A 144179-nucleotide genomic window follows, 5' to 3' on the forward strand; every position below is an offset into this window, starting at 1 on the left:
TTTATTAAGTATGTCAATAGTTTCGGAGTGGATACGCTAAGGTTATATGTGTCTAGGATATCATAGACTTAGAATCTGTGATCTTTGCTTTACTTGCTATTCTTTGTTTAGTTGTGGGCTTAGAGTTAGGATCACTTATTTGAAGGACCCACTGCTCTGTGGGCCACAAACTTGAACAGGTGGAGTCAGGAACAGGGGCAGCCCATGCCCTACCATGGAGACAGAAGTTTCTACAACCTCACTGAAGGAGGTTCAGCTGACAGGGTCCTACCCATAATGGTCCGTAGGATTGCTCGGAAGATTGAGCAAGGTCGAGCAGCTATTGACCGAGTAGTGGAGGTTGACGCCAACTCTGGCGTTAACACTGTCCGCATTCGCCAACTAGAGTCTGCTCATGAAAGGACCCAGGTCCGCAACGCAGTTCTACAGAGGGAACTTGCTGAAACCCAAGCTGAAGTCAGGGAACTTCGAGCTCAGCAAGCAAGATCTGATAGGCGCGTGAGAGACATCGAACGCCTTCTGTCGGATTCAAGAACTCACTCTAGTAGTTCTCATCGCCGATAGAGTCTTATCGACTTCTCTTTTGGATATAACCTAGTTTGTGTAAAAACTCTAGTCTAATTTCCTATCTTTGTAAATCTTAGACCCGTTAAGTCTTGATTTGGTAGTAGTCTGTCAAAATTTTCCATTTTGGTTGATGTAAGACCTACTTCTAGGTCATTTTTCCCGAACTCATTACATCTGTAATCCCAGTATAATTGACAGATATCTAATCTTATGGAAATCAATATCCAATTGCTATCATCTGTTAGTACTAGATCTTCATTCAATCATACTATTCAATCGTGCTATTCACTTGTGCTGTTGGGCTATGGAGAGTTAGTCCATGAGTTATTCTTATCAATATCTTCATCTTTGTAAACTTATAGTTAAAAGATGCCTCCACGTAAATCAACAAGACGTGATACTCCCGCACCGACACCACCTGCTCATCAATTCGATACAGCAGCTCTAAATGCTGCTGTAGCTGCGGCTGTGGCTACAGCCATGGCTCAATATCATTCCCCGGGTTCCACTGGAGGAGGAACCCCTATCCTATCTACTCATGGTGAAATCCCAGTGCGCTTGAGAGAGTGCTCCTATAAGGACTTCACCAACTGTAAGCCGAAGTCTTTCAGAGGGATCGGCGGAGTCATTGCCCTCTCGCAATGGTTCGAGAAAACCGAATCGGTTTTCGAGATCTGCTCCTGCCCAGAAGGGAGCAAGGTCAAGTTCGCTGCTTGCACCTTCGAAGACAAAGCCCTGACATGGTGGAATAGCCATGTCAAGTCACTATCTCTAATAGTGGCTAATGCTATGGGATGGGAAACTCTGAGAGATCTAATGATTGAAGAGTACTGCCCAAGGGGCGAGATCCAAAAGCTGGAGGAGGAACCGTGGAGCCTAACCATGAAGGGCTCCGACGTAGTCTCTTATACCGCCAGGTTCTGTGAACTGGTGGCCCTCTGTCCCAACATGGTTCATACTGAGGGAAAGAAAATCGAGAGATATATATGGGGGCTGATGCCACCATACTAGGGAAATGTTTTGGCATCACACCCCACTACATTTGATAGTGCTAAGCGATTGGCACAGCGGCTCATAGACCATGGGGTTCGTACCCCGGCCGCAACAACAACCCTGGCCATCTCAGAACCCGCCAGAACCGTTTATTCCAAGCGGAAGTTTTGGGATGACAAGAAAAATAAGAAGGCTGCCAAAAAGCAGCAGATCGTGGCAGTACATGCTGCAATAGCACCTGCCGCTGCTGCTCCAGTAAGGCAATACGCCGAAAGTTTGCCCAAGTGCAACTTCCACCACACAGGAGCCTGCCGGGAAATGCAGTGCTCGAACTGCAACAGGAAGGGGCACACCGCCCGTTCTGTAAAGCTCCGGCGAGACCACTCAACCAAGTCCTCGGCGCTGGTGTGGGCCAGGCTTGCTACAATTATGGCGACGTGGGCCACTACAAGAGGGACTGCCCAAAGGCAGGGAATTGTGGTAGAGTTGGAAGAGTTCTGGCCATAGGCTACGAGGACGCGGTTGCCGACCCCACAGTGGTCACTAGTACGTTTCTCCTCGATAACTCATATGCATGTATACTATTTGATAGTGGAGCGGAGAGGAGCTTCGTGAACCAAAGATTTGCTCATTTACTTAAGCAAAAATCACGAGCACTCAAAGAACCGTTCACTGTAGAAATGGCTAATGCAAAGACAGAGAGCACTAACAGTATATTCATAGGGTGTACCCTAACCTTAGATAGCCATTCATTTTCGATCGATCTCATGCCGGTATCTATTAAAAGTTTCGACGTCATCATCGACATGGATTGGTTGAGTCTTCATCGTGCCGACATCATGTGTTATGAAAAGGCTGTCCGCCTTAATCTGTCGTCTGGCGAAACTCTAGTAGTATATGGAGACAAACCCGGAATGAACCTCCGTATCATCTCGAGCATTCAAGCTCAGAAATTCTTGCGAAAGGAATGTCGCACATTCCTTGCGCATGTGGTCGATGTGAGCCAAGAAACAAAAGACATTCAGAACATTCCAGTGGTACGCGACTTTCCCGACATCTTTCCAGAAGAACTCCCAGGATTACCTCCGCAACGACAAGTCGAGTTCAGAATCGACTTAGTTCCAGGGGCTACCCCCGTAGCCAAATCGCCCTATCGTCTAGCACCTACAGAGATGCAAGAACTGTCCTGTCAACTTAACGAACTGCTCAGCAAGGGCTTTATAAGACGAAGCTTCTCACCTTGGGGAGCTCCAGTCTTGTTCGTCAAGAAGAAAGACAGATCGTTTCGTATGTGCATCGACTACAGGGAGCTCAACAAACTGACCGTCAAAAATCGTTATCCCTTGCCTCGTATCGACGATTTATTTGACCAACTTCAAGGGGCGAATTTCTTTTCAAAAATCGACTTAAGATCCGGATATCACCAACTACGAGTGCTAGGGGAGGATGTTCCGAAGACAGCCTTCCGAACTGGTTATGGGCACTACGAATTCGTAGTGATGCCGTTCGGATTAACAAACGCGCCCGCAGTATTCATGGATTTAATGAATAGGGTGTGTCGTCCTTACTTGGATCAGTTCGTCATCGTCTTCATCGATGAAATACTTATCTACCCTAGTAGTAAGGAGGAACATAGTCAACATCTGCGACAAGTCTTAGAAACACTACGTTCGGAGAAGCTCTATGCGAAGTTCTCGAAATGCGAATTTTGGATCCGACGAGTCAAATTCTTAGGACACGTGGTTAGCAAAGAGGGAATACACGTGGACCCTTCCAAAATTAAAGCCATTGAGAGCTGGTCAGCACCGAAGACGCCTACATAAATTCGTCAATTTCTAGGCCTCGCTGGCTACTACGCAGGTTCATTCAGAACTTCTCCAGCATAGCGAAACCTCTTACAACACTGACCCAGAAAGGCGTGGCCTTTGACTGGGAAGAGAAGCAGGAGAGAGTGTTCCAAACGCTCAAGCGAGCCTTGTGCACCGCACCAATACTATCCCTCCCCAAAGGGATAGAAGACTTCGTCGTCTATTGCGATGCGTCAAATCAAGGACTCGGATGTGTTCTGATGCAGCGAGGTAAGGTCATTGCCTATGCCTCGAGACAGCTGAAGACACACGTGGTCAACTACACTACCCACGATCTTGAACTAGGAACAGTTGTGTTTGCTCTGAAGATCTGGAGACACTACCTGTACGGTACAAAGAGCACAATCTTTACAGATCACAAAAGCCTACAACATATATTCGACCAGAAGGAGCTCAACATGAGACAACGACGGTGGGTCGAGCTACTCAGTGATTACGAATGCGAAATTCGTTATCATCCGGGTGAAGCCAATGTAGTAGCTGACGCCCTAAGTCGGAAAGAATATTCTGGTCGTAGAGTCAAGTCATTGACTATGACTATCCATTCACACTTGTCCACACAAATTAAGGAGGCTCAGCTCGACGCTTTGAAACCTGAAAATGTGACAGGTGAATCCCTGAGAGGAATGGATAAGAACTTGGAGGTTAAGGGTGGCGGAGCTTATTATCTCATGGATCGGATCTAGACCCCGAAACTTGGGGGTTTCAGAGACTTAGTCATGAACGAGGCGCACAACACTCGTTATTCCGTCCACCCAGGTTCAGATAAGATGTATCTGGATCTTAAAAAGTTATACTGGTGGCCTAACATGAAAGCAGAGATTGCTACCTTCGTAAGTGAATGCCTTACTTGCGCCAAGGTCAAGGTCGAATACCAGAAACCCTCCGGTCTACTACAGCAGCCAGAGATACCGGAATGGAAGCGGGAGCAGATCACTATGGATTTCATAACCATGTTGCCCAAGACAACGGGTGGAGTTGATACCATATGGGTCATCGTCGACAGATTGACCAAGTCCGCACACTTCCTGCCTATCAAAGAAACAGACAAGATGGAGAAGCTTACAAGAACTTACATTAGGGAGATTATACGACTGCATGGTGTTCCGATATCCGTTATCTCGGACAGAGATAGTAGATTCACTTCGAGGTTCTGGCAGTCGTTACAAAGTTCCCTAGGAACTAGGCTGGACATGAGTACAGCCTACCATCCGCAGACAGACGGGCAAAGTGAGAGGACTATCCAAACCTTGGAAGATATGCTGCGAGCCTGTGTGATCGACTTTGGGAAAGCATGAGATACTCATTTACCCCTTGTCGAATTTTCCTACAACAACAGTTATCACACAAGCATAAAGGCTGCTCCATTCGAGGCCCTCTATGGCCGCAAGTGCAGATCCCCTCTGTGCTGGGCTGAGGTGGGTGATACCCAGTTAGCTAAAGGACGAGTTCCTGAAAGCACTCTCACAGGTCCGGAGATCATTCGGGAAACGACAGAGAAGATCGTTCAAATTCGTGAACGATTGAAAGCCTCTAGAGAACGACAGAAAAGCTACGCTGATAAACGAAGGAAACCATTGGAATTTCAGGTGGGCGACCGTGTTCTATTGAAGGTCTCACCCTCGAAGGGCTTGATACGCTTCGGAAAGCGTGGAAAGCTAAATCCAAGGTACATATGGCCTTTTGAGATTCTCGCAAGAATCGGCCCTGTAGCTTACAAACTTAACTTACCACGCGAACTCAGTAACGTACATTATACTTTCCACGTCTCGAACTTGAAAAAGTGTCTGTCCGACGAGACTCTTGTAATCCCACTCGACGAGATCGAGATCAACGAGAGCCTCAACTTCGTGGAAGAACCAGCAGAGATCATGGACCGGGAGGTCAAGCAAACGAAGCAAAACCGTATCCCGGTAGTGAAGGTTCGTTGGAACGCCAAGCGAGGACCTGAATTCACTTGGGAGCGAGAGGATCAGATGAAACTGAAATATCCTCTTCTTTTTACTTAGTTATTTGTAACTAATTTTTTTTTGCTTAAACTCTAATTTCGGGACGAAATACCTTTAAGGGGGGATGATGTGACAACCCGAAATTTCTATCCTGTACAACCATTCACTTCAATAGGAGTCAAAACTATTTCTGCTAATTTTCAAGCTTTTTGGAATAAGTTTGAGTATTTTAAGATTAGTACTTCAGGAGATACCAGGAGAGAGGATGCTCTAGGGTTTATTGTGCAACAATAAAGTCCCAAAGCTCCAAGAGTTTGGAGTTTACGGCCTAAACAAAGGTGTTTACGGCCGTAAACCCTAAATTGGGGGTATATATATGACACTTAGTCATTATTTACCATTTTTCGCAAATTCAAGATCCAAACTCAATTCTCTCTCAAGTATCATCCAACAATTCTTCAAGATATTCAACTTGTAAGTGTTTCTAGCCCTTTTAAGTGGATATATTGCTTAATCTAGTGATTTAACACACTTGCATCCGTGAAATCATTCCAAAAGGTTAGATCTTCAAGTTTCACCAAGAACACCAAGAACACACACTAGTGTTCTTGGACTTTTAGCACCTTTTCAAGCCTCTATATTGTAAGTACTTCTATCCTAGAGTATAATAAGGCTTGTTACACTTCTATACATCAAGAAAACACCAAGGAAACCAAGGATCAAAGGAGTTTACGGTCCAAGAACACCTTAGACCGTAAACCCTAAAAAGGGTGCCAAAGTGTGCCCTAGTCCCTTCTAAGCCTTGGAAACTTGCATAGATCCCTTCCCTAGTGAGATAAGTACATGAAAACATCAAAATACCATAAACCATTTGGGTTTACGGCCGTAAACCCAAAGGCAAATGGTCCAGGGACCGTAAACTCCATTTAGGAGTGAAATGGTGCCCCAATCACTTCCATAGGCTTATACTTCAAGTGGAAATGCTTCTAAGGACTTGTAGAGCTTCAAAACAACACATGGTCAAAGAAGTATGAGTTTATGACCGTAAACTCATGGGTTTACGACCGTAAACTCAATGAGTTATGGTCACAAAATCGTAAACTCATATAGAGGGTTCCCTTGAACCCTAAACTCAATAGCAATGTCCTACAACATTTAGATACAATCCTTAGCACTTATAACACTTATATAATGTGTTTTTCATGCCGTAGGATGTCTTAAGTTTGTTAATTAGTTGTTTAAGGACTAATTGGATACATATATGTGTTATTATATGTTAACTAGGATCATTGTGTGTGTACAAGTCTTCACTTGACACCTAGCAATCCTATATCATCGGTTCATCCAAACCACTCACTACAGTTGAGTTCATACCCCTTAATTAATCTTTTAAATGTTTTTAAATGCTTTTATGGGGCGGGGGAATACAAGTTGAATTATTATAGTTATTATATCAATCACATGTGATTAATAACTACCAAACAAGTGGATTTCTTACTTTTCAACTGTGTTACCAAACTGTTTTACTTCAAACTGTTTTACAAACTCCTTTTCATGTCAAATACTTTTACTTAAACTCTTTTAAACTTATATTCTGTTAAATGTGTATCTATATAGATATAGTTATATAAGTAAGATTGAAAGGACTTAGGACTGATAACTCACCTTACTTCCTGTTCCTTGTTTGGTTGTGGACTTAGGGTATTAGGGTTATCTGTCCGAAGGTCGTTTAAATCCTAGTTATATATTATGTATATGTATATAGATACAAAGGTTCCTTCTTTCATTCAGCTCCATACCTTTGGGTAGCAAGGGTATACATACATGTTCATACATTACTAGTAAGCTACTATAGGAGTAGTTTAGGAAGATACTAATACTATTACTAGATCAATGAATCATACAAAGAGTCAGTTCATACATGAAACAATACCATACATAGAAAGAGATAACAAACAATACCATATAGAGTAAGAGATAACAAACAATACCATACAGAGGAAGAGATAACAAACAATACCATACAAAGAAAGAGATAACAAACAATACCATACAGAGAGAACATACAGGCTAGACAGAGGTAGAACATACAATACCGCTAGCACATTCATTACATATACATTATTAGAGTTATGTGAGCCACCTAACGGGGCATGGCACTACCTGCCATGACCGTTTTTGTATCTAGAATCTCCTTAACTGGGGAGCGTATGAGTTTGTGTATAGATCTATACTGGATTGACTATCCTACACCTTGCTGCTCGCTACAGTGGGACTTGCAAGTCTACGGGTGCCAAACGTCATTTCTTACGACGTCTTACATCGTCGTTTTTCTATTGAGTCGATAGCAGGATACAGGCCGATCACATGGTACTTTAAATAACAATTGGTTTAAAGTAGATAGTACAACAGTAGTTACTTAATACAACACTACAGTACTATATCATTTTCCCATTACATTTACTTTGTGATATTTACACAATAAACAATAATGTAAAAACTATATTTTTGGTTAATGATAGTCGGATTTGGGAAAATACACACTCTTACAAGAGACACACACACAGATACTAGATGCCTTGGTAGAAGGCTACTTTTAGTAGGAAACATAGGGTTTTATAGGAGAGTTCAAACAATTACAAACTTTTACAAACATATATAATTACAAACTTACAAAACACTTTCATACAACTACAGACACTAATATACTTATGATCTCACCAGCTTTAAAGCTGATACTCTCTTTCAAAATAACTTGTATTCTCAGGTCGCCAATAGACAGGTACCAGAGCCATGTTTTTGCGAAGATGGAGCTCGTTCAAGACTCATCTTTATTTTGATGTATATTATTTTTGGTGTCTATATAACTTGACAGAACACACTTGTATGAGATTATATTATTAATGCAATGGATGATGTTGTTGCTTGTTTACTACTTTGCATTGTTGTGATACTGTACATGACGTCCTCCACCCCCGAACGTTTCCTCCGTTCCGGTTTTGGGGTGTGACAAATTTTTCATACGAAAGTTTCTTCCAAATTAGGCTTACATTCGCATTAGTCCAATGAGCTACCTTACTCTTCTCAAATGAGTTAAGAGTTATCTGTTTGGTCCATATATAACAGATGTACATTCGAATCTTAACCAATCTTTTTCATCACAAAATTTCTTAACACTTTTCACACACAAAGACACGTTCTCAAGAGGTCATTGATCAAACCAATTGTGACTTAAACATGTCAAAAATCTGTGTTAATGATCTTAAATCATGAGACCGTGATGCAAGTGAAACCCAAATATCCGAACTTAATAAGGAATTGACGGGGAACTTTCTTCCAGATTCTTACGAAACACTTGTTTCTGTACCCAAGTTTCGTATACTCCATATCACATTCTTTCGTATGAGTGGTTTTGATCAAATGTTCGAAACCCACGACATTTGTTTCCCAACAAAATACAGCTTAACTATTTTTCTTTGAATGTGATTTCAGTGTGAGTATCAATTCTTTTCTCTAGTCTCTTTCACAAATTTTACAAAGCCACTTGTCACTGACTACACTGGTCAAACAAGTAATTTCGTTTACAATTTCTCACCTTATGTTTAGGTTGATATGTAACGAAATTCATAAGCCACCCATTGAAGCCTTGAAAAAGAAGCCCTTTGATACTTCTTTAAAAGTATTCGATTGTAATTCACGGGAAAATGCACAAGCTGTTAGTTATCTCTCTTGATAATTAACGAAGCAACCTTTGCCTGGGGTTTAACTTCTTTTGTGTCAACATATTTGACATCACAGATCCAATTTTTTTTTAATTTGCTTCTTATCCTTTTTCATTGAATCACTACGTTCACGAAATCCTTGAGGTTCTAAGTAATACCAACTTAGGCTGATGATTTCACAAGACTGGCAAATGACTTCATTTCGAATCCCAAAAAAGAATGAGCTCAACCTCAAATCCGAAACGTTTGATCTTATCCACAAGTACTCATGAACAGTCTCAAAGTAACCGTTTGGTACCTTGGCCCTAGTTTCCAGGAACTTTATCTGACATAGCTACAATAACGACTACTGATGCGCGTTTCAAGGGATGATGTGATCTACTTCTTAATGACAAACGGTTCACATTACATTGAGCTTACTTATAAAAGGAAAATATTCTTTCTTTTTGAAATCACGCGTTCAAGAATTCACAGAAGATCAAAAAGCCCTAATATATTTTTGAAAGCTTCCAATCAACATTCAAATGGCTGCTGTTCAGAATTCCACTAACGGCGAAATTGCATCCCAACCTCTGATGACGATACAAAGCACAAACTATCAGGTTGAATCAAATGTCTCGTTGTATCCAGAAGAGCTCAAGATGCTGATATTTGCATTGAAAAGATCAGTTCTTGCCACCGCTATGTTCAAATCTTTCGCAGTTCCACTAACTTGGTTGTCTATGGCTGCATCTACTGCTTCATTCAATAAAGGAACTGATGTAATCACTTTCAACTTAGTAAATGAGAAACACATTCGTCTCAACAAGAAGATGTTCTCACAGTTCTTGGAGCTTCCTAATTCACCACCCTTTTTCAAACCTTCCAAGCCTCAGATTGTGCATATGTTCAACGAGATGGGTCACCAGCCACCACTCGAAAAGATAAGTGATTTCAAAAAGTCTAGGCTTCCCTATATCTAGAATTTCTTGTTTGGGATTTTTCTACGATGTTTAACAGGAAGAAAAGTGGGTCTTGACGAGGGAAGACAAGAAGTTTATGCTATGGTCATGGGTTTATGTTACGACTTGAATGTGGATTATGCCACTCAGTTGTGGATCGAATTCACGAAAAGCTTAGACCGTACAAGTGTGGCTAAGGGAATTTCTTGTGCTAGATACTGGAGTTTAATTTTGGAGAAGGTGTATGAGAAAGAAGGAATTCAAGTTCCTCAGCGTGAAGAAATTGTTGAGTTTACGAAGTTTCAATTTCCAAAGAATGTTCAAGATGATGAGCAAATTTTTACAAGTGTTGCAAGAATTCCAGATGCAATGCTCAAGAAGGTGAATCCTACGAACAAGATTCTTGTAAAGTATTTGCAAACGGTGAACCCTGATGTTGAAACTGGGGTGTTACTTGAAATCGAAGTTGGCTCTTCCAAGCCATAAAAGAAAACGAAGTCTAATAAATCTTCGCCCAAGAAAGTTGAGGGTGATGAGAAGAAGAAAGTAGAAGAGAATGAAGCTCAGCCTTCGAAAGAATTTGTTCCTTCAAAATCAGGAATTCTTAAACGGATTCGTATGAAATCATCTAAACAAACTTCGTCTGATGACTCTCCGATGGTTCGTAAGACTCGGGTTAGCAGTAAAGGAGTGGTAGTTCGTGAAATACCTGCTCCTGTTTTACCGTTATCCAAAAAGAGACGTGCTCATGATGATTCCTCAGACAACGAAGTTGTTCCTGATACTCCTATTGCTTCGACTTCTATGGTAACCTCAACACCTATAATCTCTTCAATTTCGAATGTTTCTATCATTTCTCCTACTCCAACCATTCCACTCGAAAAATTGGTAACCAAGTCTTCACAACCTATTATTCTCTCTTCTTCATTACCACCTATTACTTCAACTTCGTTTGTTTCATTACCACCACCCATCTCAACTTCTACTTCATCTCCACTGTTTGAAACTATCCTTCAGCAACCAATTACTACTCTTTTTCCATCACAATCCACAGACACACCCAAACATCATTCTGATGATGAAACCGAAGGAGGAGGTTTTGGAGGAACGTTCGACGAATTGCATTTTGATTCGAAAGAGGAGGAGATTCCTGATCATATGTTAATGTCAGGAAAACAGTTCAAAATCTTGAACACGAAGTTAAACTCACTTCTTCAGTCTCAAGCTGATTCAGGAGCAAAACATTCGGTTTCGGGTCTTGAAGTTGAATTAATGATAAAGGCAGCTAAACGAAGTCTTAATGAGAAGATAGATCTTTCTGATCAAAATAATGAGCTTCGTATCAAGACTTAGACATGCAATTTTGAAGGGCCTTAAAGGATTTGAAGGTTGTTGCGAAGGAACGTCATATTCTCTTCGTACAAGATGTCAAAAAGGTTCGTGAAGATGTCAATTTGAAACTCGAAGAGTTGAAGAAGGAAGTCTCTCAGGAACTCATGAATATGAATTCTCAGTACAGTTCACTTGAAGAGAAGGTTGATATAGTTGTTGCGACAGTTACAAATTTTGTCAAAACTTTTCAAGACGCAATGCCGAAGTTTGAATCTAAAGCAACTGAAGACAACAATCAGCTTGCGAAATTGCAATCTCTTCTTGAAGAGTTAAAAGAAGTTGTTTCGAACCCTACTCCAACTTCGTTTTTAACTCCTGAGTTCCTTACTCAGAAGTTGAATTTACTTGATCAGGTTATTCAGAAGGCGGTTGCTCCCATTTCCAAGTTTGCTCAAATGTTGCCACAGAATGCCCCACCTGTTATCACAGGGGTGCAAGGGGGAGAAACGAAAGTGAGCAAAGGAGTAAATGTGAATAGAAAGGGATAAGGAGAGAAGATAACAACTGGAGATTAGAAAGTTGTTGGAAAGGTGTTCTCTACACAAATTCTTGTTTCAATTCCAGTGAAGTCTGATACTATTTCAACAACAATTGTTACCACAAAGCCTTTTACAAAACGAAAAGGAATTGTGATTGATTCAGCTACAGAAGGGGGTAGTTCAAGTTCCTTAAAACCAAATTTAGATTCGAAAGACAAAGGGAAAGGTGTGCTAGTCGAAAATTCTAAAGAAGAAAAGAAAGCTGAGGTGGAGGCTGAAATCGAACTTCAAAGGCATATTCAAAGTATTCTGAGGTTGAGAGAAAATGATCCACCTGGAATGGACAAAGGTGATCCCAAATAGTTGTATTCGTATGAATCAATCAAATCGAGAGTTGCATTCAATCATATGTATGCTTTCGAAAAGAAACCAAGGAAAAGCTATTCGATTGCTAACACTGATTTTTGTCAGTTGGACTTTCCGATAAACGAAATGATGTTTATCACTGCTCAATACAAGATTAGTGAGAAATTCAAAAACCCACATGATTATACACACATGAAAATTCGTTTTCATGATGTACTTGGAAAAGAGCAAGACGACGTGTGGTCTCTGATCAAGATCAAGAAAGTTGTTGCTATTAAGAAAGATGTCTTGTTCGAAGACATGATACAAAATTTTAGGTATCATGTGATTCGTGCAAACAATCAAGAAAACGATTTCAGTATTGCAGACTTCCCTCTAATGAACTTGAATGATCTTATTCAAGTTGCATTACTTTTAAAAGAAATGGAGGCGTCACAACTCAAGGGTACAGACAAAGAAGTGTTCAGACTAGGTCTTGCTCACATTAAAATCTTCATTGACAATTATTATGATTGTCTTGCCCTGACTGACGAAGAGTTGGCTTCGAGTATGGATAAGAAAGTCTCTGTTGCAATGGAACTTTCAAAGACACAGGCTGAGTTGAAAAAGTATGCTGATGGAGAGATATGTTTAAAACCGTTTGGTTTAGTGTTTGCTGGGAAGGACACAAAAGAAAAGGCTAAGAGATTTCTCTTTCAAGTTGCTGAGATCGAAAGATATACAACGTCACAATATACGAACTTTATTGTTCGTATGAACAACTGCTCGAAAAACAATGATGGTGACAAGAAGGAGTTAAAGAAGGTATTAACATGGTATTCTGAGATACGAAGGATGATGTACTTAGCTGCTCAAATTCTCACAAATTGAGTAGTTCGACTCGTTTACAAAGGGGGAGATTGTAAGGGTCGATGTCTTGTAAAGAGTCGAATTGTGTTTAGTCTATTTTGTATGTAATGTATTTACTAAGTCACTTTTGTACGAAGCGTAATGGTTCCAGACTTAGTATTTTTTGTACTCTCATGTTTCCTATAAATAGGGACTGAGCTTTGGTTTAGAAGACGAGTTTTCCAGATTTCGTAGTCTACTTTTGTAATCAAGCTTATTGAGAGTAATAGAAACTTCAAAGTCTTATTTACTTTCTGAGTTCATTACATTGATTGATCTTGTTCTTAATCGATTTGTCATATACAATTCATCTACAAACCCCAATAACAACAAGATTTTGACCTTACATCTAACCAAAAATATTTAAATGGAACCATGGCAAATGAGGCAATCATAACTAATTTAGTGAAGTGTGGATATAAAGAATAGGTTGAAACAAGATATGGAAAGCTATAGTGGACGATTTATAATGAGCTAAGAATAGTACTCTTAGAGTTGATTATGAAGGTCTACAATTTGAACTTAATTCCACAAGACTTTGTTTAAATTCTCGAAGGACCAAGAAGGAGGGTGGACATAGACAAAAGGGTCATAGAAAAATTGATTACGAACTAATTACCTTTTCGGTCAAAGCAGATAATGAAACACCCCTCTTTTGGTATATATTTAAAAACCATTCAAACTAATTTTTAAAGGTAAATAAACACCATTTATGGAAAACAGTCCCAAAAGTCTTTAAAGTTTTAGAAAATAGTTTTAGTTTTTAAAAATTAAAAGATGAGGGTTAACAATTCAAATAACATTACATAATTAAGTTACCACTACATCATATTGGCCTTAAAAATGTTCTGAATCTTCTAAGCCTTCACTCCTTTCACTTGAATACATCTGAAAAGTAGTAGGTTAGTGAATTCCTAGTGAGTAATATAATGACTTCACCAAGTTTATAGTCAAGGATTAACTTAATCATTAAGTTATGATGAATTACCAAAATTCTGATGAAATTCATTAGATAATCTTTAGCTTCCCAAAATCTTTTGAAATTCATTAAATCATCTTTATCTCTTTTCATAAAACTCTTTTACTCTTTACTTTGAAAAAAGTTCAAAATATTTAACATATGTGTTGATCTCATTTCCCTTTTCTCTTTAATACATATACAAGATACAAACATTTAACTATAACATAAATGGAAAGTATGCAATGAAATATGCAACTACACTTATTCTCTTTCCTCTTTTTGTTCTAACTACATGTTCTCTTTTCTCGATCGTAATAGAGACTATGAAGTAGCTAGCATAAAACTCACTACAACACGACTCCGCTCATTTCTATTTGGTCTCTTTCTGAGCATGTGTGTACTACCAATCACTAGTCTCGTAATTGAGGTAGCTAGCCTCAAGTATATGTGAGGCATATCTAGAATACCGCACACTCTTTATTCTATTTAATTATTGTTTTCCATGGACATTAGAGGGACACACAAGTCTTGTCCCACTCTAGTATGAATGCACATATATTCATGGTAAAACTCGAAAAATAATAATAACTCTTTACTCTTTATCAAACTCTTTTATGAAAACATCTTCATGAATGCACACATAGATAATCACATACTGAAACACATGGAAAATAGTTGAAACAAGCTTCTCATTATAAAAACAAATTCTTTTGAAGGAACAAGTATTCAATAGTACTCACCTCAATGGAATCCTATAGATTCTTTTTTTTTGTTTAAGATTGTTTACCTCTTAAACACCACATATTGTCATTACTAAATACTTGTTACAAAATGACTAAAATACCCCTATATAGTTCTTAAAAATTTTGAATTCACTCGTAATATTATTTATCTTCTATTAGCTTATACTTAAAATTTGGAAGAAATTAGAGGGCGAATTCTAGGTTCTTTTAAAAACTCAATTACCCTTAACAAGGTTGGACACACCTTGTGTGGAATTGCTCTATAGTTCCACAGGCCCTTTGTGTAGAGTGTATGTCACCAAAAAGTTTAGTTTTTCTCATTTAAGCCATGTACTTGTGCACTAATGACTTCTAATGGTCACCAAACTTTACCAAAACATTTTAATGACTAAATAAGGGTTATTAACATTACATGAAAACAATTAACTTCTATACTCATCATGACTTAATCATTAATACCTTTAGAAGTCATCAAAAGCTTTAGGAGAACATAAGATGACATCTAAAACTCTTATTATCCAAAAAGATCTTAGTGGATTTTGATTCTTATTAAACAACATTCTAACGAGTCATTAGACTCCTAATTCACTTTAGAGCATCTTAATATACTTGTAATAAATTCCATGGCTTCCGAGGTTTGGAATTGGTGATTATATAGTTGGAAGTCACATATAAGTTTGTTTCCAAAGCTTTGCATCAACAACCCTTAGTTCTTTTGATAACTTTATCATTACCATCCCATGAACTACTCATGAATCATAATTATCATTTATAACCATGATAATACCAAATTAGTTTAATCAATGAAGTTTTATTCAATCTCTCATGGATTCTCTTTGATGCTCTAACCGTAAATTCATCAATAATGATGGATTCAATTCGTGATACTCTTTGTAACGCCTATTTTTCAATATGGTTTAACTAAAAACTTATGGGGATAAAAAAGAAGTTTTTGGGAAAAACTTTATGTCACGATGTGACACAAGGATGCCCACGACATAACATGGCTTAAATGAGCATGTTCTCTTGATGATCCCCACAACGTGGAAAGAGAAGGGTCACAAATTGGTGACTATTTCATTCCAAACCCATAATTTTAGGGTATCCTCAATATTTTAGCCTCTTACTTCAGAATTAGGGCATGGTTTTCAACCTTCATCACCTCCAAGAACCTTGATGCAAACCCTAATACCCTCTCCTTCATATTTAAGCTTAATTTTGGTATTTTGGTACACCTGGAAGGAAGAAGAAGGTATTTTTGGTGTAGAGAACCTCTTGGCAAGGTTAGAGGCTTCATTTGAGCAACTTTTGGACCTTTGTGAGTCTCCTTTTTCTAAAATATCTTGTTGGTTAGCCTATTCTAGATCTAGGTTTAAATGCGTGTTCTTCATGTTCATGATGTTTTGAGTGGATAGATTCAATAAATTAGCAACTTTATTGGTAATTGAGGTCCCTAGATGGCTAGGTGTTCCTGATTTGAAGAGTTGTGTAGCCTTGAGTACATGCATGGGGGTTTTGACCCTATTTCTACCATTTTTGACCTAGATGAGAGAGAGTGAGAGAGAGATGCATTGGACATGCATGTCCATAAAGTTTGGATTTTTATAAGCCTTTGGAGTCCCTAAAAGCTTTATGGAAAGTTGGAGTTGAAGGATTAATAGATCAAGGACTCATACTATTAAATTGTTCACATCCAGTAGCCACGGCGTGGCATGAAGGGTGCTAGGACGTGACAATACGAGATTCATCGACTCTTTTTTCTGGAATGGGTCACGATGTGGCGGCATGTATAACGTTGAACTCGAGTTATTCACGACTGTGATTTTCATGACCGAAGTTTGGATCAAGACTAAGTTTGTTAGCAACGACGTGGCCATGGACTGGCCATGACGTGGAAGTCAGCTGATGATGATTTTGATAATTGACTTTGAATTTGACCATTAACTTTTGCCTTGGTTGAATTTTGGACAATTGGATAGTTTTAGAAGATGCACTAAGGGTTTATCTTGTGTGGTTTATTAGGAGGCGTATAACACCCATTCATTGGCTGTGAGAGTTGTTAGTTGTCGACTATGTCTGCGAGGTGAGTCATCTCACCATACTATGTAGGATTATAGTCGTCTTCGTGATACCTACATGGAAGACTAGGGTATGACCCTTGGTGTATGTATGAAAGACTAGGATTTGGCTCTTGGAAATTATATCAAATTCCAGGATATTGCCCCTTGTAATTGTATGTATGACCAGAATCTGGCCCCTCGTATATATATGTAGGATGCTAATTGTCATCGTGATACTTGCATGGAAAACCAGGATGTGGCCCCCTGACACTTGTTTGTAATATCGAGATTTGGCCTTTGGTACTGCAAGGAAAGACCATGATTTGACCATGGTAGGAAGTGACTGTAAGACTATGACTTGGCCCATAGCATACATTATCTTATGTATGGTATGTGGCATTTTGGGGAACCCACTAAGCTTTTTGCTTACAATTTATGTTTCAAATAAATTTATATACTTCTTCTTCCAAACAGAAGGGTCCGACCTGACTACACAACATCCCCTGATGGATTTTTCCGCACTAATTATTATTGTTTTACTATGATATGGAGAGATACATTTTATTATGATTGGTTTTGGAACAAATGTTTGCATGGATTTGATGGTTAAAAATGAAAATTTTATTGGTATTTTTGGGAAGTTACAAGTTGGTATTAGAGACTTGGTTTGAGGGATTTAGGCACACTCGCTGGTGTGTCTAAACTCAAACAGAGGAGTTAATAAACTCTTTTAAAAGAAAATGAGTTTTCTAAAAAGGTTTTTAAGAACACGGGTGCAATACGTGCAATCAGCTGAGCTCAAGTAAGTGATGCCTAAAATGCCCATACATGTTGATATGGTATATGTGTTATAGTATGATTTGCATGATAGAAGTTAGAAGAAGAATCTACTCAGGGTTGCATGCTGGAGTACTTAGTAGGAGAGATGCCTTTACAATGACTTGTTGCCTATGTAATTTCGCTGCTCGAATTCTGCTTATTTTTGCTTTTGTAGGGCTTATATTGATGTTAGTTAACTATGAAATGAATATGTTAAGTTACATGTTGTAAATGTTAAATAGTTTTAGAATGATTGATTTGGTTTTATTGTACAACTCTTTTTTGAGTCCAACCGTTGTAGTGCAGGATCTTTTAGTCGAAAAGTTATTTAAGTTTTGTTGCATGTGACTATATTCATTAGGTAGTTAGCTGAAATTCATAGGAGTCCTTGAGCAACTGATGGAAGGGGAGGCGGGAACCCTAAGAGATCCTAGGAAGTGCTTTAGTGCGAATGGTGCGTTGTTTAGCGATTTTTGAGAATATCATTATAAGGAGGTGACTTACAGGATTTAGGATAAATATGTAGGAAAGTATGAATAGGTGTGAAAGGTAGTATTGGGCCCGTACTACTAGATGCACATGATCCGTACTCGAATCAAGGAAATTCATGAGGATTTTAAGAAGATTGTAGAATGAGGAATTCTTTGCGTATGTTTTGATCGTTTTTATGGTTGTGTTTTAGTATGGTGGTGAGCACTTGTGGAGGAGGTTCTAATTCATGTTCTGGTTCATGCTCTGGTGTTGAGCCGGTTGATGAGAGGATACACCAGTTCATTACATCAGAGTCACTCGTGCTATTTTGGATGCGACTCATGTGATGTTTGGTACCATCAAAGAGGGGTTCATGGAGCCGCTGGATGATCGATTAAGGGGTTTTCATGTAGAGATTGCAGTTGGTCAGATCATGACACGAACTCTCTCCTTTTGGGAGTTCAAGGATTGTGGAGCAGCAGAGTTCTTTGGGAAGAAGGACCCTATTTCTAGCATACTGTGGATTGCAAATATGGAGAATGCTCAGCGGACGAGTTTCTGCCTTGAGGGGTCGTAGTGGGGTTTACATCTTGCCTTATGAGGGATGGATCCTGTGATTGGTGGGAGGAGGTTGGTCATGCCTTGGGAACTGAGGTCGTGGCAGCCATGAATTGGACTGATTTTGTGATGAGATTCAAGGCGGCGTTTACACCTACTATTGAGGTTCAGTAGTTGATGAGGTAATTTCAAGACCTTGCCAGATGACAGAGACTGTGGCTAAAATCATAACCAAGTTCAGGGAGAGGGCTTTACTGGTTCCACAATATGCAACGAATGAGGAGATGAAGAAGATGAGATACCATGATATGTTGAGGGATGATATTCAATAGTTTGTGAGCCTGTCGAATTGCAAGACCTTGAAGGATATGATTGCCAAAGCTCTGGACCTGGAGATTGAGTTGGAGCTTCGTACGAATCGGAACCCAGTTTCAGTTCAGTCAGCGGAGAGCTCAGCATAAAAGTCTAAGACTTTCGTTTCACGAGCTAGAAGCCAACATGGTCGATTCCATTATGAAAAGTGTGGGAAACTGCATGATGGAGTGTGTCGAGCAGGAGGTTTGGGCTGCTACAAGTGTGACAGGATTGGTCATATCATCAGGGATTGCCCTGAAGGACTAAGTCCGATCTATTTTCAATGTAATCAGACGGGCTACAAGAATGCCGAATGCCCTAGACTGAAAAGTGGAGCGGTAAGGACACCCAATCCAGGTACACTGAGGAATACTGATGGCCGCGAGGGCAGGGTGGAGGTTTCGGTGGTGAAGAGTCGAGCGTTTCAGTTGAAGGCCGAGGAGGCCCGAGTTTCACTAGATGTGGTTGTTGGTATGTATCATATTCATTTCTTTTATTATTTCATTATTTATGTTTATGATTATGTTATTATGTGTGAGATATGCAATGTTTAAAGTGTTTAATTCTCCACCTAAGGTTCATGGTTTCTTTATGATCGTCTGGTCATTATTCGAAGGACCTTCATATGTCATTCTTCATACCGAGAGTCACGATTGAAGTGTATCTGGTTGAGCTGGTCATAGGCTTCCACGTGGAAGACACCGGCCAATGATAGTCTGAACCCTAAGTTGGGGAGAACTAGGCATTCTGCTTGGAGGATCAGCAGCTAGTTCGATTTTATGGTTTTAGCTCAGTGGAATCTACACGGTAGGTATAATAAATTTGTGGTTAAGGTTTATTGCGGCATAAGGAAAGGATGGTTAGCTATCATCAAGTGCCCAGAGTTGGAAAGTTGCTCGTCATATTCTCAAGGATCCGTTGAAATACTTTATGATTGCGAAATAATTAAGGATTGGTGATAACGTGAGTGTAGAGTTAGATGTTGTCAGGATCATGCCTTTAGGGATGTGCGTGTTGTCCTCATTTTGGAAGCTGATGGGCGAAGATATCACTGTGGACAATTGTCCCTTTCTAGGACACTGAAGATTAGGTTAAGAGGCACTTGATCCGTTCAGGGTTCAATATCAGTGAATGTGTTATGGATGCATCAATATTTCATCAAGCTTCATGTGGTGAGTCATGGAATCTTTGTTCTTGCAAGCTTGGGTTGGTGGTGGTCTTGGATAGTGACATTTGGATGTTGCAGCAACATTGATCAAGGGTGACATTGGGTTCTCTTGTGACTAGTAATGTCAGACATAGATGTTAAGAACCAAGCGGTGAAGTTTTGGGTTGGATTGGAAATTCGAATGGTTATTAAGTTTTCAGAGTGTAGCTGAATCCAAGTAAGGGAAAATTGCTTAGGATTAATGGAAATATTTCCAAGTGCCGGTCAACCCAGGTTTTCATATCCATGGACAAGAGGATAGCTACTCTAAGTTGTTGTATGAATTAAAACTTATGCAAGGAATAATATTCGTAAATTGGTTGTAATCTGGGTAGAGGATGTTAAGGAGTCAAAGTTATCTCATCCAAAGACGAGAAGCATCGGCAGCAGTGCATTTTGGGTTAGTGTCTAGGTTGAGGTTGAGGGTTGTGTGAGGGCCTCTCTGCCAGATCTTATCGAATTAAGGCTTTGGGGTTCCAAGCACGACCCGAACTCCTTATGGGATCTAGCGGGCTAGGGATCTGACTCGTGTTCATTTTGGCTAGGTATCCTTATGGATTATTAGCAAGACCATGGGATGGGCCCATGGAAACCACATAAGGGTTGTAAGACTACTATTTGGCATGTAGCATTCATTAGGTTGAGATAGGCCGTTATCAGAGTGTTGTAAGACTATTGTCTGGCCCGTAGCATTGGCTAGGTTGGGATATGCCGTTGTAGGTATGGTTGTAATAATGTGGGGGGACACAACATTCATATGATTGAAATAGGTTGTAGGTTGATTTGGGTTGAGTGTGATGTATGACTATGATGTGGCCCGTAGCATTCACTTAAGGTGAAACAAAACTATTGTTTTTTTTGTGTTGGCTAGTTAATCGTTCATTTTTTGGACTAGAGGGTCGTTGGATCCGTGTTGATAGATAGGCTAGGAGCCTTTATCGGTTAGACTCTTGGTTGGAGTCTCATTGTACGACCATGTATGAGGTTATCAGCTTCAGCAGTCGGCTGAAGATTTTGTATTCTAGTTTATTATTAGGAAAGGTTGGAACCGGAAAGGCCTCGAGCAGATTAATTTTGTGAATTCTTCAATCAGCAGGATTGATATATATATATATATATTGGTGTAACTCCAATGGTCGGGGCTCATGTGGGGAGTTGCGTCCGTATTCGAGTGCAAGTTTGTCAACATCAGCGGATGGTCATGGATTATTTCCAGTTATTAGAAGGTTGATGAAATCCCAAGGAAGTTTTGGTCGGCTCGGATTGTAGATTATGGTCATCATGGGTTCGCTTCGAGTGGTTTTGTCCGTCTGGGAATCAGGCATAGTATAGAGTTTTCAGATTTCCATCGAAGTAGTTAGTCCTTCTCTTTCTTTGCTAATTATTTTATGTTGCTGTTTGATTCTTTTCCGAGTCATGTGTTTTCTGCTAAGTCTTGGTTAGATAGTGGTGTCGGAAGGAAGTCGTCTAATTGAGGTGATTCTTGTTTTTCAGTGTTGTATTGGATTCTGCTAGCTCAGGTAGCATTGACTTATGTTGTAAGAGTAAGTTATAAAGGACAAATTGCTAGGACGAATTCAAATTTAAGTGGGGTAGAGTTCTAATGCCCATTTTTCAATATGCTTTAACTAAAAACCTATCGGGATCAAAAATAGAGTTTTTAAGAAAAACTTTATGCCACGATGTGGCGTAAAGATGCCTACGACATGACATGGATTAAATGAGTATTTCCTCCTAATGAGGCCCACGACCTGGCGAGATAAGGGCCACAACGTGGCGACTGTTTCGGCCCAAGCCCATAATTTTAGGGTTTCCTCCATATTTAAACCTCTAACCTCAAAATTAGGGCATCATTTTTAGCCTCCATCACCTCCAAGAAACTTGAAGCAAACCCTAATACCCTCTCTTCCATATTTGAGCTTACTTTTTGTGTTTTGGTGCACTTAGAAGGAAGAAGAAGATCCTTGTGGTGTAGAGAACCGCTTGGCAAGCTTAGAGGCTTCATTTGACCTTTGTGAGTCTCATTTTTATGATCTTTTTGGCTAGTCTCTTCTAGATCTACGTTTAAATGCTTATTCTTAATGTTCATGATGTTTTGATTGGATAGATTCAATAAATTCTGCAACTTTGTTGGTCATTGAGGTCCTTAGATGGTTAGGTGTTCCAGATCTGAAGAGTTGTGTAGTCTTGAGTTCATGCATGGGGGTTTTAACCCCATTTCTACCATTTTTATACTAGATGAGAGAGAGACATGAACTGGATATACATCTCCATAAAGTTTGGATTTTTTTGAGCCTTTGGAGTCCCTAAAATCTTTATGTAAAATTGGAGTTGAAGGCTTAATGGATTAAGGACTCAATATATTAAGTTGTTCACAGCTAGTAGTCGTAACGTGGCATGAAGGGTGACACGATGTGCAAATACGAGATTCGTCGACTGGTTTTTCCGGAGTGGATCGCGGCATGGCGGCTTATCTACCACGACGTGGAACTTAGGTTATTCGGGACTGATTTGTTCGTGACTGAAGTTTGGATCATGACTGAGTTTGTTAGCCACGACGTGGCCATGGACTAACCACGACATGGAAATCAGTTGAAGAAGATTTTGACTATTAACTTTGAATTTTGACTTGGTTGACTTTTGGTCAATTGGCTAGTTTTAGATGGTGGACTAAGGGTTTACCTTGTGTTGTTTATTAGGAGGTGTATAGCATCTGTTCAATGGCTGTAAGAGTTGTTAGCTGTTGAATACTTCTGGGAGGTGGGACTTCTCACTATACTATGTACAATGCTAGTTTTCTTCGTGATACTTGCATGGAAGACTTGGGTGTGGCCTTTGGCATATGTATGAAAGAACAGGATTTGACTCATGACAATTGTATGAAAGACCATGATCTGTCCCCTGGCAATGGTATGTAGGACCAGGATCTGGCTCCTATCATTTGTATGTAGGATGCTAGTTTTCTTCGTGATACTTGCATGGAAGAGCAGTATGTGGCCCTTGACACTTTTCTGTAAGACCGAGATTTGGCCATCAACATTGCAAGGAAAGACCATGATTTGGCCCATGGCAGGAAGTGAGTGTAAGACAATGAATTTGCACATAAGATGCACTATTGTTGAGTCAAAAATATGGTTTATACTTTGTTTTTCTAAGCTTTTATTATTTTTAGTCTTGGGCCAAAAATAATATTTACTTTATTTGTAGCTTGGACCGAAAACACATGTGTTTTCGGTCTAGCATTGGGTTTGGGCCATGAGTTTGCGGTCCATATATATATATATATATATATATATAAATATATATGTATATATATATATATATATATATATATATATATATATATATATATATATATATATATATACATATATATATATATATATTTATATATATATATATATATATATATATATATATATATATATATATATATATATATATATATATATATATATATATAGGTGTAAGGGTGAGGAATCAAGTCTAGTGGAGGAGGGAAGCCATTGTTTAGTGGAGCATATTCTAGAGAGAGAAAGTGAGAGAACTTGTATATGTGTTTGTGAATCTTGTGTTGGAACATCATTCTAATCATATAAACATTGAAGATTCATTAAGTTCATCTTCTTCTTCTTCTCCTTCTTCTCCATTCTATCTTGCATCATCCGCTTGAGTGGGATTCTGCACCATCAAGTGGATCTGATTGATACATCAAGCAAAGTTTGGAACTTACAGTTGGTATCAGAGCAAGGTTGTATCAATCATTTTGGCAAGATCTGGAGCGTTTTTTCACTTTTTCTTGAAGGATTTTACGTTTTTGGATAGTTTTTGAAGAATTATTGGGGGTTTGTTCTGCGAGTTTTTCATAAAAATGAGTTTTTGATCGATTTTTGGAGCTAAAAAGGTGAAAAAACGTTGTTTTTGTTCGTAATCTGCGAGGGGTTTACGGTCGGAAACGATTTGCGGTTTAGGAGTTTACTGCCGAAATCGCGTTTGCGGTCAGGAGGAGCCTGCGAGTTTACGGTCTGAGGTCTCGCAAGTTCACGGCCCAACGACGTTTTCCGTTCGGACAGTTCTCAGCTGCGCACGTGTTCGGTCTGTTTGCGGCCAACAGCACGTGTTCGGCCAGTGCTCGTTTGCAGTCCTCGGGCGTGCGTTCCTTGTTCTTGGTTGCAACGAATATTCAAAAATTCCTGGGAGTGCAAGGATTCGAACTTGGGTCTCCCACGCACACTAAACCCACCGTCTTACCAATTGGTCTAGGATGCCACACGGTTAACACCTTCTCGATTTTGATCAAATAGCTTCAAAATTTCGCTCAAAGTTTCAGATTTTTGACAATTTTAACCCAAAAATCAATTTTTTTATTTTAAAATTCCATTTTCTACCCAAAAATTTTGGCTTTTATTTTTTGACTTTCTAAATTGACTTTTGATTTCATAAATTGACTTTGACTTTCAATTTTAACCTTTGACTTTAAACTTTGACTTTCTCGTTTAACCTTCGAATTTTCACTTTTAGCTTTTCGGTTTGACTTCTAAGTTTGATTTTTCAAGTTTGACTTTTAAGTTTGACTTTTTAAGCTTGACTTTTAAGGTTGACTTTTGGGGTTTTAAGTTAAAGGGCAATTTTTTTAGACAATGAGTTCCGCAAACATCCCGGTCAATGAAGTTTCATGCTCTCAATCTTGTGAAACTACGATTAAATTTCTTCGCGAACAAATTGATTTATTAAAAAGAGAAAATGAGGACCTTAAATATGAAGCCTATACTCTAAGGAAAGGTCAAAAACCCTTAAAAGCACAACTAGAGGCCAAAATCAAGGACTTTAGAACACTTCAAGAATAATATAGCAACAAATGTGCGAATTATACCTATGTTAAGGAACAACTTGCTAACGTGACTGCCGAACTTGATGCATTGAAAGCTAAATATAAAGATGCAGATTTTACCTTTAAGAAATTTGATTTATCAAGTGAGGTAGTTGTGTCCATGATTAAAAAACAATTAACTTTTAAAGATAATCAAAACAAGGGTCTAGGGTATCATAATATGCCACCACCGAGGAAGAGACACCAACTCGGTGTGGCCAAATCCCTGTACCAGCTTCAGTTAAGACTGAACAATCTGGTCCAACTGAGGGTGCTGAGATGAAAGATTCTGATGTTTCTACTTCCTGTGCAGGTAAAGTAGTAGAAGATGAGGACAAGGAGAACAAAACTACTTCTAGTTCTGTTGATTTTGTTGACTGTCAAACCAATGACTCCTTGAACTCTGAATCTGTTGCTTCTAACTCAGTTACTTCTGACAAACCTGCTATTGGCAAGTACATGCCACCAAAACAAGTGAAACAGACGACCTGCTCCAAGTGTGCTTGTGGGAACAATTAGAGACCAGGCAAGGGCGTGCTACCAGGGACAAGCAGAAACAATTCCTACATGAAGAAAAAGACGTGTTTTCACTGTGGAACACCTGGACACATTGCCAAAAATTGTCCTAATCGCACATACTTACCCTACTATGCACAAGGATGGCGGAACGCGCCAAGAGAGAGATACCCCAAAAGAAGCCCGTCAAGGTCATAATTGCGCAATGGTGATTGGAACGCACAAAAGGCCAAGAATCCAACTCCCAAGGTCAAGAAGGGAATGCCGGCCAAGAAGTTCAATTCAAGAGATGCTCCAGTAAAACCAAGACCGGTTAGGTCAAACTCATCTCGGCGATCGACTTCAAGTTCAAAAGCAAGTACTGAGCCACCCATCCAATCGAACAAGAAATGGGTTAAACCTAACTATAGATGGGTACCAAAGGTTCACTCTCCCAAATCTTCTAATGATTCTAATATTTCTTCATCTTCTGTTTGTGATAAGCAGGATATGTCTTAGGAGAGAGTACCGTGTGTAGATGACAAAGGTCAACCCAATTTCAAAATAGACTGGGTTCCAATGACCAAATGATCTCGCTCAGTGTCGGAGCAGCTATGGAGGCATCTCATCAGACTTCAGTTTGTTGATAGTAGTTGTTCCTGGCACTTGATAGGAGACATCTCTCAATTTTACAGCACTCAGATCTTAAAGTGAGAGTATGTGTCCTTTGCGAGAAAGGAAGAAAAGGAGATGATCACAAATGGGGTTTGTGCTAAATGATGTGAAGAATTTTTGGATCTGTTCAGAGATTGAAACACAGCTAAGGCTGATTCGTTGCTGCTTGTGTCTTCAATTGCTGATTTTCGGTTTGAATTCTTTCGATACTCCTGAGTTTTTCTTAAAATGATTCGTTTCAAAGACAAATTTCTTTTAATTTTGCGCATTTATTTTATTTCTTCCCTATGCTCAAATTAAGGGGGAGAAATCAAAATTAAAAAAAATTAAAAAAAAAAAATATATGTGTCTTTCCTTGGTAGGTATTATTTGGGAACTGATATGGGATTTAGTGATAAATGTCAAGTTAAATTGCTTGAAAACTTTGATCCCAAAAGTTTTTGTATTTTTACTTTTGTTTTTGATTAAATTTGTTCATATTTTCTTATACGCACAAATTTAAGGGGGAGAATTAAAAAAAACAAAAAAATTTATAAAATTTCAAAAATACAAAAATATTTTCATTTATGTTTTTATTTCTTTTTCAGAAAAATCAAAAATCCAAAAAAAAAAATAGTGTTTTTTAGCGTATTTTACTTTTATTTTTATTTCTTAGTGTGCTGAGTTTACTTTTATTTTTTATGTTTATCTCAAAAATTTTCATTTGTCTTGAAAAGTGAATTCATGAGAAGATGAGACTCAAGGAGTATGTATCGAAATATTCTGAGCAAGGAGAAGAAACCTGAAGTGGAAAGGAATTGACGGTCATTACACTTCACACTACTTTCACAAGGAATTGACGGAAGATTCAAATGCGAGTGATAGACTCTTATATATTGAGACATATACCAGTCTTAATTAGGGCTGTTCACTATTTGGATAAAACCGAATTGTCCAATTGGACAATTTGGATTGGACTATTTGGTTCGGATATTCGGATTTTTTGGATTGGTTTTCAACAAAACCGAATTATTTTGGATTTCGGATTGGTTTTGGTTTATAAAATAAGAACCGAATAGTCCAAAAAAACCGAATAAATATTTATTATTTATTTATGTATAATATATATCTCGAGTTATCTATTAATTTTGTAATTTATTTTTTCAAATAGGTTCAAAACGTTTCACCCGATAAAAAAACATCAATATGTATTATCTCTCAAAAGTTTTTTATGCATAAAATATTTAACTATAATATATCTTCAGAGTAGTTGTTTATAAATTTGAAATCACAACTAAATAATTTGTTTCCGCTTCTTTTGTAAAATTTGGATAATATTATAATTATAAGTCGTTTTAAAACGTTTTGGTTTTTGAAAACCGAATTATAAAAACCGATCCAACCGAATTGTAATTGGATCGGATCGGATCGGATTTGAATTTAGTTTGGACTATTCGGATCCATGTTTTGAAAACCGAAATTATTTTGGATTCATTTGATTGGATCGGATCAAACCGATCCATCCAAATGAACACCCCTAGTCTTAATAGGAGTATTCGCAGCAAATGTTAATGATCAAAGGTCATTTTCACCATGACTAATGTGAAACACCCAACCATTCTTCACCCATATCTAAAACTTTCTCCATCAAATCATTTCCACGTACCGGTACCCGTTGAGGTTCGAGTATAAAACAACTCGGCTGACGGTTGCCAAAAAGTCTGTGTTTATGATCTTAGATGTCGTTGTCACAATGACTCTAAGTGAAACCCAAAATCCAAAACCATTTATTAATGAATTGACGGTGAACATTTTATATGTTCTAGATTTCACCCATGAATTGACGGATAATGGCTCATACCTGGTGTGACATTGTACAAAATGCCAGTCAGGCGGTTTGTTTTTAAGAACTGTCGTATCTAAGGAATTGAAAGTTTGAAACGGTACAAATTGTCAGATTGGTCTTGTCAGCTTTCTTTACCTAAGAACTGTCATGGCACCAGGGCGATTCACCCAATAGGGAAACAGGTATCGCTGAACGTCTCGCCAAGGGCCAAGTTAACTCGTTAACTTGATAACTGTATTTAGTTCTATGATCAAGGATATATAGGGGCTAACATCAAAACTAGCCACGAGTAGTTCTCCGATACTTAACAAATCACAGTGCGTTCCTCCGAGCTCATAAAGATATTGCGAGAAGTCTCTTTCTGAGCCAAGGATTCATCCTTGAACAACTGTGGTGAGAAGGGTCTTTATGATTCTTTCTGTGATCCACAGGGACTTTTTAGTCGTGGTTACTTCTCAAGGCGTAACGGTGATCATTCAAGAACATTCATTCGAAGGAACTAGAAGTGAAGATCATTTTTCAACATATAATCTTTCAACCCCAGAAGCAAGGTGAATCTGACTTGAAGATTATGTGACAAGTTGCATTGAAGCTTCCTCAATCAATTTGCTACTATGTATGTACATGCTGAAGTGATCCATAAGTTTCGTTCTCTGTTCTCTATGAAGATTCTCAAGCTGAAAGTGCAGATTTTCAACAATACATACCAGAAGCCTCCACATCCAACTTGCATTCGATGTCAAATTTTGAAGAAATCAGCTATTTTCATCAATTTCTGGGTGTTCTCGGCTGTAAACAGTTCATCTATTAATGGCTGAAAAACTTGTTTTCGGTTGTAAAAGCTTCTTGTGTTTACGGCTGTAAACTGTCTTCGACTGCAAAAGTGTTGTTTTTGACTGTAAATCTTCGTGTTCGACTGTAAACCATTCATTGACTATAAATTGCGTTGACCGTGAATCGTTTTCAGCTGCAAACTTGTGTACGACCGTAAACCTTTTTCGGCCGTAAACCCAGTTCTCGGTTGTAAACCCTGTTTTTGATTGTGTTATCTTTACAAGTTTTGCATTCAATCAATTAAGAAAAAGAAACTTAAAAAAATGGAATCACAAAACATGACAGCTCATCAGGAGTTGGATGCAATCATGGGAACTACCACAAGAATCCCGCGTCTTCTCTCAGCTGAAGGATTTCCTGAATGGAAGTATAGAATGGAGAATTACATCAAAATGAAGGATTTCAAAATTTTGCGCAGTATTCTGAAGTGATCTAGAAGATTCGTTCTCTCTGATATTCTCTCTGAAGACTCTCAAGCTGAAAGCGCAGTTTTTCATGAATCCATACAAGAAGCCTCTACACCCAACATTCGTTCAAAGCCAAATTCTGAAGAAATGCCCATCCGTTCAAGATGAAGTCATTCACCTAGAAGATTTAGTTGTTCATCTTGAAGTTGTAAAGAAATAGAAGACAAAAAGCTGAAGCCAAGCTCCAAATTAAGATTGACAAGAAAAGCCAGCTACATTCTGAAGGGGAGTTTGTTGGGTCAAAGAAAAGAAAGTTATAAACCAAGGGGGAGATTGTTTGGTCAAAAATATGGTTTATACTTTGCTTTTCTAAGATTTTATTATTTTTAGTCTTGGGCCAAAAATAATATTTAGTTTATTTGAAGCTTGGACCGAAAACCCATGTGTCTTCGGTCTAGCATTGGGTTTGGGCCTTGAGTTTGCGGTCCATATACACACACACACACACACATATATATATATATATATATATATATATATATATATATATATATATATATATATAGATGTAAGGGTGAGGAGTCAAGTCTAGTGGAGGAGGGAAGCCATTGTTGAGTGGAGCATATTCTAGAGAGAGAAAGTGAGAGAACTTGTATATGTGTGTGTGAATCTTGTGTTGGAACATCATTCTAATCATATAAACATTGAAGATTCATCAATCTCATCATCTTCTTCTTCTCATTCTTCTGCATTCTATCTTGCATCATCCGCTTGATTGGGATTCTGCACCATCAAGTAGATCTGATTGATAGATCAAGCAAAATTTGGGACTTACAACTATCTTATGTATGGTATGTGGTATTTTGGGGAACTCACTAAGCTTTGTGATTATGGTTTATGTTTTTGTGACAACCTGAAATTTCTATCTTGTACATTCATTCAATTCAATCAAAGTCAGACTCGTTTCTGCTATCTTCTAGCATTGTTAAGGGTGTGTTTGAGTGTTCTAAGCCTAGTGCATTCAAGGGTTGGGTTTAGGGATGAGTTATCTTATGTTCTTCGTATTGGATTCGGTCCAAACACTCCTTCAAGAGGAGTGTACGACCGTACACCCAAAGTGGCCGTGAACTCATGCCCTTATGTGTAGTATTCTTTCACTTTTATTCATTTCTCACACTTCTCACTCAAGAAATCCGATTCTCTCTCAACTATCATCAAGTTTTTCACCTTGATCTTCAAAGATGTAAGTATTCCTTTCATTGATTAGTTGATACATTGCTTTATCTAGTGAAGATCCATGTTTTCACCCATGAAATTACCTCTTTTGGTTCGATCTTCAAGTCTTCTTCACTTTCACCAAGAACACCAAGAACACCTACTTGTTCTTGGGCCGTGAACTCCTTAGAAGCCTTCAAAAGTGTGATTATCTCTTCTATCTGCTAGTTAAGCTTGAGAAACACTTGATTCCTAGCCTTGATTCATCATCCAATGCATGAACACCAAGGGTGTACGGCCGTACACTCCTTATATGGCCGTAAACCCTTGTTTAGTGCATGTTTTGGCCTCAAACTCACCTTATGTCCCAACATAGGATCATGAACACTTAATGGATGCTAGATAGGGCCATGAACACCCCTTTTTACATGTTTCTTCCATGATTGTACGGTCGTACACTCCATTGGCCGTACACCCATTGGCCGTACACCACATTGGCCCTACACATCTTGGCTGTACACACCCTTGTGTGACCGTAAACCCCTTTGATGCAATCATATGTGATTGTAACACTTCACTCTAAGTGTTTCCTAGTCCCTAAGGTGGTTTCCTTGCATGATTAGTTGTCTATACATTAATTATATACATACACATGTCATTATATGCTTAATAGGATCCGTTTGTGCTCGAGGCTTCACTTGACATTTAGCATCCTATATCGAGCTTACATTCGTATCACTCACTACAGGTGAGTTCATACCCCTAACTTATCTTTTAAATGATTTTAAATGCTTTTATGGGGGGGGGGGGGATACAAGTAGAAAACATTTTAGTTATTATATCAATCACATGTGATTAATAAGTGTCAATCAAGTAGATTTCTTATTCTTCAAAACTGTGTTATCAAACTGTTTCAAAAACCTTTTTTATAAACTGACATCAAGTCATATATAGCCATTTAAATGGTTAAAACTCTTTTATATGTTAAATTCCTTATTAAACTCTTTTAAACTTATATATTGTCAAAATCATGTCTATATGGATATAGTTATATAAATAAGGTTGAAAGGGCTTAGGACTGATAACTCGCCTTATTTCCTGTTCCTTGTTTGGTTGTGGACTTAGGGTATCGGTTGTTTGTCCGAATGTCATTTGATTCTTAGTTATATATTATGTATATGCATATAGATATAAAACTTCTTTCATTCAGTCCAATACCTTTGGGTAGCAAAGGTGTTCAAACATAATCAGTCATTCAAACAACATTACTAGTAAACTATAATAGGTATAGTTTAGGAAGTCACTACTTACTATTTCTAGAACAGTGAAACTTACAAGAGTCAGTTCATACATGAGTCTGTTCAAACATACTATAATGAGAAACATAGAGAACATACTATATACTAGAACAAAGAGAACAAACTATATACTAGGACAGAGGGAACATACTACACTAATACAATAACAAAGATAACATTAATGTGAGCCACTACTTCATGGCGCGGAGATATACTGCTGTGTCACGTCAGAGTCTCCTGGAGGAAGAGCGTGAGTTGGTGTATAGATCTATACGGGATTGACCATCCTACACCTTGCTGCTAGCTATAGTGGGACCTGCAGGTGTACGGGTGACGAATGTCATACCATTTCCACGTCTCGAACGTCGTGTTTTACTAGTCAATCAAGTATGGTTATAATCTCATCACACTTTACCTTAATTAAACAAACAAGTTTAAGGTAGTTAGTACATCGGTAGTTACTTATATAATAAACTAAAGTACTTCATTATTTTCCCATTTCATTCACACTGTGATCTTCTCACATAAACGGTAATGAAAACTATATTTTGGTAATGATAGTCATACTTGGGAAAAACACTCACTTTTGCAAAAGAACAAACTTACAAAACAGTCGAGTCTTGGTAGAAGGCTACTTTAGTAGAAAATATAGGATTTTCTAGGAAGTATTCAAACATTTACAACAAACACTTACAAACTTTTACATCAAACATTTCATTCAAACTTATACAAACAATGGCATTAAAATACTTATGAACTCACCAACTTTAATGCTGATCTACGCTTTCAAAATAACTTGTATTCTCAGGTCACCAGTAGACAGGTACCGATGACCAGGTTTTGAGAAGACGGAGCACGTTCAAGACTCGTCTTTTATTTTGATTTATATTTTGGTGTCTTATAAACTATACAGAACACACTTGTATTGAATTATATTATTAATGCAATGGATGATGTTGTTGCTTGTTTTACTATTATGCATTGTTATGATACTGTATATGACGTCCTCCGCCCCGAACATTTCCGCCGTTCTGGTTTAGGGGTGTGACAGATTGGTATCATAGCTTTGTTTATAGTGAATTGAGTATATCAACCCATAAAAGATATACAACTATAAACAGATCGGGATTAAAATACTCTGACCAAGAGTTTATACTTTTAATTAATAAAATATTTAACCAAAGTATACATACCTGCATTCATACTAAAATCAGTGTCACTAGGACAGAACAAAAGTATTGCGATTGTTGGACAACAAAATTAGGCTTGGGGACATATAATCAGATTTGGGAGTGATATATCCTGATCAACTATATCTTTCCGAGAAGTGGTTAGCATGTGCCTAGGAATGGTTGTGGTGTTGCAGCAAGTCTAAAAAATTACCAACACTACTACAATGAAAACTTTAGAACAAAATATAAACTTAAAATACTATAGGAGTATTTTGTGTATTATAACTACTTATGTGCAAACTAAAAAGATATTTATTAGTATGTCAATAGTTGCTGAGTGGATACGCTAAGGTTATATGTGACTAAGGTGTCATAGACTTAGAATCTGTGATCTTTGCTTTACATCATGTTCCTTGTTTGGTTGTGGACTTAGAGTTAGGATCACTTATTCGAAGGTCTATCCTGTTTTGGTTACATATCACTGGTATGCACTACGCAAATGTTGGAGTAACTGGTAAGGATCATCTTATAATTATCTTAATTAGTACGTCTATTAATTATTTCTTTTACCCTCATTCTCGCGTAGATAACTGTTGGATAAGGTGTCTAAGTCCATAACTTATTTGGTATATACTTGACCCGACCCGGCATGGTCCATTTGGGTTGCACTTCACCCGAACTATTTATATGGATAACATTATGAGAAGAGTATATTTGCGGCTTATTAATATATTATAAGTTATAATATATTAATATGAAATTGTATTATTTAATTAGTATTCGTCTTAAATTAATTATGAATTAATTTAGTGATCAAATGGTGACTAATTAAACATGGGCTATTATATTTATATAGTGTGGGCTAACACTCATTATGGTAATAGGCCAAGCTTATATGGGAGTCCATGGATGATCCATCGAGCTCTTAACCCATGGATCCTTGGAAAGGAAAAGACATGGGTTATTAGGGTTTACCCTAATCATGTGCACTATATAAACAAGCTTGTGATGCATGAAATGACACCCAAGTGTGTGTGAAGAAAGGTGGCCGATTTCTAGAGCATAGATATACTCTCTCATAAGTTTTCCAAGTTTGTGGTGATTTGTGATTTCCATTTGAGGCATTCACATTATTGGTGCTTGGCTCTCAAACTCCTAAGGAATCAATTCACAAACAAAGGAATGTAACTCATCTAGTTCTTTTATGTTTAAAAGTTCCCCATGCCATGCTAGATAAGTTATAAACCTTGGAAAACAAATTTTGCATGTATTTTAGACAAACATAGATCCAAAGTTTATTAGGGTTGCATGTACACTTAGGAAGTGTTAGAATGCTCAAAAACCCAACAATAACATGGCTGGATTCCATCCCCACGGCGACCCGTACTTCCCCAACCAAGGAAATGGTGGATGGCTCGATGATGAGCCAGAAGAGAATCATGCAATTCCATTGGACGATGACTTCACAGAGAATTTCTCGGAGGATTCTTACTCCGAGCCAGAAGTCAATGATCTACCCCTGATAGCTCCAATCCCAAATCCTAACCCTCGTCCGGCTTTTCAAGGCCCGACGCCTCTGTGAGCGGAAAGTTTGGAAACATGGAGTCAAGAACAGGGTCAACCCATGCCATACAACAGAGACAGAAGCTTCTACAACCTGAGCGAAGGAGGCTCAGCAGACAGAATCCTACCTATTTTGGTTCGTAGGGTTGCACGAAATGAAGTACAGGGTAGGACAACCATCAACCGAATCACGAAAGTTGATGCCAATGCGGGAGTTAATACGGTCCGCATTCATCGTCTTGAAGATGCTCGCGGAAGAGCTATGAGAGACAATGAGTCTCTGCTACAAGAATTAGCTGCAACTCGGGCTGAAGTCATAGAGCTCCGAGCACGCCAAAGGGTACATGAGAGACTCCTACTAGATATGGAGCGTCAGCTGGCTGATTTGAGGGTTCACCCGAGGGGTGCCCATCGCCAGTAGGAGATGCTCTGCTCATCCTTTCTTTTGGTTAAATGAATAGCCTTCTTATCTATGCTCTAAGTAGCACTTTTCCCTGTAATTTACTGTTTATCTTAAGACCTTGAACTTCCAGTCTATTAGGTCTTTTTGCTGTCAAAATTTTTTTATTCTGGTTTGATGTAAGACCTACTCCTAGGTCATTTTCCCGAACTTATTACATCTTTAATACCAGTATTATTGACATATATCTAATCTCATGGGGAATCTTTATCCAAATGATTTCATCCTTCTATTGTTAGATTTCTAATTCAATCATACTCTCATCTATCTGTTGGGCTATGGAGAGTTAGTCCATGATTCACTCTCATCATACTCTTTATTGAATGCTTATCAATATCTTCATCTTTTTAAACTTACAGCTACGAGATGCCTCCACATCGATCAGCGAGATGCACTACTCTGATAACTCCGAATCAACAACCACCACCACCTCCTCCACAATACAATCCATCAGCTATCCAAGCTATAGTAAATGCGGCTGTTTCGGCAGCCCTATCTCAGTTCAGTGCTAGTGGAACTAGCGGAAGTGGAACAATTGTTCATTCCACTCAAGGTGATGCTCCAGTGCACTCTAGAGAGTGCTCGTATAAGGACTTCACCAACTACAAACCCATGACCTTCAATGGGACTGGCAGAATTATAAACCTTGGAAAACAAATTTTGCATGTATTTTAGACAAACATAGATCCAAGGTTTATTAGGGTTGCATTTATACTTAGGAAGTGTTAGAATGCTCAAAAACCCAACAGTGGTGTCAGAGCCTAGGCTTGTTTGTTGATACTTGATGCAAAATTGTGTTAAAAATCGAAATTGTTTGATGTCTGAACAGTGGACTCGCCGAGTCGATGGGGGGACTCGACGAGTCCAAGTGAAAATTCATCCTACTCGTCGAGTAGGTTCGTGCACTCGACGAGTAGAATGAAGTGAGAACAGATTTTCGACTTTTGTTGCTGGAAATGGACTAGAAACATTACCCTAAACTGTTTTGGTGTTTTAAAACCTGTTTTAGATGGTGTAATGTTTATGCTAATCCATTTACAATGGCTTATATCAAAATTCCATGATTTTATGTGCTCATATAATTCTTGAAATCTTGATGATCATGTTCATGTTCTTATGAGTTTAGAAAAATGATAGGAATTATTTGCTGAATTGTTTATCATTAATTCTTGATCATTTATGTGTTTTAATGGAGTCCATAATTTGTCCTCAAGTTATGGATATCCAAAGGTCACTTTCTTTTAAACACACATTTAAACACATAAGTTACATAAAAATGAAGAGTCTTCATTTTTATGAACCATTAACTCATAAGTTATGAAATGAAAAGTTTTGAGAAGTTTCAAAACTTGCCCTCAAGTTTTGGAATTTGTAAATTTACACACACTTTAATATACCTTAATTCCAACCCTTAGAGTTTTAAAAGTTAAAATTCAACCCTTATACTATTTATAACATTAATGGTTAATTATTATATATATGTATAAGATTAATTCGTTTTACCGTTAGTAGGCCTCATTCACGAAGCCGGTCTATAAGGGGGGTATAAGGTTGTTGCCTATAAAATGGCAACTTAATGGCCACCCACCGCTTCCTTGATCGGTGGAGGGTCATTAGCCGAACGGGTAGGACAATGACTTTAAATTCTCATTAAAAGGATAATGAATATTATAAAGTAACTAAACCTTTTATAAACTCCCAATCTTAGTTACTTTAGGAAAATGTGAATTTGGTGCTAACACATGAAATTCACACTTTGTACCTTACCAAGTCGTTGGTGGAGCATGTGTGGTTAACCGGCACACTAACTTGGACTAGTAAGGATCACGAAGGGTGACTTAATGTTTATCATAGATCGGTGGAGCGTGTGTGGTTAACCGGCACATCGATTAGGTGATAATATTAAGGGTACCAAGTGAGTTTGCATGGTTATTCACACCTTGTTTTGTGATCCTCGGCATCCCAGTCACAAAACCTGAAGGGCACAATCGAGATTGAAACATGCCATTGAAAGTTCAATGAATCTCAAAAGATCTAGGAGTTTCAAATCCAATTAAAACTTAATAATTTATTTCGTTTTTCATGGTGGAAATTGGTGAATCGTCATTCACCTACCTTCAAATATTTTATACCTTGGATTACGGCATCCCTCTTCCAAGTTATAAAATATTGTGTTGGGTGTTATATTAAGGACTTAAAATCAACTAACTTGAATATCTCCCATTGTAGATGTCTGGTTTAGACAACTGTGATCTTCCCAAATCTCATGGAAATCATACTTCTCTACCTCCACCTCCTCCATTTATTCTCCCTGACCCACAAGCTCGAAGACTTGAAAAATTCAAGGTCACTCAAGCCCTACTAGCAATGAAACATAAAGATGGAAGACCTGTATGCACTCATGTCTTAGGAATGAAGTCACACTTTGACAGGTTGAGAATGTTGGGTGTCGTTGTCCCAAGGAAGTTGGCTATTGACTGGGTTCTTCAGTCACTTCCAGAGTCATATAGTGAGTTCATTCAGAACTACTATGTGATAAATCACGACATGACCCTAATAGATCTATCTTATTTGCTTGTTGCTGCTGAGTCAGAAATGATGTGGCGCAATGGTCAAGCAAATATGGGTGGAAGGTCTATTTCTCAAACTTCCATGGACATGGACATTGGTAACATTGGAAGTCAAAAAAAGCCTTTTCTTCCCAATGGAAAGGGATCGGCCTTGGTCGACCTTGTTGACCAAAAGGCAAAGGGAAAGGCTAAGTCTGTGATAATCTCGTGTACCATTCCCAAAGAGTCTATCTGTTTTTATTGTCATGAGAAGGGTCATTGGAAGCGAAGCTGCCCTGAATACCTAAAAGATCTGAAAGCAAGTAGAAACAAAATGTTTGACTCTGCTTCAGGATCAAGCAAAGGGAAGGACACTTAATAAAAGGAGTATGTTGAATCTGATAGCGAATATGGATGGTTCGAAGATCAGATTCTTGAGCTGCTACATAAGAGTTATGATAGATTGCTAGAAGATATGTAATATCATAGTTTTCATTTAAAGTTGCATTGTAAGGAAAAAGTTTTTCCGCATTTATAAATAAATAAAATTTTGTTTTATTTTATTATATCTCCTTGCAATGGCATTTTATGAAAAATTGATGTTTGTATGGTTCTAGCAATAATGGAAATGTGCATTTGATTCTTTCATTAGTGGTAGTGTCTAAATTTATCAAATAAGGAAAGATTCTCATCACCCAAGGTTTCAATTGGACTGAAACTTGGAATCATGCAGGTTGTATTGCATGATGAATGAGAATTTTCATTTTTGGAAAGTTAAGACTAATTCCCTAACCACATGTATATGTGAGACAGGTGAAAGACTAAAGGATCGGGTACACTGGGTGTGTGCAGGTCAAAGTCCACCACAAAGATCGATAAGACTATTCGTCATGATTTACTAAAGTTTAGTAAAGATGGTTGTACCTACAAGTTGAAGTACAATTCTGAAACATTGGAAAAGTTTCAATGTATGGCAGGACGAATGGGAAGAATCAAATTGGACAGAAAGATAAAAGTTTCTCAAATCTGAAAAGATGGGAGAGTACTTTAGTATCTTGTTTTATGATCATCTTAATGATTAAGAAACCATGTCATAATTCATCCTCTAAGGACATCTTAGTGAATTTTATAGCTAAGAAGAGGATTCATGAATTGTTGGAATGGTTAAAATCAAGAAGATGAATCATACTTCGTTCCAAAAACAAGTCTTAGAGTCATACTCCAAGATTGTAACTTGAGTGACACATCTTAAAGATGGTTTATAACACATGTCAAATGTAAGAGTAAAATGTTTTCTACTCTTGTACATTTGAAATTGGTAAGTTGTGATGTTTTGGATAAAACAAAGACCAACTGACATCAGTTGTGTGAAGTGTTTATCTTGATAAGAATCCGCACGGACTCTTGAATGTTTGTTTGGTTGTCAAGGAATGATTCTTGACAAAGAGAAGCTTGCATGTCAAGAGGACAGTGGGAGTCTTAAAGGTCTTCAGAGTTTCAAGAGCTAATCAAGGATAAAACCTATAGTTTATCTCTAGCACACGACTTGAGGTTTGTAACCTATCGTGTTGACATAATTCTTGTTCCTGTGCCTATTCCGGTAAAGTTGACTATGTATGTGAGTTCTGTGAGTTCTCAATTGTGTGCATAACAACTTGGAAGCAATAGTGGGCCCTTGGGCTAGCAAGAGGCAAGAAATCAAGATTGAACAAGTTCAATCCATATGTTTTGAGTTTGTCACTAACCTTGTCTTTTGATTATGGTTTTGAAAAATTCATATGGATAGGAACACATGCATCATAAAATCTAAGTGTCATAAGGTTTTTTCCAATTCATGAAAATGATGGTGAGGAAACACTTTCACTAACATGGACTTGTGAGAAATGGCAAACAGGTCTAAACATTGTGATTACGGCATCCCTCTTCATAATTGTTTAGACATACATGTGAGCTATCTAAAGAAAGATGTATGAGTCTGAGAAGCTTAGATAAAGTTTTTTCGAAGCATCTCGTATCAGAAGTCTGAACTTTGGTGATGAAAGTCAATAAAGTATTGATTTCTAGAAGTCGATTTCTGAGTACATGTCAAAGCTAGTGGGAGCATAATTGTTGTGCTAAATAATTATTATGCTAGTGGAAGCATAATCAATTATGATGAGTATTGTTAATTATAGAAAACAAGAATTTCACTTGGAAAAAGGTTGTTTTGCTATAACTAAGGGAGAGAAGATTATACTTCATTTCAATCCTAAAAGTTTATATTGAGATTTCAATCATCTTTAGTCAAGGATATATATACGAATTTTATGTTGGAATGGTTCAACATAAGGAAATTCTATATATATTGCGTTCTCAAATTCGATTATGATTACGACATCCCTCTTCATAGTCGATTTTTGAAAACATGGCAAATAAAAAAATATTGTAGCAAAAGACTAATCTAGTATCAGGTCTTTATGTGAGACATCGTGAATCGTGTCCCATATGCTTCGGGTATAGGATCGGTCACATGTGCTATAATATTCATCCTTTCTAAATTTTCCAAATGCTCGGAGCATTAAGAAGGGAAAAGTCTAGAATTGGATAAGACTAAAATGATTAAGCAATTGTCGACGACAATCTAAGGTTCACCAAAGATTGGTTGCTCAGGGACAGTTGGAAGTATAGTGTTAAAATTTGGAAGGACCATATAGATATATTCTGAAAAGAGGTAGCTCTTGTTCAGATATGATAATCAAAATGGGAATATGGAAATTTTCCATACTAGGAGTTGGATATTAAGAATCTATGAGAAAGTTAGAAACTTTTATGCAAGAAGGATGTTCAAAGCAATATACTTTGAATATGAGACTTCGTTTCCATGGAATTGATCTCCTTTGGAATACTCTGTAATGACTGTTGACAAGTTTTGTGACTTTTGTGCATAGTCATTGCAAGAGGATCAATGCATATAAGTTTGGAATCTAACATATTACAGTAAATAACAAGAATTTGGTATTCTTACATTTACGGTAAGGATTTGGGACTGTGAAATGAGCATCATTGGAATCATGTTCAATTGATCTACTTCACAAAGTAAAAAGATCATAGACAAACATAGTGTGCACACTTGGTGTATGGCATGACTATTGTTTAAAAAACATAGTGTACATGCTTGGAGCATGGGACAACTATCGTTTTAATTCAAGTGTTGAGTTGATAAATCGAAACAGAATAATGTGGAATCAATATGGTGATGAATAAAAGGTGTTTTATTTATATTCATAAGTGCTGAGACCATATTGGATTCAATTATTCTTGTGTTTCACTTTGCATGTTTTGACTTCCATAATAACTAGGTTATTCTTTCCGAATGATTAAGTTATTCAAACCATCCACAGTCGGTGATATGTTGGAAGTAGATATGAATCAAGACTGTCATGAGTTGCTTGTAGAGGTCTAAGATGTTGGACATGGCTACAACACTCATGAGTGCTCATAAGTTATGAGTATTGGATTCAACCCACGCTTACTTGCATCACTTCATGGAATTTATCTCGAGTGATCGTGAGACGGTAATATTATATAAGTCTTCAAACCTAGAGATATGAGTTGTTACCTATGAGTTGGTTGTACATTGATTGCACGAAAACGCATCAGTAACTTGATGTTATAAAATGTGCCTTTGTGTCTAATTCAAGAAATAGTAGAAACAAGTATATGAGTCGAAGTTTATCTATTCCTTCTAGTCCTTGGAGGATTAGAAGCGATATCTGGGCTCCTCGATGATTTTGTTTTGACCTATGTACCGGGCCCGGTCATAACTAAATTGATGTGTTCGATTAAGTTCTTTGTCAAACAAATTGGAAATCGGGAAACAAACAGCTGGACAATAAGTAAGACATTGTTCCATGTATTTGTCTGGCTGATATCATGAGAGCAGAGGATTATATGATCACTTATCTAAAATGGCGCTTCATAGTTCAACAGAGTTTTCGAGAGCTACGATTGCCGGTTGGTTCCTGAAGTCATATAGGCAAATATAGTTATTAGACTTATCCAAGTGGGAGACTGTTGGATAAGGTGTCTAAGTCCATAACTTATTTGGTATATACTTGACCCGACCCGACATGGTCCATTTGGGTTGCACTTCACCGAAATATTTATATGGATAACATTATGAGAAGAGTATATTTGCGGCTTATTAATATATTATAAGTTATAATATATTAATATGAAATTGTATTATTTAATTAGTATTCGTCTTAAATTAATTATGAATTAATTTAGAGATCAAATGGTGACTAATTAAACATGGGCTATTATATTTATATAGTGTGGGCTAACACTCATTATGGTAATGGGCTAAGCTTATATGGGAGTCCATGGATGATCCATGGAGCTCTTAACCCATGGATCCTTGGAAAGGAAAAGACATGGGTTATTAGGGTTTACCCTAATCATGTGCACTATATAAACAAGCTTGTGATGCATGAAATGACACCCAAGTGTGTGTGAAGAAAGGTGGCCGATTTCTAGAGCATAGATATAATCTCTCATAAGTTTTCCAAGTTTGTGGTGATTTGTGATTTCCATTTGAGGCATTCACATTATTGGTGCTTGGCTCTCAAACTCCTAAGGAATCAATTCACAAACAAAGGAATGTAACTCATCTAGTTCTTTTATGTTTAAAAGTTCCCCATGCCATGCTAGATAAGTTATAAACCTTGGAAAACAAATTTTGCATGTATTTTAGACAAACATAGATCCAAGGTTTATTAGGGTTGCATGTACACTTAGGAAGTGTTAGAATGCTCAAAAACCCAACAATAACATGGCTGGATTCCATCCCCACGGCGACCCGTACTTCCCCAACCAAGGAAATGGTGGATGGCTCGATGATGACCCAGAAGAGAATCATGCAATTCCATTGGACGATGACTTCACAGAGAATTTCCCGAAGGATTATTACTCCGAGCCAGAAGTCAATGATCTACCCCTGATAGCTCCAATCCCAAATCCTAACCCTCGTCCGACTTTTCAAGGCCCGACGCCTCTGTGAGCGGAAAGTTTGGAAACATGGAGTCAAGAACAGGGTCAACCCATGCCATACAACAGAGACAGAAGCTTCTACAACCTGAGCGAAGGAGGCTCAGCAGACAGAATCCTACCTATTTTGGTTCGCAGGGTTGCACGAAATGAAGTACAGGGTAGGACAACCATCAACCGAATCACGAAAGTTGATGCCAATGCGGGAGTTAATACGGTCCGCATTCATCGTCAATCAAGTAGATTTCTTATTCTTCAAAACTGTGTTATCAAACTGTTTGAAAAACCTTTTTTATAAACTGACATCAAGTCATATATAGCCATTTAAATGGTTAAAACTCTTTTATATGTTAAATTCCTTATTAAACTCTTTTAAACTTATATATTGTCAAAATCATGTCTATATGGATATAGTTATATAAATAAGGTTGAAAGGGCTTAGGACTGATAACTCGCCTTATTTCCTGTTCCTTGTTTGGTTGTGGACTTAGGGTATCGGTTGTTTGTCCGAATGTCATTTGATTCTTAGTTATATATTATGTATATGCATATAGATATAAAACTTCTTTCATTCAGTCCAATACCTTTGGGTAGCAAAGGTGTTCAAACATAATCAGTCATTCAAACAACATTACTAGTAAACTATAATAGGTATAGTTTAGGAAGTCACTACTTACTATTTCTAGAACAGTGAAACTTACAAGAGTCAGTTCATACATGAGTCTGTTCAAACATACTATAATGAGAAACATAGAGAACATACTATATACTAGAACAAAGAGAACAAACTATATACTAGGACAGAGGGAACATACTACACTAATACAATAACAAAGATAACATTAATGTGAGCCACTACTTCATGGCGCGGAGATATACTGCTGTGTCACGTCAGAGTCTCCTGGAGGAAGAGCGTGAGTTGGTGTATAGATCTATACGGGATTGACCATCCTACACCTTGCTGCTAGCTATAGTGGGACCTGCAGGTGTACGGGTGACGAATGTCATACCATTTCCACGTCTCGAACGTCGTGTTTTACTAGTCAATCAAGTATGGTTATAATCTCATCACACTTTACCTTAATTAAACAAACAAGTTTAAGGTAGTTAGTACATCGGTAGTTACTTATATAATAAACTAAAGTACTTCATTATTTTCCCATTTCATTCACACTGTGATCTTCTCACATAAACGGTAATGAAAACTATATTTTGGTAATGATAGTCATACTTGGGAAAAACACTCACTTTTGCAAAAGAACAAACTTACAAAACAGTCGAGTCTTGGTAGAAGGCTACTTTAGTAGAAAATATAGGATTTTCTAGGAAGTATTCAAACATTTACAACAAACACTTACAAACTTTTACATCAAACATTTCATTCAAACTTATACAAACAATGGCATTAAAATACTTATGAACTCACCAACTTTAATGCTGATCTACGCTTTCAAAATAACTTGTATTCTCAGGTCACCAGTAGACAGGTACCGATGACCAGGTTTTGAGAAGACGGAGCACGTTCAAGACTCGTCTTTTATTTTGATTTATATTTTGGTGTCTTATAAACTATACAGAACACACTTGTATTGAATTATATTATTAATGCAATGGATGATGTTGTTGCTTGTTTTACTATTATGCATTGTTATGATACTGTATATGACGTCCTCCGCCCCGAACATTTCCGCCGTTCTGGTTTAGGGGTGTGACAGATTGGTATCATAGCTTTGTTTATAGTGAATTGAGTATATCAACCCATAAAAGATATACAACTATAAACAGATCGGGATTAAAATACTCTGACCAAGAGTTTATACTTTTAATTAATAAAATATTTAACCAAAGTATACATACCTGCATTCATACTAAAATCAGTGTCACTAGGACAGAACAAAAGTATTGCGATTGTTGGACAACAAAATTAGGCTTGGGGACATATAATCAGATTTGGGAGTGATATATCCTGATCAACTATATCTTTCCGAGAAGTGGTTAGCATGTGCCTAGGAATGGTTGTGGTGTTGCAGCAAGTCTAAAAAATTACCAACACTACTACAATGAAAACTTTAGAACAAAATATAAACTTAAAATACTATAGGAGTATTTTGTGTATTATAACTACTTATGTGCAAACTAAAAAGATATTTATTAGTATGTCAATAGTTGCTGAGTGGATACGCTAAGGTTATATGTGACTAAGGTGTCATAGACTTAGAATCTGTGATCTTTGCTTTACATCATGTTCCTTGTTTGGTTGTGGACTTAGAGTTAGGATCACTTATTCGAAGGTCTATCCTGTTTTGGTTACATATCACTGGTATGCACTACGCAAATGTTGGAGTAACTGGTAAGGATCATCTTATAATTATCTTAATTAGTACGTCTATTAATTATTTCTTTTACCCTCATTCTCGCGTAGATAACTGTTGGATAAGGTGTCTAAGTCCATAACTTATTTGGTATATACTTGACCCGACCCGGCATGGTCCATTTGGGTTGCACTTCACCCGAACTATTTATATGGATAACATTATGAGAAGAGTATATTTGCGGCTTATTAATATATTATAAGTTATAATATATTAATATGAAATTGTATTATTTAATTAGTATTCGTCTTAAATTAATTATGAATTAATTTAGTGATCAAATGGTGACTAATTAAACATGGGCTATTATATTTATATAGTGTGGGCTAACACTCATTATGGTAATAGGCCAAGCTTATATGGGAGTCCATGGATGATCCATCGAGCTCTTAACCCATGGATCCTTGGAAAGGAAAAGACATGGGTTAATAGGGTTTACCCTAATCATGTGCACTATATAAACAAGCTTGTGATGCATGAAATGACACCCAAGTGTGTGTGAAGAAAGGTGGCCGATTTCTAGAGCATAGATATACTCTCTCATAAGTTTTCCAAGTTTGTGGTGATTTGTGATTTCCATTTGAGGCATTCACATTATTGGTGCTTGGCTCTCAAACTCCTAAGGAATCAATTCACAAACAAAGGAATGTAACTCATCTAGTTCTTTTATGTTTAAAAGTTCCCCATGCCATGCTAGATAAGTTATAAACCTTGGAAAACAAATTTTGCATGTATTTTAGACAAACATAGATCCAAGGTTTATTAGGGTTGCATGTACACTTAGGAAGTGTTAGAATGCTCAAAAACCCAACAATAACATGGCTGGATTCCATCCCCACGGCGACCCGTACTTCCCCAACCAAGGAAATGGTGGATGGCTCGATGATGAGCCAGAAGAGAATCATGCAATTCCATTGGACGATGACTTCACAGAGAATTTCTCGGAGGATTCTTACTCCGAGCCAGAAGTCAATGATCTACCCCTGATAGCTCCAATCCCAAATCCTAACCCTCGTCCGGCTTTTCAAGGCCCGACGCCTCTGTGAGCGGAAAGTTTGGAAACATGGAGTCAAGAACAGGGTCAACCCATGCCATACAACAGAGACAGAAGCTTCTACAACCTGAGCGAAGGAGGCTCAGCAGACAGAATCCTACCTATTTTGGTTCGCAGGGTTGCACGAAATGAAGTACAGGGTAGGACAACCATCAACCGAATCACGAAAGTTGATGCCAATGCGGGAGTTAATACGGTCCGCATTCATCGTCTTGAAGATGCTCGCGGAAGAGCTATGAGAGACAATGAGTCTCTGCTACAAGAATTAGCTGCAACTCGGGCTGAAGTCATAGAGCTCCGAGCACGCCAAAGGGTACATGAGAGACTCCTACTAGATATGGAGCGTCAGCTGGCTGATTTGAGGGTTCGCCCGAGGGGTGCCCATCGCCAGTAGGAGATGCTCTGCTCATCCTTTCTTTTGGTTAAAGGAATAGCCTTCTTATCTATGCTCTAAGTAGCACTTTTCCCTGTAATTTACTGTTTATCTTAAGACCTTGAACTTCCAGTCTATTAGGTCTTTTTGCTGTCAAAATTTTTTTATTCTGGTTTGATGTAAGACCTACTCCTAGGTCATTTTCCCGAACTTATTACATCTTTAATACCAGTATTATTGACATATATCTAATCTCATGGGGAATCTTTATCCAAATGATTTCATCCTTCTATTGTTAGATTTCTAATTCAATCATACTCTCATCTATCTGTTGGGCTATGGAGAGTTAGTCCATGATTCACTCTCATCATACTCTTTATTGAATGCTTATCAATATCTTCATCTTTTTAAACTTACAGCTACGAGATGCCTCCACGTCGATCAGCGAGATGCACTACTCTGATAACTCCGAATCAACAACCACCACCACCTCCTCCACAATACAATCCATCAGCTATCCAAGCTATAGTAAATGCGGCTGTTTCGGCAGCCCTATCTCAGTTCAGTGCTAGTGGAACTAGCGGAAGTGGAACAATTGTTCATTCCACTCAAGGTGATGCTCCAGTGCACTCTAGAGAGTGCTCGTATAAGGACTTCACCAACTACAAACCCATGACCTTCAATGGGACTGGCAGAATTATTGCCCTCTCGCAATGGTTCGAGAAAATGGAGTCGATCTTCGAGATCTGCTCCTGTCCGGAAGGGAGCAAAGTTAAATTTGCTGCCTGCACCTTCGCGGACCGAGCCCTGACATGGTGGAATAGCCATGTCAAGTCATTAACTCTAATAGTGGCAAATGCTATGGGCTGGGAAGCTCTGAAGGAGCTCATGATCGAGGAATACTGCCCGAGGGGCGAAGTTTAGAAACTTGAACAGGAACTCTGGAGCCTAACCATGAAGGGCTCCGACATAGTCTCCTACACTGCCAGATTCAGCGATCTGGTGGCACTATGTCCAGGAATGGTCCCTACTAAGGGAATGAAGATTGAGAGGTATATCTGGGGGCTGGTGCCTCCATTTCAGGGGAATGTATTAGCTTCAAACCCCACTACCTTCGACAGTGCCAAGCGATTGGCACAACGGCTCATTGATCATGGAGTCCGCACCCCGTCAACAACAACAACCCTAGCCATCCCAGAACCCTCTAAAGCCGCTGACAACAAGCGGAAGTTCTGGGATAACAAGAAGAAGAACGCGGCGCAGAACGCTGCCAAAAAGCAGCAGGTTGTAACTGTTTATGCTGCAATAACACGTACTGCTACTACACCGATGAAGCAGTATGCTGGAAGCTTGCCTAAGTGCAACAAATGTAGCTTCCACCATAACAGACCCTGTTGGGAAATACAGTGCGCTAACTGCAACAGGAAAGGGCACACTGCCCATTTCTGCAAGGCTCCGGCAAGGCCAATCACCCAAGTCCCCGGTGTTAGTATGGGCCAGGCTTGCTACGGATGTGGCGAGGTGGGCCACTACAAAAGAAACTTCCTGAAGGCAGGGAATGTCGGCAGAGTGGGAAGAGTTTTGGCTATAGGCCACGAGGAAGTAGTTGCCGACCCCACAGTGGTCACTGGTAAGTTTCTCCTCGCTAACTCATATGCATGCATACTGTTTGATAGTGGATCAGAGAGGAGTTTCGTGAACCAAAAATTTGCTCACTTGCTTAAACAAAAATCACGTGCACTTAAAGAACCGTTCACTGTAGAAATGGCTAACGGAAAAACAGAGAGCACTAGCTGCATATGCATAGGATGTACGCTAACTCTAGATAACCATTCATTTCCAATCAACCTCATGCCGATCTCAATTAAAGTTTCGACGTCATAATCGGCATGGATTGGTTGAGTTCTCATCGTGCCAAAATCATGTGTTACGAGAAGGTCGTTCGCCTTAATCTACAGTCTAGCGAAACCCTAATTATCTATGGCGACAAACCAGGCACGAACCTTCGTATCATCTCGAGCGTACAAGCTCAGAAGTACTTACGAAAGGAATGTCGCGCATTCCTTGCTCATGTTGTCGATGTGAGCCAAGAGACGAAGGACATAAAGTACATCCCAGTGGTGCGCGATTTTCCCGACATCTTTCCAGAAGAACTGCCAGGATTACCTCCGCAGCGTCAAGTTGAGTTCAGAATCGACTTAGTTCATGGGGCTACCCCAGCAGCCAAATCGCCCTATCGTCTAGCACCAGCTGAGATGCAGGAGCTATCCGGTCAACTTTACAAATTTCTCAACAAAGGGCTTAATTAGACCAAGCTTCTCACCCTGGGGAGCACCGGTCTTGTTCGTCAAGAAGAAAGACGGATCGTTTCGTATGTGCATCGACTACCAGGAACTGAACAAACTGACCGTCAAGAATCATTACCCGCTGCCTCGCATAGACGATTTTTTCGACCAACTTCAAGGGGCGAATTACTTTTCAAAGATAGATCTGAGATCCGGGTATCACCAATTACGAGTGCTAGATGAGGATGTTCCGAAAAAATCCTTCCAAACTCGTTATGGACATTACGAGTTTGTAGTGATGCCATTCGGATTGACCAATGCGCCCGTAGTATTCATGGACTTAATGAATAGGGTGTGCCGTTCTTACTTGGATCAGTTCATCATTGTATTCATCGATGACATACTTATCTACTCTCATAGTAAGGAGGAGCATAGTCAACATCTACGTCAGGTCTTAGAAACACTGCGATCAGAGAAGCTTTATGCGAAGTTCTCTAAATGCGAATTTTGGATCCGAAGAGTCGAATTCTTGGGTCACGTGGTTAGTGAAGAAGGAATCCACGTGGACCCTTCCAAAATCAAAGCCATTGAGAACTGGTCAGCACCGAAGACGCCTACAGAAATTCGTCAACTTCTAGGCCTCGCTGGCTACTATCGCAGGTTCATTCAGAACTTCTCTTGGATTGCGAAACCGCTTACAACATTGAACCAGAAGGGCATGGCCTTTGACTGGGCAGAGAAGCAAGAAAAGGCGGCTAAAGAGAGCCTTATGCACCGCACCTATACTATCCCTCCCAGAAGGGATAGAAGACTTCGTGGTTGACTGCGATGCATCCAACCAGGGGCTTGGTTGTGTTCTGATGCAACAAGGTAAGGTCATCAATTATGCCTCAAGACAGCTAAAGACACACGAGGTCAACTACACCACACATGATCTTGAGTTAGGAGCAGTGGTATTTGCTCTGAAGATCTGGAGACATTATATGTATGGTACAAAAAGCACTATCTTTATAGACCACAAGAGCCTTCAACATATATTCAACCAGAAGGAGCTCAATATGAGATAACGACGGTGGGTCGAGCTACTAAGTGACTACGAATGTGAAATTCGTTATCATCCTGGTAAAGCCAACGTAGTAGCTGAGGCCCTAAGTCAGAAAGAATACTCTGGTCGTAGAGTCAAATCATTGACTATGACTATCCATTCACACTTGTCCACACAAATTAAGGAGGCTCAGTTTGAAGCCTTGAAACCTGAAAATGTGGCGGGTGAATCCCTGAGAGGGATGGATAAAAACTTAGAAGTCAAGGATGGCGGAGCCTTATACCTCATGGATCGGATCTGGACACCGAAGCACGGTGGATTCAGAAACTTGGTCATGACCGAGGCACACAACACTCGCTATTCCATTTACCCAGGTTCAGATAAGATGTATCTGGATCTTAAAAAGTTATACTGGTGGCCTAACATGAAAGTAGAGATTGCTACCTTCGTGAGCAAGTGCCTTACTTGCACCAAGTTTAAGGTCGAATACCAGAAACCCTCAGGTTTACTTCAGCAACCGGAGATACCTTAATGGAAGTGGGAGCGGATCATAATTGACTTCAGAACCAAGTTGCCCAAGACAACGGGTGGTCTCGATACCATTTGGGTGATCGTAGATAGGTTAACAAAGTCCGCACACTTCCTGCCTCTCAAAGAGATTGACAAGATGGAGAAACTAACTAGAACATAAATTAGGGAGATCGTACGACTGCATGGTGTTCCCATATCCATTATTTCTAATAGAGATAGAAGATTCACTTCAAGGTTTTGGCAGTCGCTACAAAGTTCCCTAGGAACTAGGCTGGACATGAGTATAGCCTACCATCCGCAAACCGACAGACAGAGTGAGAGGACTATTCAAACTTTGTAAGATATGTTGCGAGACTTTGGGAAGGCATGGGATACTTATTTACCCCTTGTCGAGTTCTCCTACAATAATAGTTATCACATGAGCATAAAGGTTGCTCCATTTGAAGCCCTCTATGGCCGAAAGTGCAGATCCCCTCTGTGTTGGGCTGAGGTGGGTGACACTCAGTTAGCTAAAGAACGAGTTCCTGACAGCACTCTCACAGGTCCGGTGATCATTCGGGAAACGACAGAGAAGATTGTACAGATTCGTGAGTGATTGAAAGCCTCTAGAGATCGACAGAAAAGCTACGCAGACAATAGAAGGAAACCTTTGGAATTCTAGGTGGGCGACCGTGTTCTATTGAAGGTCTCACCCTGGAAGGGCTTGATACGCTTCGGAAAGCGTGGAAAGCTAAATCCAAGATACGTAGGGCCTTTCGAGATTATCGCTAGAATTGGCCCTGTAGCTTACAAACTCAAACTACCTCGCGAACTTAGTAACGTACATTGTACTTTCCACATCTCGAACTTGAAAAAGTGTCTGTCCGACGAGACTCTTGTAATCCCACTCGACGAGATCGAGATCAACGAGAGCCTCAACTTCGTGGAAGAACCAGTAGAGATCATGGACCGAGAAGTGAAGCAAACAAAGCAAAGCCGCATCCCGATAGTGAAGGTTCGCTGGAATGCCAAGCGAGGACCTGAATTCACTTGGGAGTGAGAGGATCAAATGAAACTAAAATATCCTCAGCTTTTTACTTAGATATTTGTAATTTCTTACACTCTAATTTCGGGACGAAATTCTCTCTAACGGGGGGTGATGTGACAATCCGAAATTTCTATCTTGTACAGTCATTCAATTTAATCAAAGTCAGACTCGTTTCTGCTATCTTCTAGCATTGTTTAGGGTCTGTTTGAGTGTTCTAAGCCTAGTGCATTCAAGGTTTGGGTTTAGGGATGAGTTATCTTATGTTCTTCGTATTTCATTCGGGCCAAACACTCCTTCAAGAGGAGTGTACGGCCGTACACATGGGTGTACGGCCGTACACCCAAAGTGGTCGTGAACTCATGCCCTTATGTGTAGTATTCTTTCACTTTTATTCATTTCTCACACTTCTCACTGAAGAAATTCGATTCTCTCTCAACTATCATCACGTTTTTCACCTTGATATTCAAATATGTAAGTATTCCTTCCATTGATTAGTTGATACATTGCTTTATCTAGTGAAGATCCATGTTTTCACCCATGAAATCACCTCTTTTGGTTAGATCTTCAAGTCTTCTTCACTTTCACCAAGAACACCTACTTGTTCTTGGGCCGTGAACTCCTTAGAAGCCTTCAAAAGTATGAGTATATCTTCTATCTGCTAGTTAAGCTTGAGAAACACTTGATTCCTAGCCTTGATTCGTCATCCAATGCATGAACACCAAGGGTGTACGACCGTACACTCCTCATATGGCCGTAAACCCTTGTTTAGTGCATGTTTTGGCCTCAAACTCACCTTATGTCCCAACATAGGATCATGAACACTTAATGGATGCTAGATAGGGCCATAAACATCCATTTTTGCATGTTTCTTCCATGAGTGTACAGCCCTACACTCCATTGGCCTACACCCATTGGTCGTACACCACATTGGCCGTACACATCTTGGTCGTACACACCCTTGTGTGGCCGTAAACTCCTGTGATGCAATCATATGTGATTGTAACACTTCAATCTAAGTGTTTCCTAGTCCCTAAGGTGGTTTCCTTACATGATTAGTTTTCTATACACTAATTATATACATATAGGTGTCATTATATGCTTAATAGGATCCGTTTGTGCTCGAGGCTTCACTTGACACTTAGCATCCTATATCGAACTTACATTCGTATCACTCACTACAGGTGAGTTCATACCCCTAACTTATCTTTTAAATGATTTTAAATGCTTTTATGGGGGGAATACAAGTAGAAAACATTTTAGTTATTATATCAATCACATGTGATTAATAACTGTCAATCAAGTAGATTTCTTACTATGTTATCAAACTGTTTCAAAAACCTTTTTATAAACTGACATCAAGTCATATATAGCCATTCAAATGGTTAAAACTCTTTTATATGTTCAATTCCTTATTAAACTCTTATAAACTTATATATTGTCAAAATCATGTCTATATGGATATAGTTATATAAATAAGGTTGAAAGGGCGTAGGACTGATAACTCGTTTTATTTCCTGTTCCTTGTTTGGTTGTGGACTTAGGGTATCGGTTGTTTGTCCGAATGTCGTTTGAATCTTAGTTATATATTATGTATATGCATATAGATATAAAAGTTCTTTCATTCAGTCCAATACGTTTGGGTAGCAAAGGTGTTCAAACATAATCAGTCATTCAAACAACATTACTAGTAAACTATAATAGGTATAGTTTAGGAAGTCACTACTTACTATTTCTAGAACAGTGAAACTTACAAGAGTCAGTTCATACATGAGTCTGTTCAAACATACTATAATGAGAAACATAGAGAACATACTATATACTAGAACAGAGAGAACAAACTATATACTAGGACAGAGGGAACATACTACACTAATACAATAACAAAGATAACATTAATGTGAGCCACTACTTCATGGCGCGGCGATATAATGTTGTGTAAAGTTTTGTAACCAGAGTCTCCTGGAGGAAGAGCGTGAGTTTGTGTATAGATCTATACGGGATTGACCATCCTACACGTTGCTGCTAGCTACAGTGGGACCTGCAGGTGTACGGGTGACGAATGTCATACCATTTCCACGTCTCGAACGTCGTGTTTTACTAGTCAATCAAGTATGGTTATAATCTCATCACATTTTACCTTAATTAAACAAACAAGTTTAAGGTAGTTAGTACATCGGTGGTTACTTATATAATAAACTACAGTACTTCATTATTTTCCCATTTCATTCACACTGTGATCTTCTCACATAAACGGTAATGAAAACTATATTTTGGTAATGATAGTCATACTTGGGAAAAACACTCACTTTTACAAAAGAACAAACTTACAAAACAGTCGAGTCTTGGTAGAAGGCTACTTTATTAGAAAATATTGGATTTTCTAGGAAGTATTCAATCATTTACAGCAAACACTTAGAAACTTTTACATCAAACATTTACAAACATTTCATTCAAACTTATAAAAACAATGACATTAGAATACTTATGAACTCGCCAGCTTTAATGCTGATCTACGCTTTCAAAATAACTTGTATTCTCAGGTCACCAGTAGACAGGTACCGATGACCAGGTTTTGAGAAGACGGAGCACGTTCAAGACTCGTCTTTTATTTTGATTCATATTTTGGTGTCTTATAAACTATACATAACACACTTCTATTGAATTATATTATTAATGCAATGGATGATGTTGTTGCTTGTTTTACTATTATGCATTGTTATAATACTGTACATGACGTCCTCCGCCCCCGAACGTTTCCGCCGTTCTGGTTTAGGGGTGTGACAGTTTTCAATGTTTTCAACTACTTCTGGTTCCAAAAGGGAAGGGCCCACCTTGACTGCACAACATCCCCTGATGGTTTTTTCCGCACTGATTATTATCGTTTAATATGATGTTGAGAGATACATTTTACTATGATTGGTTTTAGAACAAATGTTTGTATGGATTTGATGGTGAAAAATGAATAATTTTAATGGTATTTTTGGGACGTTACACTCTTAGAATCAATTCAAGGATTCATATGGAGATTTGATTTAGGCAATCATGCAAATAAATTCCATATTTCAATCATTCATTCATTCATTTATTCATTCATTCATATATATATATATATATATATATATATATATATATATATATATATATATATATATATATATATATATATATATTTACCGTTCAAAGTTCATGGAGTTTTCCGGTATTAGTGGAGCTTGAAGCTCAAAATCTAAACCAATACTTCATTTAAAACCAAATTAGGGCTAGTCTAATGAAGAATGGTAGCTATAACATCAAAACCTTAATGAATCAATCAACTAAACATCAAATTAATCGCCATCATACTTTTTGGAGTTCTAACCCAAGCCCTAGGTTCGAATTGTACATATGAAGGAGAAGGTCATACCTCAATTCACTAATGGAGATGCTCTACTTTGAATTTTAACTATTCTTATCCCAATATGAAACGTAGATCTCCATGTAAGCTTTAAATGGTCAATGGGTTCCCTCTTCTCTAAATTGTGATTCTCATCTAATGGGGGTAGACTCACCTAACTAGCTTTCATCTTTCATCATTTCGTATAACTGGTCCTCCACTCTCAAATTTCTCTCAAATATACAAGGTGTGACTAATTCACTGATATTACTTCCATCTTTCACACTTTGTACCAAAATACTTTCTTATAGCTAATTTGGTCATTAACTAGTTCAAAACTAGTCATCAAGTTTGCTATTTGGAAAAACATGTCCCTTGTCCATTTCTTATACTTATTAGACCCACCACTTATTTTTATTTAAAGTCTAGTCATTTTAATTTAACACTTATAGTAATTAATTTATAATTTACTTATTATTTATTAAATTTACTTTTTTTATTTCAAAACTTTTAATTTTTCACTAAAAATGGTAAAATGCCTAAGCCTATTTTTGAGGATGTTACAGATAAACACCATGATATCGGTTGAGGTGAAAGTTGAAATGTTCTTGTTCATTGTTGAAAAAGATCATGAAATTTATACGTTGATGGGAATGGCAAAATATGTTTCATAAGGTCTTTTAACATTCACATCGCCAACACCACTAATCTATTTAAATTGAGAATTACATGCAAATATGTGGAACTTGCAAAAGAGTTTCATTTGTTTATATCCTTCTAGCCAAAAAAGAGAATTAAGGAATAAAAGAAAAATGAATTCATTTTGATTAAACCATAAATCTTGGAAGAGGCTAAAGAATTCAAAATCTGCCAGTTTGACTTTTCATAAGTCGCTTGTGTAAATTTCTGATGTAAAGTAGTTCTCTACAATATATAAAGAGACTTTTGTATAGTATGGTATTTCATACTACTAGATTAGTTTTCACATCATTAAATAGGAGACAATTTTTAGGAAACCGGATGATTTTATGATGACCAACATTATGTCAGTTGAGTTGCCTCTGTCGAGTTGATTAAATCAATGTATGTTGAAAGTTGATCAAGTCAATATGGGGATATGCAAAAAGCATTCTACTTTATTTGCTGAAAACCCATGGGTGAATGTTTTTATTTTAGGGATATGCGAAACCGTTCACCCATGGGTTTTCTACTTTAATTATGATGTTTATTTTGAGTAAAGAGTGCATGCAATAGATCTCTTTACTCCGTGCACGATGAAAAACAGGATCTTGGACTTTTTGGAATCTAGGGCATTATATCTAGCTGGTTTTGGGTGTTCTAATGGATAAAGTGTTGGATTAAGGTGTCTAAGCTCATAACTAAATTTTGTATAAACTTGCAAATAGAAGCAAAGTCCTTTTTGGGTTTCCCTCATAACTAGAAATAGCTACAAAGGATATTAGGAGAGAGAGAGAGGGAGAGAAAGAAAGAGAGAGAGAGAAATGATTTTTTTAATATATTATGTGATTAATATATTAGTTGGAAATATATAATTGATCTGTTAAATTGTTATGTGATTAATAAATTAACATGAGATCAATAGTTAAATAATTGATTTCTTAATTTATATGGTTAATAAATTAATAAGAAATCAAATAGAATTAATTAATCATTAATCTGAATTAATCATGAATTGATTTGGGATTAATTGGAATTAATTAAAAGTGTAAGGGGTGAACTGTAATTGTTCAATAGTTGAACAAAAGAAGACAATTCTAGAAGCATACAAGGGCGGGCGTATTTGGAGGCTCTTCTAGCGTTTCTGGAAGCCTCCTGGATGAAAATAAGGAAATGATTTGAATTGGGATTAAATCTATTATTTAATTAATTCAAATCTTTCTTTGCCTGTAAATTACCTAAACTATAAATATGACCCCTTGTTTCATTATTTTTGTTCATGACATTCCTAAGAAGCATAGGAACGAAATTTCTACCTATTTCCTCATCATACAAGGGTTTTTAGGGTTTTTGGGTACAAACCATTAGAGGCACTAAACTTTGGTGCTTGCTTTCTAAGGTTTTCAAGAGGAAATTTTGTTTCGTTATTTACTATAATAATCAAAAGGTATGTAAACCCTAAATTTATGTTTATTTTGATTGTTATAGAATTCCCTTAGGGTTCTTGATATTCATAGGTTATTGCTATCAAGAGAGCAAACATAGATCCAAATCAGGTTGCATGTGAACTTAAGAGTTAAGTAATTTTCTGTCTCATGTATAGATTTATATCCTTTAAAACCCATCAGTGGTATCAGAGCCACACTTTTCTAGTTGATTGTGCATAATAGTGAATAGATCAAAATTAGGGTTTATAGAAATTAAACCCTAAAGGATTGAATGTTCGCACAAGGCTAGGGTTCTTGAAACCCTAGCCTCCACCCTTATTTTCGAAAATCCTAGGGTTTCCTTAGGGTTTCCTACTTTCCATAATTATTATTTTAATAGCATTAAAATTTGAATAATTAAAATTGGATAACCCTAAAACCCAAATTTCGAAAATTAGAAGGGTTTTGGATTAGGATTAAATTTGAATTATTTTATTATTTGTATAATAGAAAATAATTATTTAACCCCTAAATGATTAAACTAATTTAAGTAAAATTTAATTAAAAGATAAAGATTAAATCATAATTGGTTTAAATTTAATTAAATTAAAATTTTAATTTAGATAATTAAAAGTTTAAACCTTGTATTTTGAACGGTTTTAAAATACACCTTATATATAATATTAAAAGTTAATTACTATATGTATAATACAAAGTCAGTCGAATCGCTAATACGCCTCATTCACGAAGCCAGACAATAAAGAGGGTATACGAAGACGGCATATAAAATGACCGTTGAATGGGTGTCATTTTCACCCATCGCTCTCATGTGTGGTAGAGGTTCGTTAGCAGAACGGCTTCGATACGACATAACCTCATTCAAATTATAATGATATACGAGTACTAGAACCTTCTTATAAACTCTCACTCTAGTTACATTATAAAAAATGTGAAAAGTATGCTAATCCATGAAAACACACATCATTCGTTATAAGTCGTTAGTGGAGCGTACGTGGTTAACCGACACACTAATTTCGGACTATAAAGTTGAAATGATGACACAACTCGAAAATTATTGTTGTTTATGGAGTGTGTATGGTTAACCAACACATCAATATGAGATGATAAATGACATCGAGGTTGTCAAGTGGGTTTGCATGGTAATTCACATCTCGCTTGTGATCCTCAGCATCTCAGTCAAAAAAGTGAGAGCATAATATGAGATTAAACATGTCATTGATAAGATTAAATGAATGTCAATGATCTAGGAGTTTCATAAGATTGAAATTGGTAAAAAGCCTTACCTACCTAAAATATATTTGAATTGGATTACGACATGCCTCTTCAAAGTTCGAATTGAAAATATGGATCCTAGCCTTATTTAAATTTATGGCTTAATAATTAAGGATTAAAATCAACTAATTTAAATTCTTTTTCTCACAATTATAGCTGTCAAATGAAGATAGAAATAGTCTTCCTCGTTCTTTTGGAAATGGTTTTCCTCTTCCTTCTGAAAGATGATCGTCCACATTCTGATCAAGGTGAAAATGTTTTCCCTTCTTCGGGAATTGGTGGAACTGGACATCATGCTTCTTCAACTCTTCCTCCTCCAATGAATCTCCCAACGTCACGTTTTCCTCAAGTTCAAATATACGAAACTACTCAATCCCTATTGGCATGTAGACATCAAGATGGAAATTTTGTGTGTGCGCATGTTCTGAAAATGAAATCATACATTGACAAGTTGGATATAATGGGTGTCGTTTTCCCAAGAGAGCAAGCCATTGATTTGGTTCTTATTTCGCTTCTAAAGTCGTATGATCAATTCATTGTGAACTTTGATATGAAGAATGTCGATGTGACCCTAATTGATCTGACCCAAATGTTGATTATTGCTGAAGCAGAAATGCTTAAAAGCACATATGAAGCAGAGATGCCTATATGGTCTAATTCCAAGGTTTCCATAGACATTGACAATGGTGACAATGATGGTCCAGAAACAATTTCTCCTCCCAATGGAAAGGGGCTGTCCAATATCAAACCGTTTGATCGTATGGTAAAGATAAAAGCTAGTTATGTGATCATTCTATGTGTTAACCTCAAAGAGTCTATTTGTTTCTACTGCCAATTTAAGGGACATTGGTTGCGAAGCTGCCCATAGTACCTGAAAGATCTTAGAGATGTTAAAGTCGATTCGAATGACTCTACTACAGTTACATCCATTATCTAACTACAATATTTTAACAAGTTCCTATTCATAGACTCTTAATACTTGATGTGATAATCACATTTTGATGGTATTGAAAGATATAAGAGAAAGAAGGAAGCTTAAGTACAGTGAGCTAAATCTGATCATGGGAAATAGAATTTAGTCACATGGTTCGATGATCATAATTTGGATCGAATGCTAAGGAGTTTGGATAATTTAATAGTTTGATATTCAAAGATGTCTGGAAACATAGTTTTTCATTTTATGCATTGGAAGGACAAGTTCCATTTTTTCGTTTATTTCAATAAAAGTGAAATTATGGTTTATAAAGTTGCCTTATTTGATATTTCCTTGCAATGGCATTTATGAAAGTGTTGGTTATGTTTCTAATATTAGAAATATTAATTGTGGATTTGATTATTATGATATTGTTGTTGGATTAGATGTCTAAGCCCATAACTATTATTGGTATGTACTCGACCCAAGAGTAGCATGGTCCATTTGGGTTGCACTTCACCGGAACAATTTGTATGGATAGTCTTTTGAGAATAGTATGTCTATGGTTTATTAATATATTATAAGTTATAATATATTAATATGAAATCATATTATTTAATTAGTATTGATCAAGAATTAATTTAGAATTAATTTAGTGATCAAAAGGAACTAATTAAATATGGACTCTTATATATATATATATATATATATATATATATATATATATATATATATATATATATATATATATATATATATATATATATATATATATATATATATATGGGCCAAGTTCATTTAGGTTGGGCGAAGCTTGCATGGATAGTCCATGGAGTTTTTAACCCATGGATCCTATGGAAATGAAAGGTCATGGGTATTAGGGTTTACATGAATGTAACCCTAATCCTCCATACTATATAAAGAGGTCTTTGGCTAATGAAATGGCACTAGTGTGTGAGGATACAAGAGTGGGCCGATTTCTAGTGTGCATTCTATTCTCTCAAGTTTTCAAGGTGCTTTGGTGATTTGTGATTCCACTTGAGGCTTCCACACTATTGGGGCTAAGCTCTTAAAGACCAAGACTTCAAGCTCCATCAAAAGGTATGTCATCTAACTAGGATTTTGTAGTATAGTTGCTCCATATTATGCAAGTTAGGATGAAACCTTGGAATACTGAATATTTGCATGTATATTAGAGAAAACATAGATCCAAGGTTTATAGGGTTGTATGTACACCATAGGAGTGTTAAAATGCTCAAAACCCTTTAGTGGTATCAGAGCCTTGGCTTGTTTTCAATTACACTTGATGCAAATTGCTGAAAAAAGCTGAAAAAATCCATTTTCTGGTGGACTCGCCGAGTCCACTGATGGACTCGCCGAGTCCATGAATAAATTCATCCTACTCGTCGAGTATTTTCATACACTCGACGAGTAGGAGCCCCTGACAACATATTTTTGACTTTTAAGGCTGGAATTGGACTAGAATCATTACCCTAAGCTGTTTTTGAACCTATAAACCTGTTTTTGATGTGGTAATGATCATTCTAATCCAATTCCAAAGATAACTGTCAATAGATTCATGTTTTGTATTAGTTTAATGGTTAGTCTAATTACATGAAAATTGTTTGATTTGAATTGTCTTGTTCATATGAGTTTAATCTAGATCATAGTTTTTATTGACATATTTGTTTGTTTATTTGATGATCTAAATGACCTTTAATGGATTCCATAACTTGTCCTCAATTTATGGAAAACCAAAAGTTTCTTCTTTAAAAGAATTATTAAAGAGTCTTAGGTTATGAACTTGAAGAGTCTCTTCCAATAAATTGTTTTATGAGCTCCATAACTTGTCCTTAAGTTATGGATCTCTAAGAGTCTTTCCATTAAAAGCCATATTAAACTCATATTTTATAGAAATGAAAAGTTTTTGAATAGTTTCAAAACTTGCCCTCAAGTTTCGGAATTTGTAAAGTCTCACACACACTTTAATTCCAAACCCTAGAGTTTTAAAAGTTAAAATTCAACCCTTATACTATTATAATATTAATAGTTAATAGTTATATATATGTATAAGAACAAAGTCAGTCTTACCGTTAGTAGGCCTCATTCACGAAGCCGGTCTATAAGGGGGGTATAAGGTTGTTGCCTATAAAATGACAGCTTAATGGCTGTCCACTCACACCCACCGCTTCCTTGACTAGTGGAGGGTCGTTAGCCGAACGGGTAGGACAAGGAATATAATTCTCATTATAAGTATAATGATAAATATAAAGTAACTAAACCTTTTATAAATTCCCAATCTTAGTTACTTTAGGAAAATGTGAATTTGGTGCTAACCCATGAAATTACACTTTGTACCTTACCAAGTCGTTGGTGGAGCGTGTGTGGGTAACCGGCACACTAACATGGACTAGTAAGAGTGGCAAAGGGTGACTTAATATTTATCATAGATCGTGGAGCGCGTGCGGGTAACCGGCACATCGATTAGGTGATAAAATTAAGGGCACCAAGTTAATTTGCATGGTTATTCACACCTTGTTTATGATCCTCGGCATCCCAGTCACAAACTTGAGAGGGCACAATCGAGATTTAAACATGCCATTGAAAAGTTCAATGAATCTCAAAAGATCTAGGAGTTTCAAATCCAATTAAAACCTAATAATTTATTTCGTTTTTCATGGTGGAAATTGGTGAATTGTCTTTCGCCTACCTTCAAATATCTTATAGTTTGGATTACGACATCCCTCTTCCAAGTTATAAAATATTGTGTTGGGTCCTAGCCTTAATATTTCATATTTGGTGTTATATTAAGGACTTAAATCAACTAAATTGAATATCTCCCATATTAAATGTCTGGTTCAGACAACTATGATCTTCCCAAATCTCTTGAAACAAGTTTTCCTAATGAAGATGATGGGCCGTGGTTGGATCATGGAAATCATACTTCTCTTCCTCCACCTACTCCAATTATTCTCCCTAACCCACAAGTTCTTGAATAGTTCAAGGTCACTCAAGCCCTATTGGCAAGCAAAGTCTATGTGTGCTCACCTCTTGGAGATGAATTCACATATTGACCAGCCGAAAGAGTTGGGTGTCAAAGTCTTGAGGATGTTGGCTGTTGACTAGGGTCTTCAATCACTCTCTAAGTCACATAGTGAGTTCCTTTAGGACTACTATATGACAGACCATGACATGACCCTTAATGATCTTATCTATTTGCTTGATGCTACTGAATCAGCAATGATTTGGAGCACTAGTAAAGCAAATTTGATTGGAAGATCGACTTCCCTGGACATTGACAAAGGTAACATTGGAAATTCAGAAAAGTTATTTCTTCCCAATGGAAAGGGATCGGCCATAGTCAATTTGGTTGACCAAATGGTAAAGAGAAAGTCTAAGTCTGAGATAGTTCCATGTATTATTCCCAAAGAGTCCATATGTTTCTATTGTCAAATGAAGAGGCATTGGTTGCGAAGCTGCCCTATTTACCTGAAAGATCATATGGATGGTAAAAGTCAAAGCTTGACTATGCTTCAGGTAAAATCCATTATCTGACTCTATTAAGTTCCTATTTGGAGATTCTTAATACATAATGTGACTAGGTCACGTTTTGATGTTTTGTAGAATCGAAGAAAGGAAGCTTAAAGGAAGTGTAAGCTAATTCTGATCGCGAAGAGATGGATTTCGATCGCATGGTTCGAAGATCAGAATTTTGAGCTGCTACTTAAGAGTTATGATATTTTTCTTAGGAATAGATAACAACAAGTTTTTCATATGGATTTTCATTGTAAGGATAAGTTTTTCCGCAAGTTTTAAATAAAAGAAAAAGGTTTTAATTTTATTTATTTTAAATATCCTTACAATGGCATTTGGGAAAAATTGTTGTTTATATGATTCCACTGATAGCAACATTGGTAAATGGATTTGATTCTTTCGTTTGTGGTAGTATCATAATTTACGAAATAAGGAAAGATTCTCATCACCCAAGTTTCAGTTGGATAGAAACTTGGAATCATGCAAGTTGTACTGTATGATGAATGAGAATTTTCGTCTTTGGAAAATTAAGACTGATTCCTTGTTCACATGTATATGTGAGTCAAGTGAAGGACTAAGGGATCGACTACACATTCTTGTTTACTGGTCAAGTCCACCGCAAAGATCGATAAGACTATTCGTCATGATTTACTAAAGTTTAGTAAATATGGTTATACTTACAAGTTTAAGTATAATTCTGAGACATTGGAAAATTTTCGATGTATGGCAGAACGAATAAGAATAATTAAATTAGGCAGAAAGATAAAAGTTTCTCGAATCTGAAAAGATGGGAGAGTACTTTAGTATCATGTTTTATGATCATCTTAATGATTATAAAACCATATCACAATTCATCCTCTAAGGACATCTTAGTGCATTCTTATGGCTAAGAAGAGGAGTCATGAATTGTTGAGGTGGTTAAATCAAGAGGATGAGTCATACTTCGTTCCAAAACAATTCTTAGAGTAATACTCCAAGATTGTAACTTGAGTGACATATCTTAAAGAAGTTTTATAATACTTGTCAAATGTAAGAGTAAAATGTTTTCTACTCTTGTACATTTGAAATTGTTAAGTTGTGATCTTTTGGATAAAAACAAAGACCAACTAAGGCCAATTATGTGAAGTGTTTGTCTTGATAAAGAATCCGCACTATCTCTTGAATATTTGTTTTTCAAGGAATATTTCTTGATAAGAGGAGCTTATATGTCAAGAGGTCAGTGGGAGTCTTAAAGATCTTGGAAACGTTTCAAGAGCTAATCAAGAATACAACCTGTTGGGTATCTCTAGCACACGACTTGAGGTTTGTAACCTATCGTGATGACATATTCCTATTTTTGTGCCCATTCTAGTTAGAGTTGACTATGCATCTGAGTTCTACATGTTCTCAGTTGTTTGCATAAATACTTGGAAGCAATGGTAGGCCCTTGTGCTGCCATGTGGCAAGAATTTAAGATTGCACAAGTTCAGTCCATGTGAGTTTGGATTTGTCACTAACCTTGTCTTGTGATTATGGTTTTGACAAATTAACATGGATAGGAACACATACACCATAAAATCTAAGTGTCATAAGGTTTCTCTCCGATTCATGAAAATGATGGTGAGGAAATGCTTTCACTAAGTGGATTTTAAGTAGATAGCAATTGTGATATTTGCATTCTCAAAGTCGTTAGTGGAGCGTGTGTGGTTAACCGGCACACTGACATGGACTTGTGAAAAATGGCAAAGGTCTAAAAAATTGAGACTATGATTACGGCATCCCTTTTCATAGTTCTAAAAATTGTTTTGACACACATGTGAGCTATCTAAGGAAAGGTGTATGATTTTGATAAAGTTTTATCAAAGCATCTCGTATCAGAAATCTGAACTTTGGAAAGAAAGTCCATAAAGTATTGATTTCTAGAAGTCCAGCTGATTTCTGAGTACATGTCAAAGCTAGTGGGAGCATAATTGTTGTGCTAGTAATTATTATGCTAGTGGGAGCATAATCAATTATGATAAGTGTTGCAAGTTAGCAATGTTAATTATAAAAAACAAAACTTTCAATTGGGAAAAGTTGTTTTGCTATAATTAAGGGAGAGGAAATTATACTTCATTTCAATTCTAAAAGCTTAGATTGAGATTTTAATCATCTTTAGTCAAGGATATATATGTGAATTTTTTGTTGGAATGGTTCAACATAAGTAAAATTCTATATATATTGCGTTCTCAAATTCGATTATGATTACGGCATCCCTCTTCATAGTCAAATTATGAAAACAGGGAAAAAAATTGAAGCAAAAGACTGGTCTAGGATCATGTCTTAATGTGAGACATCATGAATCGTGTCCCATATGCTTCGGGTATAGGATCGATTACATGTGCTATAATATTTATCCTTTCTAAATTTTCCAAATGCCTAGGGCATTAAGAGGGGAAAAAGTCTAGAATTGGATATGACTAAAGTGATTAAGCAATTTTCAAGGACAATCTAAGGTTTACCAAAGATTGGTTGCTCATGGACAGTTGGAAGTATGTTGTAAATTTTTGGAAAGGACCATATTGACATATTATGAAAAGAGGCAACTCTTGTTCAGAAGTGATAGTAAAAATGGAAATATGGAAATGTCTCCATAGGTGGAAGTTATTCAATATGTGTAAGATTAGAAAACTTAATGCAAGAAGGATGTTCAAAGGAATGTACTTTGAATTTGAGACTTCGTTTCCATGGAATTGCTCTCCATTGAAATACTTTGTAATGTTTGCTGCCAAGTCTTTGTGACTTTTGTGCATAGTCATTACAAGAGGATCAATGCATATAAGTTTAGTATCTAACAGATTTCGGTAAATGGCAAAGAATCTTGTATTCTTACATTTGCGGTAAGGATTTGGGATTGTGAAATGAGCATCATTGGAATCATGTCTATTTCACAAAGTAAGGATCATAGACAAACATAGTGTGCATACTTAGAGTATGGCATAACTATTGTTTAAAAAACATGGTGTACATGCTTGGAGCATGGGACAACTATCGTTTTAATTCAAGTATTAAGTTCATTATTGGAAACGTTATACAATGAATAATGTGTAATCAATATGGTGATAAATAAACGGTGTTTTATTTATATTCATAAGTTCTGAGACCATATTGGATTCGATTATTGTTGTGTTTCACTTTGCATGTTTTGGGTTCCCGAATAACTAGGTTATTCAAACTCTCCACAGTCAATCACATTTTGGAAGTAGGGATAAAAACGATATTTGTGGGCCCCTCGATGATTTAGTGATGACACCCCTAAATGCCTGGCCAAGCCTGGACTGATTTGATTTGTTCAGTTCGTCAATCATCATAAATCGGAAATCGGGAATCAACAAATGGACAGAGAGAATGATTATAATCCATGTCTCAGTCCACATGATATCTAGAATGGAGGAATATATTATCCCTTATCTAATGGACACGTCATTTGACTAGGCCAGAGTTCGGCATCGGCTTTAAGAGCTACGATTGCTAGTCAGGATCTTGGAGTCATACTTGAATAATAGTTTTAGACTTATCCAAGTGGGAGACTGTTGGATTAGATGTCTAAGCCCATAACTATTATTGGTATGTACTCGACCCGAGAGTAGCATGGTCCATTTGGGTTGCACTTCATTGGAACAATTTGTATGGATAGTCTTTTGAGAATAATATGTTTATGGTTTATTAATATATTATAAGTTATAATATATTAATATGATATAATATTATTTAATTAGTATTGATCAAGAATTAATTTAGTGATCAAAAGGAACTAATTAAATATGGACTCTTATATATATATATATACATATATATATATATATATATATATATATATATATATATATATATATATATATATATATATATATATATATATATGGGCCAAGTTTATTTAGGTTGGGCTAAGCTTGTATAGATAGTCCATGGAGTTTTTAACCTATGGATCCTATGGAAATGAAAGGTCATGGGTATTAGGGTTTACATGAATGTAACCCTAATCCTCCATACTATATAAAGAGGTCTTTGGCACATGAAATGGCACTAGTGTGTGAGGATACAAGAGTGGGCCGATTTCTAGTGTGCATTCTATTCTCTCAAGTTTTCAAGGTGTTTTGGTGCTTTGTGATTCCACTTGAGGCTTCCAAGCTATTGGGGCTAAGCTCTTAAAGACCAAGACTTCAAGCTCCATCAAAAGGTATGTCATCTAACTAGGCTTTTGTAGTATAGTTGCTCCATATTATGCTAGTTAGGATGAAACCTTGGAATATTGAATATTTGCATGTATAATAAAGAAAACATAGATCCAAGGTTTATAGGGTTGCACGTATACCATAGGAGTGTTAGCATGCTCAAAACCCATCAATTTCTTGTCGTATTGCCATAATTAACAATGGGAAAAGAATTCTCATCATCAAGTTTCATATTGGATAGAAACTTTGAGTCATGTAACTTGAATTGTGTGATGCATGAGAATCTTGGTCTCTGGAAAATTATGACTAATTCATTGATCACATGTTTCTGTGAGGCAACTGAAGGACTGGTGGATCTAGTATATGTTTATATGGACTATTCAGATCCACCACAAAGGATGATAACTCTATTCGTGATGATTTACTGATGCTTCAGTAAATATGGTTGTGTTTAAGAGATTAAGCATAATTCTTATACTTTGAAAAGATTCAAAGAGTAGCAGAACGAATAAAAGAATCTATTAGGCAAAAATATAAAAGATTCTCCAATCCAAAAAGAAAGGAGAATGCTTTAGTATCATGTTTTATGATCATCTTAGTAATTGTGAAATTACATCACAATTGACTCCTCAAAGAACAACTTAGTGCAATTGTATGACTAAAAAGTGGAGTCAAACATTATTGGAAATGGTTCGATCATAGATGAGTCATACTTTCTCCCAATCAAGTTTTAGAGTCATACTCTAGTAACTACAAATTGTATCTTGAAACTCATTTCATACTAAGGAGGTTGATAACACCTCATAACATGTGGAGTAATAATGTTTTCTTACTCTAGCACATTTAGAAATAGAGTTTTGATGTTTTTCGTTGCTCGAGAAAAAAAAGATAATCTGAGAACAATTCTATGAAGTGTTTTCTTGTCAGGAATCCACACGAACTTTTGAATAATTGATTTAGCTCGTCAAGGAATGTTCCATGAGAGAAAATTTATGTGTCAAGAAGTCAGTGGGAGTCATATTGATCTTAAGAGTTTCAAGAGTCAATCAACAATAAACCTTTTAATTATCACTAGCATGCTACCAGAGGTTGATAACATGTCGTGTTTGATTGACACATTCTGATTTATGTGCAATTCTAGTTGATTTGGCAATGCTTATGATTTATATGTTTTCATTTAACTGCAAAAGAAAAAGCGTGTTGGTTGTAGGTTTGAAATTATAGATTCACATGGATGGGAATGTCTGCACCATAAAATCTAGGTGGCAGAGTTTTCGCTCTAATTCATGAGAATGATTGTGAGTAAATACTTTCACTGATAGATTTAAAGATCTGATAAAGATCAATATGGATATGGATTGTGTTAATTGCATTCTCAAATTCACAATATGATTACGACATCCCTCTTCATATTTCAAAATTGTGGGGAATGGCAAGGAATTGTTTGAACTTTCAATACATATATCTATAAGGTCTGAATGGGTTTAAGCACACACGTATTGATATTGGCATATTTAATCATATAATTCATACATTATCATAATATTTTTTGTTGCATTTGTTCCAAATATTGAACAAAAGGTACATAATTAGTTGAAAGTTTCTTTTGCAGCAACAAAGACATGCTCGGAAGGAAAAGGAGGTGAAATTAGCAATTGGAAGCTTGGATCTTGGATTTTGAAGAAAAAGAAAAAATTAAAGAAGAACACGGCGTGTTATCCTTAAACACAACGAGTCAAGATGGAAATTCGCGATGGAATATTGCCTTGCTGTACACACATGTTTAATGAAGAACACGACGTGTTGGGTCCTAAAACACGCTGTGTTGCAATGTTAAATTTCATTTTTATGATTGTTTCTGCTGAAGTCATGGGCTAAACACCCTACTTTCGTTTAGAGTAGAGGATCTTATGACTATGTGTTGATTTAGCGGTTTTGGATTATCTTGATTTAATTATTCATCATTCTAAGTTTGTTAAAAGAACCTTATGTATTAATGAGAATTATTTTCAGTTAATTGAGTTAATTGAGATTGTATGAACATCTTTTTGATTGCTTGCATCTTATAGTTTTGTGACCATCAAAATTGTAAGCCTAGTGTTGTAAACATAACCTAGGGTAAATAAGAAAATAAGTAAGTTAATGTGTGAGCTATATATGATGCCCAACCATATATGATTTAATTGAACCAACCAATTTAATTAACCACCATTACAAGTCTTGCATTATTCGAACTTCATACTAGTGAACTTGTTAGTTTAATCAATTGATGGCTGCTTGAATTGATTTGTTTGCTAAAGGATTAGTAATAGTGAAAATGAACCTAATCACATTAGAAATCAGTAAATGATGATACATTAATCCATTTCACTTGCCATGAAATCAACCATAGGAATAAGTGAATCGTATCTAAACGGAAGTGTCTTTTATATTCATGTTTCTATCATCTTTTGTTCTTAAATTAATAGTTAATTGTTTCTTTGTTAAGTGCTTAACGGATGGTCTAAGTTTCTAGTGTTCTAAAACTAGATAAACCCCCTCTTTAATGATTGTTAAAATTAGTTAACATTAGTAGTATTTTAATTGTTTTTACTGTTCCCTGTGTTCGATACCTTACTTACTTGCACTAATCTACTATTCGATTAGGTACACTGTCTATCGTGTGTTGGTTTTTATTTAAGTTAGTTAGGATTAAAACTAGTATATCTCGCAAGTATCAAATATGCTATCCAATGAAGGTGTATAAGCTTAAGAAGTCTACTTGGAGACTTATCGAAGCATCGCGTAACAAAAATATGTACTTCAGTAAGAAAGTCAACATTATTGATTTCTAAAAGTCCAGTTGATTTCTGTGTACATGTCAAAGCTAGTGGAAGAATAATTGTTATGCTAGTATTGCATGTTGACAATACTGTTCGTAGGGAACAAAGTTTTCAATTTGCAAACTGAAAAGTTTGGGAATTGTTTCGCTATAGTAGACTTTACGGAGAGGGAACTGATACTTATTTTCAGATCTAAAGGTTTAGATCCTATAGTTTAATAGGACTTAGTAAAAGACATATATAAATATCATGTTGAAATGTTTCAACATAGGACATTCAATATATGGAAATATTATAGCAAGAGAATGAACATATATTGAATCCTTATGTGAGACATAATGAATCGAATCGCATATTCTTCATATATAGGATCGATTACATGCTATAATATTCGCTTATTCTAATTTTTCAAATGCTTTGAGCATTGTTCGAAAAGGACTAGAATTTTAATTGACTAGAGTTATTAAAAAAATCGTCAAGAACATTGTGAGGTTTACCAAAGACTGGTTGCTTTTGGAAGGTTGGAAGTATGATATTATGTAGGATGGACCATAGTGACACGTTTCTGGATTGAGATAATCCTTGGTCAGAATTGATGGTCATATCTGTGACATCCCCTAATTTCTCGGCCAGAAAAGACCGATTTAATTTATGCTTTTTAAAATAAAATCAGAGAAATCTTTTCAAAAGATGTTGCGGAAATTGGTCCCCAAACAACATATGATAAAAGTTTATCAAAACCTTTCATTAAGATAGTATATATTTTTCATATATATCAAAACCTCGGGATGTCATGTTCCGATACAGATCAAAAGCATAAACAAGACCTTATAAGCCTTACTACAGTTATTTACAACTACTGGCCTATAATCCAAAAATCCCACGTCATCCACCGACTAAGCTCGGGGTCCACTACCTGTAATCATAAAAAAAACTGAGTGGGTCAGGCTTGGGAGCCTGGTGAGCATATAGGGTTTTCAACCCACAGTAATAATAAACTTATTAAGTTCACCAATCAACAATAACCCTGATTACCCATTCCCGTTATCCTCACTTTACGTCCCAAAAAACTTTTCACAAGGGACCTAGCCTAAAGAATATCATCGGGATGGACACTACTGCTAAGGGGTTTCCTCAGCCATGCATGTCCTAAAGGCAACCATGAGGGGGATGGAGTACAGCGAATAAACACCCAAGTTCATTAACACCTACAAGTTGCGGACCTGCTAATGTTTCCCACTGGACTGTCTAGAAAGTCCGTGGTCGTCATCCAAACTCCGCTAGATGACTGAATCACAAATCACAACGAGGCCTCTCATGACTTTTATTTTATCACACATCACTATCTACCCATGTTCTACCCAACATATTTGTAGATAAAAATACTTATACAGTTTAAAACTTGTATAAAACATCAACTCAACAATTAATATATTTACACATAGCACGTATTATAAGGTAAATACTTCATATCTATGTGTAAAATGAAAGTGACTATACACTCACAAGTTTTGATGATAATCGGGCAGCAATTCGTTTCCTAAAACGTTCGTTTCTAATAAAACCGGGAGTTTTATTGAGAAATCGGGCTCTACAAAAGTCGGCCTTCGAAACCGAAAAGATAAATTTTTCGGGCTTTACGGGCTCTTCGTGACGTATTCCGGGGCTTATAATCGATACCGGGGCTTCGGGGAATGTTAATATGAAGTAAAAATATGAAAAAAGGGGTGAAATATAGCAAATTTCCAAAAGTACCCGAGAAGGCTCGCATGTCCCCTTCTATTTATAGGGTCCGAAGTCCCGATCCAACCGCTGAGAAGAGGCCACGCACTGCAGATCCGACAACTCGCAGGAAGGCTCGCACGTGGGTTCGCACATGGCTGCGCATGCGAGGGCTTGCTGGCAGTCTCCTACTGGACCGAGGTCTAGTCCGAAGTAGGGTTGGTTCGTGGCATGCAGGCGAGGGTTCGGACACGCACCAAGGGCACGCGTCGGATTCTTAGTCGACCGCGGTTACTGTTCATGCGAGGGTGACTCAACAGATTTCGCCACGTGGCTTCGCATGACTCACTGATTTCGGACACGTGTCACATTCTAAGCGAGGGTGACGTGGCAAATTGTGACTATGCGAATGTTCTCGGTTTTTGTGCAAAATTTTCTAAAATTCATAACTTTCGCATACGAGCTCCGTTTTTGACGTTCTTTATATGCACGCGTAGGTAAAATTACGATCTACAGCTTCCGTTTAGACTTCGTCGGCTAATTTTTAATTTAATTTTTATATTATTATTTTTAACAGACCGGGACAGGAAATCCGTTAAAAATTCATAACTTCTTCATCCGACGTTCGTTTTTGTCAAACTTTTTACCGTTGTGCTACTAATGACGAGACCTTCGATTCTCGTTTAGGTCGTGTCGGCTAAAAATCACTCGATCTAAAATTCGAGTTTTTAGTTGTCTACTGCTAAGCTGAAACTTCGAAAAATCATAAGTTCCTCATACGAAGTCAGATTTGGGCGTTCTTTTTATAGAACTTCTCGGTTTAACGAGCACTACGAGTTTCGTTTAGACCACTAAGGCTAAAAAGTAGTTTATCGAAAACTCACTTTTTACGACATTCAGCACCGAGCCGGTTTTGTCGTGAAACTTCGACATGTCATAACTCCTTCGTTATAACTCGGATTTCGGCATTCTTTATATATCCGTAATCCTTGTCACGCCCACTACAAGTTTCTTAATAGATATCGTCTTTATCTAAAATTTAATTTTTGACGCTCATTTTTATTCTTAATTAATTAAGCCCTAATAATTAAGCATAAAACACATAATTCACATAATTCATTTTCATTTCTTCAAAATGAGTTACAAAGGTTAACCTAGACTATAATGTCAATATAAATGCCTAGCCTAGAAACACGGGCATTACAATTCTCTCCCCCTTAGGATGATTCCGTCCCCGGAATCACACATCAGCAAACAAATGCGGGTAGCGACTCATCATGTCACTCTCCGTTTCCCAAGTGAGATTTGGCCCATTCGTATGTTTCCAACGCACAAGCACTAAATCGACCATCTTGCGTCTCAACTTCTTAGTCTTACGGTCAACGATTGCCTCAGGTTCTTCGATCAACCTCTTGTTTTCATCCAACCTTAACTCAGAAATGGGAATTATGTCGGGCACATCTCCCGTGAACTTTCTCAAATAGCACACATGAAAGGTATTATGAATACCCTCCAGTTCTTCCGGTAATTCTAGCTTGTAAGCTTGATTCCCGATCCTCTGAAGAACTTTAAATGGTCCAATAAACCTTGGACTCAATTTTCCCCTCTTACCAAATCTTATAAGTCCCTTCCACGGCGAGACTTTAAGTAAAACCAAATCTCCAACATCGAAGGATATCAGTTGTCTTTTCTTGTCAGCATAACTCTTTTGTCGATCTTGAGCAGCTAACATCCTTTCTCTTATCACTTTTAACTTTTCAGCAGTTTGATGGACTATCTCAGGTCCCATAAACTGCTTTTCCCCAGCTTCCAGCCAGCATGATGGCGTTCGACATTTCTCCCCATACAAAGCGTGATAAGGTGCCATCTTGATGCTCGAGTGGAAGCTATTATTATAGGAAAATTCTACTAGAGGTAAGTGTTCATCCCAGTTACCTTGGAATTCTAGGGTACATGCTCTCAGCATATCCTCCAATGTTTGAATCGTTCGTTCGCTCTGACCATCGGTTTGAGGATGGTAAGCTGTACTCAAACACAACTTGGTACCCAATTCCTCTTGTAGACTTCTCCAAAACCTTGAGGTAAAACGGCTGTCACGATCGGATACAATCGTTAACGGAACACCGTGTAGCCTCACAATTTCCTTCACGTAAGAATTCGCAAGTTTATCCATAGACCATTTCTCGTTAGCGGTTATGAAATGCGCACTCTTAGTGAAGCGATCAACGACCACCCAAATCATGTCGTGACCGTTCCTAGTTCTGGGCAGTTTAGTCACAACATCCATAGTGATATCTTCCCATTTACCCATGGGTACAGGTAAAGGTTCTAAACTCCCATACGGTTTCTGATGTTGTGCCTTAACCCTAGCACATGTTACACACTCGGCCACATACTTAGCAACATCGAGCTTCATCGTCGGCCACCAGTAATAGGGTTTTAGATCCCTATACATTTTCGTACTGCCGGGATGAATTGAGTACATGGTTTTGTGAGCTTCTTCCATCAGAAGACCTCTTACTCCTCCCGTCTTAGGTACCCAAATCCTATATTTGAATACCTTCAATCCTTGACCGTTTGTATCAAACACCAACGTTTTTCCCAAACGTTCCTCCTTCCGGTCATTTTTCTCTAAAGCTTCCTCCTGAGCTTTCTTTATACTTTCCACAATTGTCGAGACGACTTCAACTTTCAACGCTCTTGGCCTTCTCTTTTCAAGATTTACCTTCCGACTGAGAGCATCAGCAACAACATTTGCTTTACCAGGGTGGTAAAGTATCTCACAATCGTAGTCCTTGAGTAGTTCCAGCCAACGCCGCTGTCTCATGTTCAATTCCTTCTGATTAAAGAGATATTGAAGACTCTTATGATCAGTGCAAAGTTTACACTTAGTACCGTAAAGATAATGCCTCCATATCTTTAAGGCGAATACTACCGCTGCCAACTCCAGATCATGAGTGGGGTAGTTCTTTTCATGTTCTTTCAACTGCCTCGATGCATACGCTATCACTTTATCCCTTTGGGTCAGAACACATCCTAACCCAACTCCAGAGGCATCACTATAAACTGCGAAGTCATCAACTCCTTCAGGTAACGAAAGAATTGGTGCTTCACACAGTCTCTTCTTTAACTTTTCAAAGGCCGCCTTATGCTTTTCATTCCAAGCATAAGTAGCTCCTTTGTGGGTCAAAGCTGTTAATGGAGTAGCGATCGAAGAAAAGCCTTGGATAAATCTTCGATAATATCCAGCTAATCCTAAAACGCTTCTAATCTCCGTAGGACTTTTTGGTTGTTCCCACTTCATCACAGCTTCAATCTTTGCTGGGTCAACCATTATTCCTTCTTGGTTAACCACATGACCTAAAAATTGGACTTCTTGAATCCAAAATTCACATTTGGAGAACTTTGCAAACAGCTTCTCCTTTTTCAAAACTTCTAGCACTTCACGCAGATGCTTGTCATGCTCCTGCTTGCTCTTCGAATATATCAAGATATCGTCTATGAATACTATCACGGATTTATCAAGGTATGGTTTACAAACCCTGTTCATCAAATCCATGAAAGCTGCTGGGGCATTGGTTAATCCGAACGACATAACCAAAAATTCATAGTGTCCATATCTTGTTCTGAACGCAGTCTTTTCGATATCCTGCTCCCTCACCTTCAGTTGATGGTATCCTGACCTAAGATCGATCTTCGAAAAGTATCTCGAACCTTGCAACTGGTCGAACAGGTCATCGATCCTCGGCAACGGATACTTGTTCTTTATTGTCGTTTTATTCAGCTCTCGGTAATCGATGCACATTCTCATACTCCCGTCTTTCTTCTTTACAAACAACATAGGGGCTCCCCAGGGTGATGAACTGGGTCGAATGAAACCTTTGTCCAATAACTCCTGAAGTTGTGTCATAAGTTCTTTCATTTCGGTTGGCGCTAATCGATACGGTGCTTTGGCTATCAGCGTCGTTCCTGGTAACAAGTCGATACGAAACTCAACTTGTCGATCAGGAGGCAATCCGGGAAGATCTTCGGGAAAGACTTCCGGATAATCACACACCACCGCAATATCCTGCACCTCCTTCTTTTCCTTCTTTGCATCGATCACGAACGCTAAATATGATGTACACCCCTTGGCCAAACACTTTTTGGCTTTCATTAGGGAAATGATTCCAGAGTTTACTCTGTGTTTGTCTCCGTACACCATAAACGACTCTTTCCCTGGCGGGTTTACTTTTACTATTTTCTTCCTACACAATATTTCGGCGTCATTGGCGCTAAGCCAATCCATTCCTAAAACTATGTCGAATCCATTTAACTCGATAGGCAATAATTCCTCGTGGAACTTATTCCCAACCAAGTCAATAACGATATTTTTCATACGATGGCTAACAGGTACAAACTTGCCACTAGCAATCTCGACTAATAAGGCATTAACTAGTCTATCTACAGGCAAAGCTAGTTTTCTACCAAATTCATGCGATATAAAGGAGTAATTGGCTCCAGAATCAAACAAAATTTGGGCAGGCAATTTGTTTACGAGAAAGGTACCTGAAGCGACATCGACTTCTTCTTTTGCAGCTTCAAGGGTCATCTGAAAGGCTCTCGCCTTCGGCTTTGGTGGTAGATTGGGCTTTGCTGCATCCTTCCTCTTTGGACAGTCTTTAAAAACATGCCCTGCTTCATGGCACTCAAAACATACCCTCTTGTCGGATGGACACACGTTGGCATAATGCCCAGTCTTTCCACATTTGTAGCAAGTCACCTCCTCGCTACATTTCCCAGAATGCTTTTTCTTGCACTTCTCACAACATTTCACTTCACCTCCTCCTCCTCCGAACTTCTTTGACTTAGAAAATTTGCTTCTCTTGTTGGAACCTGAAGTTCCTTCAAATTTTCTCTTTTCACCAACTTCTGCCCTCTCCAGACCCTTCTCCCTGATCTGAACCTCCACATTCTTAGCAGCCCAGATGGCGGCTTTCAAAGTGGTTGCTTGCTTAACCATCGGACCAAAGTCCGCTGGTAATCCGAGGGCAAACTTGTTGACCTTAGAGAGTTCAGTTGGAACTAGGTAAGGAACAAGCTTCATCTTTTCAGTAAAACTAGCAGCGTATTCAGTAACGCTCATCTTTCCCTTCTTTAAATTCTGGAACTCATTATTAATTTCCAGAGGGTCCTGCTCAGAACAGTATTGTAGTTTCAGTTGTAGCACAAAGTCTTCCCAAGACATCTTACTAGCTTCTCCCTTGGGCATCGAATCAGCTAGTAATTTCCACCAGCTCAACACACCAGACTTTAACAGAGGAATTGCAAGTGCAGTCTTTTGTTTGTTGCTGCACTCCCAACTTTCAAACATTGTCGCCATTTCGGGGGATGTTAATATGAAGAAAATATGAATAAAGGGGTGAAATATAGCAAATTTCCAAAAGTACCCGAGAAGGCTCGCAGGTCCCCTTCTATTTATAGGGTCCGAAGTCCCGATCCAACCGCTGAGAAGAGGCCACACACTGCAGATCCGACAGCGCGCAGGAAGGCTCGCACGTGGGTTCGCACATGGCTGCGCATGGGAGGGCTTGCTGGCAGTCTCCTACTGGACCAAGGTCTAGTCCGAAGTAGGGTTGGTTCGTGGCATGCAGGTGAGGGTTCGGACACGCACCAAGGGCACGTGTCGGATTCTTAGTGGACCGCGGTTACTGTTCATGCGAGGGTGACTCAGCAGATTTCGCCACGTGGCTTCGCATGACTCACTAATTTCGGACACGTGTCACATTCTAAGCGAGGGTGACGTGTCAAATTGTGACTATGCGAATGTTCTCGGTTTTGTGCAAAAACTTCTAAAATCCATAACTTTCGCATACGAGCTCCGTTTTTGACGTTCTTTATATGCACGCGTAGGTAAAATTACGCTCTACAACTTCCGATTAGACTTCGTTTTTGTCAGACTTTTTACCGTTGTGCTACTAATGACGAGACCTTCGATTCTCGTTTAGGTCGTGTCGGCTAAAAATCACTCGATCTAAAATTCGAGTTTTTAGTTGTCTACTGCTAAGCTGAAACTTCGAAAAATCATAACTTCCTCATACGAAGTCAGATTTGGGCGTTCTTTTTATAGAACTTCTCGGTTTAACGAACACTATGAGTTTCGTTTAGACCACTAAGGCTAAAAAGTAGTTTATCGAAAACTCACTTTTTACGACATTCAGCACCGAGCCGGTTTTGTCGTGAAACTTCGATATGTCATAACTTCTTCGTTATAACTCGGATTTCGGCATTCTTTATATATCTGTAATCCTTGTCACGCCCACTACAAGTTTCTTAATAGATATCGTCTTTATCTAAAATTTAATTTTTGACGCTCATTTTTATTCTTAATTAATTAAGCCCTAATAATTAAGCATAAAACACATAATTCACATAATTCCTTTTCATTTCTTCAAAATGAGTTACAAAGGTTAACCTAGACTATAATGTCAATATAAATGCCTAGCCTAGAAACACGGGCATTACAATATCGAAATATGAAAATGCTTCCATAATGAGAGATGCTTATAAAATCTACATGTGAGTTGGAAACTTTAATGCAGGAGAGGTATTAAGGGAGTGTACCTTGAAATTGAGACTTCATTATCATGGAATTATTTTTAGTAACAAAGTTCCAATGGAATATTCTGTGATATCCAAGACTCAGTCTTTGAGACTTTAGAATCTAGATACCACAAGGGATCAATGCATGTAAAATTGAAATTCTATCACATCTTGGATAGTGATAAGAATTTGGAGTTGTGAAATGAGCATCATTCGAACAATGTCTATTTGATATATTCACAAACGAAGGACCTTAGAGATGTATAGTATTGATGTTCATAACATGGCATTACTGATGTTTAATTCAAGTGGTTAGTTGATTACTCAAAACATTATACAATGAATAAAGTCATAATTATTATGGGGATTAAATAATACAGATTTATTTATATTCAATAGGTTTGAGACCATTGTTATTTAGTTTATTATTGTGTTTCACTTTACATGTTTTACTTCCTGGATGAATTGATTATTCAGAATTCCACAGTTGCTCATACTTTTGGAAGTAAGTAGTGAATTAAGACTGCCATGAACTGAATTGTAGATTGTCTATGGGGATTAGACATTGCAATAAGATTGCTACAATGTTCATGTGTACGTAGAAAAATGGGGATTTTGAGTATTAGATAAACCCACACTCAGAGAATTAACTTCACGGATTCTATCACAAGTAATTATGAGACGATAATATCTTTTATACTTAAAACGGAGATATATGATTTGTAATTAACAAGTCGGTTGTGCATTGGTATAGCAAAACCACATCAGTAACGTCGTGTCATAAAAAATAGTGGCATGCATGATTTGTTGAGTAAAAGATACAAGCATATAAGTTGAAGTTTATTTGTTCCTTTTACCATAACGGGAAAAGCGATAACTTTGGGCCCCTAGATGATTTGTTGTCGACATCTGAAGAGCTTGGCCGAGCCCGGGCTAAATTGATGTGTTCAATTAGTAGTCTGAATTCAATAGCCATAAATTAGGAAATTGAGAAACAGAATCTTGGACTATGAGATTGATTCTGATCTATGTCCCATGTCCATACGATATCTTGTTGAACGAAGGAATATCTTATCACTTATCTTAGGGCCAATTTTTGATTGAATTAGAGTTTGGCAGTGTCTTTGGAAACCACTCTTTGTTGTTTGGTTATACTTGCAATTTTAGTTATAGGCTTATCTAAGTGGGAGACTGTTGGATAAAGGATTCTAAACTTATAACTAAATTGGTATAAACTTGCAAATCGAATCAAAGTCCTTTTTGGGTTGCCTTCATAACCAGAAATAAATAGAAATGATATTAGGTCAGAGAGAGAGGGAGAGAGAGAGAGAGAGAGAGAGAGAGAGAGAGATGATTTGTTAATATATTATGTGAGTAATATATTAATTGGAAATAGATAATTCATCTGTTAATTTTTTATGTGATTAATAAATTAACATGAGATCAATATTTAAATAATTGATTTGTTAATTTATATGGTTAATAAATTAATAAGAAATCAATTGGAATTAATTAATTGTTAATCATAATTAATCAGGAATTAATTTGAGATTAATTGGACTTAATTAAAGGTGCAAGGGGTGAATTGTAATTGTTCAATAGTTGCAAAAAAAGAACGCAATTCTAGAACCATCCAAAGGTGGACAGTTTTGGAGGCTCTTCTAGGGTTTCTGGAAGCCTCCTAGATGCAAGTAAGGAAAAGATTTGAATTTGAATTAAATCTTCTATTTACTTAATTCAAATCTCGCTTGCGTGCAAGTTATCTAACTTTAAATAGGACCCCTTGGCTCATTATTTTCGTTTATGACATTCCTAAGAATCATAGGAACAAAATTTCTACCTCTTTCCTCTTTCTCCTCATCATTCTAGGCTTTCTAGGGTTTTTGGTACAAACCATTAGAGGCAATAAACTTTTGGTGCTTGCTTTCCAAGGTTTTCAAGAGGGAATTTTGTTTAGTTATTTACATTAATAATCAAAAATTTTGTAAACCCTAGCACTATGTTTATTTCTATTATTATAGAGTTCACTTACGATTCTTGATATTCATAGGTTATTGTTATTAATAGAGAAAACATAGATCCAAATAGGTTACATGTTGTAACACCCGCGTTTCCAGCTAGGCTTAATAATCAAACATGTAACCTTTATGGTCAAGTCATGTAGTCATTTTGTGAATGAATAAGATAGGATTACTCATATATTTTTTGCTTACGTGTTTATATGATATTAAGATATATTATATAATAAAATAAATAAGATTTAAAACACACGTTAAAAATAAAAGATCACTTAGGGAAAATAATCTCAACCTAGTTATAGTATTCGTAATTAGGATCCCGTACATATCTAGAACGCCTCGATCTGACTTGGAACGAAGAAGTTAGGAAGTGCCAAAATCTCGCGATAAAACCAACACGGTTATGGATAGCGTAAAAAGTGAATGTGGGTTAGATTGCTTTTTAGCTTAGGAAGTCTAAACAGAATTCATAGATGTCGTAAAAGCAAATTCGTGCGTATAAGTATCATCTAAATCTGACTTCACTAGAGGAATTTATGATTTTTCTAAAATTTGGCACAACAATGTGCGCACCGATTTCAAATTTTAGATCGATATATTGTTAGCCAAAAAAGTCTAAACGAGAGTTGAAGCTCTCGTTGTTAGGATTACAATAATATAAAAACCATCAAAAACGGACATCGGATGTGAGAGTTATGCATTTTATATAGGCTTTAATAGGCTAAGCCTGTGTAAATAAAATAAATTCAAAATTAGCCGACGGAGTCTAAAAGAAAGTTGTAGATCTCGTTGACAGCTTTCCGTGGATATAAAGAATGTAAAAACGGAGCTCGTATGAAGGAGTTATGCAATTTTGAAAATCTGAAAAACGTCACACGCGCACGCGCATAGCTTGCGCGCGAAGTTAATCGTGTAGCCCCACCCAGATTGTGCCACGTGTCGGCAACCTAGTGGATCGACATCACCCTAATGCGCGGTGCACCTCCTGTTGCATGGCGCGCAAGACTCCAAACTCACTTATAAATACTGGCTAATTATTTCACTCCTCCCCACACCCTCCAGTCGATATCTCTCTAAAAAACTTCGATAGTTAGCTCATTTTTCTTCATTCTATCATGCGGTGAAGCCCTACGACACCCTCCAGTGCTCAGCTTGCCATACTCTTCGTGTAGGAAGGACCTAATTTAGTATTCCACCCGTTTAGATCCTGATTCTTGTCTATTGTACTCTATAAGTGAGCTACACTTACTTTGCCCCTGTGTAATATATAATTATAGTTGTAAGTCGTTACTAGGATCTTATAATTAAGATTTATCAATGATTTCAAGTTGTCATGTTGATTGATCTACTATGGGAGAGGTATCTAGAATGGTCATGTCAACTTGGTTGTTGGATTTCAAAAAGACTATAGGTCGAAATGATCCTGCCTCCCGAATGTCCTGCATGGCTGATTCCTACTTGTTTGATCTTGAAGTAGACTTTTGAATTGTCGAGGAATCTAAAATCTTAAGATAATAGTTTCGCGTAGTATGAAACTAGACAAAGACGTAGCGTTATATACATTTAGGTCTTTCGAGAAAGGTGTAGGCGAAGCTCTGCCTGATTCACCAATCACCATACACTTTGTCAGGTGAGTGCGTAGGTATTATCAAGAACATAATCTTAACGTGAAAGTATCCATATAATAAATGTTGCTTGTATTATCTGTGTTATGTATTATTTGTAAAGATAAGATAGTAACATCTGGATTAAGAATTGTTGTAGAAATCAATTGCCTTTAGATATAGGTCTTGCCTTAGATTAAGAATAAGACTTATAAAGGATTGCTTAGTGTCGAATAGGCTTGACATCGATTAGGTCTCATAGTTTAGTTAGAGTGTGGGACCAGATCGGAGTGTTATCCTCCCCGTCTTGGGATGACCAGAAATGGTGGGTCCCGATCAGACAATTAGACGGTATGTCTGGGTCATTGGCCAGAGTAGATAATCAGTACTTGGTTGTTCTAGGCGGTCTTGTGAATTACGTCGCTAGCATGACTTTATAACCCATGGACATAGATGAAATGGAAAGCCATATTCATCAAAATCTCTGAACATTGGTTGCCTTATATGACCTACACTAGCCAAGGACTCCCCTAGCAGGTGTAGTCAAACTGTTGCTTAGACAGTTCATCCGGTAAGGTGATTCTTCCATATGTTTGTCAAATTAGGATCTGTGAAGATCGGTTGGGATTGGGTAGATGGTCTTAGGATAGGTTATATATTTACACCTAATATATTTCTTGTAGGAACGATATTTTATCATTAAAATGTTATGGGCTTGAAAACCTTACATATCTCACCAGGTTTACCAAACCTGACCACTCATTTTATTGCATCACAGGTATTGGAGCCAAAGTTGAAATTTCCTAGTTAGGATGCTGAGTGGAATAAAGGATAGGCTTGGATTAGTTATTTCAGGACCTTTTTATTTACGTTGTAATGTATGTTCGTATATAAACTAATAACATCCCGAAGGTTTGAATAAAATAACTTTTGTTATTTCATAAATGTTTATTTAACTGGGAACTTCCTCATTTCAATACTTAAAAGCGTAAAGAAAATTTTTAAATTGGTTCTGAAAAATGGGGGATGTCACAGTTGGTATCAGAGCATTAGCTTAAGCGAACTGGGAATTTAGGAAAATTCTAGACTTAAATTTAGATACTAAGTATGATCAGTAAGTTGTGTGATAGATTCCTTAGTTACTTTAGATACTTTCCTTATGACACTATAGGAAGATTCCTTATCTATGTGCTAAATATATGTGGTAGTTAGTCTATATTTTTTTATCCTAAAATTCTCACCTCTACAACTTTACTACAACGTCATGACCATCACGAGGAGCGATAGAGCCGTCACAAATGAAGGAGGTCTAGCACCTCAAAAACGTCGGAGCAGCTATTATGCAAATCCCGATAAATGAAGCTCGGGCGATGATGCAAGATATGCTCAATCAGTAGCAACGTGAGTTTAGGGAGTTATTAGATCAGGAGTTAGCTAATATTAGAGGAAGAGCGCTAGTAGTCAATGAGTCGGTAGTTGTTGAACAAGTCAACAACGGACCAATTCCTTCGCATGCTACGACGGTCCAAGAAGGAAATAATGATGACTCAGAAAGTTATCAGGGACCGGAGCAGCCTGATGTTCAAAGAAATGATAAACCTAAAGGCTACTGCAAGTATAAGGAGTTTATGACTTGAAAGCCATCATCATTTAACGGGAAGGAAGATCTCGTAGGAGTCATGGATTGGATATCGGAGATGGAGTCAGCTTTCCTGACGTATGGATGCACGGGAAAGCTACAAACCACCTATGATGTGAGGCAGTTCAAGGGTACGGCGATACATTGGTGGAATACGTTGGGGAAGATATTGAGCCCCAATAAGTCGTTACAGCTGAGTTGGGATGAAGTCTTAACCCATTTCAAGAGGAAGTTATGTTCGGCTAAAAATATGTTGGAATTGGAGAATCAATTCCTGGCTTTGACAAAAGGAAGCAAGTCAGTGGATGAGTACACCAAATCCTTCACTGATTAAATGGAGTTCGCCATACGACTTGTTCCAGTCAAACTGACGAAGATTGATCGGTATGCCAAGGGGCTACCATGGGAGTACACTGTGCTAGTAAAACAGGTACCTACCTTCGAAGCGGTCGTCTGGGTTGCAAAGTGTGTCAAAGGAATGCTGAAGATGAGAGCTACCGACAGAACTGAGGTCGGTGAGAAGAGAAAGGTTGAGGGAAGTAACAACAACAATAGCAAGAAGAAGAAGAAGTTTACGAAAAAAACGACAAATCTGTAAAAAACCAAGAAGGGAAGTGGTGTGACCAGTGCAAGAAGAAGCATTTTGGCAACTGTGTCCTTTGCTCCAAGTGTAGAAGCCAAGGCATATTTCCACAAATTGCCTTGTGAAAGGAAGAGTTTGTTTTAATTATGGAGAGGAGGTTCACATGAAGGCGGAGTGACCGAAAGCAAGGAATGTGATCCCAAGGATCTTGCCACCAAAGCCCAAGGGTCGGAGATACCAGATGACCCTCAACGAGGCTAAGGAAGAAACCGATGTTCCTTCAGGTACATTCTTAGTTAATCAAATTCCTGAAAAGATATTATTTGATTCTTGAGTAGATCATTCATTTATATCGCATGAATTTGGTAGGAAACTTAGACTATCACCGCTTAGCCTAAGTACCCCTATATTAGTAGAAGTAGTTGGTGGTAGGAATATAGCTGTTAGCAATAGGTTAGAGGCCGTAACTATAGACTTAGAAGGGAATGAATTCCGTCGAGAGATTTTACCTTTTGAGTTAAGTGAGTTCGACATCATTCCCAACATGGATTGGTTGGGAGAGAACCTCACAGCCATCTTGTGTGGATGAAAGATGGTGCGCATCAGTCCATGTGGAAGAAATCCATTCGTGGTTTACAGAGATAAGAGTAGAGTGAAATGGAATCATCATCATGATGAAGGCCAGAAGATGATTATCGAAAGGATGTTTGGCATTCCTAACATATGTAATCGACGCGGAGAAAGAGAAAAGGGAAATGTGGAAGAAATCTTGTGTGGACGAAAGATGGTGCGCATCAGTCCACGTGGAAGAAATCGATTCGTCGTTTACAGAGATAAGAGTAGAGTGAAGTCTGGAATCATCATCATGATGAAGGCCAGAAGATGATTATCGAAGGGATGTTTGGCATTCCTAACATATGTAATCGACGCGGAGAAAGAGAAAAGGGAAATGACTGATATACCTGTGGTGTGCGATTTTCATGAGGTATTTCCAGATGAATTACTAGGATTACCACCAGAAAGGCAGGTACAATTCAGAATCGACTTGTTTCCAGGCACGACGCTGATTGTAAAGGCGTCGTATTGTTTAGCGCTGATGGAGATGAAGGAGTTAATGACACAACTCCAGGATTTATTGGACAAAGGTTTTATAAGACCTACTTCATCACCCTGGGAGCTCCAGTATTGTTCGTAAAGAAGAACGACGGTCCTATGAGAATGTGTATTGAGTATCAGGAGCTAAACAAAGCTACGATCAAGAATAAGTATCCTTTACCTAGGATAGATGACTTGTTCGATCAATTGCAGGGAGCAACCATTTTCTCCAAAATTGATTTCAGGTCAGGTTATCACCAGTTAAGGATTAGGGAGCAAGATATCGAGAAGACAACCTTTAGAACCCGATATGGAAACTATGAATTTTTCGTTATGTCGTTCGGACTAATAAATACTCTAGCAGTATTCATGGATCTAATGCATCGAGTTTGTAAACCTTTTCTCGATAAATACGTAAAGTGTTCATAGATGGCATCTTGATTTTCTCTAAGAACAATCAAGATCATGGAAAACATCTCTGAGAAGTATTGGATTCCTTAAGAGGAAGAAACTTTATGCAAACATCTCCAAGTGCGACTTTTGGATACAGGAGATTCAGTTCTCAGGTCACGTAGTTAACCAAGAAGGCATTATCGTTGATCCACTAAAGATAGAAGTTGTAATGAAGTGGGAGACACCAAAGAGTCCCACTGAAATCTACAGATTTTTGGGATTGGCAGACTACTATCGAAGATTCATCCAAAATTACTCTTCTATTGCGGCTCCATTGACAGCCCTAGCCAAAAGGGGAGTTGTCTATACTTGGAGCGAGAAGCAAGAAAGAGATTTTAGTGAATTGAAGAAGAGATTGTGTGAGGCACCAACCCGCGTCCTACCAGAAGGAACTGAAGATTTTGTAGTTTTCAGTGATATTTCCTAGATTGGATTGGGATGTGTCCTTACCTAAAGGGACAAAGTAGTAACTTACGCCTCAAGACAATAAAAGCCCCATGAGCGGAATTATCCGACTCATGATTTAGAGCTTTTAGCAGTGCCTTTTGCCCTAAAGATATGGAGGCATTATCTTTATGGAACCAAGTGAAAACTCTATACGGATCATAAGACCCTTCAATATCCCTTTGCTCAGAAGAAGTTGAGTATACGAATAAACGATGGATGGAGCTACTCAAGGACAACGATTGCGAGATACTTTACCACCCGGGTAAAGAAAATACCGTAGCCGATGCCCTGAGTAGAAATGTGATTCATGAACGAAAGAGAGATGGATCGTTGAAGATTAAAGTAATCTAAACGCTTATACAGAAGATCAAAGAAGCTCAGACAAGGGTTGTGGCTGAGAGTGGTCTGAATGTGGAACATCTAGGAAAGACGTTCATGTTTGAAGAAGACAAACAAGGGTTGAAGACGTTTAAGAATCGCATTTGGGTGCAAAATATTAGTTTAATACGGGATCTTCTCATGGAAGAATCTCACAAGACTATGTATTCTATACACCCAGGAAGCACCGGAATGTACTTAGACTTGAAGCCCTATTATTGGTGGCCCACAATGAAGGTCGACATAGCAACTAGCGTAACGAAATGCGTAACTTGTGTGAGAGTGAAGGCACAACATCAGAAGCCATAAAGGAGTCTAAAAACGCTTATCAGCACCCATAGGGAAATGGGATGATGTTACCATGGACTTCATAACAAAGTTTCCCAAGACAAAGAGAGGTCACGACATGATATGGGTTGTAGTAGACCGACTTACGAAGAGTGTGCATTTCATAGCCGCACGAGAGAATTGGTCTATGCAGAAGTTGGCAGAGACCTATGTAAAAGAAATCGTAAGGATTCATGGAGTGACCTTATCAATCGTGTCAGATAGGGACAGTAGATTCACCTCCAGAGTTTAGAAAAGTTTGCACGAGGAGTTAGGCACGAATTTGTGTTTGAGTACTACCTATCATCTACAAACAGAAGGACAAAGTGAAAGAACTATCCAAACCTTGGAGGATATGTAGCGGGAATGCGCCTTAGAGTTTCCGGGTAGTTGGGATGACCGTCTATCCTTGGCCGAATTTTCCAACAAAAATAGTTATCACTCAAGTATCAAGATGCCTCCTTATGAAGCACTATATGGAAGGAAGTGACGAACGTTGTCGTGTTGGATAGAAGTGGGAGAGAAGCATTTTGCAGGTCTGAATATAGTACAACAAACCGCCGAGAGGCTTAAAGTCATTAGGGAAAGGATGTTAGCTGCCCAAAGTCGTCAAAAGAACTACGCAGATAAGAAACGACGATCGATAACATTTGATGTGGGTGATCAAGTGTTACTTAAAGTCTTGCCATGGAAGGGACTTATTAGATTCGGAAAGCGTGGAAAGTTGAGTCCTCATTTCATAGGACCATTCAAGGATAGGGAAATCAAGCTTACAAGCTTGAATTGCCCGCCGAACTGGAAGGTATCCATAATACCTTTCAAGTTTGTTATTTGAGGAAGTACTCGGGAGAAGATGTGGATATTCTTCCACTTTCAGAGTTAAGGATCGACGAAGATAGGCGGCTGGTTGAAGAGCCTGTAGAAATCATCGACCGTAAGAAAAAGACGTTATGTCGAAAGATGATTGACTTAGTGATAGTTCGATGGAAAAACCTAACAGGTTCAAATCTCACCTGGGAAACAGAAATTGACATGAAGAGTCGTTATCCACATATGTTTGCTGACGCATGATTTCGGGACAGAATCAACCTAAGGAGGAGAGAATTGTAACACCTGCATTTCCAGCTAGTCTTAGTAATCAAACATGTAACCTTTGTGGTCAAGTCATGTAGTCATTTTGTGAATAAATAAGATAGGATTATTCATATATTTTGTGTTTACGCGTTTATATGATATTAAGATATATTATATAACAAAATAAATAAGATTTAAAACACACGTTAAAAATAAAAGATCACTTAGGGAAAATAATATCAATCTAGTTATAGTATTCGTAATTAGGATCCCGTAAATATCTAGAACGCCTCAATCCGACTTAGAACAACGAACTTAGGAAGCGCCAAAGTCTGGCCAAAAAAACCGACGCGGTTACGGATAGCATAAAAAGTGAATCTGGGTTAGATTGCTTTTTAGCTTAGGAATTCTAAACGGGACTCATAGATGTCGTAAAAGCGAATTCATGCGTATAAGTATCATCTAAATCTGACTTCACTAGAGGAAGTTATGTTTTTTCTAAAATTCGGCGTAGTAGTGTGCGCACCGATATCGAGTTTTAGATAGACAGATTGTTAGCCAAAAAAATTTAAACGAGAGTTGAAGATCTCATTGTTAGGATTCCAATGATATAAAAACCACAGAAAACAAATGTCGGATGTGAGAGTTATGCATTTTATACGGGCTTTAACAGGCAAAGCCGTTGTAAATAAAATAAATTCAAAATTAGCCGATGGAGTCTAAAGGAAAGTTGTAGATCTCGTTGAGGGATTTTCGTGGATATAAAGAACGTCAAAAATGGAGCTCGTATGAAGGCGTTATGCAACTTTGAAAATCTAAAAAACATCACACGAGCACGTGCGTCACACGTACCTTGCGCGCAAAGTCAACCACGTAGCCCCACCCAGATCGTGCCACATGTCGGCAGCCCAATGGATTGACGTCACCCTTATGCATGACGCACCTCCTGTTGCATGGCGTGCAAGACTCCAAAATCACCTATAAATACCAGCTCATTCTTTCACTCCTCCCCACACCCTCTAGTCGATATCTCTCTGAAAAACTTTGATAGTTAGCTCATTTTTATTCATTCTAGCCTACGACGAAGCCTTGGGATACCCTCGAGTGCTCAGCTTGCCATTCTCTTCGTGTGTAAATGACCTAAGTTAGTATTATGCCCGTTTAGATCCCAATTCTCGTCAATTGTACTCTGTAAGTGAGCTACAATTACTCTGTCCCTGTGTTATTTATAATTATAGTTGTAAGTCGTTACTAGGATCTTATAATTAAGATTAATCAACGATTCCAAGTGAAGAGTTTTGAGCATTCTAACACTCCTATGGTCTACATGCAACCCTAGATACCTTGGATCTGTGTTTTCTCTATTATACATGCAAACTTTCAATTTTCCAAGGTATCATCCTAACTAGCATACTATGGAGTATATACACTACAAAAAACTAGTTAGATGACTTACCTTTGTTGTAGCTTTGAAACCTTCAGCCTTTAAGAGCCTAGCACCCCAAGTGCGATGCCTCAAATACTTCACATAACACCATCAACAATGGAGAACTTGAGAAGAGATTGTCTTGCACACACAAAATCGGCTTGCCCTCTTGTATCTCACTTAAGTGTCGATTTTGGTAGCCATGAGGTTTCTTATATAGTGTGACACAACTGGGGTTACACCACGTAAACCCTAATGTGCATGACTTTCCACATTCCTTAGGTTCCATGGGTTTTAACCTCCATGGAGTATCCATGGGTCACCACATGGGTTTAGCCCAACATAAAGAACAATGGATCATAAGCCCACTTTATAAGAATGAATGATTTACACAATCAATCCCCATATATTTAAGTAGTCTCTTTGATCACAAAATTAATTCCAAATTAATTCTTGATCAATACTAATTAAATAATATGATTTCATATTAATATATTAGAACTTATAATATATTAATAAATCATAAATGTCCTCTTCTCAAAAGTCCATCCTTACAAATTGTTCCGGTGCCATGCAACCCAAATGGACCATGATACTCTCGAGTCAAGTACATACCAATTATAGTTATGGGCTTTGACACTAAATCTAACAGTCTCCCACTTGGATAAGTCTAATAACTATAACTGCAAGTACGACTTAAAACACCAACTATCAATCGTAGCTCTTAAAAGCCTCTGTCGAACTGTGACGTGCCATTTTAGATAAGTGATCATATAATCCTCTGTTCTCAAAATATCATCCGGAAAAATACATGGAACAACGTCATACTTATTGTATAGAAGTTTGTTTCCCGATTTCCGATTTGTTTGACATAGAACTTAATCGAACACATCAATTTAGTTCTGACCGGTACCGGCACATAAGTCAAAACAAAATCATCAAGGGGCCCAAGATATCGCTTTTAATTCTCCAAGGACTAAAAGGAACAGATAAACTTTGACTCATATGCTTGTACTAACTACTCATCAAATTGATATTATCGTCTCACGATCACTCGAGATAAATTCCATGAAGTGATACAAGTGAGCGTGGGTTTAATCCAATACTCAGACCTTATGAGCACTCATGAATTTTGCAGCAAACTTTGCTATGTCTAACACAATTTAAACAAATCTACAAGCCAAATTCATGATAGTCTTGATTCAATACCTACTTCCAACGTATGATCGACTGTGGATAGATTGAATAATATAATTATTCTGGAAGTCAAAACATGCAAAGTGAAACAATAGTAAATGATTGACACAAGACAGTACCATACTATTAAATAAAAAGCACCTTTTATTTAAGCATCAAATGTCAATTACATTTCAACTATTGCAAGTTTTGAAATCTATCTAATCATTAAAACTAATATCGTCCTTCATCCCGATGCGCCTCGCATGTTGTAGGTGCTTAACCCTACTAAGTCCCTTCGTGAGGGGATCTGCCGGATTCTCATCAAACGATACCCTCTTTGCCACAAGGAGTCCTTCTTCTATTCGATGTCTTATGAAGTGATATTTTTTGTCGATGATCCTGGATTTGTCGTGATCCCTTGGTTCCTTGGCTAAGGCAACCGCACATAGACTCCTTTATAGCTGGTACAACTCCAAGGTCTCCAATGAAGTTCTTAACCCATATTGCCTCCTTCTTCACCTCGCTTGCTGCTATGTACTCTGATTCTCAAGTTGAATTAGCTACTGTCTCCTCCTTGGAACTTTTCCAAGTTATTGCTCCTCTATTCAGGGTAAAGACCCAGCCCGACTGAGAGCGGAAATTATCCCTGTCAGTCTGAAAGCTGGCATCGCTATACCCCACCACTCTCAAGTCATCACTCCTACCGAGGGTAAGGACCTAGTCCTTAGTCCTGCGCAGGTACTTGAGAATGTTCTTAACCGCAGTCCAGTGAGCCTTACCAAGATTCCCTTGATATCTGTTGACCATGCTCAAAGCAAAGACCACATCAGGGCGAGTACAAGTCATAGCATACTTGATCGAGCCAACAACGGAAGCATATGGTATTCGACTCATCTCAGCTATCTCAGCCTCTGTACTCGGACTCTGAGATTTACTCAGTTTGGCATTGCTCTGGATCGGTAAGTCACCTTTCTTGGAATCCTGCATGCTGAATCTTTTCAGCACCTTATCCAAGTAGGTACTTTGACTAAGTCCAATTAGTCTCTTACTCCTGTCACTCAATATCCTTATCCCCAGAATATAGGCAGCTTCTCCGAAGTCCTTCATAGCGAAACATTTCCCAAGCCAGGACATAACCTCCTGCAAGGTTGGGATGTCATTTCCTATGAGTAGTATGTCATCCACATATAATACCAAAAAGCTAACTATGCTCCCACTATCTTTGACATACACACAGGACTCTTCCTCGCTTCTCAAAAAGCCAAACTCTTTGACTTTCTCATCGAAACAAAGATTCCATCTGCGAGATGCTTGTTTCAATCCATAAATTGATTTCTCAAGCTTACACACTCTATTAGGGTACTTTGCATCGACAAAACCCTCTGGCTGACTCATGTAAACATCCTCAGCCAACTTTCCATTAAGGAAAGCGGTTTTGACATCCATTTGCCATATTTCATAGTCATGAAATGCAGCTATGGTTAGCATAACCCTAATAGACTTAATCTTTGCTAATGGTGAGAAGGTCTCATCATAGTCAACTCCCGGAGTTTGAGTAAAGCCCTTCGCAACCAATCGGTCCTTATAAGTGTGTACCTTTCCATTCATGTCGGTCTTCTTCTTGAAGATCCATTTATACCCGACTGTCTTACAACCCAGTACATTGTCAACCAAGTTCCAAACTTGATTGTCATGCATGGACTGGATCTCGTTGTCCATCGGCTCTTTCCATTTAGCAGACTCGGGGCCCGCGATGGCTTCCTTGTAGTTGTTATGTTCATCCAAATTTATCAATGTGATATCACTGTCAAATGTATCACCCTTAGATGTTATATGAAAACCATATAACACAGGTGGAACACTACCTCTGCTGGAACGCCTCAGAGATAAGGACTCGTCAATTGGATCGACATGAGTTTCCTCCTCAGGTTGATCGCTAGTGTTTGAGTTTCCTTCGCCGCTTGTCTCTTGAAGTTCTTCAAGGTCAATTTGCCTCCCGCTGTCTCCTTGGCCTATGAGCTCTCTCTCGCGAAAGACTCATCTCCTCGCAACGAAGACCACATTGTTACTCAGTCTGTAGAAGAGAAAACCAAAGGATTTATGTGGGTAGCCGATGAAAATAAATTGCTCACTTCGAGGCTCGAGCTTGTCATGACTCTCGCGCCTCACGAAAGCCTCGCAACCCAAAACCTTGACGTGGTCTAATGTGGGAACCTTCCCAGTCCACATCTCGTGAGGTGTTTTGGCAACCTTATTAGTTGGGACTAGATTAAGTATATGGGCGGCAGTCTCTAATGCATACCCCGAAAATGAGATAGGTAACGAAGCTCGACTCATCATGGAACGAACCATGTCCAACAAGGTTCAATTGCGCCTCTCAGCCACACCATTAAGTTGTGGTGTCCTAGGTGGCATCAATTGTAAAACAATCCCACATTCCTTAAGATAGTCTAGGAACTAGAAACTAAGATACTCACCACCCCGATCGGATCAGAGCATCTTTATCTTCCTGTCCAGCTGATTCTCCATTTCTTGCTTAAACTCTTTGAATTTCTCAAAGGTTTCTGACTTATGCTGGATTAAGTAGACATATCCATATCTACTGTAATCATCAATAAAAGTCGCATAGAAGCGGTTAGCATCCCTTGTGGCGGTTCTGAACGGCCAACACACATCGGTATATATGAGATCCAACAAACATTCACCCTTTTCACAAGTACCAGTGAAGGGTGATTTAGTCATCTTTCCAAGCAAGAAAGATTTGCAAGTGTCATCCTACCTTAAGTCGAATGAATCCAAAACTCCAGCCTTTTGGAGTTGTCCTATGCACTTCTTGCTGACATGTCCAAGACGACAATGCCATAATCATGCTTTATCCAATTCATTGGAAGAATCAATGTGCAACACATTAATTCCTAAGTTGTCTACAGCCATCACAGTTTCATATACACCATTACAAGGTAATGCTTTAAAATAAAAAAAACACCATTATAATAAGCATTAAGAGCACCACATTCATTATCAAATGAAAAACTAAACCCTTGTTTGTACAAACCATGAAAGGAAATAACATTTCTCTCCATTTAGGACGAGTAGCAACAATTATTCAAATCTAACTCTAACCCACTACTCAGCAATAAAGAATAAACTCCAATCTTGGTGACAGGTGAAACCTTCCTATTCCCCATGATCAAGTTTATCTTCCCATGCTCCACATCCTTACTTCTTTTTAGTCCCTGCAAATCAGAACAAATGTGAATTCCACAACATGTATCAAGGACCCAAGAACAAGAATGTGATCAGTTATTAGATAGAATCGTATAAATACTTGCATGGGTGGCCTTAACCCTCCCATCTTTGACAACCGATTTACCTTTGAGACCACTTTCGGCAGTCCTCAAAAGCCCATGAAGTTTGCTAAGTGTGACCTCCTCCTTGTTCATATGATAGGTCATGCGGAACTGATCATAACATGGAGGTAAGGTGTGTAGAATGATATGTATAACCAGCTCCTCAGGAAAGTTCACATTCAACTTTAGCAATCGGTCCACAAACCTTTGCATTTTCTACAAGTGGCCCGTGATGGGTTCACCATCCTTCATCCTAGTTGTTCTCATGGAAGAGATGATTTCATACCTCTCTTGACGAGCACTCTAATGGCATCTTTCCATCAGGCCCTGGTGCATCTCAAAATGGTATAAGTCCTCATAGGACTTTTGGAGTTCAGTTGTCATGGTGTCCAACATGATACAAGACACCTTGGTGGCATCCTTCTCATGAGTCCTAAAGTCAGCGATCTCCTCAGGAGTAGCAGAAGACTCATCGATTTCCTTAAGCTCCTTGTCTAGGACATATTCCTTGTCCTCATAGCGAGTGACCATCATGATGTTCCTAATCCAATAATTGAAGTTGGAACCATCAAAGATGACTCTCCCATACAAATTCATGAGAGAGAAGGAGCCAGTAGGGTTTGAGCCAGAAGCAGTGTTGGAAGACATCTGAAAAGAAAGAAAGACAATGTTTAGATTAGATAAAGAGTCCTTAATATAACACCCAAAATGAAAATTAAGGCTAGGACCCAACACAATATTTTACAAATTGGAAGAGGGATGCCGTAATCCAACTTGCAAAATATTTGAGGGTAGGTAAATGACGATTTACCAATTTCCACCATGAAAAACGAAATTGTTATTAAGTTTTAATTGGATTGAAATTCCTAGATCCTTTGAGATTCATTGAACAATTCAATGGCATGTTTAAATCTCGATTATGCCCTTCAAGTTTGTGACTGGGATACCGAGGATCACAAACAAGGTGTGAATAACCATGCAAAATGTGCTTGGTACTCTCAACTTTATTACCCAATCAATGTGTCGGTTAACCACACACACTCCATTGATCCTATGATAAACATCGAGCCACCCTTTGCCACCCTTACTAGTCCAAGTTAATGTGTCGGTTAACCACACACACTCCATCAACGACTTGGTAAGGTGGAAAGTGCAATTTTCATGGATTAGCATCAATTTCACATTTTCCGAAAGTAACTAAGATTGGGAATTTATAAAAGGTTTAGTTACTTTATTACTATCATTATACTTAATGAGAATTATAGTCCTATCCTACCCGTTCGGCTAACGACCCTCCACCTGTCAAAGAAGCGGTGGGTGAGAGTGGACACCCATTAAACTTTCATTTTATAGGCAGTAACCTTATACCCCCCTTATAGACCGGCTTCGTGAATGAGGCCTACTAACGGTAAGACTAATTTTATCTTATACATATAAATATATATACATATATATATATATATATATATATATATATATATATATATATATATATGTATATATGTATATATATATATATATATATATATATATATATATATATATATATATATTAAACTTATAATACTGTAAAGTATAAGGGTTTAATTTTAAACTTTTAAAATTCTAGGGTTTGGAATTAAAGTATGCAAAAGTGTAACTTTACAAATTCCAAAACTTGAGGGCAAGTTTTGAAACATGTCAAAACTTTTCATTTCCATAACATATGAGTTTAATGATCTCTTAAAACAAAAACCTTTCATTTTCCATAACTTGAGGACAAGTTATGGAGTCCATTAAAAGCATTTAACCAATTATTTTAATTACCACAATAATCAAATAATTCATGCATGATTCAGTTAAGCTCATATGAACAACATAATTCATATCAAACAAATTTCATGGAATTAGCCTAATCATATAAACTAATACAAAACATTAAACTTTGCCAATTATCTTTGAAATTTGATAAGCACAATCATTACCACATCAAAAACAGGTTTATTTGTTCAAAAACAGTTTAAGGTACTGATTCTAGTCCAATTCTGGCTTTAAAACTCGAAATTCTGCATTCTGGAGCACCAACTCGTCGAGTGCATGAACTGACTCGGCGAGTTGGTCAATTTTTAGGGTGGACTCGGCGAGTCTGTCAGTGGACTTGGCGAGTTCACTGTCCAGAAAGCAGAAAATCGATTTTTTCAAGCTTTGAAAACAAGTAGCATCAAGTATAATGGAAAACAAGCCTAGGCTCTGATACCACTGAAGGGTTTTGAGCATTCTAACACTCCTATGGTGTACATGCAACCCTAGATACCTTGGATATATGTTTTCTCTATTATACATGCAAACTTTCAATTTTCCAAGGTATCATCCTAACTAGCATACTATGGAGTATATACACTACAAAAAACTAGTTATATGACTTACCTTTGTTGTAGCTTTGAAACTTTAAGCCTTTAAGAGCCTAGCACCCCAAGTGTGATCCCTTAAATGCTTCACACAACACCACCAACAATGGAGAACTTGAGAAGATATTGTCTTGCACACACAAAATCGGCTAGCCCTCTTTTGATCACAAAATTAATTCCAAATTAATTCTTCATCAATACTAATTAAATAATGTGATTTCATATTAATATATTAGAACTTATAATATATTAATAAATCATAAATGTCCTCTTCTCAAAAGTCCATCCTTACAAATTGTTCCGGTGCCATGCAACCCAAATGGACCATGCCACTCTCGGGTCAAGTACATACCAGTTATAGTTATGGGCTTAGACACTAAATCCAACACCAAGTTTTCTTGTTTATTGATCTACTATGGGAGAGGTGTCTAGAATGGTCATGTCGGCTTGGTTGTTGGATTTCAGAAAGACTATAGGTGGAAATGATCCTGCCTCCCAACCGTCTCGCCTGGCTGATCCCTACTTGTTTGATCTTGAAGTAGACTTTGGAATTGTTGAGGAATCTCAACTCTTAAGATAATAGTTCCACGTAGTATGAAACTAGACTAAGACGTAGTGTTATGTACATCTAGGTCTTTCGAGAAACGTGCAAGGCGAAGCTCTGCCCGATTCACCAATCAGCAAACACTTTGTCAGGTGAGTGCATAGTTATTATCAAGAACATAATCTTAACTTAAAAATATCCATATACTAAATGCAACTTGTATTATCTGTGTTATGTGTTATTTATAAAGATAAGTTAGTAACATTTGGATTAGGAATTGTTGTAGAAATCAATTGCCTTTAGATATAGGTCTTTCATTAGATTAGGAATAAGACTTATAAAGGATTTCTTAGTGTCGAATAGGCTTTACATCGATTAGGTATCATAGTTGGGTTACAGTGTGGGACCAGAACAGAGTGGAATCCTCCCCGTCTTGGGATGACCAGAAATGGTAGGTCCCGATCAGACAACTAGACGGTATGTCTGGGTCATCGACCGAAGTATATGATCAGCCTTTGGCTGTTCTAGGCGGTCTTGTGAATATCGTTGCTAGCATGGCTTTATAACCTATGGACGTAGATGAAATGGAAATCCATATTCATCAAAACCTATGAACATTGGTTGCCTTATATGACTTGCACTAGCCAAGGACTCCCCGAGCAGGTGTAGTCAAACAGTTTCTTAGACAGTTCATCCTGTAAGGTGATTCTTCCAGATGATTGTCAAATTAGGATCTATGAGGATCGGTTGGGATTGGGTAGATGGTCTTAGTATAGGTTATATTTACACCTGATATATGTCTTTTAGGAACGATATTTTATCAATAAAATGTTATGGGATTGAAAACCCTACATATCTCACCAGGTTTCCCAAACATGGCCCACTCATTTTATTTCATCACATGTATTGGAGCCAAAGTTGAAATTTCCTAGTTAGGATGCTGAGTGGAATAAAGGATAGGCTTGCATTAGTTATTTTAGGACCTTTTTATTTATGTTGTAACGTATGTTCGTATATAAATTAATGGCATCCCGAAGGTTTTTATAACATAACTTTTGTTATTTCAAAAATGTTTAGTTAACTAGGAACTTCCGCATTTCAATACTTAAAAGCATAAAGAAAAATTGTAAATTGGTTCTGAAAAATGGGGGATGCCACACATGTGAACTTAAGAGTTAAGTAATTTTCTACCTCATGCATAGATGTATAACTTATAAAACCCATCATAAAGTTGGAAACTTTATCCATTAAGACATCATTTGGATCCGGATATGAGAGTTGGAAGGTTAAGCTTAAGAGATTAAGTCAAAAAATAAGAGTTGAGTTAGGAAAGGCGTCGGCGTGCTTTTTAGGTTTCTAAGGACGCATTTATTTTCTTGAAAAGTCCCGATTATTTGTCCCATAGTGGGCACCAGGCGCCCAGGAGGAGGCATGGGTGCCTATTGACCAAAATTTGACTATTTGAGTCAGTTTGACCTTTGTTAAAACTTTAGCGTTTTGGGTCTTAGGCTGAGGTTTGGATTTTATTTAATGTAAAGGTGGTTCATGAGACTGACCTTTTCATTATTCAATGTGCAGTTGTGATTATCCGTTTTTCTGCAAGGTGAATTTTCTTACTATACTATATATTACAATATATGGCCTACGTATGTTAGGATGTAGTTATGTTGTAGTGTGTTGTTAGGAAAGTATAATAATTTAATCGGTTATCTATTGGTGTGGATTTTTTATTTGTCTATAGGTTATATATGTTAACATATCTTGTGATGAGTTGAGGGCGGTCCAGTTATGTGTTGTAGACCAATACACTCGGGGCAGACCATCTTTGTGCTGAAGTTCGGAGCAAACCAACTTTATGTTGAAGGCCAAAGGGGCGGATCAGCTATGTACTAAAGTCCGAGGCAGACTAACTTTGTGTCGAAGGCCAAAGGGGCAGACGATATTTATGCTAAAGGCCATTAAGTGTATGATTTGTGTGTGTGTAGTATATATATATATATATATATATATATATATATATATATATATATATATATATATATATATATATATATATATATATATATATATATATAACATCCCAAAAATACCGAGTGAAAATTACATTTTAAATAAATCAAAACCATTCATTCATTAATCCAAAATACGAATAGAGTCAAAGAATTCTCAAAACATCAGAGTACAATAATAAACAGTCAAAGTGGAATAAATCTTCAGGGGATGCAGTGCGATCAAGCCGGCCCCTTCCTTTTGAAACCAGAAGTACCTGAAAACAGTTTAAACATAAATCGTAAGCACAAAGATTAGTGAGTTCCCCAAAATTCCACATACGATAAACACATATCAACACAAGGCTATAACGGGTCTATTTCGGCCCTGAGTTCCCTCCGACTCAATCAGTATTTTCCAACCGAATAGGTTTATTTCACACCCGAGTCTATTTCACCCCTAAGTCTCTTCCGAATCAATTGGTGTTTTTCAACCAAACGGGTCTACTTCACCCTCGGGCCTATTTCACCGCACACACATATAGCATACAGGCATACATGCATACAACAAGAGTCACAAAGACAGCAAACACATACTACACCTAGTGTCCTACAATATAGTGAGAAAACTCACCTCAATCCGAAGTAAACAAATCTCACACTCGCTGCTGCTACAAAAGCTCCTCACACTGAACATATCCAAACAACCCTAATTAACAATTAAGGAGATAACCAATCATCAAAGTTCCATTTCATACTCTCTCTCTCTCTCTCTATCTCTTTCTAGGGTAAAAGTTCATTTTACCCTTCAAAGGATAGACCCCACCCAACATGACCTAATGCTTACAAATGACCAATAACACCTTCTGATCGTACGTCGTGCGTACTCTAGATCTACACCATGCATAGAGCCTTCCTACAGAAAATGGGGCAAGGTCACGCTACGCGCTGCATAATCCAAGGTTATAACGGGTCTATTTCGGCCCTGAGTCCCCTCCGACTCAATCAGTATTTTCCAACCGAATAGGTTTATTTCACACCCGAGTCTATTTCACCCCTAAGTCTCTTCCGAATCAATTGGTGTTTTTCAACCAAACGGGTCTACTTCACCCTCGGGTCTATTTCACCCTACACACATATAGCATACAGGCATACATGCATACAACAAGAGTCACAAAGACAGCAAACACATACTACACCTAGTGTCCTACAATATAGTGAGAAAACTCACCTCAATCCGAAGTAAACAAATCTCACACTCGTTGCTGCTACAAAAGCTCCTCACACTGAACATATCCAAACAACCCTAATTAACAATTAAGGAGATAACCAATCATCAAAGTTCCATTTCATACTCTCTCTCTCTCTATCTCTTTCTAGGGTAAAAGTTTATTTTACCCTTCAAAGGATAGACCCCACCCAACATGACCTACTGCTTACAAATAACCAATAACACCTTCTGATCGTACGTCGTGCGTACTCTAGATCTACACCATGCATAGAACCTTCCTACATAAAATGGGGCAAGGTCACGCTACGCGCTGCATAATCCAAGGTTACGCCATGCGTAACCAATCATTTGCCAAAAATCCATTTTTAAGTCCTTCATTCATTAATACATTTCACTCAAAGCTCAGGTCAGGTTCCTAATATCTCCATAATGAATAAATTTTCCACCTTTATCCATTAGGATGGTCCAAACAACCAAGATCTAGTCTTTAAGTCTCAAAGGGACCAAAAATACACCTTTCTTAACTTAATCCATTAAGTCGAAGTCTCCAACCTTCAGATCTGAATCAACATGATGTTTAGATTGATAAAGTTTCCAACTTTATCCATAACAAGGTCAAACACTTTCAAGCTCTAAACTTTAGGCAATAAAATGAAAAAAAAAGTGGAAAATATGACAAATGACTAGATCTATGAAACCAATGAGCAATTTTGAAGCTTTTTACTCACAATGGTCCAAGAATGTTGTAATCTTGCTGGATCTATACTTGAACTTTTCTTTTATACACTTTGCCACCACCTCAACATTCCAACGGCAAAATAAGCTCATAAATGATGCCAAGGCTCAAAACAAGAGAGAGGAGGCTAGGGTTTCTCAATGAATGATCTTAGGTGATGGAGGATGGTAATGAGAGGGTTTCTCATAAGTTATAGCCCTTAAATAAGGCTCAAAACTGAAGATTTAGGGTTTTGATATGCCAGGTTACGCCCTGTGTAACATAAGTTACGCCCTACATAATTCATTAAACCCCCGTTATGCCCATCGTGACTCTAAATTATTCCATGCATAATCAAAAATCCCCATTTTGCACTCCAACTTCAAACAACCATAACATCTTTGTTTCAACCCCGTTTTCAGCGTTCTTTATATCCACATAAATGTATTGAAAAACCCCACTATCATATCTAATTACTTTTGACTTAAGTCATACCGAACTAAAATCCTTATTTCATGAAAGAAGTATGAAACATAACTTTTCCCATTTTACCCTTTGACTCCGAAACACAAAACGAGGGCTTGGATCTCATAACCAATATTATAAATATTCAATAGGGTTTAAACCTTATTCCCTTGAACTCTAATGCCTTTACTTGATCCATTTTATGTTCAAAATCCTGAAAGAAGAGACTTCTCGAAACAGGATGTAACAACTCTCCCCCACTTAAATTAGATTTCGTCCTAGAAATCTGTCTTGATTAGGATATATGAAACAACACCAACATATTACATAGGCTCCCTATAACCATTTTAACATAAATTCATCGTATAAAGAAAACTAGAGAGACCACTCGGAAACCCACAACTGCCAACAGACAACCTAATAACTTGAAAATACTCAACCGTAACAAGTATCTTTCTCTCCCTATCTGTATGGCGCATATTCTAGAGAAAACCACTCAAACTGTGAACTCTTGGAATTACAACCATAAACCATCTTCGTCATTATACTCCTCAAAATCGGGAATGCATTAATCTAAATTTAAGAAACCTTACTCTAAGACCGACGATCATCCAATCGTCGAACCTACCCTAGTTCCCTGACTAGGAATGAATGATTTACACAATCAATCCCCATATATTTAATTAGTCTCTTTTGATCACATAATTAATTCTTGATCAATACTAATTAAATAATGTGATTTCATATTAATATATTAGAACTTATAATATATTAATAAATCATAAATGTCCTCTTCTCGAAACTCCATCCTTACAAATTGTTCCGATGCCATGCAACCCAAATGGACCATGCTACTCTCGCGTCAAGTACATACCAATTATAGTAATGGGCTTAGACACTAAATCCAACACCAAGTTGTCATGTTGATTGATCTACTATGGGAGAGGTGTGACAACCCGAAATTTTTTGCCTTGTAAAGTCAAGCCAATCAACCAAAAGTCAGACTTAAGTTCATTGCCTTCTAGCCTTGTTAAGGGTCATTAGAATGAGTTTTAAGCCTAGTACATTCAAGGAATGAGTGTTAGGAAGTACCTGCTAGAGTCACTGTACAACATTAAAGCCTTAATCACCACCAAAAGGAGTTCACGGCCATAACACATGAGTTTACGGCCGTAAACTCAAGGTTCGCCGTAAACTCCCCCCTTAAGTCTCATTTCCTTCACTTTTCTTTCATTCTTACACTTTCAAGTCAAGAAACATCCATTCTCTCTCAAGTATCATCAAGCCTTTCGTCTTAGATCTTCAAAAACGTAAGTGTTCTTCCATCTTTGAGTTGTTATCCTTCTTAATCATGTATCATCCTTTGATTTCATCCACAAAAATCAACTCTTTTGTCTAGATCTCCATAATCATCATCTTTCACCAAGAACACACACTTGTTCTTGGTGGACGAAAACTCCTCAAAGGCCCTCAAAAGTGTGAGTATTCCATCTATCATCTAGTTAGTCATGTTAAACACTAGATCATAGTCTTGAAACATCATCAATCTCATAAACTTCAAGAGTTTACGGCCGTAAACTCTTGGTTATGGCCGTAAACCCTTGTTTTGGTCATGTCTTGAGCCTTAAACACTTCTAGACACTTGCTATCCATTAGAACACTTGAACCTTTGAAACCCCTTTTCTTTAAGACCCAAAATGACACCATTTGGAGTGTTTACGGCCGTACACACTTGGTGTGGCCGTAAACACCTCAAAACCTTCCAAAAGGTTAGTTTTGCTCATCCTCTTGTTGAGCCATAATCCCACAAGATTCCATATCATTCAATCACCCTCTTGTGCACATTTTACCATGAGTTTACGGCCGTAAACTCCATGGCCATAAACCCATGGCCGTAAACACCAATTGGTGGCCATAAACATCCCTTTGATGAATCACATGTGATTTTAACACTTGGTCCAAGTGTTTCTTAGTCCCAAAGGGTGTTTCCTTGCATGTTAGTTGCTTATAAACACTATATTCATGCCAATACATGCCATATATGTCATTTAGGACTCGTTTGTGTCTCATGACTTCATTCGTGGAACTTCTCATCCTTACGCGCACATTCGTTTGAATCTCCCACATAAGGTGAGTTCCCCTATAATCAATCTTTTAAACTGTTTTAAATGCTTTTAAGGGAGGGAATACAAGTTGAACACAATGATAATTGAGTAAATGTTTGTTATAAACATCTTTCAAAAGATTACTTATGTCTTTTATAAGTGATCAAAACATTTCAAAAACTCTTTTTAAGTTATGTTACTTTATAGTTTATAAAACTCCGTTTTTAAAGTACAATCATAACTTAGTAAATAAATGAGTCTTTTCAATAACAGTTCAAGTAAACATACTAGTAAACTATAATAGGTATAGTTTAGGGGTTTAGTTCATACTAGATACTTGAACATACTATAAAAAGAATCAGGGAGGTAGATAGAATACACGATAACATAGGGATCATACTATAAAGAGAAACAGGGAGGAAGACACAATACGCGATAACAGAAAGAACATACTAAGATACTATAACAGAACGAACATACTAAATGCTATAGCAGGATAACAATACAGGATCTACCTATACCAATAATCGATAACTCATTGTTCTAAACAAAAGGTGATAGTAAATTGGGTATACATGATCATATAACTTTAATGTGAATTTACACGGCCTAGCAATTTGTTTGCGGAAGTCGTGTTTGGTCCCGAGAATCTCTTGCAGGGAGAGCGTATAGTATGGGTACTATCCATCACATTATGACCTTAATAAAACAAACATGTTTTAAGGTAATCAGTACGTCAGGATGCCAATTCAAAAGACAACTGTGCTTTCCGCTTAGGTGTAGATCTAGACTTAAAAGACCTTAGGTGGTTAATTCTATAATACCTTAGTTTATACATCAGGGTTATATATAATTAATACCTAATAGGTAGTTTGGATGTGTGCTTTCCGCTTCATTTCCTGTTCCTTGTTTGGTTGTGGGCTTAGGGCAGATTCACACAATTAACTATCTGTTCGATATTGGATTATATATAGCTAGTATAAACTAAGTGATTATAGAAGGAACCACTGTGGTTACCATATTTACTAAAAGAAATAAGGGTTTTCTTAAAGAATCTTTTCATCAAATATAAAGGAACTATTACAATTAACTTTGTGAGTACCAAGTGAATACGCAAGGGTTATATACAACGAGGATCTAACAAACAATGGGATGTGTCCCTTCCGCCTCATTTCATGTTCCTTGTTTGGTTGTGGGCTTAGGGCAGATGCACACATCTGATTGTTTGTTTAATCTGGGTTTTATATAACTTGTATCCATTTAGTACGCATAGAAAGGATTGTAGAGTCATTTTTACTTATCTTTCACCAAAGCAATAAATATAGGATATTCTGTAGGAACAGGCGAACTTTTCTAAAAGAACACACAACTTTCTTACAACTTACTTACATCACTAAAATCTTATAAACACACCAGCTTAAATGCTGATCTACTCTTTCAAATAACTTGTATTCTCAGGAGACCAGTAGACAGGTACGCGCACAGGGATTCAGAAGATGGAGTTGTATAGCTTCATGCCTTATTTTGTTATTTGCTTTGTAGTCTACGATATGTGAACACATGCTTTGTAAACACTTTCTTTCTAATGAAATGGTTGTTTATTACTTTGATTACTATGATGCATGTCTTTTGATACTAAACATGACGTCCTCCACCCCCGAACGTTTCCGTCGTTCCGGTTTCGGGGTGTGACAGATTGGTATCAGAGCATTGTTTATAGTGAACTAAGTATATCAACCGATAAAAGATATACAACTATAAATACAATGGGGCCGAAGTGCTCTGGATAATAATATATTTTAAATATATAATGATACCTTATAAAAGTATACATACGTGCTTATACATATATACATACTAGAACAAGTATCACAAGAAGAACATAATATAAGTATTTAAAGGTTGAACACTGCGGTCAAACCTGGACAGTTTTGTAATCATAGCTAGGTTCAATATAGCCTGATCAACTATATTCATTCGAGATGTGACCGACATGTGTTTGGGAGTGATGTGGTGTTGCAACTTTCTTAAAACTTACCTAACTCTATTCAAAGGAATTCTAGATCAGAACATAAGGATAACATACAATGGGAGTATTTTATGATACTATAACACGATAACACGTTTAAAACATACCAAGTACATTACGTTAAAATACTATAGGAGTATTTTAGGCACTAGATAAATAACTTATGTGATAACTTAAAAGTCCCTTACGGATAGGTCTATAATCTTGCAATGTATACTCCCAAGGTTATATATAATTTAGATTTTATAGACATAGAATTTGTGATCTACGCTTCACTACCTGTTCCTTGTTTGGTTGTGGTTTTGGAGTAGGATCACTTATTCGAAGGTCTATTTAACCTTAAATTATATACAACTTGTATACATTGTGCAATTATAGGAGGACTCTGTAAGGATCACCCCATAATGTTTCACTTAAATCTCATAGATTCTTTAGACACTTCCATTCTCGCACGACAAACCCAAATAGATGTAACCACTTCCTCATAGCGGTCAACAGAAGAGTCAAGGAGGAACAAGAGCAGGTTCAGGAGAAGCTTTCAAGAAAGGATCAACCGAAGTAACCAAAACGTGTTATGTGTCACACTAATAAATAATAATCTTGGTTAACTTAATGAGTTAGTGGAAACACTGCTCATATTATGTGTTAGGATTATTTTCTTTACATGCAACTGGTAAGAGTTATTCAGGTCACATATATTCATTCGAGGATAGCCATTTCAAATTCATAAAGTTTATTCGGTATAGACTCTTTTATGAATTGTTCCAGAACCCTGTGGAAGTCAGGACCTGATACACTCAGAACTAGGATAACTTTGTCTTTCAGCTTTCGGCGTATATCCACTGCTATAGACTTATTTTGTCTCATCTTTGTATTCTTTTAGCAAAGATGCATCCTCGCATATCAAACCGACGCACTACTCCGATAACTCCAACTCCAATGCCACAATTCGATCATGCTGCTCTCCAAGCAGTGATATCCTCCGCAGTGGCAACTGCTCTAGCTCACTTCGGCGAAAGTGGTACCTTCGGATCTGGTAGCGGTACCCACTTAGCCAACCCCAGAGATTTTCACGGACACCCAAGGGAGTGTTCGTACAAGGACTTCATGAACTGCAAACCCAATTCCTTTAATGGAAATGGTGGATTCATCGCTCTGATGTGATGGTTCGAGAAAACAGATTCGGTCTTCGCAGTCTGTTCGTGCCCAGAAGGGAGCAAGGTGAAGTTTGTTGCCTGCACCTTCTCTGACAAAGCCCTGTCATGGTGGAACAGCCATGTTAAGTCACTGACCCTATCAGTGGCTAACTCAATAGGTTGGGAAAACCTAAAAGAGTTAATGCTGGAAAAATACTGCCCGTTGGGTGAAGTTTAAAAGCTGGAACAAGAACTATGGGAGCTCTCGATGGAGGCTCAGACATAGTGGCCTACACTGACAGGTTTAGCGACCTGGCAGCACTATGCCCCGGGATGGTTACCCCGGAGAGCAAGAAGATAGAAAGATACATTTGGGGTCTAACTGCCCCGATCCAAGGAGATGTGTTGTCTTCTAACCCAACCACATTCGATAGTGCCAAACGCTTGGCCCAGCGACTCATTGACCATGGAGTCCGCCATGGCGTAGTAGTCCCCGTTCCCGAACCATCAAAGGGAGAGGACTATAAACGAAAGTCGGGGAACAAGAGGAAGAAGAAGCGAATAACACAGGAAACCCCGCAAGAGCAACAAACGAGTGCTATGTACGCCGCCACAACACCTGTTACCCCAGCACCTGCCAGTCGGTATGTTGGAACCCTCCCGAAGTGTGGAAAGTACAACTATCACCACATCGGAGTATGCCAGGAAATGCAGTGCCTGAACTGCCACAGAAAGGGACACACAGTCCGTTTCTGCAGGGCACCGGCTCAACCGATCTCCCAAGTCCCCGGAGCTGAAGAAAACCAAGCCTGCTATGGCTGTGGTGAGACTAGACACTACGAGAGGGACTGCCTGATAACAAAGAACTCAGGAGCGGATGGACGAATTCTGATGATCACCGCAGGAGAATCAACCCCGGAGTCGCCAGCGAGCAGCGGTACGTTTTCAAAATAGTAATTACTTTAAAAATTAATTTATATTTATATAAGATTAAAACTTCGGGAAAACACTTAAAAGTAATTATAATAACTCTTTTATCGGAATAAGTCATAGTATTCAAGAGAACTAAAAGATCCGTTGAGAGAAGCTATGGTGGCTTATTATGTACATCAGGGTTGTGCATAGCTAAGATTTTGCAGACTTAGAGTGAGTGATTCTGCTTTAATTCATGTTCCTTGTTTGGTTATGGATTTGAGGCAGAGTTACTCAGTCGACTGTCTTATTCATCTTAATTATTCATAACTTGTAGATGACAGGCGATCATAGTGGTACCGAGGAGGATCGTAGTATAAAGTATCGACACTAGTTATCAAAGCACTTTCATTGTATGTACTCGCTCATCGCGGTACAATACGTAGAAGTGTTAACATCAAGGGGAAAACAGAAAGCACTAGAACGTTTACAAAGAGTACATTTTCGAGCACACTAGGGGTACATCATCGTATAACAGACGTTTCTTTCAAATCGACCAAACTTTGTTCAGTAAAGAGTCAGTTTCTATCATTCGTCAGGAGTTGGTGTGGTCCTCACCGTACTAAGTTCATATGTTTCTATCACTTCGACCGTCAAATTCACGAAACCATCGTCATTCGTAACGACAGTCCGACCTAGACCTCAGGTTTGTCTTTCATATTCAAAACCCCGAAGTACTCATGCGAAGAGTATTTTCCCTCCAAAACCTTGCCGCCGTATATTCAGCAAACCTTCAGAATTACCACTCGTCCAACAGATCAAGTTCAAGCACAGAGGCTAAGGATGAATACAGCCCACCTATCACTAATAAGTGTATACGCTAGAGTGGTATACAATAATGATTATGCAGATTTAGTATGTATGTTTCCGCCCTATCTCCAGTTCTTTGTTTGGTTGTGGACCTGGGGCAGAGTCGCACATCCGACCGTCTAACTAATCTTAATTATATACGACATGTATACACGAGGTAATGATAGATGGACCAAGTATGAATCCTATCATGGACACTAGGGTAAAGTTGCCAGATCTACGAGCGAGTGTCCTGCCAGTCAGAGGAACAATAGTACTGTAAGAAAGCTAATTTTGGGACGAAATTCCCTTTAACGGGGGATGATGTGACAACCCGAAAATTTTTTCCTTGTAAAGTCAATCCAATCAACCAAAAGTCAGACTTAAGTTCATTGCCTTCTAGCCTTGTTAAGGGTCATTCTAATGAGTTTTAAGCCTAGTACCTTCAGGGAATGAGTGTTAAGAAGTACCTGCTAGAGTCACTGTACAACATTCAAGCCTTAATCACCACCAAAAGGAGTTCACGGCCATAACACATGAGTTTACGGCCGTAAACTCAAGGTTGGCCGTAAACTCCCCCCTTAAGTCTCATTTCCTTCACACTTCTTTCATTCTTACACTTTCAAGTCAAGAAACTTCCATTCTCTCTCAAGTATCATCAAGCCTTTCATCCTAGATCTTTAAAAACGTAAGTGTTCTTCCATCTTTGAGTTGTTATCCTTCTTAATCATGTATTATCCTTTGATTTCATCTACAAACATCAACTCTTTTGTCTAGATCTCCATAATCATCATCTTTCACCAAGAACACACACTTGTTCTTGGTGGCCGAAAACTCCTCAAAGGCCCTCAAAAGTGTAAGTATTCAATCTATCATCCAGTTAGTCATGTTAAACACTAGATCATAGTCTTGAAACATCATCAATCTCATAAAATTCAAGAGTTTACGGCCGTAAACTCTTGGTTATGGCCGTAAATCCTTGTTTTGAGCCTAAAACACTTCTAGACACTTGCTATCCATTAGAACACTTGAACCTTTGAAACCCCTCTTCTTTAACACCCAAAATTACACCATGTGGAGTGTTTACGGCCTTACACACTTGGTGTGGCCGTAAACACCACAAAACCTTCCAAAAGGTTAGTTTTGCTCATCCTCTTGTTGAGCCATAATCCCACAAGCTTCCCTATCATTCAATCACCCTCTTGTGCATATTCTACCATGAGTTTACGGCCGTAAACTCCATGGCCGTAAACCCATGGCCGTAAACACCAATTGGTGGCCATAAACATCCCTTTGATGAATCACATGTGATTCTAACACTTGGTCCAAGTGTTTCTTAGTCCCAAAGGGTGTTTCCTTTCATGTTAGTTGCTTATAAACACTATATTCATGCCAATACATGCCATGTATGTCATTTAGCATTTAGGGATCATACTATAAAGAGAAACAGGGAGGAAGATACAATACGCGATAACAGAAAGAACATACTAAGATACTATAACAGAACGAACATACTAAATGCTATAGCAGGAGAACAATACAGGATCTAACTATACCAATAATCACTAACTCATTGTTCTAAACAAAAGGTGATAGTAAATTGGGTATACATGATCATATAACTTTAATGTGAATTTACACGGCCTAGCAATTTGTTTGCGTAAGTCGTGTTTGGTCCCCAGAATCTCTTGCAGGGAGAGCATATAGTATGGGTACTATCCATCATATTATGACCTTAATAAAACAAACATGTTTTAAGGTAATCAGTACGTCAGGATGTCAATTCAAAAGACAACTGTGTACTTACATTTTCCCATTACTTTCATATTGTGACAGTTCCACTTGAAAGTCAATGCAAACTATTTTCGAGTTAAGATAGTTATAAACTAGGGAAAACTTACATCTTTTCAAACTACAAAAAGAACAGTCGAGTCTAGTACATTCAGTAGAGAGGGGCCTATAATGCTAACTTTATGATTCCTTAGCTTATACATCAGGAATATATATTAATCGAATCCGACAGGTAGTAGGATGTGTGTTTTCCGCTTTATTTCTTGTTCCTTGTTTGGTTGTGGGCTTAGAGCAGATTCACCCAGCCTACTATCTATCCGATCTTAACTATATATATGTTCCGTATACACCAAGTAATCATAAGGGGTACCAAGTATGGTTCAGGTCATAGGACAATAATTCAATGCACCGTTTTCTAGTACAAAACATACTTTCAAATAGAACATTTGATATACAAAACTAGAAAATTACCAGTAAAGGGTTTAATCCATTTTATTAAACCAGTATAACTTAAAAGACATTATGTGGTTAATTCTATAATACATTAGTTTATACATCATGGTTATATATAATTAATACCCGATAGGTAGTTGGATGTGTGCTTTCCGCTTCATTTCCTGTTCCTTGTTTGGTTTTGGGCTTAGAGCAGATTGACACAATTAACTATCTGTTCGATATTGGATTATATATAGCTAGTATAAACTAAGTGATTATAGAAGGAACCACTGTGGTTACCATTTTTACTAAAAGAAATAAGGGTTTTCTTAAAGAATCTTTTCATCAAATATAAAGGAACTATTACAGTTAACTTCGTGAGTACCAAGTGAATACGCAAGGGTTATATACAACGAGGATCTAACAAACAATGGGATGTGTGCCTTCCGCCTCATTTCTTGTTCCTTGTTTGGTTGTGGGCTTAGGGCAGATACACACAACCGATTGTTTGTTTACTCTGGGTTTTATATAACTTGTATCCATTTAGTATGCATAGAAAGGATTGTAGAGTCATTTTTACTTATCTTTCACCAAAGCAGGAAATATAGGATTTTCTGGAGGAACATGCGAACTTTTCTAAAAGAACACACAACTTTCTTACAACTTACTTACATTACTAAAATCTTATGAACTCACCAGCTTAAATGCTGATCTACTCTTTCAAATAACTTGTATTCTCAGGAGACCAGTAGATAGGTACGCGCACTGGGATTCAGAAGATGGAGTTGTATAGCTTCATGTCTTATTTTTTTATTTGCTTTGTAGTCTACGATATGTGAACACATGCTTTGTAAACACTTTCTTTCTAACGAAATGGTTGTTTATTACTTTGATTACTATGATGCATGTCTTTTGATACTAAACATGACGTCCTCCACCCCCTAACGTTTCTGTCGTTCCGGTTTTGGGGTGTGACAAGAGGTGTCTAGAATGGTCATGTCGGCTTGGTTGTTGGATTTCAGAAAGTCTATAGGTCGAAATGATCCTGCCTCCCGACTGTCTTGCCTGGCTGATCCCTACTCGTTTGATCTTGAAGTAGACTTTGGAATTGTTGAGGAATCTCAACTCTTAAGATAATATTTCCACGTAGTATGAAACTAGACTAAGACGTAGTGTTATGTGCATTTAGGTCTTTCGAGAAACGTGTAAGGCGAAGCTCTACCCGATTCACCAATCACCAAATACTTTGTCAGGTGAGTGCATAGTTATTATCAAGAGCATAATCTTAACTTAAAAATATACATATAATAAATGTTGCTTGTATTATCTATGTTATGTGTTATTTGTAATGATAAGATAGTAACATTTAGATTAGGAATTGTTGTAGAAATCAATTGCCTTTAGATATAGGTCTTTCCTTAGATTAGGAATAAGACTTACAAAGGATTTCTTAGTGTCGAATAGGATTGACATCGATTAGGTCTCATAGTTGGGTTAGAGTGTGGGACCAGAACAGAGTGTAATCCTCCTCGTCTTGGGATGACCAGAAATGGTGGGTCCCGATCATACAACCGGACGGTATGTCTGGGTCATCGACCAGAGTAGATGATCAGCATTTGGCCCGTTCTAGGCGGTCTTGTGAATTTTGTTGCTAGCATGGCTTTATAACCTATGGACGTAGATGAAATGGAAAGCCATATTCATCAAAATCTATGAACATTGGTCAAATTAGGATTCTTCCCTAGCAGGTGTAGTCAAACAGTTGCTTAGACAGTTCATCCTGTAAGGTGATTCTTCCGGATGATTGTCAAATTAGGATCTATGAGGATCTGTTGGGATTGGGTAGATGGTCTTAGGATAGGTTATATTTACACCTGATATATGTCTTTTAGGAACGATATTTTATCAATAAAATGTTATAGGATTGAAAAGCCTACATATCTCACCAGGTTTCCCAAACCTGACCCACTCATTTTATTTCATCACAGGCATTGGAGCCAAAGTTGAAATTTCCTAGTTAGGATGCTGAGTGGAATAAAGGATAGGCTTGCATTAGTTATTTCGGGACCTTTTTATTTACGCTGTAACGTATGTTCGTATATAAATTAATGACATCCTGAAGGTTTTTATAAAAAAAATTGTTATTTCAAAAATGTTTATTTAACTGGGAACTTCCGCATTTCAATACTTAAAAGCGTAAAGAAAAATTTTAAATTGGTTCTGAAAAATGGGGGATGTCACACATGTGAACTTCATTGTTTGAGGTTTATCGGGAAAATATGGCGGAACAGACTCACTGAGCAAGGATTGGATGTATGTGGTCTACAACATCTACTCCGGAAGAACAAATGCAGTTGATTTTACCGAAGTGCTATGGCAAGACTTTCGGAAGTTTGCCATCAACCGTAAGCCACACGAGATTTCTAGTCCTCGCTTTTGGGCTCATACCATTCAATAACTCTACAAGGAACGCCAAGAACCCATTCCTATCAACGTCATTTTGGAAGAGGTATATCTCTTATTTAAAACTATCAAGTCCTGCCGCCTTCCGGACCAAAGGTCGTTTGGACCTGTTAGACGTTTACCGGAACACATGTTGGCCCTAATTCTGTCAGAATCCATTTACTTGAAACAACACTTAGATACTTCGATTGTGTGTTGCCCTACACAATCTACCAATGTCTATGTTGAGCCCATCTCGGACGAGGGAAAAGCGGTTCCTTCCGGAGGCATGTAAAAGAAGTTCGGTAAAAGGAAGATTTCTCCTTCAAATCCTATAGCCAAAAAGAGAACCAAAGTCAGTTCCTCCTCTCATAAGGAAGGAGCCCATGACACGCCAGCTCACTCTGGCCGTCCGTCTACCCCTCCTGCCCACTCATCCGAGGTATCCCTCGATGTTTCAAAATCACAAGCACACGCTCACGGGGAGTATGCTCATAATCCACCCTCACCTTCCCAAAAAGGTGATGCCGGTGTTGATGATAGTTCCTTGCCCCCCTGGAACAAACCCATGTGACAGTTTTGATATCGGGGATTTCTTCCACACAAGCACGGTCTGGAACCCCTGTTTCGGACCCCAAGCATTCCGAAGCAGGAGCTGTCCCTCCTGCTTCTGATGCCTCAACTGGTCTGATACCCGGAAAGAGTACATGACGACCAGGCGTTAATGATCCACTATGGGAAGATTTTGTTGACAGGTCCAAGTCTCGACATCCGGAACTCACTAGATCCCAGGTGGAAGCAACCCTCATCTCCATGAGGAATAGGGCAATCCAAAGCAACATGTCATTCGTTGTCCCTACTGATGACGTAACTGACTTGAAATTTGCTTCCGGAGAAACTCCCACAAATCCACTTCATAATGTCATGCATTCCGATCCCAATGAATAGCTATCTGATAAAGTGATGTTTGACGATGAAGGAGCCTCAATCGCTGCTCCCAATATGTTTTCCTCATTTCCATTTCCTTCCTAGCCTTCCTCATCTAGGCCAGATTTGGATTTCGGACTCTCCTCCTCTTTTTCGGAACCTGCTGATGAACAACACTATATGGAGGATCATGTCCAAGCCACTCTTGAAGGAGAAACTGAGTCCACCCCCAAGAACATCAACGTTGTTCCCTCTCTTGCTGACTCACCTCAACAGCAACCTAATCAAGAAGCTGACAAGAACAAGTTTCGGTATTCCACTTCGGACACCGGATCTTCCGTAGGAAACTACGTTGATCCGTTTGCCCTCCTTGAAATACGAGACTCTGTTACTGATACTATGAAGAAGGTGAACACAATAGAAGCTTCAGTGGCCGGACTCAACACCAGACTTGACGTCAAGGTTTCCAGATCGGACTCGAAACTGGATGCAATCTTGAACTCCTTGTACGCAACCAACACGTCCGGACCAACCGTTGCTGAACGTAAAGCCCAACTTGATCATCTTATCTCTCTCCACCTCAAACACACTATCGAAGAAGTTGAACACAAGTATGATACTTCTGTCGATCACTACTTGGATACAATCACCCATATGTTGAAGGTCCATGATGACCTAGTTGCTGCCCCCAATGACCTCATCAAGAAAACTCATGTTCGTCATGAGAAGCAGATTCAGCGACTAGAGAAAGAGATCCGGAAGAAAGATGAGATGAACCTTATAATACAGAAAGTTCTCCTCAAGCTTCTTAGAGCCTGTTGGAACATCGTCGATGTTCCGAACAACAAATTTGATGAAATGTTTTCAATTCTCCAGGAGTTGTTTAACCATCCCAAAGCCCAGGTCCCCACCGCTGAAGCCTATGAGACCCTAACCCTTCAACTCAACACCAGCTTTCAGAAGATGTTTGAGAAATTTCTAAATTGAAGGAGCCTCTTGTACTTGCACCGGTTGTCAGGCCCACCATTGCAAAAGGGGGAGAAGGCCTAAATCAACACTGGAAATCTACCTCGGAATTTACACTCCGATATGAAAATGAAAATTTTGATGATAGTATCCAAGTCCTTTCAGGTATCCTAGGTGTTGATGATGACGATGACAGCGAAGATGAGGATGTGTTTGTAACAAATGGAGTGTTAGCCTTGCAAGCTCCAAGGAAGTTCCCTACCAAGATCCTTACGGAGGAAGAACAACGAATATGTATAGCAGTATCATGGCCATCCATTGTGGCTGAAGTCCTTCACAAAAGTATAGAAATGGCTAAGGCCAAAAGTCAACTGACTGTTGATGCCTTCCGAGCCACTTCTTCGATGCTGCCTCCTATTCCAGCTCTAAAAATTACTCCAATCAATGAAGGCTCTCCACTTCAGAAGCCAGATGACATTCCGGAAGAGCCTCTGCCTTCCTCTCCTCCAAAGTTTACAGTCGATGAAAATATGCAACACATCCTCTCCACTCTTCAGAAGCAACAAGATAAAGGCAAGAAGCCTATTTCGGACCACCCATACACCGCTCCTCACTTGTCTGAACGAAGTGGTTGGTGTCAAGAAGAGATCCTTCAAGCCCTTAAAGAGAGCATGCGGATCCAATCTTTTAAGGATTCCAATCCCCATCCGATGCTAGGGATCTCTCCACTCTGCCGATAAGGAGTCCTAAAGGATGTCGACATAGTACCTTTCATGTACTATCACATCCCCAATAATGATTCGAAACAACTTGATCTCCCTTTTTCTCCCTTCAGCAAGTTCTACACCAAATTTGCTCCTCTCCATCCAGAGGATGATCCTCAAACGATCATCCGAACTGAACGTGAAAGACCGAAGATCTTTTATGTCAAGAACGCACTTCCTCTCAAAGAAGTTTGGTCTCGGAAAAGGATCACTAAGATTTCCGGATTCGGAAGGAAAATTCTGACAAAGTTTGAACTCAACTGCATTATATTCTGGTTTCACATCTTCTGGAACAAACCAACCTGCAAGACCATTACTGATGCTGATTTCCCTGCTCTTAATCCAAATGATATTTTGACTATTGCTGCTCACTTCCGAAGCATTCAGTTAGATAATCTTAATATGGTAGCTTACCATGCTGCCTTGAGCTTCCTTAAGGATTACGTTGTTGAGTTTTGTAGATGCGATTATGAACTGGCCCATCTATTTGGAACAGATAAATATCTGGCCAAAATCAACTTAACTGCCCGAACCTGAAATCCTGGCAGAAGGGCCCATCGATGAACCGATGTTAGGCTTTGTCTGCCTTCAAAGAAAAACAAATCAGAAGGACTTTTTTCGAGTTCAAGACAAGCACCTGGTTCCCAGTAAGGATCTTCAGAATTTCATCAATCGAGCATCCATGTCCGAAGCTCCAGAGCATGTGAAGATTAAGTTCATAAGCCAACTTTAATGGTACATTGCGGTTAGAGATTGGTTGTAAACGGCATACGTTTTCATCAAGGAAGATCAAGCTAAACATACCAGATTGCTAAGTTCACTTAAGGGAGATTGTTGGAACCTAAAAGTGAACCTCTAGCAATCTTTTTCCTTTTATGTTCCGATGTAAGCCAGTTCCGGAGTAAGATGGTGTTCCGAAGTCAGAAGATGTTCCGGAGTCAATCAGTGTTCCGGGGTCAAATTGGTGTCCGGAACAAAGTTTATGTTCTGGAGTTGATGTTTTGAATTGGTGTTGTCCGAATGCACTCTTCCGTCTGTATTAATTAACTTTGTTATTTTGTTTTATGTAACGTATCATAGGACTTAGTCTTTTTGTCAACTTAGATAATCAGAGTGTCAGAAGTAACTCTGTTATCTGGTCCTATGTATGTTTAGGGTTTGTACTATGTACCTTATTCACCTTTATAAGGAGCATTCAATGACAATATCAAATGACAGATTGCTTCACCAAAGATAGACATTTTCACATTTACTTCATTTTCACCTTTCTCTCTAATCTATCTTTCAAACATTCTTTGTGTTCATTTATTATCTTTACTTGATCATATTCATTTTCTAAGATGTTTCACACGAGGTATGTTCCCTTGGTGGAGAGGGATAGATTGGCTCAGGAGTACCTGGATTTGAGGCAGACAACGGAGACGGTGACGGAGATCACTAATATGTTTACTGAGAGGGCTCTTTTTTGTCCTGAGTTTGCTGCTACGGTGTAGGCTTAGATGGCGCGATACTTGAGCATGCTCAAGACTGATATTCGATAATTTGTGTCCACCCAGCGTTACCATAACGTCTTCGAGCTTCAAGATGCCGCCCGGAGACGGGAGATTGATATTGAGATTCAGACAAGGTAACAGAGGCAGACTCCTATTCAGTCATAGCCTGCAACCAACCGGTTCAAGCTTATTGATGCATGATCGGGAGGACAGAGGGGCCGCAGTTGTGGAAAGTATGGAAATATTCATGAGGTCATTTGTTGATCTTCTTCTGGATGCCACAAATGTGGCAGGGAAGGCCACATTGCTGGGAATGGTCGGCAGCAGTCCCCGTTAGCGAGCACCCGAATTTGCTACCATTGCGAGCAGGTTGGGTATGTGAAGGCCAACCGTCCCTTTCTAGCCGCCAGACCTATGCAGGCACTAACCCCGACTACTTTAAGGATCAAGGATGGACGCTAGGGCAAGGCGGAGACCTCGATGGCTCGATGTCGTGCTTTTCAGCTCAAGGTAGAGGAGGCCAGGGCAGCACCGGACATCATTACTGTTATTTTTTCATTTATGAAATTTTAAAGTAATTTTAATTGGATGCTTATGATTGTATTTTTTTTTGGGTACCTTCTTAGTGAACTCCTTGCCTGCTCTTTTGCTTCTTGACTCGGGTGCAATTCGGTCCTTTATGTCCCAGTTCTTCAGTAGGAGTTTTGATATGTCTCTTGGAGAGTTGGAGTGCCCGTTGTGAGTTTCCATCGCCAACGAGCATGGGGTTTCTGCATCGAGCATTTTTTGGGAATGTACCTTGGTGATCTTCAGGTGTTTTACCCGATCAATTTGATCGCTATCCATATGGGGATGTATGCGTGATAGTAGGGATGGACTGGTTGAGCAGGTTTGGTGCTATGATTGACTATGGGGTTCAACGGGCGGTAGTTCAAATCCTAAGTGGTGGAGAACTAATTATTTTTGGTGAGGGTACTAGGATTAGATCAGCTTTTTGTTCTGCTGCCAAGGATCGGCAGTACCTGCAGCATGGGTGCATGGGTTACCTTGTTATGTGGTTGACACTCGGTTAAACAAGGGGGTTTCAGTTTCAAATGTGCGCATAGTCAGAGAGTTCTCAGACGTCTTCCCGATGGAATTACCCAACATTCCTCCCAAAATTCAAGTGGAGTTTAGGATCGACCTGGTCGCTGGTGTAGCGCCAATTGCTAAGGCGACATACCGATTAGCACCACCGGATGTGCAGGAGTTGTCCTCTCAGCTTCAGGAGCTGTTGGGCAAGCAGTTTATCAGACCGAGTAGTTTGCCTAGGGGAGCGCCAATCTTTTTTGTAAAGAAGAAGGATGGGTCTCATCGCATGTGTATTGATTATCGGGAGGTGAACAAGTTGACGGTGAAAAACCATTACCCACTTCCAAGGATTTATGATCTCTTTGATCAGCTGCAAGGTGCAGCTTGGTTCTCCAAGATTGATTTGAGATCAGGGTATCATCATAAGCCAATAACTAAATTAGTATACTCTTGAATTATTAACAAAGTCCTTTTGGGTTGCCCTCAAACCTATTAATAGACTGGAATGTTATTTAGAGAGAGAGACTGGTTTATTAATTTATTATATGATTAATAAAATAATCAGAAATCAAAATAAATAATTTATTAATATATTATGAGAATAATATATTAATTACAAATAGTATGATTTAATTAAGAATTAACCATAAATTAATTGGAATTAATTTTGGGATTAATTGAAATAATTAAAAGTGGAAGACCTAAAGGTGACAATGTTCAAAAGTTGAACATTGACCAATTCTAGAACCTCCCAAGAGGGTGGACGGTTTCTAGATGGTCTTTATGGATTATCTTGGGCATTAAGGAAGCCTAGAAATCCTTAAGGAGCAAGGAAATGGGATAATGCTTATCCAAGGAAACTGCTTTATCCTAGCTCCTCTAGTCACCTATATAAACCCTCATAAGGGTTATGATTTTCGGCCATCACCTACTCATAATAGAATTTCAAAAATCCCTTCCTCCTCCACTCTCCTCTTTCGCCTCCAACTTGCTATGGTTTGAGTGTGAGCCATTAAAGGCACGAGACTTCTGGTGTTCGCTTTCTGAAGACCAACAAGGAAGGATTACTAGTTTATTTGCAATAATAAACTAAGGTATGATCTTTCTAATAACCCTTTAGTGATTTCGAAAATAGAAATGTAGTTCTAGGGTTCTTTATATTCAATAGTTGTTTGCAAATCATAGTGAGAACATAGATCCGCTAGAGTGCATGTGAACTTAAGGTTTATGTTTTTTCTAGCAAAAATAGACATTTTGTTACATATAAAACTCATCACTGGTATCAGATTCACTGTTCTCATTGATCTTGCACAAAGTTGAATCGATCAAAAGAACTAGTGTTTATAGAAACTAAACCCATTAGGAGGAATTTTCGAAAATTCCTAGGGTTCTTGAAACCCTAGCCTCAACCCTAGTATTTTCGAAATTTGCAAGGGTTTTAGAAACCCTAGCCTCCTTTTCCTAATTTTTTGAAATTTGAGGAACCCTTTTAGGGTTTACCTTGTTTCCTTATTTATTATTTTAAAGGCTTTAAAATTTGAACAATTAAAACTTGATAAACCCTAGCCTAGTTTCGAAAACTAAAAGGCTTAGGATTAGGATTAAATTGCATTATTTTTATTAATTGTTTAATTATAAATATTATTTAATCCATATTGATTTAAGTAAATTAATTAATTGTTTAATTAAAAGATAAAGATTAAATCAAAATTGGTTTATTTTTTAATTGAATTAATTTTATTAATTTCGAAAATTTAAATCTAAACCTAGTATTTTAGAAAACAAAATTAAAATACACCTTATACTATATAATTAAAAGTTTAAAATAATATATGTATAATACAAGTCAGTCAACTCGCTAGTATACCTCATTCACGAAGTCATAGTATAAGGGGAGTTTAAGGAAGCGGCCTATTAAATGACCGTCATTGGGTATCCATTCTTACTCACCGCTCTCTTGTATAGTGGAGGGTCGTTAGCCGAACGGATTTGATAGGAACTAATCTCATTAATAAGTATAATCCAATAAAGTAACCAAACTATTTTTATAAAATGTCACTCTTAGTTACTTTAGGAAAAATGTGAAAAGTATGCTAATTCATAAAATAGCACATTATACTTTATATGTAGTTAGTGGAGCGCGTGTGATCAACCGGCACACTAATAGTGACTATAAAGAGTAATAATGGGAATTTCGAAAATTATCATTGTTAATGGAGCGCATGTGGTTAACCGGCACATTAATGAAAGATGATAAATGACATCGAGAGTACCAAGAATATTTGTATGGTTATTAACATCTTGTTTGAGATCCTCGGTATCCCAGTCATAACAGGAAGAGCATAATCTGAGATTAAACATGCAATTGATAAGAATCAATGAATCTCAAAAGATCTAGGAATTTCATAGTTCAAAATTGGTAAATTGCTTTTACCTAATTTTATAAATTCGCTATAAGATTACGACATCCCTCTTCTTAGTTGTGAATTGATATATTGAATCCTAGTCTTAAATATTAATTATGGGTTAAAATATTAAGGATTCATATCATCTAGCTAAAACTTCTTTTTCTCTATAGATGTCTACTTCTAGTGATGCTTCTGCTCCTAAAAACTCGTCCCACAACTTTTCGCTTCTCTCGATCGTGTCCAATGTGACATTGGATGGCACCGACTACAATGATTGGATGTACAATATCAAGATGGCTCTTCGATACGAGAGCAAATAGTATGTCCTTGAGAAACAACTCATTGAGATTGATGAAGCTACTGCTAATCCTGAAGAAATAATTGCCTACAAGAAACACTATGACGACATGACTAAGGTTGTTTGCATCATGGTTGCCACCATGATACCTAAGTTGAAAAGGTTCTATGAGGACTGTTGGCCATACGATATGAACTTGGATCTTGTGGAAAAGTTTCACAAGAGAGCTCGTCAAGAAAAGTATGAAGTCGTCAAAGCTCTTATGGCATGCAAATTGAAGGAATGATTGTCTGTCTGCAACCACGTGCAAAGAATGCAAAGATATGTGGAGCATCTTGAAAGGCTCAATGTGAACTTCAATAAGGAGATCGCCATTAACATGGTCCTTAACTCCGTTCCTCCTTTTTATGATCAGTTCATTTTGGCTTATCATTTGAATAACACAGAAACCACATTGGCCCAACTCCACAACTTGTTGCGAACAGTTGAGTCTGGAATGAAGAAGACTCCTACCACTACAAGTGCTCATGTCCTAGCCATTGGGAAAAACAAAGTGAAGAAAAGGAAAGGTGCTTCTAAGCAGAGCTGGAATGGCAAGGCCCATATTGGGTGGTCTAGCAATGGCCCAAAAGCGAAGACCAGTTCTGATATCCCTCATGCGAGTGATCCCAGAGAGGCCAAGTGCTTCTATTGCAATGATAAGAGCCATTAAAAACGAAGCTGCCCCAAGTACTTGCAGGACATCAAGTATGGAAAAGTGAAGCCATCGACAGCAGGTATTTACACTATTCAAACTAATAACTCACAACCAACTCGTTATTGGGTCCTTGATACAAGATGTGGTTTTCACATTTGTTATGATTTGCAGGGACTAAGAGAAAGTGAGTAGGTGTAGCATGGAAGGATGAATCTGGTCATGGGCAATAGATGATCTTCTCTTGTTACCAAAATTAGAACTTATAGTTTTATGCTTAGTGGTGATGTTAGATTAGATTTGGTTAACTGTTCCATTCGTCAGAAATGACGCGAAACATTATTTCATTCCATGCACTTTTTAGACAAGGTTTTCAATATCCATTTAATGACATGAATGGATCAATTTCCGTTTCTAAGAATGGTATCTTTATGTTTGAAGCTTTGCCTTGTAATGGTGTGTATGAAACTGTGATTTGTGTTCATAGCTTAGGTAATAGTGTATTCCATATTGATTCGTCTAACGGTTTATCCAAGGCATGCTGCATTAAAAAGAAATGCATCGCCCAACTCCGAAAGGATGGAGTTTTGGAATCATTTGACTTAAGGTCAGATGATCAATGTGAATCTTGTCTTTTGGGGAAGATGACAAATTCACCTTTCACTGGGTCTTGTGAAAGAGTTGATGGTTTGTTGGATCTCATACACACAGATGTGGGTGGACCCTTCAGATCTACCACACAGGATGTTAATTAATTTTATGTGACATTTACTGAGGATTATATCAGATATGGTTATATCTACTTAATCAAGCATAAATCATAAACTTTTGAAAATTTCAAAGAGTTTAAACATGAAGTCGAGAATCAATTAGGTGGGAAGATCAAGATGCTTCAATCTGATATAGGCAGAGAGTATCTTAGTATCGAGTTCCATGACTATATCAAGGAATGTGGAATTGTTTCACAACTAACTCCTCCTAGGTCACCATAACTTAATGGTGTGGCTGAAAGGTGCAATCAGACCTTATTAGACATGGTTCGTTCCATGATGAGTCGAGCTTCTCTTCCGATTTCCTTATGGGGGTATTCCTTAGAGACAGCCGTCGATATCCTCAATCTTGTCCCTACCAAGAAGGTTGCCAAAACACCTCACCAGATATGGACAAGGAAAGTTCCCTCGTTAGCACATATCAAGGTTTAGGGCTGTGAAGCTTTTGTTAGACAAGAGACTCATGACAAGCTAGAACCTAGAAGTAAAAGATGTAATTTAATTTGCTACCCACAAAGGTCTTTTGGATATTTGTTCTATAGACCTAGTGAGAACGTGGTCTTTGTAGCATGAAGAGGAGTCTTTCGCGAGAGAGAGAGAGAGAGAGAGAGAGCTCATATGCAAAGAGGACAGTGGGAGTACAATTGACCTTGAGGAGATTCAAGATTCAACCAATGAAGGAACCTTAGAAGATACTAGCACTTAACCAGAGGATGAGACTCCTATTGAACCCATTGACATATCTTACCTCTTAGACGTTCTAGTAGAGTTAGCATGCCACCAACGTTCTATGGTTTCCATATGACGTCAGATGTTGATACACTGGTAAACATGAATGAGCCAGCTAACTACAAGGAAGCGATGGCAGGACCTAAGGCTGCCAAATGGAAAGAGGCAATGAATATCGAGATCAAGTCCATGTATTATAACCAAGTTTGGAATTTGGTTGATCAAGAACCTGGTCGATAGACAGTCGGTTGCAAATGGATTTATAAGAAGAAGACCAACATAGATGGAAATGTACACACTTTCAAGGCACAACTGGTTGCAAAGGGCTTTACTCAAACCCCAAAATTGACTATGATGAGACCTTCTCACCAGTGGTCAAGATAAAGTCTATTAGGATAATGCTCGCCATAGCTTCCTTTCATGATTATAAAATAGGGCAGATGGATGTCAAAACTTCCTTCCTTAATGGGAAGTTGACTGAAGATGTTTATATGAGTCAGCCAGAGGATTTGGTAGATGCAAAGTTTCCTAATAGAGTGTGTAAGCTTGAGAAATCTATTTATGGATTAAAGCACGAGTCTCGTAGCTGGAATCTTTGATTCCATGAGAAAGTCAAAGAATTTGGTTTCTCTAGGAGTGAGGATGAGTCATGTGTGTATGTCAAGGCTAGTGGGAGTATAGTAACTTTTCTAGTATTGTATGTTACTTCTTATGGGAAACAACATTCCAACCTTGAAATAAGTTAAGTCTTAGCTTGGAAAGTGTTTTGTTATAAAGGATCTAGAGAGGTAGCATATATTCTTGGGATAAGAATCTTAAGGGATAGAAAGAAAAAACTAGTTGGTGTTAGTTAAAGTACATACTTGGATAAGGTACTTAAACGTTTTAGCATGGACAATTCCAAGAAATGAGAGTTACTTATTCAGAGTAATGTAAAATTGAGTCAGACTCAAATCCCTAGCACATATGAAGAGATAGCGGAAATTAGTCGAGTCCCTTAGGCTTCGGTTGTAGGATCGATCATGTACACTATGACATGTACTCGCCCTGATGCATCGTTTTCTTTAGGCATGGTCAGTCGCTTTCAGGGAAATCCTAGCAGAGCTCATTGGACAGCAATAAAGAACAATCTCAAGTATCTGTGAAGGACAAAAGATCTGATTCTAGTCCTTGGAGGCAGTGATACGTTGAGAGTGACTGGGTATAGTGACGCCAGCTTTCAAACAGATAGAAACAATCTTCGTTCTCAATCTGGCTGGGTGTTTCTATTAAATGGAGGAGCGGTTACTTGGAAAAGTTCCAAGCAGAACATGATGGTTGTATCTGCTTGTGAAATAGAGTACATAGCAGCAAGTGAAGCATCAAAGGAAGTGGTTTGGCTGAAGAACTTTATCGACGATCTCAGAGTAGTTCCGACCATTCAGGAGCCAGGGGAACTTTTATGTGATAATGAAGGAGTTGTTGTTTAGACCAAAGAACCATCATATCATGGTAAATCAAGACATATCGATAGAAATTACCATTATATCAGACATAGAGTTAAAGAAGGTCATCTCATAGTGAAGAGAGTTTCGTCAGAAGATAATCCTGTAGATCCTCTCACAAATGCTCTGAGTAGGATTAAGCATACTCAATATGCCAGGAGCATTGATTTGAGAGATGAAATTAGTTTTAGTAGTTAGATGATTAGTTTGAAACTTGTAACAAAAATAAATGTAAATGATTTTGGTGATTTAATAATAGAGATTATTTAGGAATATTGTTTACTGCATTTGTCAATTATTTATTCTTGTGTTTCGTTTTGCATGTTTTACTTCCTGAATAATTTGATTAATCAAAGCTCCATAGTCTCTCATACTTTAGGAAGTAATTAGTGATTGAAGAATTTCATGAATTGTATTGTAGATTGTCTAAGGAGTTTAGACATGGCAATTGTATTGCTGCAACGTTCATGAGTAATTAGAAAATGGAGATTTGAGTATTGGATAACCCACACTCAGAGAATTACTTCATGGACTATATCACGAGTAATTTTGAGACGATAATATCTTATATTATTAAAATGGAGATATATGAATTGTAATTTACACGTTGGTTTTACACGGGTATTGTGTAAACGTATCAGTAACTTGATGTTATAAAACGTAGTGTCATGTATGATTCAGTAAGTAGAGGATACAAGCATATTGGTCAAAGTTTATTCGTTTCTTCTGCCCTAACACGAAAAACGATATCTTTGGGCCCCTTGGTGATTTGGTGTTGACTTATAGTGTTGGTCCACCCAGGACTAAATTGATGTGTTCAATTAGAAGTCTTATGATGTCATCACAAATCAGGAAATCGGGAAACATAATTTTGGACAATGATATTGATTCTAATTCATGTCTCTTGTACATATGATATCTAGAAGAACGGAGGAATATTTGATCACTTATCTTGAGGACAAATATCTGATCGGATCAGAGTTCGACAGTTGCTTTGGAAAGCACCCTTTGTTGATTAATTTAGAAGTTATACTTGTATGTTACTTTAAGACTTATCCAAGTGGGAGACTGTTGGATTAGGTGTCTAAGCCAATAACTAAATTAGTATAATCTTGAATTATTAGCAAAGTCCTCTTTGGTTGCCCTCAAACCTAATAATAGACTGGAATGCTATTTGGAGAGAGAGACTGATTTATTAATTTATTATATGATTAATAAATTATATAGAAATCAAAATAAATAATTTATTAATACATTAGGAGAATAATATATTAATTAGAAATAGTATTATTTAATTAACATTTAACAAGAAATTAATTAGAATTAATTTTGGGATTAATTGAATGAATTAAAAGTGGAAGGACTAAAGGTGACAATGTTCAAAACTTGAACATTGACCAATTATAGAACCTCCCAAGAGGGTGGACAGTTTCTAGATGGTCTTTGGGGATTATCTTGGGCATTAAGGAAGCCTAGGAATCCTTAGGGAGCAAGGAAAAGGGATAAGGCTTATCCAAGGAAATTGCATTATCCTAACTCCTCTAGTCATCTATATAAACCCTCATAAAGGTTAGGATTTTCGGCCATTACCTCCTCATAATAGAATTCCAAAAATCCCTTCCTCCTCCTCTATCCTCTTTAGCCTACTACTTTCTAGGGTTTGGGTGTGAGCATTAGAGGCATGAGACTTCTAGTGCTTGCTTTCTGAAGACCGACAAGGAAGGATTACTAGTTTATTTGTAATAATAAACTAAGGTATGAAATTTCTAATAACCGTTTAGTAATTTCAAAAATAACAATGTAGTTCTAGGGTTCTTGATATTCAATAGTTGTTTGCAAATCATAGTGAGAACATAGATCCCCTAGGGTGCATGTGAACTTAGGGTTTATGTTTTTTCCGCCAAAAATAGATTTTTTGTTACATATAAAACCCATCAAGGAGGACATAGAGAAGACAGCTTTCCGAACTCGTTATGGCCATTACGATTTCGTGGTGATGTCGTTTGGGATCACCAACGCACATGCAACATTTATGGACTTGATGAATCCGGTGTACAGGCCGATGCTCGATCGTTCGGTCATTGTTTTATCGATGATATCCTGGTCTATTCCAAGACCTGGGAGCAGCATGAGGAGCACCTTTGAGAGCTTCTAGGAGTTTTGAGACGGAATAGGCTTCATGCCATGTTCTCGAAGTGTGAGTTTTGGTTACGGGAGGTCCAGTTCTTGGGACACCTCGTTTACCAAAATGGGATTTTGGCCGACCCGGCTAAGATCGAGGCAGTCATGTAGTGGGAGGTCCCAAAGTCTTCTTCAGATATCATGATTTTTTTGGGTTTAGCAGGGTATTATCGGAGGTTCATTCAGCATTTCTCCAAGGTTTTCATACCTCTAACTCGTTTGACGAGGAAGGACGTGGATTTCCGTTGGAGGGGGGGGAGCAGCAGACTGTGTTCGAGACGCTGAGACATAAATTATGTGAGGCCCCGGTGTTGACCCCCCCCCCCCCCCGAAGGGTGTGGAGGATTTTTTCGTGTATTGTGATGCTTTTTTACCGGTTTGGGCAGTACTTATACAGCGAGGTAGGGTTATTATGTATGCTTCTAGGCAGCTGAAGTCGCACGAGGTGCATTATCCTACGCATGATATGGAGTTGGGGGAAGTGGTATTTGACCTCAAGATTTGGCGGCACTATCTATATGGTGACTGGTGTACCATCTACACGGATCACAAGAGTTTGAGGTACCTCATCGATCAGTTGAATCTGAATATGAGACAGCGTGGATGGCTTGACGTGGTCAAGGATTATGACTACGAGATTCTTTATCACCCCGGGAAAGCAAATGTAGTCGTTGATTCTTTGAGTCGCAAGTCGGCTAGTTCTTCAGTTGGAAGCTCGTGTATGACAATTTCTATCGAGTCACCGCTTTTGGATCTGATCAGAGAGGCTAACGCTGAGGGAGTCAAGAAGGAAAAATTTGAAGTAGGAGAAAATCAGGAGTGAGATTGATAGGTTTTCTATCGATAGTCGTGGATTGTTGACTCGGCACGGTCGAGTTTGGGTACTATATTTTGGCAGGATCAGAAAAACTATGTTGGAGAAGGCACATAAGTCCATATTTATTATATACCTTGGAGCCACCAAGATGTATTGGGATTTGAGGCTTAGTTACAGATGTCCATGCATACAGAGGGAGATAGCATGGTATGCTGAGAGGTGTTTGACTTGTCGGATGGTTAAGGCCAAGCATCAGAGGCCGCACGGAAAGCTTCAGCCTTTAGAGGTTCCCATGTGTAAATGGGAACAGATCACCATGGATTTTATCACCAGGCTACCTCGAACGGCTAAGGGATTTGATGAGTATGGGCTATTATGGATCGTCTGACCAAGAGTGCCCACTTTTTAGCTATTCGGGAGAGCTCCTCGGTTGAGAAATTGGTTGATGTATATGTGCGCGAGATTGTCGCTCAGCATTGTGTTCCATTTTTCATTGTATCTGACCGAGATGTTCGGTTCACTTCTCAATTTTAGCAAAGGTTTCACGAGGAACTGGGTACGAGATTGTACTTTAGCACTTCTTATCATCCGCAGACTGAAGACCAGAGCGAGCGGACCATCCAAGCTCCCGATGATATGTTAAGAGATTGTGTTATCGATGTCGGTGGGAGTTGGGAATCCTACCATTCTCTGGAAAAGTTTTCTTATAACAAAAGCTATCAATCCAATATCGATGCGCCTCCATTTAAGCTTCTTTATGGGAGGAAGTGTCGTACCCCAGTCTGTTGAGGGGATCGATCTGAGTTGCAGTCCCAAGTCGACAAAGAGTTACACTGACAGGCATCGATCTGAGTTGCAGTCCCAAGTCGGCGACATGGTTTTACTGAAGGTATCACCCTGGAAGGGTGTAATAAGATTTAGGAAGAGGGGCAATTTGGGGTCCCGATTCATCGGGTCGTTTCGAGGATTTGCCAAGGTAGGAAGGGTGGCCTATCGATTGGATATGCCTGAGGAGCTCAGTCAGATTCACAAAACCTTCCATGTTTCTCATCTTCGGAAGTGTATGGCTGATGATTCAGCAGTGGTTCCTTTGGATGATATTCCGATCGATGATCGCCCGAATTATGTTGAAAGGTCAATGGTGGTTTTGGATAGGAAAACAAAGGCCTTGTGCAACAAGGTGGTAACATTGGTCAAGGTCCAGTGGAATATCAAAAGGGTTCTGAGTGGACATGGGAGCCCGAAGCAGAGATGCGAGAGCACTACGCAGAGTTGTTTGCAGCAGCGGCTTCGAGGACGAAGTATAATTCAAGTGGGGGAGAATTGAACATCCGGATTCTTGGAGGTATTTAATTTTAGTGTATCTTGTATTTTTGAGAGTGACCACGTCGTGGTGAAGGCATCCCACAACCTGGCGATGCTGGAAGTTTTGCGAATCATTTAATCATCCCCACGGCGTGGCATGTATTAGCCACGACCTGGAAACCCTCTATCATGAAACCCAAATTTCTTGGGTATTTAAATGAAATTGGGGAGGCTAGGGTTGCCCATCTGCAGCCTCCATCATTCTCCAGCTCCGGAAACCTAACCCTAACCCACCTTGAAGCTTTTGAGCTCATTTTCAAGGCTTTTTGTGATTTTGAAGGAAGTAAAAGAAGATTGAGTGCAAGAAGCAAGCAAACAACACTCTCCAATCTCTAGAATCATTTTGCTAGATCATTTATAAGGATATTTAATCTAGCTTTTCATCATTTCTCTATGGATCTAGAGTTATCTTTCATGATTAAACTCTTTGATGGTTTTTACGTGAAAAATAGTGATAAAGTTTGCAACTTTATGACTCTTAGGAGTCACAAGGACACTATACTTTGTAGATCTGAGAAATGCTTGTGGCTTAGGATCCTTGCATGAGTTTAGGTCTATTTTTTCTACTCTTTTTGATATATATTTGATGGAGGATATGCATGGTGCATGCATGTCCATAAATTTTACATTTTTAGGGATCAATAGGACCCTTAGATGCTTTCTAGAAAGTTTGGGCAAAAGGCTTTACGGATTAAGGACCTTGGAAAGAATTATGCCTTCAGACGTTTTCTCACGACGTGGCACTAGGGTGCCACGACATGGCGATGGGGTTTTCCACGACTTAGGGTCATTTTGGGTATTTCGAGTAGTAGTTTGAGTTTAGGTCACTGTTTATTGTATAGGTGACCAGTAGAGTCAGCAGTTGGAGCAGTGATCTGTTCAGCTACATTTCAGATTGTGAAGTAAGTATTCCTCACTGTACTCATAGGTTGAAGGCATCAATGTCGGCCCACTAGGTTATGTATGTTGGATAAGGTGTCTAAGTTCATAACTTATTCGGTATATACTTGACCCGACCCGGCATGGTCCATTTGGGTTGCACTTCACCCAAACTAGTTATGGATAATTTTATGAGAGTTGTATACTTACGATTTATTAATATATTATAAGTTATAATATATTAATATAAAGTCATGTTACCTAATTAGTTTTAATCTTGAATTAATTATGAATTAATTTAGTGATTAACAGGAAGACTAATTAAATCATGGGCTATTATATTTATATGGTGTGGGCTAACACTCATTTGGGAATGGGCTAAGCTTATATGGAAGTCCATGGATGATCCATGGAGCTTTTACCCATGGATCCTTGGAAGAGGAAAAGACATGGGTTATTAGGGTTTCACCCTAACCATGTACACTATATAAACAAGCTTATGTTGCATGAAAAAGACACTAATGTGTGTGTAAGTGTGGTGGCCAAAATCAAGAGTTAGTATACTCTCTCATACATTTTCCAAGTTTGTGGTGATTTGTGATTTTCATTTGAGGCATTCACATTATTGGTGCTTGGCTCTCAAACTCCAAGGAATCAACAATCAACAAAAGGTATGTAATTCATCTAGTTCTTTTATGGTTAAAAGTACCCCATGCCATGCTAGATAGGTTATAAACCTTGGAAAATAATATTTTGCATGTATCTTTGACAAACATAGATCCAAGGTTTAATAGGGTTGCATGTACACTTAGGAAGTGTTAGAATGCTCAAAACCCAACAGTGGTATCAGAGCCTAGGCTTGTTTGTTTGATACTTGATGCAAAATAGTGAAAAAAGTTGAATTTTTGCTGTCTGCCTGATGAACTCGCCGAGTCCATGGGGGGACTCGCCGAGTTCATGAGTAAACTCATCCTACTCGGCGAGTAGGTTTGTGCACTCGAATGAATGCAGATTTTCGACTTTTGCTGCTGGAAATGGACTAGAAACATTACCCTAAACTGTTTTGGTGTTTTAAAACTTGTTTTAGTTGGTTTAATGGTTGTTCTAATCCATTTACAATAGCTTATATCAAAATTTCATGCTTTGTATGTGTTCATATAATTCTTGAAACTTTGATGATCATGTTCATGTTCTTATGAATTTAGAAGATGATAGGAATTATTTGCTGAATTGTTTAGGATTAATTCTTGATCATTTATGTGTTTTAATGGAGTCCATAATTTGTCCTCAAGTTATGGATATCCAAAGGTCACTTCTTTTGAACACACACTTAAAACACATAAGTTACATGGAAATGAAGAGTCTTCATTTTTATGAACCTTTAATTCATAAGTTATGAAATGAAAAGTTTTGAATAGTTTCAAAACTTGTCCTCAAGTTTTGGAATTTGTAAAGTTACACACACTTTAATATACTTTAATTCCAAACCCTTAGAGTTTTAAAAGTTAAAATTCAACCCTTATACTATTTATAACATTAATGGTTAATTATTATATATATGTATAAGATCAAAGTCGTCTTACCGCTAGTACACCTCATTCACGAAGCCAATCTATAAGGTGGGTATAAGGTTGTTGCCTATAAAATGGCAACTTAATGGGTGTCCACTCTCACCCACCGCTTGCTTGACTGGTGGAGGGTCGTTAGCCGAACGGGTAGGACAAGGACTTATAAATTCTCATTAAAAGTATGATGAATATTATAAAGTAACTAAACCTTTTATAAATTCCCAATCTTAGTTACTTTAGGAAAATGTGAATATGGTGCTAACCCATGAAATTCACACTTTGTACCATACCAAGTCGTTGGTGGAGCGTGTGTGGTTAACCGGCACACTAACATGGACTTGTAAGGATCACGAAGGGTGACTTAATGTTTATCATAGATCGGTGGAGCGTGTGTGGTTAACCGGCACATTGATTAGGTGATAATATTAAGGGTACCAAGTGAATTTGCATGGTTATTCACACCTTGTTTTGTGATCCTCGGCATCCCAGTCACAAAACTTGAAGGGCACAATCGAGATTGAAACATGCCATTGAAAAGTTCAATGAATCTCAAAAGAATCTAGGAATTTCAAAAACCAATTAAACCTAATAATTCATTTCGTTTTCATGGTGGAAATTGGTGAATCGTCATTCACCTACCTTCAAATATATTATAGCTTAGATTACGGCATCCCTCTTCTAAGTTATAATATATTGTGTTGGATCCTAGCCTTAATATTACATTTGGGTGTATTATTAAGGATTCGATATATCTAATCTAAACTTGTTTTCTTCTTTTCAGATGTCTTCCAACAACAAAGCTTCGGGCTCTAACCCTACTGGCTCCTTTTCCCTCATGAACCTATGTGGGAGGGTCATCTTTGATGGTTCCAACTTCATGGATTGGATCCGGAACATCAGGATGGTTACTCGTTACGAGGACAAGGAATATGTCCTCGATAAGGAGCTAAAGGAGCTTGATGAGTCCACTGCTACTCCTGAGGAGGTCGCTGAGTATCAGGCACATGAAAGAGATGCCACCAAGGTGGCATGCATCATGATGGCCACCATGACAGCTGAACTCCAAAAGTCCTATGAGGACTATTACCCTTTTGAGATGCATCAGGATCTGATGGAAAGGTACCATCAGAGTGCTCGTCAAGAGCGGTATGAAATAATCTCCTCCATGATCACTACCTGTATGAAGGATAGCGAACCAATCACGAGCCACATGTAGAAAATGCAAAGGTATGTGGATCGTCTAATGAAACTGAATGTGAACTTCCCTGAGGAGTTGGCAATTGATATCATTTTGCACTCCTTGCCATCATGTTATGATCAATTTCGTTTGACATACCACATGAACAAGGAGGAAGTCACACTCAGTAAGCTTCAAGGACTTCTGAACACTGCCGAAAGTGGTCTTAAGAGTAAGTCGGTTGCTACTCCTACTCCTACTACTACCCCTGTTTTGGCTATCGGGCAAGGCAAAGGGAAGAAGTGGAAGCACCCTTCGAAGGGTACCAAGGGAAAGTCCCTTGAAGGCTCCTCATCTTGAACCAAAGGTGGTTCTATCACTCCTTCTGCCATCCCTAAGGATGCTGAATGCTTCTACTGTCAAAATAAGGGGCACTGGAAGCGAAACTGCCCAAAGTACTTGCAGGATGTCAAGGATGGGAAAATGAAACCATCCCCTGCAGGTATTTACACTATATTGTCTAATAACTCACCATATTCTAATTCTTGGGTTCTTGATACAAGTTGTGGTATTCACATCTGTTGTGACTTGCAGGGCCTAAGAAGAAGTGAGGATGTGGAGCACGGAAAGATAAACTTAATCATGGGGAACAAGAAGGTTGCACCTGTTACCAAGATTGGAGTTTATACCTTATTGCTAGATAGTGGGTTAAAGTTAGATTTGAATAAATGTGTGTACTCGTCTGAAATGGCAAGGAATGTTATTTCCTTTCATGCTTTATACAAACAAGGTTTTACCTTTTCTTTTGATAATGAAGTTGGTAGTATTAATGCTTTCTTTAATAATGTTCTTTATTTTATAGCATTACCTTGTGATGGTGTGTATGAAGCTGTATCGGTTGTAGATAATTTAGGAAATAATGTATTGTGTATTGATTCTTCTACTAGCTTGGATAAAGCATCTTTGTGGCATTGTCGTCTTGGACATGTAAGCAAGAAACGCATAGGCCAGCTCCAAAAGGATGGAGTCTTGGAGTCGTTCGACCTCAAGTCGGATGATAGTTGTAAGTCTTGTCTACTTGGAAAAATGACAAAATCACCCTTCACTGGTACTTGTGCAAGGGGTGAGGGTTTGTTGGACCTTATACATACTGATGTATGTGGACCATTCAAAACCGCCACAAGGGATGCTAATCGCTATTATGTGACTTTTATTGATGATTTTAGTAGATATGGTTATGTCTACTTAATCAAACATAAGTCAGAAACTTTTGAAAAGTTTAAAGAGTTTAAACAGGAAGTTGAAAATCAATTGGGCAGGAACATTAAGATTCTCCGATCCGATCGAGGTGGTGAGTATCTTAGTACTGAGTTCCTCGACTATCTTAAGGAGTGTGGGATTGTCTCACAATTGACACCTCCCAGGACACCACAGCTGAATGGTGTAGCTGAGAGGCGCAATCAAACTTTGTTGGACGTGGTTCGCTCTATGATGAGTCGAGCTTCGCTACCAATCTCTTTTTGGGGGTATGCCTTAGAGACTGCCGCCCACATCCTTAATCTAGTCCCTACAAAGAAGGTTGCCAAAACACCTCATGAAATGTGGACTGGGAAAGTTCCCAATTTGGACCATATCAAGATTTGGGGTTGCGAGGCTTTCGTGAGGCGCGAAACTCATGACAAGCTCGAACCTCGAAGTGAAAGGTGTATTTTCATCGGCTACCCACAAAAATCCTTTGGTTACCTCTTCTACAGACCCAGTGAGAATGTGGTCTTTGTGGCTAGGAGAGGGGTCTTTCTAGAGAGAGAATTTATAAACCAAGGAGACAGTGGGAGGCAAATTGACCTTGAAGAAATTCAAGACTCAATTGGTGAAGGAACCTCAGACACTAGCAATCAACTTGAGGAGGAAATTCCTGTTGATTCAGCTGACGAGTCTATACTTCCGAGGCGTTCCACAAGGGTTAGGAACACACCTGAGTTTTATTATGGATTTCATATTACTACGGAAGGTGATACATTTATCAGTGACAGTACACTGGTAAATCTGGATGAACCTAACAGTGTTAAGGAAGCCATGGCAGGCCCAGAGTCTGCTAAATGGAAGGAGGCTATGGACAGCGAGATACAGTCCATGTATGACAATCAAGTTTGGAACTTGGTTGACAATGTACCAGGCCGTAAGACAGTCGGGTGCAAATGGATCTTCAAGAAGAAGACCGACATGGATGGGAAGGTGCACACTTATAAGGCTCGACTGGTTGCGAAGGGGTTTACTCAGACTCAGGGTATTGATTATGATGAAACCTTTTCACCAGTAGCAAAGATTAAGTCTATTAGGGTTATGCTAGCCATTGCTGCATTTCATGATTATGAAATATGGCAAATGGATGTCAAAACCGCTTTCCTTAACGGAAAGTTGGCTGAGGATGTTTACATGAATCAGCCAGAAGGTTTTGTCAGTGCAGAGTACCCCAATAGAGTGTGCAAGCTTGAGAAATCCATTTATGGATTGAAACAAGCATCTCGAAGTTGGAATCTTTGTTTCAATGAGAAGGTCAAAGAGTTTGGTTTCTCAAGAAGTGAAGATGAGTCCTGCGTGTATGTCAGAGCTAGTGGGAGTATAGTTAGCTTTTTGGTACTGTATGTGGATAACATACTACTCATAGGAAATGACATCCCAACCTTGCAGGAGGTTAAGTCCTGGCTTGGGAAGTGCTTTGCTATGAAGGACCTTGGAAAAGCTACCTATATCCTAGGGATAAGGATATTAAGAGAAAGGAGTAAAAGACTAATTGGATTTAGTCAGAGTATCTACTTGGATAAGGTGTTGAAAAGGTTCAACATGCAGAATTCCAAGAAAGGAGAATTACCGATCCAAAGCAATGCCAAACTGAGCAAGGCTCAGAGCCCGAGTACAGAAGATGAGATAGCTGAGATGAGTCGATTACCTTATGCTTCCGCTGTTGGTTCGATCATGTATGCTATGACTTGTACCCGTCCTGATGTGGCCTTCGCTTTGAGCATGGTCAGCAGATATCAGGGGAACCCTGGCAAGGCTCATTGGACTGCGGTAAAGAATATTCACAAGTACCTGCGGAGGACTAAGGATTGGATCCTTACCCTTGGTGGGAATGATGACTTGAGAGTAGTAGGGTATAGTGATGCTAGCTTTCAGACTGATAGGGATAACTTCTGCTCTCAGTCGGGCTGGGTCTTTACCTTAAATGGAGGGGCAATCACTTGGAAGAGTTCCAAACAGGAGACTGTAGCTGATTCGACTTGTGAATCAGAGTACATAGCAGCGACTGAAGCGGCAAAGGAGGCGATATGGCTGAGGAACTTCATCGGAGACCTTGGAGTTGTACCAGCTATTAAGGAGCCTATGGAGATTTTCTGTGACAGCAATAGTGCGGTTGCCTTAGCCAAGGAACCAAGAGATCATGGTAGATCCCGACACATTGACAGAAAAGATCACTTCATAAGACACAAGATAGAAGAGGGACTCCTCGTGGCAAAGAGGGTATCGTCATATGAGAACCCTGCGGATCCCCTTACGAAGGGACTGACGAGGGTGAAGCATTTGCAGCATGCGAGGCGCATCGGGCTGAGGGACGATATTAGTTTTACAGATTAGATAGCCTTTTCTGAAACTTGTAAAATGTAATCAACGTTTGATGATGAATAAAATTTGTGATTTATTTATGAGTAAAGTGTTGCTATCATTGTCAATTATTTACTATGGTTTCAGTTTTGCATGTTTTAACTTCCAGAATAATTAATTTATTCAAACTCTCCACAGTCGGTCATATGTCGGAAGTAGGTATGAATCAAGACTGTCATGAATTGGGATTGTAGATGACTAAAGGTGTTTAGCCATAGCAATGGTTACTACAACATTCATGAGTACTCATAAGTTATGAGTATTGGAATAAACCCACGCTCACTTGTATCACTTCATGGAATTTATCTCGAGTGATCGTGAGACGGTAATATCATATAAGTCTTCAAACCTAGAGATATGAGTTGTTACCTATGAGTTGGTTGTGCATTGATTGCACGTAAACGCATCAGTAACTTGATGTTATAAAACGTGCCTTTGTGTGCAATTCAATAAGTAGTAGAACAAGCATATGAGTCGAAGTTTATCTGTTCCTTCTAGAAATAGAAGCGATATCTGGGCCCCTCGATGATTTTGTGTTGACCCATGTACCGGGCCCGGTCAGAACTAAATTGATGTGTTCAGTTAAGTTCTTTGTCAAACAAATCGGGAATCGAGAAACAATTGCTAGACAATAAGTAAGACATTGTTCCATGTATTTGTCCGGCTGATATCATGAGAGCAGAGGATTATATGATCACTTATCTAAAATGGCGCTTCATAGTTCACAAGAGTTTTCGAGAGCTACGATTGCCGGTTGGTTCCTGAAGTAATATAGGCAAATACAGTTATTAGACTTATCCAAGTGGGAGTCTGTTGGATAAGGTGTCTAAGTCCATAACTTATTTGGTATATACTTGACCCGACCCGGCATGGTCCATTTGGGTTGCACTTCACCCAAACTAGTTATGGATAATTTTATGAGAGTTGTATACTTACGATTTATTAATATATTATAAGTTATAATATATTAATATAAAGTCATGTTACCTAATTACTTTTTAATCTTGAATTAATTATGAATTAATTTAGTGATTAAAAGGAAGACTAATTAAATCATGGGCTATTATATTTATATGGTGTGGGCTAACACTCATTTGGGAACGGGCTAAGCTTATATGGAAGTCCATGGATGATCCATGGAGCTTTTACCCATGGATCCTTGGAAGAGGAAAAGACATGGGTTATTAGGGTTTCACCCTAACCATGTACACTATATAAACAAGCTTATGTTGCATGAAAAAGACACTAATGTGTGTGTAAGTGTGGTGGCCAAAATCAAGAGTTAGTATACTCTCTCATACATTTTCCAAGTTTGTGGTGATTTGTGATTTTCATTTGAGGCATTCACATTATTGGTGCTTGGCTCTCAAACTCCAAGGAATCAACAATCAACAAAAGGTATGTAATTCATCTAGTTCTTTTATGGTTAAAAGTACCCCATGCCATGCTAGATAGGTTATAAACCTTGGAAAATAATATTTTGCATGTATCTTAGACAAACATAGATCCAAGGTTTAATAGGGTTGCATGTACACTTAGGAAGTGTTAGAATGCTCAAAACCCAACAATGTATACTAGTATGTTGGATGTTGTTACGTTATAGTGATCTGTAGATCTGTATGATTATTTATGTTGTTATAAATTTTATCGGTTGCATATGTCGACATAGTTCGGTATGGGTTGAGGCTTCACTGCTAAGTGTGTAAGCCAACAGACCAGGGCATTCCAGTCCGATGACTGATTGGGCCGAGGGAATCCAATCCAATGACGTGGGCTGGGGGTAATCTAGTCTGATAGTTGTGGACCATAGGGTAATCCAGTCCGATGAATGTGGACCCAACATGCATGTTTGTATATGTTTTGTTATGTGGGGTATTTTGGGGGAAACTCACCAAGATTTGGCTTACAGTTCAAGTGTTATGTTTTAGGTACTTCTAATGATTGGGGTAAGGCGAAGTCATGATCGTACACATCCTTCGGTGATATGTTTTGGAAATTTTTCTACACTTTGATTCTAGGATGTTTGTATTTGGTACTTGGTTTTGACTTGGGTTTTTGTTTGGAAACAATTATTTTACCTTAATTGAAAATGAAAAATTTTATCGTGATTTTTGGGATGTTACACCTTCATAAATTCATGATAAGATTACGACATCCCTCTTCTTAGTTGTAAATTGTTATATTGGATCCTAGCCTTGAATATTTATTATGGGTTAAAATATTAATGATTTATATCAACTAACTAAAAGTATCTCTCTTATATAGATGTCTACTCCAGGAGATGCTACTACTGCTCAATCTTCCAACAACAACAACTTCTCTCTATTATCAATCTTCTCTAAAGAGAAATTAGTTGGTCCAAACTACATGGACTGGATGCGAAATCTCAAAATGACTCTTCAATGCGAGGGCTAAGAATATTTCCTCGAAATACCTCTAGTTGAAGTCGATGAGTCAACTGCTACTCTAAAAGAGCTTGCCACCTACAAGAAACACTATGACGATGCAACAAAATTCGATTGCATCGTGTTTGCAACCATGGTACCTGAGTTTCAAAATTTCTATGAGGACTATTCGACGTACGATATGGGCTTGGATCTTGCGGAAAAATTCAACAAGAAAGCGCATCACGAAAAATATGAGGTCCTCAAAGCGTTAATGGCCTACAAGTTAAATGAGAGAGAGTCTGTCAGCAATCATGTGCAGAGAATGCAAACATACGTGGAGTGTCTTAAAACGCACAATCTGTCTTTTGACGAGGAGTTGGCCATTAACATGGTTCTTAACTCCTTGCCACCTTGTTATAATCAATTCATCTTGGCTTATCATTTGAACAACACAAAGACTACATTGACCCAACTCCATAACTTGTTGCAGATATTTGAATCAGGGATGAATAAGAATAAAGTCCCTTCTGCTACAAGTGCTCCTTTCCTTACCATTAGGAAAAAGCATAGGAAAAAGAGGATGGCTAACTCTAAATCGAAATGGAAGGGCAAGGCCCAAGATGGATCGTCTACCAATTGGTCAAAGGAAAAGCCCAGTTTGGACATTCCTGATGTTAGGGACCCCAAAGAGCCCAGTTGCTACTACTGTACTGAAAAGGGCCATTGGAAAAGAATTTGGCCTAAATACGTGCAAGACATCAAGGATGGCAAGGTCAAGCCACTTTTCAAGTCAATAACTCACAACTTATCCGTTCTTGGGTCCTTGATACAGGATGTGCATTTCACATTTCTTCTGATTTTCAGGGGCTAAGAGAAAGTGAGGAGGTGGAACATGGAAGAATAATTATGATCATGGGAAATAGGCGATCTTCTCATGTTACCAATATTGGAACTTATCGTCTTGTGCTTGGTGGTGATGTTAGGATAGATGTGATTAATTATTGCTATTCGTCAGAAATGACCCGAAACATAATTTCTTTTCATGCATTGTTTGGACAAGGGTCTCGATATTCTCTTAATGATACGAATGATTCGATTTTATCTTATAAAAATGCTTTTTTTATGTATGAAGGTTTACCTTGTAATGTGTGTATGAAACTATGATTTGTGTTGATAGCTTAGGCAATAGTGTATTCCATGTTGATTCGTTAAATGGTATAGAAGAAGCATGCTTGTGGAATTGTCACCGTGGACACATTAACAAGAAACGCATCGCCCAACTCCAAAAGGATGGAGTGTTGGAATCGTTTAACTTAAGGTCAGATGATGAATGTGAGTCTTGCCTTTTGGGTAAGATGACAAAATCACCTTTCACTGTGTCTTGTGAAAGACATGAAGGTTTCTTGGATCTCATACATACAGATGAGTGTGGATCCTTCAAATACACCACAAGGGATGCTAATTGATTTTATATGACATTTATTGATGATTATAGTGTTGGATTAGTGTCTAAGTCCATAACTATATTTGGTATGTACTTGACCCGGTTGTGCATGGTCCTTTTGGGTTGCCTTCACCAAATCAACTTGACTGGAGGAATAATATAGAAAGAGGTGATTATGGTTTATTAATATATTATAAGACTAATATATTAAAAGAGAAATCATATTTTTTTAATTAACATTGGTCAATAATTAATTAAGAATTAGTTTTGTGATCAAAAGAAGTTAATTGAACTTAAGGGGCTGAACTGTAATTATGTGATAGTTACAAAGTTGGGCAAGGAAACCCTAATAGATAGGGTGGACGAATTCTAGGGATAAAGCCTTAAGAATCCGTCCATGATAGGGATTCTAGAATTATCCTTGGGATGCTTGGTGGCTAAGTAGTCAGATAAGGATAACCATTGAAACCCTAATTCCTACACCTATATAAAGGAGCCCTAGGCATGGGAATTTCGGCCAATTGAACCCTAGAAGTCCTAGAGCCGAAATTCTCCTCCCCCCTCTCTCTTATTTCCTCCAATTGCTATTGGTGTTTGTGATTTATTAGAGGCACAACACTTGAGGTGCTAAAGTTCTCAAGGCTTTAAGATCTTCAATCAACAACAAGATAAACATCTAGATCTGATTAGTGATGTTAATTTCGATTATATACACTAGATCTAGGGTTAGAAAGTCTTGGATGAATTGCATGTACAATAGAGAAACCTAGATCCAAGCATTAGGGTTTGCATGAGCACATATGATGTTGTTTTGGCTCAAACCCATCAGTGGTATCAGAGATTTGTTTGGTTTCTATTGTATTGATGCCTTGTATGTTCATCTTGCTGGAAAAAAAACGTTTTTTGGCCCTCTGCTGAACCTGACTCGGCGAGTCACTAGCTGCACTCGGCGAGTCGGCCCAACTCGGCGAGTCCAGTTAGTGACTCGGCGAGTCGGAGCGTCAAACAGAGGGATTTTCGGGCTTTCTTGCTGTTTTGCTTAAGGATAATTGCCTAAATCATTTTTGACTAATAAAATCTGAATTTTATTACTGTTTTATGATTATCCTTACCAAATCAAAAGATAATTACCAATTGTTTGAATAATAAATTCCTTATTTAACAATATTTGATTATTTGAATTACTTGTTGAATTATCTTGTAAATAAAATTGATTAGGTCAAATTTAGATAATCATTAAATTCATTGTTTAATTTAAATTATTTGCTATTTGATCATTCGTGTTTTGAAAAGTTCAAAACTTGTCCTCAAGTTTTAAAATTTAAATTTTATGATTAAAAGTTTAATTTGAACTATTTAAATTTCAAAACCTGGAATTTTACAAGTTTAAAATTCACCCTATACTATTATAATATTACAAGATTAATATATATATATATATATATATATATATATATATATATATATATATATATATATATATATATATATATATATATATATATATAACTTAAATTCTAGTCTTACCGTTAGTAGGCCTCATTCATGAAGCCGATCTATAAGGGGGTATAAGGTTATGGCCTATAAAATGGCCGTTTAATGGGTGTCCACTCTCACCCACTGCTTCCTTGATTGGTGGAGGGTCGATAGCCGAACGGGTAGGATAGGGCAACCCTTTCCTCATTAAAAGTATAATGAATCTATATAAAGTAACTAAACGTTTTTCAAAATTCCCAATCTTAGTTACTTTAGGAAAAAGTGAATTGATGCAATTCCATGAAATTACACTCTGTACCCTTGCTAAGACGTTAGTGGAGTGTGTGTGGTTAACCGGCACACTAATTGGGTTCTAATTAAAGGTGACAAAGGGTGACTCATTGTTTGTCATAGTTCGATGGAGCGTGTGTGGTTAACCGGCACATCCAATAGGTGACTGTAACAATGAGGGCAGCATGTATATTTGCATGGTTATTCACACTCGCTTTGTGATCCTCGGCATCCCAGCCACAAACTTGAGGGGCATATCGAGATTTAAACATGTCATTGAAAAGTTCAATGAATCTCAAAATATCTAGGAGTTTTCAATACATTTAAAACTTAATCTCTTTTTCGTTTTTCATGGTGGAGAATTAGTGAATCGTCATTCACTTGCCTTCAAATTATTTACTTGTTAGATTACGTCATCCCTTTTCTAATTTGTAAATAATATTGTTAGATCCTAGCCCTAATTTCTCATTTGGGTGTTTAATTGGGGATTCATTTCTAATCAAACTTTGTTCTTTTTCCTTTTCAGATGTCGAACGTCAACAATGCTTCCGGCTCGAACTCCTCCGGCTCATTCTCACTCATGAATTTGTGTGGGAGAGTGATCTTTGACGGGTCCAATTTCAATTATTGGATCTGCAACATTTGAATGGTCACTCGTTATGAAGACAAAGAGTATGTCCTAGATGAAAAGTTGAAGGAGGTCAACGTAAACACTGCCACTGCTGAATCGCTGCCTTTGAGGCCCATGAGTGTGATGCCACGAAAGTCCATTGCATCATGATAGCGACTATGATTGTAGAACTACAAAAGTCCTATGAGGACATGTATCCCTATGAAATGCATCAAGACTTGCTGGACCGGTACCACCAGAGTGCAAAGCAAGAAAGGTATAAGATCATCACTTCGATGATCACTGCCAAAATGGGTAATGGAGAGTCCCTTACCGCTCATCTGCAAAAGATGCAGAGATATGTTGATCGTCTGCTGAAGTTAAATGTTAACTTCGATGAAGAGTTGGCAATCGACATCATCCTTCACTCATTTCCTCCCTGCTACAACCAGTTCTGCATGACCTACCACATGAATAAGGAAGAGGTCACTTTGAGCAAGCTTCAAGGCTTGTTTAGGACTGCTGAGAGCAATCTCAAGGATAAGTCTGTTGCATCAACTCCAACTCTCGCTGCTGCCCCAGTCTTGGCAATAGGGCAAGGGAAGGGTAAGAAGAGGAAGGCTCCCTCAAAGAGCCACCACAAGGGAAAGTCCCAAGATGGTACCTCTTCTAGTGGAACCAAAGTTTGTTCTGCTAAATCCAACTCAAACCCAAAGGAGGCAGAGTGCCATCACTGCCACAAGATAGGGCATTGGAAAAGAAGCTGCCTAGAATATTTGCAATCTATCAAGGATGGGAAGATCAAGCCGTCCTTCGCAGGTATTTACACTATTCAATCTAATGATTCATCGCATGCTATTTCTTGGGTTCTTGATACAGGATGTGGTTTTCACATATGTTCTGATTTGCAGGGACTAAGAAGAAATAGGGATGTGGAGCGTGGAAGGATAAACCTAATCATGGGAAATAGAAGATCGTCGCCTGTCACCAAGATTGGAGTATATTCCTTAGTGCTTAGCAATGGATTAGGTTTAGATTTAAATAATTGTTGCTATTCGGCAGATATGGCAAGAAACATCATTTTATTTCATGGTTTATATAGACAAGGATTTAGATATTCATTTGATAATGAAAAGGGTTCTATTTATGCTTATCTTAATAGTGTTTTATATTTTGAAGCATTTCCTTGTAATGGAATATATGAGACTGTGATGGTTGTAGATAACTTAGGAAATGATGTGTTGTGTGTTGATTCTTCCAATAGTATGGATAAGGCATGCTTGTGGCATTGTCGTCTTGGAAATGTCAACAAGAAACGCATAGCCCAACTCCAAAAGGATGGAGTGTTGGAGTCATTCGACCTTAGGGACGATGACGTGTGTGAGTCTTGTTTACTTGGAAAGATGACCAAGTCATCCTTCACTGGCACTTGTGCGAGGGGTGAGGGTTTATTGGATCTCATACATACAGCTGTATGTGGACCCTTTAGATCCACCACAAGGGATGCGAGTCGCTTCTATGTGACTTTCACTGATGATTATAGCAGATATGGTTATATATCTACTTAATCAGACATAAGTCAGAAACCTTTGAAAAGTTCAAAGAGTTCAAGCAAGAAGTGGAGAATCAGTTGGGCAGGAAAATCAAGATGCTTCGACCTGATCGAGGTGGAGAGTACCTAAGTCTTGAATTCCACACCTACCTCAAGGAATGCGGAATTGTTTCACAATTGACGCCACCTAGGACACCGCAGTTGAATGGTGTAGCTGAGAGGCATAATCGAACCTTTCTAGACATGGTTCGTTCCATGATGAGTCGTGCTTCGCTACCTAGCTCATTCTGGGGGTATGCCTTAGAGACTGCCTCCCATATCCTTAACTTAGTCCCTACAAAGAAGGTTGCCAAAACACCTTATGAGATGTGGACAGGGAAAGCTCCCTCGTTGGCACATATCAAGGTTTGGGGTTGCGAGGCTTTCGTAAGACGAGAGACTCACGACAAGTTCGAACCTCATAGTGAGCGATGTATTTTCATTGGCTACCCGCAGAAGTCCATTGGATATCTCTTCTATTGACCGAGTGACAATGTTGTCTTCGTTGCGAGGAGAGGGGTTTTCCGAGAACGAGAACTCATAAGCCAAGGGGACAGTGGGAGGCAAATCG

Source organism: Lactuca virosa, chromosome 3, assembly GCF_052849685.1.
Source record: "Lactuca virosa cultivar CGN04683 chromosome 3, Lactuca_virosa_CGN04683_v6, whole genome shotgun sequence".
NCBI lineage: Eukaryota > Viridiplantae > Streptophyta > Magnoliopsida > Asterales > Asteraceae > Lactuca > Lactuca virosa.